Source organism: Dipodomys ordii, unplaced genomic scaffold, assembly GCF_000151885.1.
Source record: "Dipodomys ordii isolate 6190 unplaced genomic scaffold, Dord_2.0 Scaffold1000000019, whole genome shotgun sequence".
In the NCBI taxonomy this organism is placed as follows: Eukaryota; Metazoa; Chordata; class Mammalia; order Rodentia; family Heteromyidae; genus Dipodomys; species Dipodomys ordii.
The window spans coordinates 117,617-261,795 of record NW_012283636.1 but is presented as its reverse complement, the minus strand read 5'-3'; the positions used below and the strand labels follow the sequence as shown (position 1 = coordinate 261,795).

Genomic DNA, 144,179 nt, shown 5'->3' with positions numbered 1-144,179 from the left:
ATATGTTCATTTCTGGGTTTTCAATTCAGTTCCATTGGTCCTGAGGTCTGTTCTTGTGCCAGTACAATGCTGTTTTGATTAATATGGCTTTGTAGTAGAGTTTGAAATTTGGTATTGATATTCCTCCAGTCCTGTTCTTTCTGTTGAGGATTGTTTTTGCTATTCGGGGTCTTTTACTGTACCACATATATTTTTGGATTGCCTCTTCTAATTCCTTGAAGAATGAGATTGGAATATTGATAGGTATTGCATTGAATTTGGAGATAGCCCTCGGAAGTATGGCCATTTTCATGATCTTGTTCTTTCAAATCCAGGAGCATGGAAGTTTTTGCCACTTCCTAAGTTCTGTTTTGATTTCCTTTTTCAGGTTTTCAAAGTTTTCATCATAGATGTCCTTCACTTCTTTGGTTAAGTTAATTTCTAGGTATTTTATTTTTTGTGGGGCTAATACGAATGGAGTTGCTTTCCTAATTTCAGCCATACTTTTCTCATTGTTGGCATACGGAAAAGCCATTTTTGAGGGTTAATTTTATACCCTGCTACTTTGCCAAAGTTTTGAATCAGCTTGAGTAATTTGGGAGTGGGGTCTGTGGGATTCTTTAAATACAAGATCATGTCATCTGCAAAGAGGGAGAGTTTTATTTCTCCTTTCCCTCTTTGGATCCCCTTTATGTTTGCATCTAGTCTTATTTGTAGCTAGGCATTCTAATACTAGATTGAAGAGAAGTGGAGAGAGTGGATGTCCTTGTCTCGTTCCTGAGGTAAGAGGAAATAGTTTTAGTTTTTCACCATCAAATAGAATGCTGGCTGTTGGTTTGTCATATACAGTCTTTATTGTATTGAGGAATGTTCCATGGATTCCTAATATTTCCAGAACCTTCATCATAAAAGGGTGTTGGATCTTGTCAAATGCTTTTTCTGCATCTATTGAGATAACCATGTGGTTCTTATCCCTGCTCCTGTTGATGTGATGAATTATACTAATTGATTTGCGTATATTGAACCAGCTTTGCATCCCTGAACTGAATCCTGTTTGATCTGGGTGTATGATTTTTTGGATGAATTGTTGAAGTTGATTGGCCAAAATTTTGTTGAGAAGTTTTTCATGAATGTTCACCTAAGAAATAGGTCTATGGTTCTCTTTCTTTGATAAGACCCTGCCTGGTTTTGGGATGAGAGTTATGATGACTTCATAGAATGAGTTCGGTAATGAACTTTCTCTTTCAATTTCATTGAAGAGTTGGAGGGGTATTAGTGTGAGCTCTGCTTTGAAGACCTTGTAGAATTCTGCTGTGAAACCATCTGGACCTAGGCTTTTCTTAGATGGGAGATCTCTTATTACTGTTTATATTTCAATGCTTGATATGGGCCTGTTAAGGTGATTTAACTTATCTTGGTTTAGTTTTGGTATGTCAGTATTTGCTAGGAAAAGGTCCATTGCTGCCAAGTTCTCAATCTTATTAGCAAAAAGTTTTGAGAAGTATTTCCTTATAGTGTTCTGAATCTTGGTTGTTTCTCTGGTGATGTTTCCATTCTCATCTCTGAGTTTATTTATTTGGGTGAGTTCTTTTTTTCTGATAAGATTTGTAAGGGTCTGTCAATTTTGTTAATTTTTGCGAAGAACCAATGTTTTGTTGATTCTTTCTATGGCTTTTTTTGGATTCTAATTCATTTATTTCAGATTTAATTTTAATTATTTCTTTCTGTCCATTGGGTAGGGGTTTATCCTGCTGCTCTTTTTCAAGGAGGCTCAGATGTCTCATTAAATTGTTGGTTTAAGATCTCTCCAATTTGTTGATGTAGGAACTCAGAGCTATAAACTTGCCTCTGACTACTGCCTTTGCTGTGTCCCAGAGGAGCTGGTAATTTGTGTGCTCATTTTTGTTGAATATCATGAACATTTGAATTTCATTTCTAATCTCTTCGATGATGCACTCATGATTCAGCAGTGTGTTGTTCAGCCTCCATGTGTTACATGACTTTCTTTAGTTGCTTTTGGTGTTGACTCCTACTTTTAATCCCTTGTGGTCTGAGAGAATGCAAGGTATAACTTCAATGTATCTGAATTTGGACAAGTTTGCTTTGTGGCCTAAAATGTGGTCTATTTTGGAAAATATTCCATATGCTCCTGAGAAAAATGTGTATTCTGATGCTGCTGGGTGAAATCTTCGATAGATGTCTGTTAAATCTAGTTGATCTATGCAGTTGTTTAGATATGCAGGTTCTTTGTTGAGTTTTTGCCAAGTTGATCTATCTAGTTGATCTATCTATCCCCAACAATTAATGTCTTTGGATCTATGTGGGATTTGAGGGAAAGTTGGGTTTCTTGTATAAATTTTGGTGCTCTGTTGTTTGGTGAATAGATATTTAGAATTGTAATATCCTCCTGAAAGAGAGCTCCCTTAATTAGTATGTAGCGACCATCTTTATCCCTTGTAAATAATTTTAGTTTGAGGTCTATTTTTTATATTTTTATATTTTATTTATTTATTTTTTATATTTTATTTTATCTTTGTGAACATACTGTACAGAGGGGTTACAATTTCATGGGCAGGATAATGCGTACATTTCTTATCAAGCATTGCAACCAGTTTGAGGTTCTATTTTATCTGATATTAGGATTCCAACTCTTGCCTGTTTATGGGGACCGTTTGCTTGGTAGATTTTCTTCCAGCCTTTCACATTGAAATTGTGTTTGTTTTTATGGGCAAGATATGACTACTGAAGGCAGCAGATAGAAGGTTCTTGCTTTTTAATCCAATTAGACAGTCTATGTCTCTTAATTGGAGAGTTAGGTCCGTTAATGTTGAGAGATAGAACTGAGAAGTATTTGGGAGTTCCTGCTATTTTATCCACCTTCTTGGGGGCTGTGGCAATGGGATTCCTTCTATGGTTCTTGGATTCTCAGTTTGGATACGGTTTCTTGGCCTTTTTTGAGGTCTTGTTGGTTTTCTATGTGTAAGACATCTTTAAGAATCTTTTGTAGGGCTTGTTTGGTGGAGATATAGTGTTTCAGTTTTTCTTTGCTATGGAAGTTTTTTATTTGACCTTCATTTATGAAGAAGAGTTTAGCTGTGTACAGTTTTTTTGATCGATTGTTGTTTGTCTTTATGACATGGCATACATCATTCCAGGCTCTTCTTGCTTTGATTGTCACTGCTGAGAAATCTGAGGTGATTCTAACTGGTTTCCCTTTATAGATGATTGATCTTTTCTCCTTGACAGCTTTAAGGTTCTTTTCCTTGGTATGAATTGTTTCTGTGAGGATTATAATGTGATGCTGGGTTGTCCTGTTCTGGTCTGGTCTATTTGGAGTTCTAAAAGCTTCTTGTATCTGAATAGGCTTATCCTTTTGCATGTTTGGGAAGTTCTCTGCTAGGATCCTGTTAAATAAATTTCCTAGACCATTAACTTCTGTTTCTAGGTGCTCCTCTACATTATTCTCAGATTAGGCCTTCTGATGGTGTCTTCCAAATGTTGAATAGATCTATCACATTTCTTGGACTTTTCTTGGATGGTTGTATGTTCTTTCTCTATAATATCTAGGCTCTCTAAATGCCTAAGACTTCGTAGGAACATAGTAGATATCATTGAATACTAGATACATGGCTCTGGCACTCTCTACTAATACGCATTTATTGGCATACTACCACCTGCCTATCCATTTATGGCTATTTTGGGCACCTCTGGGGCTTGATCTCAGCGCCTGCCAAGAATTTCATCGTGGAGTAAGAAGCCAAGTGTGACACCTGTTTTCCTTTTCTGGGAGAGTTCTGGGTGTCAAGCATGATGGAGAACAAGTCTACAAATCTAGCTGCTATGTGATAGTATGTTTAGGTGTCCTCACAGTCGGTAAAATAAAGGGTAAATAAATGAACAAAACAACAAATACAATGAATAACCACACCAAACATGATATAGGCTGAACATCTCTATGGAAGTTCAATCCTATTTTTAAAATATATATAAGGTGTGTGACTGGGGCATGAATTCAGGCCTAGGAAACAGGCCTGAATTTCTGGTCTTCAAGCATACTGAGCTTCCTCTTCCCCCACAGTGCAACATAGTTACCCAGTCCCTAAGTTCAAATCCAAGGCCTTGCAGACAAAAAATCGCACATTCCAAGCCAAGGGGATTCATTAGCATTTTTAATATTTTTTTAAAGTTCACTTTGCCTTTATTTGAAACATTTGATTTTATAACATGAGAGTTTTTCAAAAAAGAGGTTTAAACTTTTACATTTCAGCATAGCACATTGGTGTTTTTGACCATCTGCCATAAAGAGTGAGAATGAAAATGAGGATATTATTTCTCCCTAGAAAGTTGGGACAGTTGATGTTATTTATTCTTTTTTCTTTTTTTTTGTCGGTCGTGGGGCTTGAACTCTGGGCTTGGTGCTGTCCCTGTGCTCTTCAGCTCAAGGTAAGCTCTCAAGCACTTGAGCCACAGCACCACTTCCAGTTTTCTAGAGGTTTATTGGAGGTAAGAGTCTCAGACTTTCCTCCCTGGCTGGCCTTGAGTCGCCTTCTTCAAATCTCAGCCTCCTGAGTAGCTAGGATTATAGGCGTGAGCCACCCATGCCCGGCAGTTGATCTTATTTCTATTTAGAGTTATTTTTATAATTATAAAATGTCTGCAATTGTGTCCTGTGAGTTTTCCTCAGTGCCTACCACGAAATAGAAGAGGGGAGTCCTCATACCACCAAAGGTTGAGTTTCTGAATAAACACTCACTTCTGTGAGGACAGTAAGTACTTGTAAGCATTTTGGGAATAAACTGGATTATAAAATGAAAAACAAAAACATTGGTACTAAGATGTAGCTCAGCAGTGGAATAGTTGCCTAAAGAACATAAGACTCTGGAAGAAAAGTTTCCTAAAGCTCAGAATGTTACAATTTTGTATGAACAAACTTCTTTCCTTTTTTTTTTGTAAGTGGTGGGGCTTGAACTCTGGGATTGGGCATTATCCCTGCGCTCTTCAGCTCTTTGCGAGCACTTTACAACGTGAGCCACATTGCCACTTCTGGTTTTCTAGAGGTTTATTGGAAGTAAGAGTCTCCTGGACTTTCCTGCCCAGGCTTGCCTTGAACCGCCATCCTCAGATCTCAGTCTCCTGAGTAACTAGGATTATAGGTGTGAGCCACTGATGCCTGGTGCATGAACAAACATTTTAAGATTGATTCTAAAGAAAGAAACTTCGAACATACTTTTGTACAAATAATTTATAATGCCATGGTTAAGGCACTAATTCAGAAGTATTTTTTCATTGGCTAGTTTCTTAGTTTATTTATATATATACATTATTAATTTATATATACACATTATTAAAACATAGCTTTGAAGTATACCTAAGAACATATGTGCTCATGTAAAATTATACAAATGCACAAGCTTGATATTTTTTTCAGTTTGTTGGTACCATAAATTAGGTGGGATTTGTGTACTGTTGTTTTGTTCTCTGTTTTTGGAGGATTTCTCTCCCCTTTATCCCCATACCCCCATCTCCCCGCACTTGAACTCAGCTTGCTCTTTCTTGGCTTGTTTGTTTGTAGCTGATTTTCTACCACTTCAGGCATACCTGTAGACTGGCTTTTTGCCAGTTAATTAGAGATGATATCTCTCAGGCTTTGCTGCTGGGATTGGCTTTGAAACTTCGTCTTCTAGTTCTCACCTCCTGAGTAGTTGGGATTACAGATGTGAGCCACTGCCGTGCCTAGGGATAAATTCATTTGGTTGATGTATTCTTTCTGTTTTTCTAAGCATGGGATGATCTACTATAGAATTTCAATGAATGTCCTGGGTCTGAAGTAAGATATATAATACATATGCAAATCTCTATAGTTCTCATGAGATGTAATCAATTTAATACATGTTATAAGTGTAATAATAGTCAATAAATAATGAATGAATAATACAAAAAATAAAATAAATACACTCAAAGAAATGTGGATGAATATTACATTAACAGTGCTGGGGATTGAATTCAGGCCTAGGGAACAGGCCTGAATTGTTTGTCTTCCAAGAGGGTGAGTTTCCCCGTCCCCCCCCACCCCCAGTGAATTAGAGTTACCCAGACTCTGAGTTCAATTCCCAGGCCTAGACTCTGAGTTCAATTCCCAGGCCTGGCAGAAAAAAAGGGCACAAATTCCAAGCCAGGGAGCTGTATGTATATATGTATGTATGTATATATGTATGTGTATATATATATATATATATATATATATATATATATATAATCATGGGACTTGAACTCTGGCCTTGAGAGCTGTTCTTGTGGTCTTCATCTCAAGGCGAGCGCTATAATGCTTGAGCCACAGCACCACTTCTGGTTTTCTATTGGTTTATTGGAGAAAAGTGTCTCACAGACTTTCCTGCCCGGGGGCTTTGAACTGTGATGTCCAGATCTCAGTGTCCTGAATTGCTAAGGTTACAGGCATGAACCATAGCTGGTGCCAGGCTATTTGTAATATTTTTAAATTATTTATTTATTTATTTAATTTTTTTTTTGCCCAGCATGAGGCTTGAACTGATATCATGGCAACTCTGCCTCAGCTAACATCACCCTAGGCTGGGATGGTGCAGCCTATGGACACACAGCCCATCCTGGGATACTAGGCCTCGGGGGCTGACAGGAAAACAAAATAAAAACGCCACCAAAAAAATCCAGGAACCACCCACAGATGGCAGTTCCTTGGTTTTCCTTCCTTGCATGGTGACCATCCTGGGTCCAAATAACACTGCTGCAACCTGTAGGTCATCTGGCATTGCTGAAGGCTGACAGGCTGTCAGTGAAGCCATAGGCCAACCTGAACACCTAGGCCCTGAGTTTGAATCCCAGTCATTCTACTTTCAAAGGGCTGGAGAGCCTAAGAAACTATTGCCTGTCAATAGGAACACCAGAGAAATGTGATCAATGTCATGGTTGGATGAGTAGTTCATCAATCAGTCTAGTATAAATTTAGACCCAATAATCACAGAACACAGATTGATTTTAATTCATAGTTTATTTTGCATTAAAAGAATACTATTCATTAAATGGAGTCCTCACTAAAGACCTGAGAATCTGTATGAACATAGTATATGTCATTTAATTCCACATAGACAACACTGGCAGTATCAAAATATCTAAATATATATTTATCTGTAAGCCATCATCTGCATAGAAGGGTACTGCTATTTTGGCCAAACCTGTGGCTCCACCCTAGGTCCTGGGATCCATTTGGCAGCTGAATGTGCTAGAGGCTGCCATGCTGATACTCACCCATTCATGAATTGGGACTTCTAGGCCCTCAGTTCAGGTACCAGCATTGCCAAAAATTTCATCTCGGAGTAAGATTCCAAGTGAGACACCTGTTTTCCATTTCTGTGCAAATGCTGGGTGTCAGGTATGGTGTACATAATATGTGTGCAAAGCTACATGTTACGGAATAGATTGGAATAAATGTAATAAATGATATAGGCATACTCACAGTCCATAAAATAAATGTTAATTCAATCAATCAATAATAATATATCACTCCAACAAACATGATACAGACTGAATATATAGATGTAAATATAAATCACATATTTAAAATGTCTATAAATGTTACATTTTTCTAGCTGGTGCTTGAATTCAGGCCTACGAAAGAGTTGAGAAGTTCATGCATGATTCACATAGGAAATGATAGGCAAGACCTCTGGACTTCACGAAATGTGACAATAATAATTACATTCAGGAAATCGAGGCATTGGGAAAGATCCAAGAATTGGTAGTCACATGGTAGATAGAATTCCAACAAAGCTTGCCACATCTTCTCTATACAAGTAGGTATTTATTAGCTTACTAGCTTCAGCTTTTGAATGGATGAATATGGTGCACAAACCCCACCCCGGAGCTCAATATCAGGTCCTGGGTAGGGCCTAGATACTTAATACCTCAAAGGCTGGTGTGCTCATATGGACCCATTAGAAAGTTAGGCCTGCTAGGCCTGGAGTTCAACTCCCAGCAATGCCAAAAGGTTCATCCCGATGTGAGAAACTAATCCTTACAGCTGTTTTCCTGTCCTGTGAAAGTCCTGGGCCTCATCAAGGATGGAGAATGCTATATAAGCAATTCCATAGCCATGGGAATAGGTTGTCATCCATGGCAGCACAGATATACCTGACACCATACTAAATAAAATACAAAATACATCCATGAATAAAACTCAAAATTAAAAAATAACTACATTGAAAGCAAGATGCATACCACACCTGTATATAAATAAAGATCCTATGTTTAAAAGAGGTAAGCTTGATATTTTGTCCACTGCTGGGGCTTCAAATCAGGCCCTGGACCAGGCCTCACATTCTAGTCTTCAGGGATGATGAGCTTCCCCTTCCCCCACAGGGCAACGGGGTTACCCAGATCTGAGTTCAAATCCCAAGCCTGACAAAAGATTCATCCTGATATCAGAAGCCAGTCTTTACACCTGTTTTCCTCTCCTATGGAAGTCCTGGGTCTCAGCTAGGATGGAGAATGAAAGCATAGGCAACCCTATAACCATGGGAACAGGTCATCATACATATGTCAGCAGAGTTATACCTGTCACCATACACAGTAAAAAACACAATACCTCCATGTATTAGACACAAAATAAGGAGAAGGATTGCACTGAACGTAAGATGCTATCCACACATATATGTCAATACATATCCTATGTTTCAATTATGAATTTATGCCTATTCATGACTTAGCTCCTTAGTTACTAACAGGCCGGTGTCCTCACCTTGACTCTTTTGCCAATTGGGCCTGCTAGGCTCTCAGTTCAAATCCCAAAACTGCCAAAACATGAATCCTGATGTGAGAAGCCCATTGATCCACCCGTTTTCCTGTCCCGAGAATGTCCTGAGTCTCAGCTAGGATGGAGAAGGTGTAGGAAACTCTATAAATATGGGAATAGGTTGCCATCCATGTCAGCACAGTTATATCTGTCATCATATGCAATAAAATACAAACTGCATCCCTGACTAAGACACACAATAAAAAGAACAACTACACTGAAAACATGACACATTCCACACATGTATGTGAATAGAGATCCTATGTGTAACATAGGTGGGCATATGATTTTTGCCTGAGCTGGGGCTTCAATTCAGGCCCTGGGACCAGGCCTGACTTTGTAGTCTTCAACTATAGTGAGCTTCTCCTTCCTCCACAGTGCAACAGAATTCCCCAGACCTGAATTCACATCCCAGCTCTGGCAGTAAAATTCTTAGCTAGGGTGCTTCATTCATAATTTTTCAATTTTTTAATATTTTTTTTGCCAGACTTGGGGCTTGAACTCAAGTTGTGGCAACTCTGCCTCAGGTCTGATCATCCTAGGCTGCAGCCTCTGGACCCACAGCCCATCCTCAGATCCTAGGACCCCAGGGTTTGTAGGAAAAAATAAAAAGCTGGAGGAGAAAAAAGCGGTGGGAAGTTCCACCTGGTGTTTTTAGGTTTATTTTCATTTGAATGTTGACCATGGTGAGACCGAACCTGGTGGACTGCAGATTGAGGGTGACCTGGTGTGGCTGAAGGCCTTCTGGCTATCGGGGGAGCCACAGGACGACCGGGCAACGGAGGCCCCGAGGTAGAATCCTGGTCAGCCATCCTACATTGAGGTAATGGCAGGAGTTCCTGAGATACTCAATTCCTGACCTAGGAAGAGCTGTGAAATGCGATCAATCTCTTCCTTGAATGAGTAGTTCCTGAGGATTCGAGTAGGAAATGATAGTCAAGACTCATGGGGTATCTATTATTTTTAGTGAAGAATTGATGAAGCGTGACCATAATCATCACAGTCATTAAATAGAGGCAATGGGGAAGATCCAAGAATCGGTAGTCACAGGGTAGATTGGATTCCATCATAGGTCACCATCTCTCCTACTCTATACAGATATGTACTTATTTGCTTACTACCTTCAGCTTATGAATGGATGACTATTGTGCTTCCCCTGCCTTACCCCTGGGACTCGATCTCAGGTCCTGGGAATGGCCAAGCTCCTTAGTGGCTCACAGGCTGGTGTGCTTATCCATTTGCCTATTGGGCCTGCTAGGTGCTAAGTTCAGATCCCAGCAGTGCCAAAATATTCATCCTGTCAGAAGCCAGACATTGCACCTGTTTTCCTTTCCTGTGTGAGTCCTGGGTTTCAGCTAGGATGGAGAATGCATAGGCCACCCTGTGGCCATGAGAAAAGGTTGTCATCCATGTCAGCCCAGTTACACCTGTCATATATACTCAAGAACATACGTAATACATCCATGAATGGCATACAAAATAGAGAGGATAACTACGCTCAATTCATGAGACAGTCTACACACAGATGTGAATATACATCCCATATTTCAATGATGCATTGAGGACTCTTGTGGCCTCCCTGGGGCTTGATCTCAGCTCCTGGGAACAGCCCAGCTCCTTAGTGGCTCACAGACTGGTTTGTTCATGTGGACCCATTGGGCAGTTGGGCCTCCTAGGCCCCGAGTTCGAATCACAGCACTTCCAAAAATTCACCCTGATGTGAGAAACCATTCATTGCACTTGTTCTTCTGTGCTGTGCAAGTTCTGGGTCGCAGCTAGGATGGAAAATGCATAGGCAACTCTATACTAATGAGAATAGCTTGTTATCCAGTTCACCACAGTTATATCTGTCATCCTATACTCAAGAAAATACACAATACATCAATGAGTAAGACACCAGATAAAGACAATGACTACACCGAACCCAAGATGCCGCCCAACCATGTATGGAACTAGAGATCCTCTGTTTAAATTCTGAATTTATGACTACTATAGTGCCCACCGGGGCTTGATCTCAGGTCCCAGGAAAGACCTAGATGCTTAGTAGCTCATGTACTCATGTGCTCACCATGACTCATCCACCACTTGAGCCTGCTAGGCCTTGAGTTCAAATCCCAGCACTAACAAAAGATTCATTCTGATATGAGAAGCCAATGGTTGCACCTGTTTTCCTATGCTATGAAAGTCCTGGGTCTCAGCTAGAATGGAGTATGTCATATAGGCAACTCTATACTCATGGGAATTGGTTGCCAGCCATGTCAGGATAGTTATAACTGTTATCACACTTAGTAAAATACATATTGCATCCATGAATAAGACACAAAATCAAGAGAATGAGTACACTGAATGCAAGATGCCGCCCACCTATGTACGGAAATATAGCTCCTGTCTTTAAATTATGAATTCATGAGTATATTGACTCCCGCGGGGCATGAGCTCAGGTCCTGTGAACGGGCTAGCACCTTACGTGCTCACCTTGACCCATTCCCCAATTCTGCCTGCTAAGCTCTGAGTTCAAACCCCAGCAGAGCCAAGAGATTCATCCTGATGTGAGAAACCAATGGATCCACATGATTTTCTGTCCTGTGAAGGTCCTGGGCCTCATCGAGGATGGAGAATGCTATATAGGCAACTCTATAGCCATGGGAATAGGTTGTCATCCATGGCAGCACAGATATACCTGCCACCATACTCAATAAAATACAAAATACACCCATGAATAAGACTCAAAATTAAAAGCAAGATGCATACCACACCTGTATGTAAATAGAGATCCTATGTTTAAAAGAGGTAGGCTTGTTATTTTGTCCAGTGCTGGGGCTTCAAATCAGGTCCTGGACCAGGCCTCACATTCTAGTCTTCAGGGATGATGAGCTTCCCCTTCCCCCACAGGGCAACGGGGTTACCCAGATCTGAGTTCAAATCCCAAGCCTGACAAAAGATTCATCCTGATGTCAGAAGCCAGTTATTGCACCTGATTTCCTCTAATGTGGAAGCCCTGGGTCTCAGCTAGGATGGAGAATGAAAGCATAGGCAATCCTATAACCATGGGAACAGGTTGTCATCCATATCAGTACAGTTATATCTGTCACCATACTCAGTAAAATTCACAATACCATCATGAATTAGACACAAATTAAGGAGAAGAAATGCACCGAATGCAAGATGCTTCCCACACATATATGTCAATACAGATCCTATGTTTCAAGTATGGATTTATGCCTATCCTGGCCCTCCCTGGGGCTCATTGTCAGGTCCTAGGAATGGCCTAGCTCCTCAATTGCTCAAATGCTGGTGTCCTCACCTTGACTCTTTCACCAATTGGGCCTGCTTGGCTCTCAGTTCAAATCCCAACACTGCCAAAAGCAGAATCCTGATGTGAGAAACCATAGGTCCACCTGTTTTCCTGTCCTTTGAAAGTCCTTAGTTTCAGCTAGCATGGAGAAGACATAGGCAAGTCCATGGACATGGGAATAGGTTGTCATCCATGTCAGCACAGTTATATCTGTCATCATACTCAATAAAATACAAAATGCATCCCTGGCTAAGACACACAATTAAAAAAAGTATGATGCATTCCACACATGTATGTAAATAGAGACCCTATGTGTAAAATAGTTGGGCATATGATTTTTGGCAGTGCTAGGGCTTCAATTCAGGCCCTGGGACCAGTTCTGACCTTGTAGTCTCCAAAGATGGTTAGCTTCCCCTTCCCCAACAGTGCAACAGAGTTACCTAGACCTGAGTTCAAATCTCAGCTCTGGCAGTAAAATGGTGCGAATTCTGCGCTAGGATGCTTCATTCGTGTGTATGTGTGTGTGTGTGTGTGTGTGTGTGTGTGTGTGTGTGTATGTGTATATATATATATGTACACATTCATATATATATATATGAATGTGTATATATACATACTCATATATGTATATATATATGCCTTACCTCCAACCATCCTATGCTGTGGCCTCTGGACCTACAGCCCATCCTTGAACCCTAAGACCCCAGGGCTTGCAGGAAAAAAGAAAGCTGTGAGGGCAAAAAAAGTGGTGGGAAGTTCCACCTGGTGCTTTTACGTTCATTTTCCTTTGTACGGTGATCATGGTGCATCTGAACCCGGTGACCTACAGAGTGAAGGTTACCTGGAGTGGCTGAAGGCCTGCAGCTGTTGGGGAAGCCCCAGGCCACCCAGGCAAAGAGGCCCAGAGGTCGAATCTCGGTCATCTCCCCTACATTGAGGGATTGGCGTGAGATCCTGGGATACTTGTTTCTAGATCTAGGAAGAGTTGTGGAATGTGATCAATCTCATCCTTGAATGAGTAGTTCTTGCAGGATGTGAGTAGGAAATGATAAGCAAGATTCCTGAGGTTTCAATTATTTTTAATGAAGAATTGATGAAGCGTGACTATAATCATCACAGTCATGAAATGGAGGCATCGGGAAAGATCCAAGAATCAGTACTCACAAGGTAGAGTGGATTCCATCACAGGTTGCCATCTCTCCTACTCTAAACAAATATGCATACTATCTTCAGCTTATGAATGGATGACTATTGTGCTCTCCACCTGCCCTACCCCCAGGGCTCAATCTTAGGTCCTGGGAACAGCCTAGTTCCTTAGAAGCTCACATCATGGTGTCCTCACCTTGACCCTTTCTCCAATTGAGCCTGCTAGGCTCTGAGTTCAAATCCCAACACTGCCAAAAGAGGAATGCAGGTGTGAGAATCCAATCCGTCCACCTGTTTCCTGTCTGTGAGAGTTCTGGGTCTCAGCTAGGATGGAGAAGGCTTAAGCAACTCTATAGACATGGGAATAGATTGTCATCCATGCTAGCACAATTATATCTGTCATCATGCTCAATAAAAAAATACATCCATGACTAAGACACACAATAAAAAGAATAATTGTACTGAACAAATGTATGTGAATAGAGATCCTTTGTTTAAAATAGATGGGCATATGATTTTTGCCAGTGCTGGGGCTTCAATTTAGTCCCTGGGAGCAGGCCTGACCTTGTAGTCTTCAAGGATGGTTAGCTTCCCCTTCCCCCACAGTGCTATAGTGTTACCTAGACCTGAGTTGGAATCCGAGCTGTGGCAGAAAAATGGTGCGAATTCTGAACTAGGGTGCTTTATTAGTTTTTAGGATTTTTTTTGTTTTTGCTAATCAAAGGATTTGAACTCACTTCATGGCAACCCTGCCTCAGCTTCGATCACTTTAGGCTGGTGGGCTGCCACAGGCCCATAGTTGACCCTGTGATCCTAGGCCCTGAAGCCTTGCAGGAGTAAAAAAAAAAACCCACACAAAAAATAGCCACAGGATGGATTTTTTACATTTTCTTCCTTTGCATGGTGACCAACCTGGGTCCAAATTACATGGTTACAAAGGGTACTTCACTTTGCATTGGCCGCTGCTAGCAGACTATTGGGGAAGCCACAGGCCTGTATGTCATCATAGGCCCTGATTTTGAATCCTGGTCCTGATACCTACCAATGGGGGGACTTCCCGAAAGACTCATTCCTATGCATGGGAATAACGATGGAATGTGAGCAAACTTATGATTAAATGAGAAGTTTCTGCGGGCATCATTCTAGTCTAAAATTATATGCAATGATCCTAGGATGTTGATTGATCTTAATGAATGGTTTATTAAGCATGAAAACAATACTATTCCTTCAATGGAGTCATAATAAATACCTAAGAGTTGGTAGGAACGTAGATGATGTCATTGAATCCTAGGTAGATGACTCTGGAATTCTATACAAATATATATTTATTGATATATACCACCTGCCTATCCATGTATGGCTATTTTGTCCACCCCTGAGGCTCAATCTCAGGGTCTGGGAACTGACTGGCAGCTTCCTTGGCTAGAGGTTGCCGTGTTGACACACCCATTCATGAATTGGGTCTGCTAGGCCCTGAGTTCAGATCCCAGCACTGCAAACAATTGGATCATGGAGTAAGAAGCCGAGTTGACACCTGTTTTCCTTTTCTCTGAGAGTCCTGGGTGTCAGACATGATGGAGAACACGTCTACAAATTTAGATACTATGTGATGGGATGTCATCAATATAATAAATGGAATGTGTGTCATCACAGTCAATAAACAGTAAATAAATGAGTAAAACAAAAATACAATCAATAATCACAATATGGACTGAACATCTATATGTAAGTACAAATCCTATCTTTATAATGTATATAAACAGTATGTTTTCCAGGGCTGGGGCTTGAATTCAGGCCTAGGGACCAGGCCCCACTTTCTTGTCTTCAAACATGGTGAGCTTCCCCTTCATCCACAGTGCTGCAGAGTTTCCCAGATCCTGAGTTCAAATCCAAATTAGAAAAGATGGTGAGAATTGCAAGCCAGGGACTAAATTTGTGGGGGGGGGAGGGGTTTTTTGTTTTGTTTTGTTTTGCAAAGCAAGGTCTTAAACTCAGATCATAGCACTCTGCCTCAGCTTCTATCACCCTAGGCTGTGGTGCAGCCACTGGAGCCACAGCCGATCCTGGGATCCTAGACCTCCAGGCCTTGTGCTGGGAAAAAAATATACACAGAAAAAAAGTGGCAGAGCCGGGCGCCGATAGCTCACTCACACCTGTAATCCTAGCTACTCAGGAGGCTGAGATCTGAGTATCTTGGTTCAAAGCCAGGAAAGCCCATGATACACTTGTCTCCAAGAAACCCCTAGAAAACTGGAAGTGGCGCTGTGACTCAAGCCGTAGAGTGCTTGCCTTTAGCTGAAGACCACAGGCACAGTGCCCAGGGCCAGAGTTCAAGCCCTATGACCGATCCTCCCCCCCCAAAAAAAGTGGCAGGATTGCGTTTTTACATTTTATTCCTTTGCACTGTGACCATTTGGGTCTGAATGACACGACTCCAAAGGGTACTTCACCTTGCATTGCTGAAGGATGGTGGGCTATTGGGGAAGCCATAGTCTCTCACGGCAATGTAGGCCTAGAGTTGAATCCCAGTAATGCCACTTCCAGATGGCGGACATCCTAAGAGACTTGTTCCCATCCATAGTAATAATGATGGAATGTTATAATAATGAGCTGATCGTGACTACTACTCGTATAAAATTAGACAGCATGATTTCAGTAGACTGATTTTATTTAATATGAAGCATTAAAAGAATACTATTTCTTAGAGAGAAACAATAATTTCATGACACTGATTTACTTAATAGTTTATTAAGGATGAAAACAATAACATTAATTACATGGAGGCATAATAAATACACAAGAATTGGTAGGAATGTAGTCTACATAACTGAATAATGTGTAGACATGTCTGGCACTCTATAAAGATATATATTTATTAGCATACTACTATCTGGGTATTACTCTGTTCTTATTTTGTCAAACCCTGGGGCTCATCTAGGAACTGCCTAGGAACTGCCTGTCAGTTCAATTTGCCCCAGAATGGTGTGTTGACACTCACCCATTCATGAATTGGGCCTTGTAGGCTGTGAGTTCAGATGCCAGCATTCCCACAAAATGAATCGTGGAGTAAGAAGCTGATGGTGACAAACGTTTTCCTTTTTTGTGAAAGTCCTGGGAGTCAGGTATGAAGTTGAACACATATGCAGACCTATATCCTATGGAATCAATGTTCTATGTGCCATAATAGTCAATAAAATAAATGGCCAATACATGAATAAAACAAAAAATAAAAATGAATGCACTGAATGCTATATGGAGTCAACCTATGTATATAAATATAAATCATATATTTAAAATGTACATGAATAGGATGTTTTCTAGTGCTGGGGATTGATTTCAGGTCTAAGGAACAGATTTGAATTTCATGACTTCAAGGAGATGAGCTTCCCCTTTCCACACAGTACAAAAGAGTTACCCAGACCATGAATTCCAATTCCAGTCCTGACAGAAAAAATGGCAGCTGTATACTATGTCCAATTCTTAGGTATTTCATTCTGCCTCCATTTAATGAATGTGGTTGTTTAAGTGTTTCATAAAGTATTAATTAAAATTGGTCAGTGTCCTATAATATAATTGTGTATAATTTTATCCTAGAATCATTCAAGAACTGCCCATTCAATCACATATATCACATGCCATTGATATTCATATGGATAGGATTGAGTTTTTTAGGATCACCTGCCATTTAGAGGTGGCAGGACCAGGATGTGGGCTCCAGCTCTTAAACCTGAGGATAAGGAAATCACTGGTCTGTCCAACAACATCAGCAAGACCAATTATTAGGCAGGCACCAATGGCTCTCAGCAGTCCTCCTTGATACTTACAAGGCGGTGATAGGAGGATCATGGTCAAAGTCACCCTAGGCAGGAAAGTCCTTGAGACCCCTGTCCAACTTCAGTGCCAACAAAGCCAGAAGGAGAGCCATGTGGCTTCACTAGTTGAGGGCTAGTCTTGAGCAAAAGCAGCTGAAGGACTGTGCCCAGATCCTGACAAGGTCAGGGACTGGCAACAAACAGACATACACAACAATCTGTGCAGCCATCCAGGTAAAGCAGGTCACCCTCTTGTCCCCAACTGGACTGGACAGAGTTTGATGTGAAAGGGGCTGCTGTCATCTTGACTCTGCCCATTTTGCTTGCATCACAGGATTCCGTCCACACCCCCATTCTTTCATGGTTCTTTCTGACCAATGGGAAACAGGAATTGTGGCCACGCCCACATTCCATGCTGCCTGGTAGCACCTGGATTCCTTCAGTTGGATGACACCACTACTAGCAGTTGAAGAAGGTAGAGATGGCTGAGTGGTGAGCAAGATATTCGAGGCCACATTGGAGTAGAGTAAGAAATTGAGGTCCTTGACAGTGAGTGGGTGAATAGAGTATTTCCCAGACCTTGGGAAAGTGGGCAGCCCATCTTTCCTGTCCCAGCGCTCAGATGTCTGAAACAACAGGACTCCATGAGAGAGTTGTGGGCAAGAAATTGCCACAAGAACACTGGCAGAAGAATCCTCCTAACAGATCTGCAACATTCAAGAAAACTAAGAACATGAAAAAGTGAAGGATCCCCAAGACAAACGCTACTGGAGAGTGTGATTCAAAGGAGAGTCCAGCCAAATGTGATGTTGACCATGGGCTTCCCCTGCCTTTGGATACAGTCAAAGCCACTAGGGTCCAGAGTGTCAATGGTCCAGATAACACCAAGGATCTGCAGAGGTGTACTGACATGTGATGCCCACCCTGGATCCTAGCAAAAGAAGAAAAGAGGTGCTCTGTGCCAAGATCCAACCACTGAAGCAGGAAAAGACAGACCTGCAGGATGAACGGGAGTAAGAGAGGGAGAAGATAGCCCAACTGCATGCAGCAATGAAAAGGGAGCTATAGATCTACAAGGCACCCATACAGAGGTTGGTTTGGGCAGAAAGTGATTTACAATGTTCACCAGCCCACGTGCAGCAGGCAACTGATGACAGAGAAAGGGAGCATGAAGCTCTCACCAGCTGCCTGCAGACTGCAGAGTAGCACATGGCAGAGCTGGAGATGGTGGCTTCTGTGGTCATTGATCACAGAATGAGAACAAAATGTTCTTCGAACAGCTGAATGATGTGATCCTTCAGCTGGAGGAAAAGATCAGAAGCTTCAATGACTTGGAGCAAGTGAACACTGAGTTGCAGGAGAAGCTGGAAGCACTCTGGACACAGTGGAACAACATGAAGAGCAGAATCTGCAAGTTCCAACAAGCACTGGCGGGGCGTGAGGTACTAAAGGGACTACTGGATAACCTGAGCTGGATGGTGACTGAAGGGACTACTGAATAACCTGAGCTGGATGGTGACTGCAGCGAATCTAGAGAGAGACACCTTCACAGAAGACCTGAGCATTGAGAGGTCCATGCAGAAGGAGGAGGCCCGGTGGCTGACCCAGTGGGTGAACCAACTGACAGAGGAGAAGAATAGGGGGCAAGGCAGGTGTTTGACCTAGAGAAGGAGCTGGGGAAACTGACAAGGAAGCTGGCAGAGACATGGCCCCCTTCGGGACCATCTCCGGCCAAGTGGCAGGTGCAAGCCCAAGCCTAGTGCATGCAGATGGAGTTGAAAAACCTGGAGGAACAACCTCACATCCAGGTCCAGGAAAACCAAAGTCTCCGTTTCCAGAATACGGAGCAGCAGAAGCAACTGTGGAGACTGGAGGAGAAAACCAAGGATCAGCAGGAGATCTGCAAGGTCCCACGATGCACATGTGTGCCACAGACAGATGGAAGAACAGCTGGCCCTGCTGCGGGATGCTCTCCACATGGTGACCAGTGAGAAGGAGAAGCTAGCCAGCATTTTGGACTCAGAGCAGCAGGTGAAGAAACATCTGTGGGAACAGCTGGACCACACAGAGGAGAAGATAGAGGAATGGAAAGAGGTGGCTGAGAGAGAAAGCCAAGCAGCTTGGGAGCCGCAAGAGCAGCAGGAGCAGTCCCTGGCCCAGCTGCAGGAGCTCAGAACCACATGTGAGCTGCACATCACCACCAATGAGCAGTTGAGCTCCAAGAAGGAGGCCCTGCAGCAGCACCTAGAGAGGCAGACCCAGCTGCTGGAACAGCTGAAGCAAGTTCAGGCCCCACCAACTGTCGGGACCAGGTGGTGCCCCCCAAATGGCAGGACACCCTCAAGTGCCTGGAAGCGACCAGACCACAGGAGGAGTGGCTGTAGGTCCAGCTGAGCTTCCTGGCTTTCCCTGAGGAAGGGGAAGTTGAGAGCCCTGGAGAAGCAAAGGTGAGGAGGCAACTCCCCCAGATGTGACCATCGCAGAGGATGGAGACATCCCCCAAACCGAGAGGGACATGGATCTAGGGGCGCTCTCCATGGCTGAAATCCATAGGGGGAAACTCCTGCACCAAGAGTGGCAGGCTCACTGCTGATGCCCAGTCCACCTGGCAACTCAGTGTCAGAGAAAGCTGGAGCCACTGGCCCTCCAACCTGCAAGTTAGTACCACAGCATACATGGGGATGGGAATCAGGACACGTGGACATCTGAGGAGAAAATCTGCTTTGTCCATGACCTGCCTGTTGAGGTGGACTTCCTTTTGTCCAGTGGATGAGCTCCACCATCGATGCAGACAGCTGTTGGCATACATTTGCACCATCGACGACTTCCTTGTGGCATGTACAGAGCAGATGTTCATCCTGGATGAGCTGTGTTAGGAGAAAGCTGAGCACATATGCTGGATGTCCCAGAAGAAGATGAAGAGGAGAGAACTGTGGGAGCCGCTGTGGTTCCTCTCAGAGGAAGGCATGGACAGCAGGCACCAGATGCTGTCACAGGCTGAGTCCTCTGCCACCACCACCGCTTCAGACACCTCAGGCTGTGGGGTGGTCAAAATGAGGGAGGAGCAGAAAGGTTTTGAAGAATTGCCACTTCAAAGCAGTGTGGAAACTGCCAAAGGACAGGTCGGGGTACCTACCCCATAGAGGACTCCCCCATGAAGCACATCCTGCCACAGAAGCCACACATGCAGATCACCCACAGGCTCAGACGAGGAGTGTTCCCTCCCTTTCTTCTATAGAGTGATGCAGATGATGACTCTATGTGACATACTGACTCTCAAAAGCCTCAGAAGCCACCACAAGTAGGTGGCCAGGTGGCCTTCTCTCAGGCCTCCATCTGCCAGGTGATGGGAAGGGTAAACTCTGGGTGGGTAGGGCAGAGGCTGCCGGGAGGTGGCCCAAATTCAAGGGACATCTAATGGACCATTGGTGGCCAGGGAAGAGGCCCATGTTATGCTTCTCCCAAAAAATGAATTGTTTTCAAAGGGAAAACAAGCCTCCAACAAAGATTTGTTCTTCCAGGCCAGGGGCTTGAACTCAGGGCCTGGCCACTATCCCTGAGCTCTTTTTCTCATGGCTAGCACTCCACAACTTGAACCACAGTGCCACTTCTTGTTTTCTGATGGTTCATCGAGGGTAAGAGTCTCACATACTTTCCTGCCCAAGATGGCTTTGAACTGTGGTCCTCTAGATCTCAACTTCCAGAGTAGCTAGAATGACAGGCATGTGCCACCAGTGCCTAGCATGTGATGCCTTTTGAAGGCATCTTGGAGATTCTGTAAAAGGAGCCCCAAAGGGCCTGGTTAGACCTTGACCCAGTCAAAGAGCTGGAATGGGGGAAGGCTGACCTTCTAGCCATTCTGTTCCCCAAAATTAAAGATGCCAGCTGGTGTTGGATTCATCAAACACCTAGGTCAACAGCCACCAGGCTTAGTGGGGAAAATGTAGAGAATACCCAAAGATTGCAGTGTAAAAATCTCTGATTTTGCATTCATGTGGTGTGTGGGGGGGGTGTGCATGTGTGTGTGTGTGTGTGTGTGTGTGTGTGTGTGTGAACTCAGGGCTTAGGCTCTATCCCTGAGTTTTCTTGCTCAAGGCTAGTGCTCTTCGACTTGAGCCAGAGCCCCACTTGCTTTTTGATGGTTAATTGTAGGTAAGTCTCTCAAGTACATTCCTGTCCAGTGTGGCTTCGAAGCATGGTGGGGGCCCCAGGGAAGCAAGAGTAAACACAACTCACAGGTACAATCCCTATGGTGGGTGACTCCTGCCCCCTTGTAGCCAGATGCGGGACATGCGGCCCCATACCATAGTGGGGGAATATCATCATCTAGAGTTCAATTGGGGGACGTGACCAGGGCCAAGCTGACTTTTGCCCACCTTGAATGCTGATTCCAGAGCAGATCTGTTCCACCCTAGGCCAAGAGAGCTCCAGGAGGCCCTGCTTCCAGGAGAACAAGGAAGGGGGAGGTCAGCTCCAGACCAAGCTAAGAGCCTTTGGCCATGGATACCACAACTTGGCCTTCCTGATCACTGTAAGGCCTGTCAAAGAACAACCGCCCCCCAAAAAAAATTGGAGCCGTGTCTCAAAGTGGTAGAGCTCTAACATTGAACCAAAGAGCTCAGAGACAGGACCCCCACGCTGTGCATTCAAGACCCCCAGCTGACCCTCACCCATAAAACATAGTTAGCTAAAGGTGAACTAGTAGGATTTGTGAAGTGTTTCTGAAGAATGGTGATACAGAAGAAAGCACCCTAATTCTAATGACAGCTGAACTTGTGACATACAGCTATGTGCTGAATCCTTCACAGGGTGCTGTTTTCTTGGTCCTTCCGACATGGGGGTTTTGTGCTGAGTCCTCAAAAAGCATTTTGTGTGCTGAGTCATCACAAAGGGTGCTATATTGTGAGTCCTTGAGAAGAGTGGGCCATGCAGGGTTTTTCAAAGGGTGCTGTGTGCTGAGTCCATTACACAATGTACTTTATGCTGAGTCCTTCAAAAGTGCAGTGTGCTAATTCATCCCAAAGTGTGCTATGTGCTGAGCCCTTGAGAAGGGAGGGACAGGTGAATTTTTCAATGGATGCTGTGGACCAAGTACTTTACACAACGTACTTTTGCTGAGTCCTTCAAAGGGGGCTATATGCTGAGTCATCCCAATGGGTTCAATGTGCTGCATCCTTGAGAAGAGTGGGATGAGGTGAGTTTTTTGAGTGCTGTGTACCGAGTCCTTTATACAGGGTGCTCTGTACTGTCCTTCAAATGGTGCTGTGTGCTGAGTCCTTCCATAGGGTGGTATGTGCTGAGTCCTTCAAAACTCTGCTATATGCTGAGTTTTTTAAAGGGTGCTGTGCACTGAATGTTTTACACAGGGTGCTACATACTCATTCCTTCAAAGAGTGGTGTGTGTGGAGCCTTAATACAGGGTGCTCTGTGCTGAGTCCTGGGAAAGAGTGCTACGTGCTGAGTTTTTCAAAGCATGCCATGAACTGAGTCCTATACACTGGGTGCTATGGACTTCCTCTTCAAAGGGATCTGTATGCTGAGTCATCCCAAAGGTTACTATAAGCTAAGTCCTTCAAAGGGCTGACTGTGCTGAGTCCTTTACACAGGGTGCTTTGTGCAGTTTTTTGAAGTGTTCTCTGTGCTGAGTCATCCCAAAGGGTGCTATGTTCTGAGGTAGTTATCCCCAAAAATCTCTCTCTCTCTCTCTCTCTCTCTCTCTCTCACACACACACACACACACACACAGCTACATACACACACACAGGGGTCATCGTGTATCTGCTTGATGTATGGATTGGAGTTGAATGGAGGAGAGTCTCCTCTAGTGGTGGGGCTGAGGGGAGATTTGATTCCCTGGGCAAGTGTTAGGGTTGGTGGGGAGTGCTGAGCTGAGGTGAGGCTGCAATTCCAATGCCCTGGAAGCCTTAGGGCCCAGTCAGGGCTGCTCTTGTAGGCAAGGGTGTGGGGCAGGGCTGAGGGGAATAGGGGGTGAGGCTGAGGAGAGATGGGGGTGGGGTTGAGGGGAGGAGGAGGCAGTGCCCAGGGGGCTCACTGTGATGGTAGCAATGCCCAGGGGTACTCAGTGGCACGCATGCATGTGCAGAGGGGTCGAAGTGGCCTGCAAGAGGAGTGGAGGCAGAGAGAGAGAGAGCAGAGAGGAGTAAGTACATGCATGAGAGGAAGTGGCTTCAGTGGCTGGCTGAGGCCTCAATTGAAGTGAAGGTCCTGACTAGGAGCACAGAGCATGTGGAGCTAGCACAGGAGACACATCACTTCAAGCAGCCTCGCAGTGGCATGGTGGCCATGGACTGTCCCAAGTCCAAGGTTCCAATTATCATGGTGGTGGCAGTGGCCACAGAGGAGGAGGCCACTGAGGAGGAGGCAGCTGAAGAGGCTGCCTTGGCGGCAGCAGTGGCAGGGACAATGGCAGTATTGGCAGAAACAGGTCTGGCTGTGTATGAAGAGGGAGCTGAGTTGTCTGCAGCTGAGGGGGAGGAGAGGTCGCACTCGCCCTACCATGTGCCCTCAGACCCCGCGCCTCCCTCCCCAACCCTTCCCAAGGTGCTGCATTTCAAAAATGGTGCTGCCAGCCACAGGGAGCCTCTCTCAGTTGCCCGGCTGAGATAACGCGCCCCTGGCCTGCTTGTCTCAGTGACTCGGTCCAGGTCCCTGGTTCTCAGACTCCGGGCCTGCCACACCTGGAGCCTCTGCGCACAGCTTCTCCCAGCAGCAGACGTGAGCGGCCACCCTACGGACCCACACCCTGGGACACCATTGCCCAGCGAACCATTCGACCCCCCCTCACAGTCTCCCCCATTCTGTGGACCCAGACCCGTGCCTCCCGCCTCCCCTCTCCTGTCCCACCTATGCCTCCCCTGCATCCCACAGTATACCCTTGCTCTGCCGCACATGCACCCCAGGGGTAGGGGGTGGGGGTGCGTGGCAACCCGAGGATCCCTCTCATGTCCCCAGTGGCCAGTGTCCCAGGAAACAGGGGGGATGCAGGGTTGGGTGAGGAGGGGGCACCAGAGAGCTCCTGGCCTGGGGTAATGGAACCACACAGCCACCCATCTGCACCCTTCCTCACCTTGGTGGGAACCTGGTGGCTTCAGTCAGAGGTGGGGAGCAGCATCTCCAAACCTGCCTTCTCGGGTTTTCTCCTTTTTTCTGGGGATAGGGGTGTTGGATGCTGAAGATAGACCCCCTTGCTGTGTGAGCCCTTGTCCTCTATGCTTGGTCACCCTTTCACCTGAGGAGGGTCCCAGAAGAGCCCACTAGGGAGGTGAGGGCACTGGGCGACAGATATAAGATGAATATCTTGGAGGAACACCCCTCGCTCACACACACCCAGCCTATTCTTCCCACCCCAGCTGCCATCAGTTCTCACAGGGTGATCACATTTCCCAGCTCTGCCAGAATCTGCTGGTGCTCCTGATCCATCTGGTCTCCTCATCCTCCCCAGGACTGTGCCAAGTCGCCCAGAAGCATCTAGGCTGTAAGTAGGAAGTCCATCCATGTATGTAACACTTAGGACACCATCCATTTCCCCAACACCGTCTCCACCCCAGGTCAGACACCCCTCTGGGGGCACCATGAACCCCTGCTTGTTATCTGTCCTGGCTCTGAGGAGCCACCTGTCTCAGGACTCCTTTATCCAGCATCCTGGCCTAGGGTTATGGTTTATGTGGAGTTAAGGTTTGTTGTTCCCAAGAGGAAGATTCTGGCCCTGGAGAAAGGGAGAGGCAGGGTGGTTCTTTGTTATTAGAGTGGTGCTCCCCTTTGGTGGGATCCCCTGGTTCTGACAAGGGAACCCCATGCCCCAGCTTGTACATTGTCCCAGATGAGGAACTGACAAACTCAGGAGAGGCACTCTCTGAGTCTGTGTGTGTGTGTGTGTGTGTGTGTGTATGAGAGAGAAACAGAGAGAGAGAGAGAGAGGCAGGGAGGGAGAGAGATCATCTTTCACCTTGTACAGCGTGACTATGATCAGGTGAGCGATCAGTTGGTAAATTGCACGTGCTCCACCAGTCTTCTGTCACAGGTCTGCATTTGTGTGTGTGTGTGTGTGTGTGTGTGTGTGTGTGTGTGTGTGTTGAGAGAGCAGGGAGATGATAACAATGGAAATATATTTAAGTCACCATGTGTGTATGTGTATTGTTCTTTGGTCATCAATGCCAAGTATGATCCCAGCCTCAATTGAAGGTTTCAGTAGATGTTCCTTTCCACCTCTCTCTTCCTCTTTCCTGTAGTTCACAGTAGCTGCTGGGCCTGCGTGGGTCTCCCCTTGGAGGTCTGTGTGAATCGCAGACCAGAGTGGACACCTGTCCTTCTGTTTTCAGGCTGGTGAGGCAAGTGTGACCACAGCCACACTCATACAGCCAGACACCCTGTTCTGGTGTGTAGAGTTGGAGCTAATTCAAGGGTTGGGAATGTGTCCGCCAAACACAATTAGGGAATGAGATGGGGGAGTAGGGCAGAAGATGTGAAGCTAGGAGGGTCTGGTGGGTGGCAAATGGTGTGACATAGCAGATGGTTCACCACAAACATGGATGAGAGGGGAACCTTACCCAGGGCTTTGTCGGTGTCCATGGGCATCTGGGCAGGGGGCTCCAGGCCCCCCCTGGTGGCATGGATTCCCTCCTAGGGCACTGCACCGGTGGGCAGTGCTCCCTGGAGTCCAGTAGACTCCCATCTGTGTCCCGCCTGGGCCGCTTCCAGCTGGGCAGTGGTAGGCAAGTGCGTTCCCCCTGCTGAACCCTGCAAGGTGTCAGGCCATGGCAGTTAACTAGGACAGGCTCAATGTCAGTTTCTGTAACCTGCTGTAGGCTGTCTTGAAGGAAAAGGGGACCACTGACTTTGGAAACATTTAAGTTTGATAGGGACAACTGAAATGCCAGCTTTTCCAGGATTTTTTCTTTAAGCTGGCAATTACTCCTAATGACTGGGATTATGGGTCAAATTAGATGGACCATTTCAGCTGTCAAACAATGATGTTCAAAGCAGCACAGGCAGAGTTCCCAGGCCAGATCGTCTCCTGTCATGAACATCCTCTTTTGACTGCCTTCCTCCAGCAGCTGCTGATTCTCCTCTGGTTCTCTCTAGGGTGACCACCACAATCAAGGACATCATGAGGAGCAAAGATGGTGACCTCTCCATCCCCAGCCTGCCAGCTGTGAGCAGAGAATATTCCCAGCATTGCACTGGAATCTGGGAAATTCAGAGAACCAGGATGCTTCAAGGATCCTTTCTCTGCAAGATGAAACTTGGGGGCCGGATGTGGTGGACCATCCTGTCTGGCCCCAAGAGGAGGAGAGGAGGCCCCTTGAGCCAGGCTTTCACCTCAAGTGCCTCATTCACACCTGAGGGCCGAATTGAGTGCCAAACTGTGGGTTAGCGGCTGGACAAAGATTTTTGAGAAGAGAGGCATCGTAGAGCCCCAGAATCCAGCGAGTACATTTTGGCTCACATCCTCAGAGCCAAAAGAGTTAAGTGCGGTGGCACCAGGAGGGCAGGACAAGGGATGAGGGAGAACTGTGGAAGAGCTACTTCAGGCTTCGACACCTCCCCCACTAACCCCTCCACCCCCAGGATGCTTACCTGAGTTGGATGGGAGTTTTCTGTAATATTGTCGTAGAGAGATGCTCATTTATTTATCCAACAAACCGTTACAGTGAGTGCCAGGTCCAGGCGGTCATAGACGCTGAAAGGTTCCAGTGCTGGTTCCACAACACATGAAGAAATCTTGGTTTGAGCTGGATGCCGGTGCTTCACACCTGTCATCCTAGCTACTTAGGAGGCTGAGATGCGAGGACTGAGGCTTAAGTCCCAGGAAGAAAAGCCTGTAAAACTCTTATCTCCACAAACTACCAAAAAGAAAATGCCAGAAGTGGATGAGTGGCTCAAGCTGTAGACTGTTGGCCTTGAGTAAAAAGGCTCAGGGACAGCACCCAGGCTCTGAGTTCAAGGTCCAGGAGTGACACAAAGAAAGGAAAGAGAAAGAGGAGGGAAGGATGGAGGGAGAAAAGGAGGAAAGGAAGGAAAAATGGAACATGCAAGCCTTGGTTTGGAGTCCCTGGATCAAGGGAGCCAACCATTCACAATCTCTGTGGGGACAGTTTCAGAGCCTAAAGCCAATAAGTAGGACCAAGCCACTGACCCCTCAGCAACTTCATGACATCCAGGAGCTGTGTGGTCGCCGACTGCAGAGGGAAACAGCCTTGGGTAGACCCTAGGGCTCAGGGTGTGTCACCAGGCTCCCCTGGCCCACCGAGTTTATTTTCTAGTCAGATAAGAAGACATTGTCCAAAGGATAGCAAGGTATAGGCTGAGGGAGTGTCAAGAGTGGGGTGGCAAGGGATAAGCAAGAAGATGAAGAGGGAGTACAATCCCAGGTCAGGTGTGTCAGGCCATTGGAGCCATGACCTCACCTAACAACTTAGACCATTATTGATAGAGACTTTGGCCCAGCCACATGGCTGTTAAAAGTCCTGGCACTTTGGGTTCACCACTGACCAGCTGGCTGTCATCCACTGCTAGATGCCTTGGGGACTGGGACTTTTGCTGGCTCAATCTGAAGATGACACCCCCAGTGTTCATTTCTCAACCAGAGACAGAGGTAAGCCTGCCACTGGCACAGGACATCCAGAGAATGAGGGGGGAAATCAGACCCCTGTTGTCCCAAGACTTCCTCTAGGGGACTGTAGGGCCCCATGACTGCCATTCTCAGAGATAGAGGTGGGTCCCTTTGCTGGCTCAACTTTTAGTCTAGATGGCAGACCTGGGATTCAGAGAGGGCCGACTGAAGGTGGGGCAGGGCTGGGTGGAGGCTGGTGGGAAAACCAGAGGCACTGAGCTCTGAGCAAGGTTATTTCATCAGGGATACTGACAACCCAGGAACATTCCTGGGATGGATAGGCCTTTTCTCCTTCCCGAGAGAGGGACCTACAGCCCTCCAGTCTGCTTCCCTTGGCCAAGAAATCCTTCCAATCTCATATCTTGTGGCTGGATAACTAGACCTCAACTGACTGACCAGTGTCAAGGGATCTTAAGTCCTTGATGAGGTCACGGGATCCTCAGTATGAGATTGTACTTGAATGTTCTGTCTTGGTGCATGGTCAGTCCCATCTAAGACTGATATAATCTAGGACATAGAATCTAGAGAATCAGAGCAGGATGGGGTCTATTCTGTGAGTCTTGGGTATTATGTGTGTTTTGAGCTCCCATGTGCCCACCTGCTTCCCTTTCTTGGGTAGGTCTATGTTAGAAAAAGTTTATAACTAGGGCCTGGGTCCCATCCCTTGTGTTATGCTCAAAGCTAGCATTCTGCCATTTGAGCCACAGCTCCACTTCCAACTTTTTTGGGTGTTTAATTAGAGATAAACATTCTCATGGACTTTGCTGAGAAGGGTGCATCCAACTGCAGTCCTCAGATCTCAGTCTCCTGAGGGGATAGGATGACAGGCTTGGAAAAGTATCTTTGGCCAGGTGCCAGTGTCTCATGGCTATCACCCTAAGAACTCAAGAGCAGAAATCTGAGAATCACGGTTCAACTCAAGGCCAGCTTGGGCAGGAAAGACCCTCATTTCGGTTAGGGGGGCAGGGTGCAGAGGAAAGACCCCAGACCTGACACCTCCTGGGGGACATTGGTTCTTGTGACAGAGCCATGTCATTGCTGTGGATAAGAAGGAAGCTGCCATCAGACTGACCTGGAACAATGTTCAAAGATAGGTAGGCTGTTGAAGTATCAAACCCACTCATGTCTGCTTCCCACTCCCAACAAGGAGGTACAGTGTGGTGTGGGTGGCACAGCCCTGAGCCTAAGGAATTATAAATGGATGGTGGTGGTCAGGAGCTTGTAGCTCCCACCCATCATCTTGGCTATTCAGGAGTCTGAGGGCTGATGGCCGTGACTCAAAGCCAGCCCGGGGAGAAAAGTTCATGAGATTCTTATCTCTCATAAACCACCTCTCTCCCCCAAGCCCACACACAAAAAAGCCAGATGTGGTGGTGTAGCTCAAGTGGTAGAGCCTCAGCCTTTAACAAAAGAAGCTCAAGGATAACACCCAGGCCCTGAATTCAAGCCCTAGGGCTCACACAATCATAATAAAATAAATGAACAGTGACACCTTTTATCTGACTACCAAGAAAGATGGATTCAGTCTTCTAGCTGGCTGGTCCTTCTAGCCAAAGGTAAGGTGCTTCCATTGATGTTCTCCTAATCCTCTCCTTTTCTCCATTATCTGTCCAGGCTTCAGTTGCAGGACAGAATTCGGATCATCCCCCTGGTTATGACCTTAAGTACCCTTGCCTATCCACCTTCCTTGAGGTCAGGATTCTTTATGCACTCCCTGCTGGGAGGATGTGGCACCACAGAGATAAGGGTAGGTATCCCTGACACTTACACACACACACACACACACACACACACACACACACTCACACACACACACACACACACCCAAACCCTCCCACACACCACTAGGCCTACTCAGACTAGCCTTTTCCAAAGACATTTTATCTCTTTGGATTAACTGACCTAGGAGAGGATTTTGATCCCCAGTCACTGATTATTTTAACTTGGGCTTGCTAGTTGACTGGAAATAAACAGGAGCAAAAAAAGCATTTGGTGCCTGTCACCTGGTGCTCAGGCTCATCCCTGTCATACTGGAGGCTGAGATCTGAGGATCACTATTTGAACCCAGCCATAAGCTGAAAAGCTCATGAGACTCTACTCTCCATGGAACCACCAAAAAGCCAGAAGTGGAGCTGTGGCTCAAGAGGTAGAACACCAGCCTTGAGCAATAAAACTCAGAGAGTCTGCTCCCAGATCCTCAGTTCAAGCCCACAAAAAGAAATGGCCCTGTCTTATGACCACAGACTGCCTACCTGGGCTTTCAGTGCCCTCTCACGGAGTGTGATAAAACACCTGTCCCTGGGTGGTGTATCAGTGCCTTCAGAAATCCTGTAGTGGAACCCAGGCCTGCCACTTTGTGCACTCTCAACCCACACTGGCCAGAAGGCAGAGTGTGACAAAGCCGGCAGCCTGCATAGCGAAGAGTTGCCAGCTCTGCCAAGGTGATCGGAACAGGCTTCTTAGAGGCAGCACTTGAAAAGGGGGTCCTGCTTAAGAAGAATGATCTGACAGGAAACACAGAGATCAAAGGTGCTGCAGATGATGGAGAGCATAGCAGAGCATGTTCATTTCCAGCCAGGGCTGCAGGTGAGAGATTCGGTACAGTTGTGTGAGTCTTGGTATAGATGTGTGAGACTGTCTCAATACAGTTCTCCAAGGGACCTTAGTGAAATGTGGATGGCTATGCCCTGAAGCTCTTAGTAGATCTATCCATGCTTTGTGTCTCTTTCTTTGACAGAGGGGCGCTGGACACTCTTCTGCCCTAGGCACCCCTGGACCCAGTTATCAGCAACCCTCCCAATGTCTTCCACCGGGACATGGAGCAGCTGGCCCCAGAAATCCGCAGTTACCTATTGGGTGGTATGGGGGGATACAGGGCAGGCCCCAGAACTCCTACTGTGTCTGATCTTCCCTGGATGACCAGTCCATCCAGAGGAGGCAGATGGGAACTTAGAGAGGGCTAGTGATGTGAAGGGGGTCCTTTAAAGCCTATGGCCCTACCCAAATTCTTAGCCTCCCTTTACTGTCCCTGAGGGAGTTAGAGGAATGTCTAGGTGGTAGCGTCTAGAGGAGGACTAATGGAAATTCTGAAGGATGAGACACCATAAGCTGTGTGCCCGTGGCTCATGCCTGTCATCCCATGCCTATCATCCTGGCCACTCGGGAGGCTGAGATCCAGAGGATCTCATTTCCCAGCCCAGGCAGCAAAGTACCACGAGAGCCTCATCTCCAATCAAACTGGAAGTGGAGCTGTGGCTCAAGTGGTAGAGCACTGGCCTTGAGGAATAATAGACATCAGAGACAGTATCGAAGCCCAGAGTTCAAGCCCCTCAATCCAAAAGAAAGAAAGAAAGAAAGCCACCCCTTCTTTGGTTGTAAGAGATGGCGATGTAGTCGGGGTGCTGTGGTTGGGATAACAGGTGCTGGCCTCACCGTACAGACATTTCTAAGAACTCCCCAGGTTTGCCCCAGTGAGAAGCCACAGCACGGAGGGCAGTGCCTTACCAAGAACTCCAGAGGTCGTGGCCTGTGGCAGGCAGGAACTGGATGAATGGTAGCAGGTATAGGATGGTAGAGGCTGAGATTTGAGGATCTCAGTTCAAAGCCAGGTTGGGCAGGAAAATCTGTAAGACTTTATCTTCAGTGAACTACCAGAAAGCCAGAAGTGGCATTGTGGCTCCAGTGGTAGAGCACTCACCTTTAGCTGAGGAGCTGAGGGACTGCGAACAGCCCCAGAGTAAAACCCCATGACCGACAACCAAAAATAAGGTAGCTGAGATTTCTGCATAGTGGTATGTATATTTAGGAAATGCCAAGCTATGTTATAAGCCATTCCAGACGTGTGAGAGGCGCTGAGTTTTGTCTACAGTTGGTCTGGGGATAGTAATGCCTTCTTCTTGAGGGTGGGATGGTCAGGGTGCTCAGGGTCTGCTGAGGCCTTGGGCTACCTGTGTGTGTGTGTGTGTGTGTGTGTGTGTGTGTCTGTGTGTCTGTGTGTCTGTGTGTTTGTGTGTGTGTTTGGAGGTAGAAGAACTGGGCCTTGAACTCAGGGCCTAGGTGCTGTTCCTGAGTTATTGTGCTCAAAGCTAGTGCTCCGACACTTGAACCACAGCTTCACCTCTGGCTATTTGGTGGTTCACTGTAGCCTCACAGACTTTCCTGCATGGGCAGGCTTTGAACCGTGATCCTCAGATGTCAGCCTCCTGAGTAGCTAAGATGACAGACATGAGCCACCCATGCCGGATTTGTGTGTATGTGTGTGTTTGTGTGTGTGTGTGTGTGTGTGTGTGTAGAAGTGGGTTGTAACACGGAGCGCTGGACCCTTTGGTAACTTATAACTGCTGTCTTTGGGGGATGCATGGGCTTTGTTGCCGAAGTTTAGGGCAAGGAAGGGTGGAACACTTGAAGGGGACTCAGCACCATTAAATTATAAGACCAAAGGATCTGTGTGCCCTGGAGATGTCTACTCCCTTAGCCCTGGTTGGTGGCAGAGAGAGCTTAGGAGGACTTGGGGGTGGGGCCCACAGGGGGTGACTCCAAGGGGGACAGACAGCATAGCCAGCTCTTAGTAAGGATGTGAGCCCTGTTAGTATTGAGTGCACTGGTATGGTCAGAGTCTGTGTCTTCTCATAATGTCTCATGGGTGAGGCCAACCCTATTTTAAATCTTGACCTGTGATCTTCAGATTTCAGTGTCCTGAGTAGCTAGAATTACATGCATGAGCCTCTGATTCTTTTTGGTATGTTAGGGTTTGTACTCAAGGCCTTAGGCTTGCCAGTCAGGTCTTCTACCATGTGAGCTAAGCCTTTCTGTCTTGGGCATTTCCGAGATAGATAATATATGCTCAGGCTGGGCTGGATCGCAGCCCTCCTATTTGTGACAGGCATGCGTCAGTAAGCCTGGTCCTTTTTAGTTGGAATGCTAAACATGTAGTGCCATGCTCAGTCATTGGTTTAGATGGATTGTCCCAAACGCTTAGTCCGTGGCAGCCAATTCTTGACCTAAGGTGAAGCTCTGGGTTGGGCCTCGACCATTGGTCCTCAGTCTCCTCCCGAGACAGTTGTGAGGAAACAAGGATTCAATACTGGGGGATCTCTGGGGCAGATCCAGGCCTTGAGGGAGAGGCTGTCAGATATGGTTCTTGGCAATTCTGTGAGCATATGACAGGAAGATACTCAGAAAGCGCTCAGATGGGGCCTGTTATTTATCATGCAACAGGTACAGGATTATGAATCCAAACACAGCTCTCTTTCATCCTTACCCTATCCCCATGAGGAAGGGGATCCTTCACTGTGCTCAGTTTTGCAGTTGGGGAAAACAAGGCATTGAGACACTAGGTGACCTACTATGACCCCCAGCTGACAGCAAGCTTGGCCTGACTTTTCTGCCATGTTCTCTAGGACAGTGGGTGTTATTCAGTCCACTTCTTATGGTGGCCAGTCCACTTCTTGTCAGTTGTGAGGCTTGAACTCTGGACCTGGGCACTGTCCCTGAGCCCCTCAGATCAAGGCTAGCACTTTACCACTTGAGCCACAGCATCACATCCAATTTTCTGGTGGTTCTTTGGAGATAAGAGTCTCACAGATGTTCTTGCCTGGGCTGGCTATGAACCATGATCCTCATATCTCAGCCTCCTGTGTAGTTAACATTAGAGTCCTGTGCCACCGACCCCCAGCTAAAGTGTAATTCGGATTTTCTTTCTTTCTTTCTTTCTTTCTTTCTTTCTTTCTTTCTTTCTTTCTTTCTTTCTTTCTTTCTTTCTTTCTTTTTCTCTCTCTCCCTCTCTCACATTCTCTGTCTCTCTCTGTCTCTGTCTCTCTCCCTACCTATCTCTCTCACACAGGAACTGGTTGAATGGGTGCTGGAGGAGGTGGCCCAGGGTCCCCATGTGGCTGGGACTCAAGGTGGCCCTCCCATTCTGGAGGTGGGCTGTGGGTCAGGAGCTGTCTCACTCAGCCTATTGAACAAGCTCCCTGAAGTAAACCCTTCTGTGTCCAGGTTAGACTGTGTCGGATATTTATCATCCGTCCCTCCCATGAGTCCTTCCCCACTACCCTCTGCTAAGACAGTTAAAGGAAAGTGGATAAGGAGGCATCACATTGTCCTCCCACCCAGCATGATCCCGGGCCTCTGATCCTCACCACCACTTATCTCGCCAGACCCTGGTTATAAGAAAATGAATCCACTCTATGTCTACTTCGCTTTGCTGGAGTGTGTTGTTTCAGGGTGGAGGGGCAGTATGCAGAGGAAAGACCCTAGGCATGACACATCTTGGGGGACATTTGTTCTTGTGACAGAGCCAAGTCATTGCTGTCAATAAGGAGGAAGCTGCCATCAGATTGACCCAGAACAATGCTCACAGGTAGGTAGGCTGTTGAAGTATAAGACCCACCCATGTTGGTTTCCCACTTACCACAAGGGGGGTGCAGTGTGGGTGGCCCAGAACTGGCCCTAGGGGATTATAAAAGGATGGTGGCAGTCACGTGCTGGTGGCTCAGGAGGCTGAGGTCTGATGGTTGTTACTCAGAACCAGCCCATGCAGGAGAGTCTGTGAGATTCTCATCTCCCATAAACAACCTTCCCCCATACACAAAAAAGCTAGATGTGGTGCTGTGGCTCAAGTGGTAGAAATTCAGCCTTGAGAAAAAGAAGCTCAGGGATGACACCCAGGCCCTGAATCCAAGACCTAGGACTCACAAAAAAATAATAAAATAAATGAATAGTGGGCACCTGTTATTTTACTACCAAAAAGGATGGATTCAGTCTTCTCTCTGGTACTTGTAGCCAAAGATGAGGGGCTTCCTTTGATGTTCCTCTAAATGTCTCCTTCTCTCCATTATCTCTCCAGGCTTCAGTTTCAGGATAGAATTCAGATCATTGTACTCGATGTGACCTTACATACCCTCCCTACCCACCTTCCTTGGGGTGGGGATCCAGGATGTACTCACCACTGGGAGGATGAGGCACCACAGAGATGGGGGTTAGTGTCCCTGAAACTCATACTCTCTCTCTCTCTCTCTCTCTCTGTCTCTCTCTCTCTCTCTCTCTCTCTCTCTCACACACACACACACTCACCTATGCCAATTCAATTCAAAGTAGCCTTTTCCAAAGACAGTTCATCTCCATGGATTAACTGATCTAGGAGACAAACTTGAACCCTTGAAACTGAGTATTTTAACTGGGTCTTGATAGTTGACACGAGATAAACAGAAGCTAAAAAGAAAGGCTCTGGTGCCCATTACTTCTGGCTCAGGCTCAAGCCTGACATCCTGGCGACTTGGGAGGCAGAGATCTGAGGATCAAAGATCAAAGCCAGTTATAAGCTGGAAAGCCAGAGAGACTCTTCTCTTCATGGAAGCACCAAGAAGCCAAAAGTGGAGCTGTGACTCAAGTGGTAGAGCAGCAGCCTTGAGCAAGATAACTCAGAAAGAGAGCTCCCAGATCCTGAGTTCAAGCCCACACAAAAAATGGCCTCATCTTGTTGCCCCTATTGCCTGGGCCTCGAGTGCCCTCTCATGGAGTGTGGTACAGCACTGGTCCCAGGATAGTGTATGAGAGCCTTCAAAAAGTGGGTGGTAGAAGCCAGGCCTTCTTCATGTGCTCTCAATCCACACCGGCCAGAAGGCAGAGCGTGACAAGGCCGGCAGCCTGCAGAGTGAAGATCCCTCTCTGCCAGGGCAATTGGAGTGGGATTCTTAGAAGCAGGACTTGAAAGGGGATCTTACTTAACAAGGAGGATCAGACAGGAAGCACAGACAACATAGCTGAGCATGATCATTTCCAGCCATGGCTGCTGCTGAGAAACTTGGTACAGATGTGCAAGACTGTCCCAAGACAGGCCCAAGGGGTCACAGAAAAACAGCTATCCAAGGATGAGATTGTGTCTTAGCAGTATTGGGCTCCATAGCACACAGGAAACCCTTGATTCAATTCCTAGGTCTCACATACACAGAAAAAAGTCAGAAGTGGCACCTTGGCTCAGGTGGAAGAGCACTTGCCTCCAGCAAAAGAAGCTCTAAAACAGCGCTCAGGCCCCGTGGTCAAGCCCCAGGACTGTCAACATAAAACAGCACTCAAAGGGACCTTGGTGATGTGGATGGATATGCTCTGTAGTTCGTAATAGATCCATCCATGCTTTGTGTCTTCTTCTTCGACAGAGGGGAAGTGGACACTCCTTCTGCCCTGAAGACCTGGACCCGGTTATCAGCAAAACTCCCAACATCTTCCACCAGGACATGAAGCAGCTGGCTCCAGAAATACTCAGGTACCTGTTGGGTGGGGCAGGGGCATACAGGCAGGCCCCAGAAGTCCTAGAGGGTCTGATATGCTCCGGATGACCAGACCATCCACAGGAGGCAGATGGGAGCTTAGAGAGGGTTAGAGATCTGGAGGGGACCCTTTAATGCCCATGGCCCTACCCAGATTCCAAGCTCCATTTGCTGTCCCTGAGGGCGGTAGAGGAGTATCTAGGTGGTAGTGTCTAGAGGAGGTCTAGGAGGAAATTCTAAAGAATGAGATACCATAAGCCCTGGCCTGGTGTTTCACACCTGTCATCCTGGCTACTTGGGAGGCTGAGATCCAGAGGATCCCGTTTCCCAGCCCAGGCAAGAAAGTTCCATGAGAGTCTCATCTCCAATCTCCAACTGGAAGTGGTTCCTTGGCTCAAATGATAGAGCACTGGCCTTGAGCAAAAATAATCATTGGAGACAGTATACAAGCCCTGAGTTCAAGCCCCTCAACCAAAAACAACCGGAAAGACACCCCTTGCCTACAAGAGATGGTGAAGGAGTGGGGGTGCTGTGGTTGGGAGACCAGGTGCTGGCCTCAATGTACAGAAATTTCTATGATCTCCCCAGGTTGGCCTGAGTGTGAAATCACAGCAGGTGCGCATTGCCTTACCAAGAACTCCAGAGGTTGTGGCCTGTCTTAGGCAGGGAGTGGGGTGAATGTGAGCAGGGGTGGGAGGGTAGTGTCAATTTTATTCTCACCTTCCATGGAAGTATGGTTTTGGAAGCTGGTGTCAAAGTCTGAAGCGAAGGATTGCATGTAATTTGTAGCCTGACAAGTTGGGTTTCCCCTGGGTATAAGAAGGTAACTGAAGCTGGGTGCTGCCAGTGGCTCACAACTATAATCCTAGCTACTCAGGAGACTGAGATCTGTGAAGGCCCAAAGTTCAATCCCCATGACCAACAACCAAAAATAAGGTAGCTGAATTTTCTGCATAGCAGTGTGTACAGTAGGAAATGCCATGCTGTGTTATGAGCCATTCCAGATGTGTGAGAGGCTCTGAGTTTTGTCTACAGTTGGTCTGAGGACGCTAGTGCTATCTTCTCAGGGGTTGGGATGTTCAGGTGCTCAGGGACTGCTGAGGCCTTGGGCTACCCCTGTGTGTGTGTGTGTGTGTGTGTGTGTGTGTGTGCGTGCGTGTGTGTGTGCGTGTGTGTGTGTGTGTGTGTATTTTCCCCTCATCTTTCTCTGTCCCCTTCTTGGGCGCCTGTCTGCCTCTTCCTGACTTCAGAGGGAGCACCTCCTCCATGGCACCCTGCCTTTATCCCCCTATCTGGGTCTACCATGAGTCCTAAATTGCCAGAGACCTGTACATTATAGCTTTTTGTTGGTGCCCAAGTCTGGCTGTCCATAACTTTGGCCGCCTCCAGAGGATTCTGGGTCAGCAAGGCCAGCTGAAGAGGAGGGGCTCAGTCATGCCATGTCCTGTCCTTTTCCTCAGCTGGGCCTCTGGATGCATGTCCATCCTAGCAGGCTGGCAATGGAGTAGGAGAAGGGTGGTTGCCAATGGCTCTGGACAACTTCAGCCTGATAGCTGACTGAAGGCCACCCAAACAAGGAGGATCTGGGGCTACATGGAAAGTGAGCCAAGTTGTTTTGGAAGTATCCATTGGTGTCTAGGAAATGTAAACATACATTATCACAGGAAAGTCTATTTCCCCCCCGCCCAGCTGGACCTCTCAGGTCCTTCTACACAATTCCGGATAACCATAAAACAGAGGCACAGACTAGATTCCAGAGTCAGGGTAGAGGGGGTGAGAGACTGGTATGGCCAGTACCTCAATGTTCTGGGGCATTAGCCTTGACCTGGTTATGTCCCCCTTGTGTAAGTTCAATTCTTAACCCAGTGCTAGCCACAAACTGGCTACTTGTGGCAGTGTTGTGGAAGTGGCAGGAATGGAAGTGAGATCTAGGATGACCAAAATCTGGATTTATGGCTTGCGGGGTTGGTGATGGCAAAGGGTATTTATTTTAAAAAAAATCTCAGAGGGCTGGGAAGGTGGCTCAGTGGTAGAGTGCTTGCCTTGCATCCCTGAGGTCCTGGGTTTGATTCCTCAGCACCACATAAGCAAAAAGGAAAAAGCCGGAAGTGGCACTGTGTCTCAAGTGGTAGAGTGCTAGCCTTGAGCTGAAGAGCTGAGGGACAGTGCCCAGACCCAGAGTTCAGGCCCCATGACCGGACCCCACAAAAAAAATCTCAGAGCTGGAATTCAGTGCCTAGGCACTGTCCCTGAGCTAACAATCTACCACTTGAATCATAGCTCACCTGTCATCTTTTTTAGTAGTTTAGTGGAGAGAAGAGTCTCATGGACTTTCTTGCCTGGGCTGGCTTCAAGCTGCCATCCTAAGAGCTCAGCCTATTGAGTATTGGATAGCTGGTATGAGACATTGGCACCTTCTAAAGACGTTAATATGTGTGTGTTTGTGTGTGTGTGTGTGTGTGTGTGTTTACCGGGGCCTGAACTCAGAGTCTAGGTGCTATCCTTTAGCTTGTTTGCACAAGGTTGGTGCTGTACCATGTGAACTAGGGTAGCTTGGCTTCCCAGCTTTTTGATGATTCATTGGAGATAAGAGTCTACCCAGGCTAGATTTGAATCTTGATTGATCCTTGAGTAGCTAGGATTATAGGCATGAGCCACTGGCACCCAGCTGCAAGGATGTCTTTTCCTATGCTCTTCTGTTCTAACAGCTGTCTACTTGCCCTGGCCTAGATCTCTGACCTCTACATCAGCTCCTAGCAGCCCCAGACTGTGTGGAGAACATAAAGTTCAAACCTGATCCCATTTCTTTGTCCTCAGGGGAGGGTATGTTTTGTCTGAAGCCTGGGTTGGAGGGGTAGCTGTACATGTGTGCCCGGCTGGGACAGAGAGGAACTTTGTTTTATCCAAGAAGGAAAGTCTGGCCAGTTAGATACTAATAGCTCATTCTCTCATATTCCTATCTCCTCAGAGGCTGAGATCTGAGGATTGCCATTCAGTGGCAGCCCAGCTAGAAAAGTCTGTGAGAATCTCTTCTGCTCAAGTGGTAGTGCTAGCCCTCAATGAAAAAACTCAGGGACAGAGCCTGGGACCTGAGTTCAAACCCCTGTACCAATATGTGCATGCACACATGCATGTACACACACACACACACACACACAGAGACAGGTGTTAATGATGAGCTGAGGTAGAACTGTGGGCAGTCCTGAGGCATAACCATAGTAAACTCTCAATGCAGATCAAGTTGTTTCTCCCTAAGTCCTTCTTGTGCTGAGGGGTCTGGGTCATGGCAGTAAGTTCCATGGAACCTGCCCATCCATTCATGCATGGGGCCACAGGACCAAGGGAAGGACACTATGGATGCTCCTTTGTAGTTGGCCCATGATTGCAGACCTTCATCTGCCCCCGAGCACTGGTGAGGAAAGCAGGGCTCCAAGCCCTGGGACTCCAGGGGTAGTGAGTGCTACAAACAGCAGCCAGCAACCTGTGGATTCCTGAGCCTACAAGCCTTTCATGAGCCCAACTCAACACCCGTCAAAGGTGTGCCTGACAGATTCGCACTTTTGTGATACTTGCGTGAGTGGGCATTACCTGCTGTGCCATCTTGCAGCTCCTGCCCCTCCTGGCCCAGAACTCTGGTATGAGATGTCGATTTACTGCTCAGATCCATACTGCACCCATGGCAGATGCCATTCTGATGACTCGACCAAAGACCTCCATGCCCCAAGGCTTGACCCATTGATACTGTGGCCTACTCTGCAGCCAAAGAGGCTGCTCTGAAGACTGGTGGGACACCTAGACATTGGGAGACCTTCAGGGGCCCACTGGAAAGCACTCTGCCACAGAGTGAGGTCCAAGCAGGCCAGGTGTTGGTCATGGTGCTTGAACTCGGCCTGGGCACTGTCCCCCAGCTCTTCAGCTTACCAATTGAGCCACAGCACCACTTCCAGTTTTCTGGAGGTTCCTTGGAGATCAGAGTCTCCCAGACTTTCTGGCCTGGGCTGGCTTCAAACCGCAATCCTCAGATCTCAGCCTCCTGAGGAGCTAGGAGGACAGGTGTGAGCCACCTGTGCCGGGCTGATCTGGAGTTTCACTACAGTGGACTAGGAGCTCCTGAAAGCTTTTCTTTATTTTTTTAGGTGGCAGTACTGGGGCTTGAATTGAGGGGTCTGGGCTTTGGTCTCTTAACTTTTTCCCTCAACTTTCCTCCCTCTGATCTTAGTCTCCTGAGTAGCTAGGATTTGCAGGGGTTGAGCCACTGGTGGTATTAGGCTAAAAGCTTTTCTTTTTTGGGGGAGGAGGTCAAGTCGTGGGGCCGGAACTCTGGGCCTGGGCACTGTCCCTCAGCTCTTCAGCTCAAGGCTAGTGCTCTACCACTTGAGCCACAGCGACACTCCCGGCTTTTTCTTTTTTGCTTATGTGGTGCTGAGGAATCGAACCCAGAGCTTCAGGCATGCAAAGCAAGCGCTCTACCACCGAGCCTCCTTCTCATCCCCTAGAAGCTTTTCTTAAGCAAGCGTTCTTCCCCTCATTTGCCCTGACTCCTCCATGCAAAGGAGGCCTGAGGGTCAGGAGCTATAAAAAATAGCCTTCCAGCCACAGGAAATGGCTGGGGTCCATGGTGAAAAGACAAGCTAATCTTCCCCCTGGGCCCCATTCTGGGACCCCAACCTCTGCCCTACCTGTGACTCAAGTACAAACCTTGACACAGCCTTGAATGTCCTGCCAAACTTGTCTGAAGCCACCAAACCTTCATTCCACCCACACCACCTGCTCTAAACCACACCTCAAGACCGTTGCCCATTCTGGACCTTCTGCCTGAGGCTCTCTGTCCTCTTTCACATCTTAGAACACCTGTGGAATTTTGGCACTGGTTATATCACCTCATGGAGCAAGTCTTTCCTTCCAATCTCCCCCTTTTCTTTTTTTAGTATTAAGGTTCTAGAGATGGAACTTGTGCAGGCTGACTGGCAAATGCTCTATCTTGATGTAAATGCTCTATCTTGATGTGTGTGTGTGTGTGTGTGTGTGTGTAAGGTTGTATATGTGTGTGTGTGTGTGTGTGTGTGTGTGTGCGTGTGTGTGCCATTCCTGGGGTTTGAATTCATGGCCTGGATGGTATTCTATCCCTGAGCCTTTGTGCTCAAGGCTTGTGCTCTACTACTTGAACCACAGCTCTACTTCTGGCTTTTTGGGTGTTTAATTGGAGAAAAGTGTCTCATGTAGACTTTCCTCCTTACAATTGTCATCCTCAGATCTCAACATCCTAAGTAGCTAAGATTACAAGGATGAGTCACTAACACCTGCCCTCTACCCTACCTCTTCCCTATAACCTCAGCCCTCCTCTAAGTCCCAGAACAATATATCTCACCAGGTTGACTTTTTTTTGCCAGTCTTGGGGCTTGAACTCCGGATCCGTGCATGTTCCTGAGCTTATTTTGCGCAAGGCTAGCACTCTACCACTTAAACCCCAGTGCCACTTTTGGCTTTTTCTGTTTCTGTGGTACTGAAGAATAGAACCCAAGGCTTCATGCATGCATGTTATGTAAGCACTCTACCACTAAGCCACATACACAACCCAAGGCTCACTTCTAATGGAAGTTATGAAGGTGAGGTATATTAGTTTACCTCTTTTGTTGTAGAAATCGCTGACTATTTCATATCTTTGCCAATACTTGGGACCAGCCTGTGACTTGGCAATGAGGAATGATAAATGAGTGATAGCCACCAGGCTCCAGAGGTCTAGGCTGACATCATACAGAGGGATGGAAAATAAGAAGCCAGAACCTTCGACAACTCCTATAGCCTAGAACTGTGGTCTCCCTGGAGGCAGTGTCTGGCTTCTATGTGTCCCAATGGGACACCTCAGCCAGAACATAAGGCTTCAGTTCTTTAAATGGCAGAGAAGGATGCTTCGGTAAAGTTAATGGCTCAGACTTAGTACTCTCTGAGGGCTTGTCCCAGATTGCCCAGTTTGGGTGTCTGGGCATGGGCAACCTGCTGAATGCTCATCATCTATACAAAGAAACAAGGAGTTATTGCATCCTCTTTTTTTGGCAGGTCTGTGGTTGTACTATGAGCCTAGGCTCTGTCTCTGAGCTCCTTTTGCTCAAGTGTGGCACTCTTCCCTTGAGCCACAGACCCATTCATGGCTTTTCTTTTTCATGTGACCTCTTAGAAAGAAGGGTATCATGGACTTTCCCGCCCTGACTGAATTCAAATTGGCATTCTTTACATCTCAGCCTCCTAAGGAGCTAGGATTACAGGCAGGAACCATTGATAACTTGCTTTCTTTTCTTCTTGTTCTTATTTTAATCGTAACCATCTGAAATCTTCACGGTGTCATTCCAATGGTTTACATTCAAATTAAACTACTCAGGCTTGGAGTTTTAATGCTAGGTCTGCCACCCACAAATAGAGGGAGATCCTGAAAAACTCATTCCTGTTTATGTGAATGCTAATGGAATGTTATAAAAGTAATAATTAAATGTGCAGTTGCTTCATGATTCTATTTTAGAATGCCAAAGAATAATTATTGGATTTATATCTTCCAATCTAGCATCATGATATGATTAAGGATATTGACTAATTTTTAATTAATGCTTCATTAAATGGAAGCATAATTTAATAACTAATTATTGGTAATAATATATATAATTTAATATCTATATATATTTATACATATACATATATATATCTCTCAATCTACACACACATCTATCAACATATATATGTATATTTGTGTATATATATGTGTATATATATATATATATATATGGGACTAGTGTGGCTTGATCATATATACATATGGGAGTAGTGTGGCTTGATCATAGGTCCTCAGAACTTCCTGGCAGCTCAGTTTGCCAGAGTCTGGTCTGCTAAGACTGTGACCCCATTTATGGATTGGGCATTGTAGTCCATGAGTTGAAATCCCAGGATGGCCAAAAATTTCTTCTTTGTAGTAAGAAGCCAATTTTGACACATTGTTTTCCTTCTCTGCAAAAGTCCTTGACCTCAGTATGATGTATAAAATATATCCTATGTGATATGATATAATAAAAGGAATGTTATATGTGTAATAATACAAAATAAATAAGGGTAATAAATGTCAACACAGTAAACCTATGTGTGTAAATAGATCTCATATATGAACATTATTTTTTCCAGTGCTGGGGCTTCAATTCAGGCTCTAGGAACTGGTTGAATTTCTTGTCTTCAAGTACAGTGAGCCATTCCCCTTCACCCACAGTGTCACAGAGTTACCCAGACCCTGAGTTCAAATCCCATGCCTGCCAGAAAAATTGTGCAAATTCAAGCCAGGGTCTTATTATTATTATTATTATTGCCAAGTACGGAGCTTGAAGTCAGGTCTTAGCATCTCTGCCACTGCCAGTACTGAGATCCTAGAACCTGAGTTCAAATCTCGGGACAAGCAAAAAATATAAAAAATAAAAAAGAGAAGCATAATTCTGAGAAGTTCAAGAAGGTAGTATTACCTTTTTATTTCCTTAGTATTGTAACCATCCTGGGTCTAAATGTCAAGGCCCAGAAAGTGTACATGACCTTGCATTGCTGATGTTTGGCAGCTATTAAGGTAGCCACAGCCGAAACAGGCAAATTAGGTCTGGAGGTGGAATCCCAGGACTGCCACTAATGAATGGCCTGAGATTCTAAGAAACCCATTCCCATATGCATCCATAGGAATGGAATGTTATAAAAGTAACAAATTAGTAGTTAGTGTATGATTATAATATAAAAGTATACACAATTATACTACATTGACTAATTTTCAATTAATATTTTATTATGTATTCAATCATGATACTTTAAAAAGTAAGGAATTTAATCACCAATAATTGGTAGTAATATTCTATATGCAGTTACATAGACATCTCTCTCTTGTTGTATACATATACATCCATTTATCTGTCAACCAATCTACACATTTATCTGTTCATACTCCTGTCACTCCCAGGGCTCAGTGGTAGGGTGCTTGCTTAGTAAGTACAAAGCACTGGGTTCGATTCCTCACTACCGCATGCACAGAAAAATCTGGAAGTCATGCTGTCGATCAAGCAGTCAAGCATTAGCTTTGAGCATAAAAGCTTAGGGACTGTGTCTAGACCCTTACTCAAGACCCAGGACTGGCACCAAAAAAAGAAAATAGAATGCAATGATATAAAGATAGGACTGCAAATACCTCATCACAGAGCAAACCTGGAGTCTGGTGCTGAGAGCTGACATCTAACCTGATTTAGCCAGGAGTAAACCACTGCAACCCAGACCCTCGAAGCCAGATGCTGCTGGCTCACTCAGCCCTGTCATCCAAGATACTCAGGGGCTGAGATCTGACACTGGTGGGTTTAAAACCCAGCCCTTGCAGGAAGTCTGCAAAACTCTGAGCTGTGGCTCACAGTGGTAGAGCTCTAGCCTTGAGCAAAACATCTTAGAACAGTACCCCCAACCTTCCAGTGCATTCCCTGTGGCTGACTCCAAGCCCTCCCAAAAATCCCATCCCTCCAAATCATTAGATGTGACTTTTGTGTGGTTTGTGACATGTTTCTGAAAGAATGGTGATACCAATGAAAACACCCTAATTCTAATGTCTGCGTGTGGGATACAGCTATGAGATGAGTCCTTCATGAGGTGTGTGCTGAGTCCTTCATGGGGTTCATTCTTTCATCTGGTCCTTGTAAGAGCTCCACAAGTAAGATGATGGTGCAGATAAGAAACTTGAGGCTCACTAAAATTATATATGTAATGAAATCTAGTGAGTTGTCTCCTGCAGACAATTGTTTATTTTTCACAGTCGTGAACCTTGAACTCAGGGCCTAGGCACTGACCCTTCCCTGCTGGCTCAAGGCTAACACCCTACCATGTGGAGCCAAGGATACTCTTACAACAGAGTGTTAAGATCTAGGCCTCTGTTGCTGAGGTCAGTCACCCTGCCTACTCATGAAGCTGAGATCTGAGGATCTGGGTTCCAAACTATCCCAGACACAAAGCGTCCCATGAGAATATTATCTCCTATTCACCACTTAGAAACTTATTAGAAACTTGAAGTGGAAGCTGGGCACCACTAACTCACGCCTGTCCTCCTAGCTACTCAGGATCCTGAGAGCTGAGAATCAGGGTCCAAAGCCATCCTGGACAGGAAATTCTTGAGATGGACGCTACTCTCCAGTGACCCAACAAAAGCCTGAAGAAATGCTGTAGCTCAAGTGGTAGCGTACTTGGCTTTAGCTGAAGAAATCAAGGATAGCGCCCAGGCCTAGACTTCAACTCCTCCAACATACAAGAAGAGACAGAAAGAAACCTGAAGATATGAATCCCTGGGTTTTGATTCCTCAGTACCACATCACAAAAAAAAAAAAAAGACTGAAGTGGCCCTGTGGCTCAAGTGGTAGAGTGCAATCCTTGTACAGGAGAAACTCAGGTACAGTGCTCAGTTCCTGAATTCAAGTTCCAGGACAAGTGTATGCACACACACACACACACACACACACACACACACACACACACACACACACACACACAGATATCAGAAGTGAAACTGTGACACCACATTGTGGTAAAGCACTGAGCTTCGGTTCTGAGCTCATGGTCAGCACCCAGGCCCTGTGTTCAACCCCAAAAGCTAGCCATCCAGGGCTCAACTAGGAGAGGTCAAAGGTTTCAAAACCTGATGAGCTTCACCAGCCCTAGATGACAAGAAGCATTGTGATATTACCCATGTGCTTAGATTCAGTGAGATTCTGGAAACTTAAGGGGGCAACTTTGCTAATTAGGAATCTTTTAATTCGGGTCAGCTCTATAGTTGTCTGCCATAAGGACCCTTGAATTAATTGTAGCAGTTTGTTTCAACACTGAGACATAGTCTAACAAAGACAAGATAAGTACAAGGAACTTGGCCTGCCACAGGAGGTGGCACAAATGAAGGCTTCCTGTCCAAACAGAGCACTGGGGAAAGAGATAGCTTTGGATACAAAGAGGCCTTTTTCTCCTGGCCTTCAGAGCCTGCCCACACTCATCCACACTAATTGGCCCAGATGGAGTTGTTTATTACACAGCTGTACAGGAGTGAGGCCTTTTGTCTGCCTGTTCCAACAATGAGGCAGACTTCCTCCAGCAACCTGAGAAACCCTCAGGCTACACTGAGAACAATGAGAAGCCCCGGAATATGCACTGTCTTGAAAGCACTCTCTGTGCTATGAAACCATTTTATTCAAAGCAAATTTCCTAGCTGAGTGCCTTTCAACATAGAAACTCTGAAACTTCACTGATAGAAATACATGCATACATAAATGGGTAGACATGGAGTTACTGTTTTTTTTTTTTTGGCAAACCTGGGCTTTATACTATGAGCCTAGGCACTGTCCCTGAGCTCCTTTTGCTCAAGGGTATTGCTATGCCCTTGAGCCCCAGCCCCAGCCATGTTTTTTGTTTAATTTCTTTGATCCTTTAGAAATAAGATTGTCCTGGGCTTTCCTGTCCTGACTGAATTCAAATTGTCATTTTCTACCTCTCAGACTCCTGAAGAGCTAGGATTACAGGCAGGATCCACTGATACTTGGCTTTCTTTTCTTCTTTTTCTATTTTTCCTCATGACAATCTGAAATCTTCACAGTGTCATTCTAATGGTTTCCATTTCTGAGTAAACTACTCAGGCCTGGAATTGGAATGCCAGGACTGCCACCTACAAATTGAGGGAGATCTTAAGAAAATCATTCCTATCCATGGGAATGCTTAATGGAATTTATAAAAGTTACAATTAAATTGACAGTTAGTTCATGATTCTCTTATAGAATGCCACACAAAAGTTATTGGATTATGTCTTCCATTCTAACACTCTAAGTATTCAATCATGATACTGCATTAAATGGAGACCTAATTTAATAACTAATAATTCATAATTTATATAATTTAATATCCTCACATTGTCTCTCACATATATATACACCAAACTATCTATCTATCTATCTATCTATATCTTTCTATATCTATATATCTATCTATATCTATCTTTCTATATCTATATCTATGCCTGTATCTAACAATCTATCTAGCTCAGTTTGCCAAAGGCTTTTGTTCTACAACTGACCCATTCATAAATTATGCAATGTGGGCTGGCTGGCAGCTCAGTTTGCCAAAGGTTTTTGTTCTACAACTGACCCATTCATAAATTATGCATTGTGGCCTTCTCTGTAAAAGTCCAGTGTCTCAGTATGATGTATAATCCATATGCAAATATATCCATGTGAAAAGATATAATAACTGAAAAAGTTATATATGTAATAATGTTAAATAAAATAAACAATGAATAAAGAAGGGTAATAAATGTCATATGGAGTAAACCCATGTATGTAAAAAGATCTTATATATGAGTATTATTTTTCCAGTGATGGGGCTTGAATTCAGGCCCTTGAAACTGGTCTGAAATTCTTGTCTTCAAAGATGGTGAACTTCCCCTCCCCCACAGTGCCACAGAGTTTCCCAGATCCTGAGTTCAAATCCCAGGCCTGCCAGAAAAATGGTGCAAATTCCAAGCCAGGGCCTTAATTTTTTTGGCCAGGCCCGGGCCTTGAACTCAGCTTGTGGCAACTCTGCCTCAGCCTTGATCAATCTTGGCTGGGGTGCAGCCTCTGGACCCACAGCCCTTCCTGAGATCCTAGGATCTGAGTTCAAATCGTTGGAGTGGCAAAAAAAAGGTGAAGTGTTGGGAATGTGGCTCAGTAGTAGAGTGCTTGCCTTGCATGCATAATGTCCTGAGTTCAATTCCCCAGCACCACATAAGCAGAAAAAAGCCGGAAGTGTTGCTATGGCTCAAGTGGTAGAACGATAGCCTTGAGCTGAAGAGTTGAGGGACAGTGCACAGACTCAGACTTCTGCCTGACAACCGACAAAAAAAAGAGGGTGAAGGAAGGAGAAGGATAAAACTGGGAAGTTCCAGAAGGTGGTTTTAGATAGTTTTTTTTCTTTGAATTGTGACCATCTTGGGTCTAAATGACAGGGCCCAGAAAGTGTACGTGACCTTGCACTGCTGAAGTTTGATGGGCTATCCGGGAAGCCATAGCCAAAAACAGCAAACTAGGTCCGGAGTTCAAATCCCCACCACCTACGAATGTCAGGAGATCCTAAAAAATGCATTCTGATAGACAGCCATATGAATGGAATGTTGTAAAAATAACAATTACATTAGTACTTAGTGTATGTTTATATTATACAATTATACACAATAATCATAGTACATAGCCTAATTTTCAATGAATACTTATTATGAATTCAAACATGATACCTAAATAAAGGAAGAAATAATTTAATTATTGATAATTTGTAGTAAAATAGTATATATAACTTAATATACATACATCTCTCTCTTGTTATATATATATATATATATGTATATATATAAAACAAACCATATCTATTTCTACACTTGTCACTACTGGGGCTCAGTGGTAGAGTGTTTGCCTAGTATGTATGGGTTCATTTCCACACTATCACATGCAAAGAAAAAGCCAGAAGTGGTGTTGTCATGAAGCACCAAAAACAAGTTAGAAAGTTATGACTGCAACTATAGAATGCCAGGACTTAAATACCTCATGACAGAGCAAGCAGGGAGTCTGAAGCTAATGGCTGCCATCTAACCTTACTTAGCCAGAGGTCAACAGCTGCAAACCAACTCCATGGAACCAGACGCTGCTGGCTCACCCCTAGCTGCTCGGGGATGAGTTCTGAAACTGGTGGTTTGAATACTCAGCACTGGCAGGAAGTCTGTGAGACTCTGACCTGAGGCTCAAAGTCGTAGTGTTCTAGCCTTGAGGAAAAGGTCTTAGGAGAGTACCCTCAACCTATGCGTGAAATCCCCAAGGCTGAGGACCCTCCCCCCCATTAACCACGCCTCTAAACCATTAGATGTGAACTTTTGTGATGTGTGACGTTTTTCTGAAAGAATGGTGATACTGATGAAAGCACCCGAATTCTAATGACAGCTTGTGGGATAGAGCTATGTAATGAGCCCTTCCTGGGGTGCTGGGTGCTCAGTCCTTCACAGGGTGCTATGCACTGAGTCCTTCATGGGGTGTATTCTTTCATATGGTCCTTGTTAGAGCTCCACAAGTAAGATGATTGTGCAGATGAGAAAGTTGAGGCTCAGGTATGTCCCCAAGGCAGGACCAAATTTATGTATGTATTAAAATCTAGTGACTTGTCTCCTGCTGACAATTGGTTTGGTTTAGTTTTCTCCATCATGAACCTTTAACCCAGAGCCTAGGTGCTGACTTTTCTCTTGGGTTCATGGCTAACACTCTACCACACAGAGCCAAAGACCCCCTTGCAGCAAAGTATCACGGCTTAAGTGTTTTTAGCTGAGGTCTATCATCCTACCTGCTCAGGAAGCTGAGGATTTGGGTTCCAAACTATCCCAGAAACAAAAGGTCCCATGAGACTATTATTCACCACTTAGAAACTTAAAGTGGAAGCTGGGCACCAGTGACTCGCACCTCTCATCTTAGCTATTCAGGAGCCTGAGAGGTGAGGATCATGGTCTAAAGCTAGCCTCGGCAGGAGATTCCTTGAGATGGTTATCTCCAAAGAAACACCAGAAAACCTGAAGGGGTGCTGTAGCTCAAGTGGTAGAGTGCTAGACTTGAGCTGAAGAGCTCAAGAGACAGCACTCAGGCCCAGGCTTCAACTCCTCCAAATACAAGAAAAGAAATCAAGAAACCTGAAGTGGAGTGCTGGGAATATGTCTTAGGGGTAGAGTGCTTTTCATGTATGAAACCCTGGGTTTGAATCCTCAGTACCACATCCCTAGAAAAAAACCCTGAATTGGCTGTGTGGCTCAAGTGGTAGAGTGCTGTGCTTTTACAAGAGAAACTAAGGTACAGTGCTCAGGTCCTGAATAAAAGCTCCAGGGCTCATGTATGCACATGCATGCACGCACACACACACACACACACACACGCACACACACACGCACACACAAAGATACAAGAAATGAAGCAGTGACACCAAATGGTAAAGCAAAGAGCTTCTCCTCTGAGCCCAAGGTCAGCACCCTGGCCGTGTGTTTAACCCGAAATCTACCTACCCAGGGCCCAACTCAGAGAGGGCAAAGGTTTCAATACATGATGAGTTTCAATAGCCCTAGATAACAGGAAGCATTGTGATTTGCACAAGTGCTTAGATTTAACAAGCTTCCGGAAACCTAGGGAGGCACCTTTGCCAATGAGGAATCTTATTAGGTTCAGCTCTCTAGTTGCCTGCTAAAAAGACTCTTGAATTAATTGTAGTAGTTTTTTTCAACACTAGAACAGAGTCTAACAAAGAAAGGATGAGTGCAGGAAATTTGGCCTGCCATGGGAGGTGGCACAAATGAAGGCTTCCTGTCAAAACAGAGCACTGGAGAGAGAGAGAGAGCTAAGGGTACAAAGAGGCCTTTTTCTCCTGGCCTTCAGAGTCTGCCCACACTCATCCTCACTAACTTCTCCACATGAATTGCTTGTTGCAAAGATGTACAGGAGTGAGGATTTTTTTTCTGCCTGTTTCAACAATGAGGCAGACTTCCTCCAATAGCCTGGGGTGTGCAGAAGCCCTCAGGCTCCAATGGAAACAGTGAAGGGATCCCAGGAACACGCACTGTCTTGATAGCACTCTCTGTACTATGAAATCATTCTATTCAAAGCAAATTTCCTAGCTGAGTGTCTTTCTTCATAGTGACTGTGGATGTTCACCAATAGAAATACATGCATACATACACACACACAGACTTAATGGCTCTTTTTTTGTGTGGCAGATCCTGAGGCTTGAACTGTGATCCGAGACATTGTCCCTGAGATCCTTTTGCTGAAGGAAGTACTTTATTGTGTCTTAAACCATGATTATCCTAGGCTGGGTTGCAGCATTTACACCCACAGATGATCCAGGGATCCTAGGACCAGAGTTCAACTCCTACCACTTGCAAAAAATCAAAGCAACAAAATGGAGGAGGAAAAAACCAGGAAGTTTTACACAACCATTTTACCTTTGTTTCCTTTGCACTGTGACTATCCTGGGTCTCAATGACTCAGATTGAAAATTGTACATGACCTTGCTTGGCTGAAGGCTGGGGCTGTCAGTGAAGCCTGAGCCCAACCCAGACACCTAGGCCCTGAGTTTGATCCTCGGACTGCCACCTACACATGGCTGAAGATGCTAGGAAACTCATTCTTATCTATTCCTATCTATTGGAAGACTAATAGGATGTTTGGCATGTACTAATTGAATTACTAATTAGCTAGTCAATTTAGTATAAGATTGTACACAATAAATATAGGTCATTGATTAATTGAATTAATACTTTATTAAGTCTTTTACCATGATTAATTAATGGATGCATAATTTTAAACCAAATAATTGGTAGCAATAGAATATATAAAAATAAGATATAGATATCACTTATATAGAGAGTTATGCAGTAGAATCTACACAAATGTCTATCTGTCTCGGTATACATTTATGTATAGATGCATATACATATGTAAATACACACACTGCAATCTACACATCTATCTTTTTATATATTGGCCACTCCTAGGGCTTGATCTCAGGTCCTCAAATTTGCCCGCCAACTTCATTTGCATCAGACTGGTGTGCTAACATTGATCCATTTATTAAGTGGGTCTTGTAGGCCCAGAGTTCAAATGACAGAACTGCCGAAAACTTAATCCTGGTGGAAGAAGCTAATTCTCCCACTTGTTTTCCTTATCAGTGAAAGTCCTGGGCCTCAGGAATGATGGATAATACATAGGCAAATCTATGTTCTATGTAATAGGATGGAAAAAATATTATATGTGTAATCATACTCTTAAAATACATAAGAAATAAGTAAAACATAAAATAAAATCAATAACTACATGAACTGCAATATGCAGCAAATCTGAAAATATAAATCATGTATTTAAAATATATACAAATATTATTTTTTTCAAGTGTTAGGACTTGAATTCAGGCCCTGGGAACAGGCCTGACTTCCCAGCATGTTGAGCTTCCCCTTCCCCCACAATGCTGCAGATATCCCAGACCCTGAGTTCAAATCCCAGGCCTGGCAGAAAAAATGGCATCAATCCAAACCACGGGACCTCATAATTTTTAAAATATTTTTAATGTACTTATTTATTTATTTTTATTTTGTCAAGCACAGGGCTTTAACTCAGATCATGGCAACTCTGCCTCAACTTTGATCACTCCAGGCTGGGTTGAACCCACTGGACTCACAGTCAAACCTGGGTTCCTGGGCCCCAAAGACTGACAGGAATAAAAATAAATAAAACGACACAGATAAGGTTTCCCTTATTTGCAATAACTAATATATATCTGAGTCAAGCAGAAAAGGTCAGATAAGTTGATATTAGGGAAATGAACCCCAAGATAAGTATTCAAAGGTTTTTTATTTCATTCAATTGTTTCTAACATATTTGTAAGATGATTTCTATGTTGCTTTGTATGTCCCTTTCCCACGGTATAACCCGTGCTTTCACTGTATTTGATGGTGGTATAATTTGTGGAGGGGAAGGGAAAAAACAAATCATTTAAATAGGGATATGGGTGGACCTATTGCAACAATAAGATGTACAAGTCATTATATCAAAAAACGAACTTTACAACATTGGTAGGCGGGAGGATCTGGTAGAGGGGGCAGGGAGGGGATGGGAAGGGATGGAAAGGGGAAACATAGGAGGAGGCAACAATGTTTGATAAGAAATGTACTCATTATCTTGCCCATGCAATTGTAACCCCTCTGTACAGTATTTTTACAAAAACAAAACAAAACAAAAAACCCAAAAATCGGCAACTTGCAGATGCCTGCCGGTTTTACATTTATTTTCTTTGCAAGGAGACCATACTGGGTCTGAATGACATGGCTGAAAAGTGTTTCTAACCTGGCATTGCTGAAGGCTGGCAGGCTACCAAGGAAGTCATAGGCCAACACGGCCACATAGGCCCTGTGTTCTAAGCCCAGTCCTAACCCCTACCAATGCAGGGAGATCCCAAGAGTCTGGTTCCTATACATAAGAATACCGATGGAAGATTATGAATGTCAAGGTTGAATTAATTGTTCCTGAATGATACTACTATAAAATTAAACAGAGTGATTTTAGGAGGCCGATGGATTTTAATGGATATATTTTGACACATTAAAAGAATACTATTAATTAGTTTCAGGACAGTAGTTGATTTAATTAATATTTCATTAAGGATGAAAACAATAATATAAATTACATGGATGCATAAGAAATACCCAAGAATTGCTAGGAATGTAGTTTATATAACTGAAGAATGTATAGACATGTCTGGCACTCTTAAAAATCTATATTTATTTGTGTACTACCATCTACATGTCAATCTGTTCTTATTTTGTCAATCCCTGGGGCTCGATCTCAGGTGCTGGGAACTTCTTGCAAGCTCTATATGCAGGAGGCTGGTGTTCTGACACTCACCCATTCATGAATTAGGCCTTGTAGGCTATGAGTTCAGATGCCAGCACTCACAAAAATTGAATGGTGGAGTAAGAAGCTTATTGTGACACATGTTTTCCTTTTCTGTGAAAGTTCTGTGTGTCAGGTGTGAAGTTTCATACATAGGCAAATCTACATCCTATGTAATAAATGTAGTAAATGTTTCATGTGTAATAACAGTCAATAAAATAAATGGTAAATAAATGAATAAAACAAAAAATAAAATGAATAACTACACTAAGTGCAATATGCAGTCAGCATACAGGGCTCAATTTCAGGGCCTAGGAACTGCCTGGCAGCTGAATTGGCTAGAGGCTGCTGTGCTGGCAGTCACCCATTCATGATCTGAGCCTTCTAGGTCCTGAGTTTAGATCCCAGCACTGGCAGAAATGTAATAATGGAGTGAGAAACCGAGTGTGACATGTTTTCCTCTTCTTTGAAAGTGCTCGGTGAGAGGTAGGATGTATAAATTGTATGCAAATCTATATGCTATGCAATAGGATGTCATAAAGGTAAGAAATGACATAGGTGGAAGAAAAACAGATTGAATTAGTAGTGAATCATTCTGGGATAAAATTAGACTCAATAATTATAGGACTTGGATTATGTTTAAGTAATATTTTATTGAGCATTAAGAGAATAAACTTACATGGAGACATAATTAAGTACCTAATAATTGGTAGTAACACACGATGCATAATTTAATTTGTCTCATTTATAAAATATATAATTATATGTATGGATGTATGTACATATATGATAAATAATAACAGGATATTGAGTAATTATTTATTAATGCTTTATTAATTGTTCAACTGGGACACATCATTAAATGGAAACATAATTTAAAACGTAATAATTGGTAATAATATTATCTATAATTCAATAATATACAGAAATCTCTCATTTTGTGTATATAATACTTATATACAGGAAGCTCTATCTATTTATACCTCATTCACTCCTGGGGCTCGGTGGTTGAGTACTCGCCTAGTAAGCAAGAAGCCCTGTGTTGGATTTCTCAGTGCCACATAAACAGAAAATCCATAAGTTCTGCTGTTTTTCAATCAATTGAATGCTAGCCTGGAGCACCAACACTTAGGGACATTTTCTAAGCACTTACTCAAGCCCCAGGACTGCCACCAAAAAAAAGGTAGAATGTTCTACCTGCAATGATATAAGGACAGGACTTCAAATACATCATCACAGAGCAAGCTAGAAGTCTGGCGCTGACAGCTGCCACCTAACCTGACTTAGCCATATGTAAACCACTGCAACCCAGCTGCACGGAACCAGACGCTGATGGCTGGCATAACCCCATCATCCTAGCTGTTTGGGAGCCTTAAAACCCAGCCCTGGCAGGAAGTCTGTGAGACTCTTTAAAATGTGGCTTCTAGGAGCAGAGCTCTAACCCTGAGCAAATGTTATTAGAACAGTATCCACATGCTTTGAGTTCAAACCCCATGGGTAACCCCCCTCAAAAAAAAACACCCCTCTAAACCATTAGATGTGATCTTGTGTGGTTTGTGAAATGTTCCTCAAAGAAGGGTGATACTGATGAAACCACTCTAATTCTATTGAAAATTTATGGAATAGAGCTATGTGCTGATCCCTTCATAGGGTGCTCTGTGCTGAGTCTTGCACAGGGTGCTATGTGCTGAGTACTTTACAAAGTGCAGTGTGCTTAGTCTTGCATTGGGTTCTGTGTGCTGAGTCATGCAAAGAGTGTCACATGCTGTGTCATTCACAGGGTGCATTCATTCATCTGGTCCTTGTAAGAGCTCCACAACTGAGATGATTTTGCAGACAAAAAATGTTATATATATATATATATATATATGGAGAGAGATAGAGAGAGAGAGAGAGAGTATGGAATTCTATGCCTCTTTAAGAAAAAATGACATTGCCACATTTGTTAGGAAATGGAAAGACTTGGAAAAAATTATATAAAGTGAAGTAAGACAGGCCCAAAGAAACACAGGTCCCATGGTTTTCCTTATTTGCAATAACTAGTATATGCCTGAGACAAGCAGAAAATATCAGATATGTTGCTCTTAGCCAAAATGAACCACATCATAAAGATTCTAATGTTTTTATCTTTCATGTTGTTGTTTCTAATATATTTATAAGATGATTTATTTGTTGCTTTGTAGATCTCTCCCCCACAGTATAACCCCTGTTTCACTGTATTTGATGATGCTATAATTTGTGGCGGGGAAGGGAAAAAGCAAATCGTTTAAATAGGGATACAAGTGGACCCATTGCCACAATGAGATGTACAATTCATTACGTCTAAAAATGAACTTTACAACTTTGGTGGGAGGGTGTGAGGGGGAAGGGATAGGAAGGGGAAACAAAGGAGGAGGCAACAATGCTTACTAAGAAATGTGTTCATTACTTTGCCTATGTAATTCTAACTCCTCTGTATGGTATTTTCACAATAAAGAAAAAAAAGTTTGATTAAAAAAAAGAATATTGTGGCTCAGATGTGTCCCCATGGCATGGACAAAATTATGTATTACTGAAGACTAGTGGGTTGTCTCATGCAGACAATTGTTTTGTTCTGTTTTTTCTCAGTCATGAACCTTGAACTTGGGGCCTAGGCACTGACCTTACCTCTGGGCTCATGGATAGCCCTCCACCATGTGGAACCAAGGACCCCCTTGCAGCAGAGTGCCACAGCCTAGGGGTCTATAGCTGAGGTCTGTCAGGCTGCCTTCTCAGGAAGCTGAGATCTGAGGATCTGGGTTCCAAACTCTCTCAGACACAAAAGGTCCCATGAGACTATTATCTCCAATTGACCACTAAGAAACCTGAAGTGGAAGTTTGATGCTTGTGGCTTATACTTGTCATCCTAGCTACTCAGGAGGATGAGATCTGAGGATCATAGTTCAAAGCTAGGCTAGGCAGGAAAGTCCTTGAGACCCTTCACTCCAATGAACCACAAGGAAACGTGAAGTGGTGCTGTGAGTCACGTGGTAGAGCACAAGACTTGAGCTGAAGAACTCAGGGACAACACCCAGGTCCAGACTTTAACTGCTACAACAGACAACAGAAACAACAACAAGAAAAAGACAGAAACAAACTAGTAAACATGAAGTGGAGGGCTGGGAATGGGCCTTAGGGGTAGAGTGCTTTGCATATATGAAACCCTGGGCATGATTTCTCAGGACCACATCACTAGAAAAAAGCCTGAAGTGTCTCTGTGGCTCAAGTGGGAGAGAGATATCCTTGTACAAGAGAAACTAGGTACACTGCTAGGGTCCTAAGTTCAATCTCCAGGACTGGTGTATGCACACATGCACACGGACACATACACTCACACACACACACACACACACACACACAAGAAGTGAAGCTGTGACACCAAATGGTAGGGCACTGGGCTTCTGCACTGAGTTCATGTTCAGCACCTAGGCTCTGTTTTCAACCCAAAACTTCGCCACCCAGGGCCCAACTAGGAGAGGTCAAATGTTTCAAATCCTGATGAGCTTCACCAGCACTAGATGACAGGAAGCTTTGTGATATCCGACCTGTGCTTGGATTTCTCAAGGTTCCAGAAACCTAGGAAAGGCATCATAGGCCCATCATCACCTGCAATTAAACATTTCATTAGATTCAGTTCCCTAGTTGTCTGCCAGAAGGACTCCTGAATTATATTGGGCACTGTATCTGAACACCGGAATATAGTCTCATAAGGGCAGGATAAGTGCAGGAAACTTGGCCTGCCAAGGGTGGTGGCATAAATGAAGGCTTCCTGTCAAAACAGAGCACTTATGAGAGAGATAGCTTGGGGTACAAAGATGCCTTTTTTTCCTGACCTTCAGAGCCTACCCACACTCATCCTCACTAATTGGCCCAGATTGAGTTGTTTGTTACACAGCTGTACAGGAGTGAGGCCTTTTGTCTGCCTGTCCAGACAATGAGAAACTTCTTCCAACAGGCCTGTGATGCAGAGAAACCCTCAAGCTACACTGGGAACAGTGAGGGGAGCCCCGGAACATGCAATGTCTTGAACGCCCTCTCTGTGTTATGAAATCTTTGTATTGAAAACAAATTTCCTAGTTCAGTGCCATTCATCATAACTACTCTGGAGATTCACCTATAGGAATACATCCATCCATATACAAATACATGGAATTACTCAGTCTTTTTTTGGTGGGGGAGAGGTCCTGGGATTGGACATGAACCCTAGCCATTGTCCCTGAACTCCTTTTGCTCAGAGGTAGCACATTAAAATTGAGTCACAGCCCCATTTCTGGTTTTCACTGATCTCATAGATATAATAGTGTCAACTTTCCTACACTGGCTGGATTCAAACTAAGGTTCTCTACATTTTAGCCTTCTGAGGAGCTGGGATTACAGTCAGCAGCACTGGCACCTACCTTTCTTTTCTTCTTCACTTTTTACTCTGGATATCTGACTTCCAATGGTTTGAATTTATAAGTAAACTACCTAATGTCCTTTATAGCTGCTTTCTCTGAGAAGGTTTTTCTCTCCTCATCTTCCCCTCTGGCCACAGGTTTGAAGCCAAAAATAGAAATGAGTGTCCCAGGATTTTGGAGCAGATGTCCACAGGAGATGCCAGTTCGGTCACTTAGCATTTAGCTGCAGTGAATTTATTGTCTCAGGAAGAGAGGACTGAAACCTTGAGCGATTTTCATACTGTCTGCATTGCTCCTTTTGACTATAAAATGACCTAATAATTATGAATGTTTTTTGTCTATACCCTTAAGTATCTAGAACACACTGGAAGCATCTTCCTATTTCTGCTTTGCTCTAGTTCTTCTCGAGATTTAGACTAAAGGTTGTCTGGAGCGGCATCTCAGCGAATCCCTAAGGAAAGCTGCTTAAATCCTCCTCAGGAGATCACCATTCAAAGCCAGCCTGAGCAGGAAAGTCTGTGAGCCTCTTATCTCCAATAAACCACCAGAAAACCAGAAGTGGAGCAGTAGCCCAGAGGGTAGAGCTCCAGCTTTGAGAGAGAAAGCCAAACAGGAGATACTGTCCAGAGCAGGCAGGAAAGCCAGGGAGGCGCTTGTGTCCAATTATCGACCAGATGGCTGGACGTGGATCTGTGGCAGTGGTAGAGCCTCAGCCTTGAGCAAAATAGCTCAGGAATGCATTGGGCTCTGTGTTTAAGCCCTGGGATGTCCACAAATAATTCAAAAAGGAAGACCAAGTTATGTATCAGTGTCCTCCTACCAGCTTATGTGTGTATATTACTTCCCTGAGTGCAAACAGACCATATGCAATGCTTCTGCTTTTACTTACTGATTTATTTTTCAGATATGCTCATTGCACATACTGCAGCATTCTCTTCATTTCAGGCCCATAGCTTTTCTCTTCCAGGACTCCACACCTGCATCCTTATATGATGCACACTTAAGCTCTCAGCAGCTTTTCTTTACATTTTATTATGAGGTCAATGCAGGAACAGTCACAAATCATGCAGGGGAAGACAAGATCAGGGTTCATAGTTAGAACAGGTATTCAGAAAAATTAACTTGGGGATGAAAAATGGTAGCATACTTACGTAAAAACTACCATTAAGAAAAAGATGATGGGGCTGGGAATGGGGATTAGTGAGAGACTGTTTGCCTAGCATGCAAGAAGCCCTGGGTTTGATTCCTCAGTAGGACATACACAGAAAAAGCCAGAATTGGTGCTGTGGCTCAAGTAGCAGAGTGCTAGAGACAGTGCCCAGGCCTTCAGTTCGGCTCAAGAACTGCCAAAGAGATACCAGGTAGGTAGACAGACAGACAGACAGACAGACAGACAGACAGACAGACAGACAGATAGATAGATAGATAGATAGATAGATAGATAGATAGATAGATAGATAGATAGATAGATAGATAGATAGATAGATAGATAGATTGATAGATAGATAGATAAATAGATAGTAGATAGATAGATAGATAGATAGATAGATAGATGATAGGTGAATCTGGTCTTGGATGTCAGTAGGAAAGAAGGGAACGCTTCCCAATCATGAGGCCTTCTGCACTGTGCCAGGACACCAGCATCGCCTTCATATAACCACAGAGCAGAAAGACTGTCTTTCTCCCACTTCTCAGGCAGTGGAGGGCCCCAGAGTCAAGAGTGCAGAGCCAGGTTCTAACTCACGTGCTTGGAGGCAGAAGAGAAAGGACCCTGCCTCTCCTTGGACTGGGGATTTACATTAATGATTTGGAGAATGATGAAAGAAGAATGGACTGGCAGAGGTAGAAGGGCCTTCAAATCTGACTGATGGAGAGTCAAGAACCCACTCCCTAAGACCATAAAGCAGGATTATTCTACTCGGTTCCTCCCCTCTCCCCCACTAAACTGGCTCTCTATTGGTAACCTAAAGATAGCCTGAAGCTCCCTTCACCTGAGAAAGGAAGGATAATTAGTCATTGTTTGAAGAGGCTGAGAAAAGCCTTACCCTGGTGTGACTCTAACAAATATTTCAGGTTTTCCCCCATTGCTGGCGTGCCTGGAATGAATGAAGTGGTTTTGCAGCTCACTTCCCTGTTGAGTGTGTACATTCTGCCTCCTAATCCTGCAGGCATAGGTCTCTGCACCTAGCCTGTTTTTTTGAAACTGTTTTCTGTCCTTCAAATACAGAGTTACATTGGAGTTCTTCCTGCTAACAGGGCTAGGTCTTGGATCCTGAAAACTTCATTTATACTCAGGATGGGTCAGTAATGTTTATTTCCTGCTTCTATAGCTTGAGAACTCTAAGAACATTTAGAGTGCAAGTAACTTCTCATCACCAAGGGAAACCCAGGAATTCTTGAACATGTGACCTTTCGGAAGCCCACTGGAGGACACAAGATCTTCACATGAGTGGCTGGGCAGATGGATCTGCTAAACTTGAACCTTGAACTCGGTCTGTTCTCCTAGTCCATGTCCTTCTTTTTTTTGGGGGGGGTCCGGTCATGGGGCCTGAACTCTGGGCCTGGGCGCTGTCCCTCAGCTCTTCAGCTCAAGGCTAGCACTCTACCACTTGAGCAACAGCGCCACTTCCGGCTTTTTTCTTTTTGCTTATGTGGTGCTGAGGAATCAAACCCAGGGCCTCGAGCATGCAAGGCAAGTGCTCTACCCCTGAGCCACCGTCCCAGCCCCCTTCATGTCCTTCTTTGGTGCTTGTCCTGCTAGCTCCTCAGGAGCTTCCAAGACAGAAATAGATTGATCAAATCCAAAGGGAGTGACTAGCTTTTTCCTTCTTTGTATGTCCTTTGCTTTAAATGTTTTGCAGGTCTTTGGGCTTGAGTTGTGGATCTAGGCTCTGTCTCTGGGCTCCTTTGGCTCAAGACTAGTGCTCTGCCACATGAGTCCCTTTCTGCTTTGTCTATGGAGAAGGGGAAGCCAGAGCCTCATACACCTTCCTGCCCTAGCTTTCTTCACTCTGTGATCCTCAGACCTCAGACTCCTAAGTGAGGGTGACAAGCATGAGCTTCTGTTGCTCTGCTAAGTTCAGAACTGTAATGACATTGAAAATACAAGTCAACTGCTCATCATAAAGGGCTTGGGAAGCATATTAACCCTTTCAACATTGGACCTTTCAGAACCCTGTAGCACACAAGGGTATAATGCTCAAGACAGAGTCCCTGAGCGTATGGATCTGCTATACTTGAACATTGAGCTCTGACTCCAATTCAGATGTACACCAGCATTCATTTTCCAGAAAATGTTCTCATAATTAACAAATAGGAAAAGTATTTTGATTAACCCTCACTTTTTTTCCAGGTATGTGTCTCGAACTCAAGCCTGGGCACTATCCCTAAGCCCTTCAGCTCAAGGTGAACACTCTACCAATTGAGTCACAGCTCCACTTGGGGTCTTTTGGTGGTTCATTGGAGGTAAGAGTCTAACAGGCTTTCCTTGCCTAGGCTGTCTTTGAACTGTGGTCTTGAGGTCTCAGCCTCCTGATTAGGTGGGGTTGTAGGTGTGAGCCACCGACCTTTGGCCTATTGTTTTTGCCAGTTCTCAGGCTTGAATGTAGGTCCAGAGTACTGTCTCTGAGCTTCTTTTTCTCAAGGCTGGCACTCTACCACTTGAGCCATTCCACAGCTTCTGGCTTTTTCTGAGTATGTGGCACTGAGGATTTAAACCCTGGCATACATGCATGCTGAGCAAGCTCTCTACCTATAAGCCACATTCCCAGCTTCACTCTTGCTGTTTTATCCCTCAACTTGCCTATCCTCAAGAAAAAGCCTCTGAGTATAAATCATCTAAAGAAATCCTTGTAGGAAGTTATCCAAAGATGAATAAGACAAAGCTCATACTTGGGACAGACTCTAAACGTGATGACTGTGACAAATGCCTCCATTTAATTATGTATCATGTTTCAACACTTAGTAAAGTATTAATGAAAAATGACTCAATGTCCTAAATTATTGTGTATAATTTTATAATAGATGTACAAAATGTAATAAATATTATGTATGTAATAATACTAAATACATTAAACAATGAAAAAATTTATAAAATAAAAATAAATAAAAAAATGACATAATCATAGTATGTAATAAACATACATATATAAGTATATATCATAAATATTTTTCCATTGCAGGGCCTTACTGCAGGCCTTGGGAACTCTAGCCAGAATTTGTTTTCCTCTAGGACAGTAAACTTTGCCTTTACCCATGCTGCAAATGAGTTACCTGGAATGTGAGATCAAATCCCAGCAATAGCAGAAATACTGGCCCCCTTTCCAAGACAGTCACAATTTTTTGATGAAATCAGTTAAGCTTATTCAGTTCCACACTGAACATTTCAAAATAAAGCAGTGTAGAATTTTGTGCAGCTATTCAGACATCTTTCCCTTACCCCCAAAGTGCTTCTCTGAGCACTACATTGTTTATTTTTTGTATTATGTTTATTGTCAAAATTATGTACAGGGGTTACAGTTATATGAGCAAAGTAATGAGTACATTTCCTATTGAGCATTGTTGCATCTTCCTTTGTTTTCCCCCTACTATCCCTTCCCTCCCATCTCCACAACTACCTCCCCCTGCCAAGATCAGTAACTTAATTTTTTAATTTTGGCTTACCACTGGTTTTAACTAAAGTAGTCACGACTCTATACCTTCCCTCACATTGGTATGGATTTACCAAGACCCTGAGTTCAAATCCCAGGATACGAAATAAAACTAGCAGAAATTCCAAACCAGGGAGCTTTAATTTTTAATTTAGTTAAATAAATAAATAAATAAATTGTTTGTTTGTTTGTTTGTTTGTTTGCTCTTTTTTGCCAACCATGGGCCTTGAACTCAGATCATGGCAACACTGCCTAAGCTTTGATATCCCTAGGCTGGGCTGCAGCCTCTGGACCCATAGCCAATCCTGGGATCCCAAGCCAAGAGGGGATGCAGGAAGAAAAAAAAGTGGAACAACACCAAAAGCAGTGAGCTGCAGGGGGGAGGTTTATAATTTTTTTCTTTGCATGGTGACCCTATTGGTTCTGAATGACACAGCTGCAAAGTGGACCTGACCTGCCATTGCTGAAGGCTGGTGGGCTATCAGGGAAGCCATAGGCCCACCTGTCAACATAGGCCTCAGGTTCAAATCCCTGTCCTGACACCTACCAGTGCAGAGATCCCAAGAGACTCGTTCTTATGCATAGGAATACTGATAGAAAGAGTAGTTCATGCATTGGTTTAGTCTAAAATTGGATGCAAGAATCCTAGGATGCTGATTGATCTTATTAGTTTATTAAGCATGAAAAGAATATTATTCCTTCAATGGAAGTATAATAAATACCTGAGTTGGTAGGAAAGTAGTAGATGACATTCAATAATACATAGTCGGCTCTGGCCCTTTTTACCAATATATATTTATTTGTATATCACCGTCTGCCTATCCATGCATCACTGTTTTGGCCAAACCTGGGGCTCAATCTCAGCACCTGGGAACCACCTGACAGCTTCATTGGCTAGCAGCTCCCAGGCTCACACTAACCCATTCATGAATTGGGCCTGCTAGGCCCTGAGTTCATATCCTAGCACTGTGAAAATTTAATCTTGAATTAAGAAGCCGAGTATGACACATGTTTTCCTTTTCTGGGAGAGCCCTGCGTTTCAGGCATGATGGAGAACATATCTAAAAATCTAGATGCTATGTGATAGGATATAAACAATATAATAAATGGTATAGGTGTCATCAGAGTCAATAAAATAAATGGTAAATAAATGAATAAAACAAGAAATAAAATGAATAATCACACAAAACACGGTATGGACTGAACATCTATATGGAAGTATAAACCTTACCACACCAAACACGATATGGACTGAACATCTGTATGGAAATATATGTGCTATCTTTAAAAGGGATTTAAGGAGTATGTTTTCCAGGCCTGAGGCTTGAATTCAGCCACCATACTAAGACGGTATGGAGGGAGATCCTGAGATATTAGTTTATGGACCTACGAAGAGTCATGGATTGCGATGATGTCATCTTTGAATCAGTAGTTCATGTGTAATGGGAGTAGGAAATGATAGGAAAGAATCATAGGGTGTTGTTTACTTGCAATGAAGATTTGATGAAGCATGACAATAATCATTAGTTGTGAAACGGAGGCATCAAGAAAGATCCAAGAATCGGTAGTCACACAGTAGATTTGATTCCATCACAGGTGGCCGTCTCTCCTACTCTATACAAATATGTACTTATGTGCATACTACCTTCAGCTTATGAATGGATGACTGCTGTGCATCTTCCTCCGACCCCCCACCTAGGGGCTCAATCTCAGGTCCTGAGAACGGCCTAGCTCCTTAATGGCTCACAGGCTGGTGTGCTCACGTGGACCCATTCACCTCTTGGGCCTGCTAGGCCCTGAGTTCAGACCCCAGCATTGCCAACAGAATCATCCTGATGTCAGAAGCCAATCGTTGCATCTGTTTTCCTTTCCTGTGCAAGTTCTGGGTCTCAGCTAGGATGGAGAATGCATGGGTCACCGTGTGCCCATGGGAATTGGTTGTCATCCATGTCAGCACAGTTATACCTGTCATCATATACTCAAGAAAATACACACTACATCCATGAATAGCATACAAAATAGAGAGAATAACTACACTAAATGATCGATGCAGTCCACAAACAGATGTGAAGAATATACATCCCATGTTTTAATGATGCATTGATGTCTATTGTGGCCTCCCTGGGGCTCGATCTCAGTTCCTGGGAATGGCCCAGGTCTTTCATGGCTCACAGGCTGGAGTGTGAACGTGGACCCATTGGCCAGTTGGGCATCCTAGGCCCCAAGTTCAAATCCCAGCACTGCCAAAAATTGATGTGAGAAGCCAGTCTTTACACCTTTTTGTCTGTGCTGTGCGTGTTCTGGGTCTCAGCTAGAATGGAGAATGCATAGGCAACTCTCTACTTATGTGAATAGGTTGTCATCCAGGTCAACACAGTTATATTTGTCATTCTATACTCAAGAAAATACATACCACATCAATGAATAAGGCAAAATAATGAGAATGACTACACAGACCGCAAGGTACTGCCCACCCATGTATGGAAATAGAGGTCCTATGTTTAAATTGGGAATTTATGACTATATTGGCCCCCACCCTGGGGGGCTCCATCTCAGGTCCTGGGAATGGCCAAGCTCCTTAGTGGCTCACAGGTTGGTGTGCTCACCATGTCCCATTCACCAATTGGGCCTGCTAAGCATTGAGTTCAAACCCCAGTACTGCCAAAAATTTCACCCGGATGTGAGATGCCAATTGATCCATCTGTTTTCCTGTCCTATGAAAGTCCTGGGTCTCAGCGCAGATGGAGAATACTATATAGGCAACTCTATACCCATGGGAATAGGTTGACATCCATTCCAGCAGTTATATCTGTCATCATACTCAATAAAACATACAATACATCCATGTATAAGACACAAAATAAAAAGAATAACTACACTGAATGCAAGTTGCATAATACACCTGTAGATACAGAGAGATCCTATGTTTAAAAAAGGTGGGCTTGTTATTTTGTCCAGTGCTGGGACTTCAAATCAGGCCTGGGACCTGGCCTGACATTCTAGTCTTCAAGGATGGTGAGCTTCCCCTTCCACCACAGTTCAGTGGAGCTACCCAGACCTGAATTCACATCCCACCACTGACAAAAGTTTCATCCTGATGTCAGAAGCCAGTCGTTGCAAATGTTTTCCTCTCCTGTGAAAGTCCTGGGTCTCAACTAGGATGGAGAATGAATGCATAGGCAACCCTATAACCATGGGAACAGGTTGTCATCCATGTCAGCACAATTATACCTGTCACCAATAAATACACAATACCTCCATGAATTAGAAACAAAATAAGGAGAGGAAGTGCACTGAATGCAAGATGCTGCCCACACATGTATATAAATGTAGAACCTATGTTTAAATTATAAATTTATTACTATCTGGCCCTCCCTGGCACTTGATGTCAGGTCCTGGGAATGGCCTATCTCCTTCATTGCTCACAGACCTGTGTCCTCGCCTTGACCCTATCCTCAATTGGGCCTGCTAGGCTCTGAGTTCAAATCCCAACACAGCCAAAATATGAATCATGATGTGAGAAGCCAATTGATTCACCTATTTTCCTGTCTTGCGAATGTCCTGGGTCTCAACTAGGATGGAGAACGCATAAGAAACCCTGTAGACATGGCAATAGGTTGTCATTCATGTAAACACTGTTATATCTGTTACCATACTCAGTAAAATACACAATACCTCCATGGATAAGACACAAAATAAGAAGTACACTGAACACAAGATGCTGTCTACACATATATGTAAATATAGATCCTATGTTTAAAAAATAAATTTATAATTATTATGGCCCACCCTGGGGATCAATGTCATATCCTGGGAATGGCCTTCCTCCTTAGTTGCTCACAGGATGGTGTGTTCACATTGACCTATTTGCCATTTAGTCCTGTTAGGCCATGAGTTAAGATTCCTGCACTACCAACAATTGGATCATGGAGTAAGAAGCTGAGTTTGAAACTTGTTTTCCTTTGCTCTGAGAGTCTTGGGAGTCAGGCATGATGGAGAACACGTCTACAAATCTAGATGCCATGTGATAGGATGTCATTAATGTTTTCAAAGGCTGGGGCTTGAATTCAGGCCTAGTGAAGAGGCCTGAAGTTCTTATCTTCAAGTCGGTGAGCTTCCCCTTCATCCACTGCAGATTTACCCAGAGCCTGAGTTCAAATCCAAAACCTGGCAGAATAAATGGTGGGAATTGCAAGCCAGGGAGCTAAATTTATTTTATTTTATTTTTTCCCAGAGCTGGGCTTGAACATGGGTTCTGGCAACTCTGCTTCTGCTTCGATCACCCTAGGCTGAGGTGCAGCTACTGGACCTACAGCTGATCCTGGGATCCTAGATCCCTAGGCCTTGAAGGGAAAAAATCACAGGAAAAATGTGGCAAGATGGCTTTTTTATGTTTTCTTCCTTTGTGAGGTGACCCTCCTTGGTCCGAATGACACTGTTGCAAAAGGTATTTTACCTTGTGTTGCTGAAGGCTGGTGGACTCTCGGGGAAGCCATAGGACCACGTGGTAACATAGGCCCTGATTTCAAATCCCAGTCCTGACACCTACCAATGGCAGGAGATACTAGGAGACTCGTTCCCATCCATAGGAATCTTAAGACGGAAGGGGGCCAAGGAAAAGTGGCGCTCGCCCATTCCCCAGCCTCCCTCAGCCCAGGAGACAATCAGACACAGTGGGGAGCCAAATCCAGCAGGTAGAAAACTCCTTTATTAACAGAGATCAGCCGCTTTTAAAGACAAAAAGTGTGGGTGGCATGGTAAGGGAGGAAGAGGAACCAATCACTGTCAAGGTCACACCCTATCATTCACCTGAGCCTTCATGGGCTGGTTAGGCACTGATCGGCAGATCACTTGGACTCTGCCCACTCTACTCTCTCCCATCGCCATCTTGGCTGCCCATGTGCTCTATAGTAAATTAGGCTCTGCCCATTCAACCCCCTCTCAGTGCCATCTTTGCTGCCCATGTGCTCCACAATCAATGTCACGGTTGAATGAGTTGATCGTGAATGATTCACCTATAAAATTAGACAAGATGATTTCAGGAAGCTGATTGATTTTTTATATTTATGAAGGATTAAAAGAATACTATTACTTCCAGGAAAGCAATAATTTCAGGACACTGATTTCATTAATAGTTTATTAAGGATGAAAACAATAACATTAATTACATGGAGGCATAATAAATACCCCAGAATTTGTAGAAATGTAGTCTATATAACTGAATAATGTATAGACATCTCTGGCACTCTATAAACATATATATATTTAATTTTTTATTAAAGATATTATACAGAGGGTTACAATTACATGAGTGAGGTAATGAGTACACTTCCTCTTGAACATTGTTACCCCCTCCATTGTTTTCCCCCTACCATCCCCTCCCTCCCTCCCTTCCCTGAGGTTCTTTTTTCTTTTGGATTGTGATTAAGTGATTACATAATTTCCGGAAATTCACAGTATTGTGGAATAATGATGCTCATTTAAAGTCACAAGTTCATTCTAACTTTCCTGGAGCAAATTGACAGTCTGTAATATATAACTGTGCTCACATGTTATATACCATATATGTGATCAGCAGCATGGGGATATTTAGTAGTGGTTCAACCAGATGAGTGGGAGTTCTTTGTTTCTTAAGTCCTGTTAGTTTTGTCATATCACCTAACATTGTGGATTTAGCATCCACTTATCTGGGAGACCATGTACCATTTGTCTCTTCGTTCTTGGCTTACCTCGCTCAACATGATTCCTTCTAGCTCCATCCATTTCCCTGCAAATGCCATTATTTTATCATTTCTAATGGCTGCATAATATTCCATTGTGTATAGATACCACAATTTTTGGATCCATTCATCTTTGGTGGGGCATCTGAGTTGTTTCCATACCCTAGCTATTGCAAACAGTGCTGCAATAAACATGGAGGTGCACTTGTCCTTGTATATTGGTTCCTGTTGTTCAGGGTAGATGCCTAGAAGTGGAATGACTGGGTCGTAAGGGAGGTCAATCTTTAGCTTTCTAAGGACCCTCCAGACTGCTTTCCAAAGTGGTTGTATAAGTGTACATTCCCACCAGCAGTGTAATAGGGTTCCTCTTTCTCCACATCCCCTCCAGCATTTGTCATTGGCTGATTTGTGGATGTGGGACATTCTGACTGGGGTAAGGTGGTATCTCAGGGTTGTCTTTATTTGCATTTCCTTCACCACCAGGGATGATGAACATTTCCTCATGTGTTTCTTTGCCATTTTTATTTCTTCATTTGAGAAGTCCCTCTTTAGTTCCCTTGCCCATTTAGTAATTGGTTTGTTAGGTTTGGGAGGGATTAGTTTCTTGAGTTCCCTGTATATACAGGATGTTAACCCCTTGTCTGATATATTGCTGGTAAATATTTTTCCCAATTAGTTGGTTGTCTTTCTAGCTTGGTTGCAATAGCTTTATCTGTGCAGAAGCTTTTTATTTTAAGGTAGTCCCATTTGTCGAGTCTCTCTCCAACTTGTTGTGACCCTGGGACTCTGTTCAGGAAGTTCCTTCTTGTGCCTATTAGTTCAAGTGTCTCTCCTACTCTGTCCTGCAGTAGTTTCAGAGATTCAGGTTTAATGTTAAGGTCTTTAATCCATTTTGAGTTGATGTTGGTGCATGGTGATATGCTGGGGTCCACTTTTAGTTTTCTGCATGTGGCTGCCCAGTTTTCCCAGCACCAGCGGTTGAAGAGGCTGTGTTTCTTCCATTGTATGTCTTTGGCTCCTTTGTCAAATATCAGCTGGCTGTAGGCCTGTGGATTTATTTCTGGATCTTCTATTCTGTTCCATTGATCTTCGGATCGGTTTTTGTGCCAGTACCATGCTGTCTTTGTTATTATAGCTCTGTAGTAGAGTTTGAAGTTCGGCATGGATAGCCCTCCCATATTGTCTTTATCCCCTAGAATTGTTTTGGCTATTCTAGGTCTTTTGTTGTTCCATATGAATTTTTGGACTGTTTTCTGTATTTCAGTGATGTACATCATTGGGATTTTAATAGGAATTGCGTTGAATTTTTATATTAGTTTTGGAAGTATTACCAACTTTACTATATTAAGTCGGCCTATCCAGGAGCATGGGAGGCCTTTCCATTTCCTAGTGTCTTCTGCAATTTCTTTAACTTTTTATAATTCTCATTAAATAGTTCTTTTACATCTTTGGTTAGGTTAATTCCTAAATATTTTATTTTTGGGAGGTTATTGTGAATGGGGTTGCTCCCTTTATTTCCCTCTCTTCCTGTACATTATCAGTGTATAGGAAGGCAACTGATTTTTGTGGGTTTATTTTGTATCCTGCTATTTTGCTGAAGTGATTTATGATTTCTAAGAGTTTGGGGATGGAGTTTTTGGGATTGTGGAGGTATAGTATCATGTCGTCTGCAAAAAGGGATAGTTTAACTTCTTCTTTCGCTATGTGGATCCCTTTAATGTCTTTTTCTTGCCTTATTGCCCTGGCTAAGGGTTCTAGGACTATATTGAAGAGGAGTGGAGACAGTGGGCATCCTTGCCTTGTTCCTGATTTTAGGAGAATTGGTTGTATCTTTTCCCCATTAAGTATAATATTGGATATTGGTCTGTCATAAATGGCTTTTATTGTTTTTAGAAATGTTCCTTCTATTCCTATTTTCTCCAGAGCTTTTAGCATGAATGAATGTTGAATTTTATCAAAGGCCTTTTCTGCATCTGTGGTGATAATCATGTGATTCTTGACCTTGGCTCTGTTGATATGTTGGATTACATTTATTGACTTACGTATGATAAACCATCCCTGTGTCTCTGGGATGAAGCCTACCTGGTCATAGTGTATTATTTTTTTTGTGTTTCTGGATTCTGTTAGCTAGAGTCTTGTTAAGGATCTTTGCATCTGTGTTCATCAAGGAAATTGGCCTGTAATTCTCCTTTTTGGTTGGGTCTTTGCCTGGTTTAGGGATGAGTGTGATATTGGCTTCGTAGAATGAGTTTGGGATAGCTCCCTCCTTCTCTGTTTCTCTGAAGAGCTTGAGGAGTATGGGTATTAGTTCTTGTTTAAAGGTCTTATAGAATTCTGCTGTGTTATTGAGAACTAGCTTGATTCCACTGTGGTCAGATAGGATACAGGGGATTATGTCGTTCCCTTTGTATTAGCTTAAGTTCCTTGCATGAACTATGATATGGTCTATTTTGGAGAAAGTTCCATTAGCTGCTGAGAAGAATGTGTACTGTGTTGTTTTAGGGTGAAATACTCGGTATATGTCAGTTAATTTATCTTGAAGTATGACCTCACTTAATTCGGTAGCTTCTTTGCCAATCCTCTGGTTGGTAGACCTGTCCTTTGGTGAGAGTGGTGTGTTAAAGCCTCCTTGTATTATCATATTGGGATCTATTTTATTCTGTAAGTTTGAGACATTTGTTTAACTTATCTGGGTGCACCAATATTTGGGGCATGTAAGTTGATGATAGTAATATCCTCCTCTTGGATTGTTCCCTGTATCAATATGCAGTGTCTGTCCTTGTCCTTCTGTACTGATTTTAATGAAAAGTTTATTTTGTCAGATATCAGGATAGCTACACCTGTTTCTTACTGGGGGCATTTGATTGGTAGATCCTTTTCCAACCCTTTACTCTGAATTTGTTTATATGTTTGGCTGGGAGGTGGGTCTCCTGAAGGCAACAGATGGATGGGTCTTGTTTTCTGATCCAGTCTGCACTTCTTATTCTTTTGATTGGCGAATTTAGCCCATTAATATTAAGAGAAAGGATAGAGATATGCATTGTTGTCCTTGTCATTCCATTTACCTAAGTTTTTCTTCTTTCCTTTCCTCCTGTGCTTGCTCAGTTAGACTTTGATTAATGCGTTTCTGGGTGCAGGTCCCAGGTCCTGGTTGCTTTCTTCAGGTTGTGTCCCCGCTCTTAGACTTCTTTGTAATGCTGGCTTAATGTTTATGTATTCATTTAGTTTTTCTTTGCTATTAAAAATTTTCAGTTCTCCATCGAATGTGAATGCTAGCTTTGCCGGGTATATCAGTAAGGGTTGGCAGTTTTTGGCTCTTAGGTCTCTTATGGTGCTTTCCCAGGCTTTCTTGCATTCAGTGTTTGTGTGGAGAGATCTGCAGTGATTCTAATTTTTTTCCCATTGTAGTATAGCTCCTTCTTCATTTTTGCTGCATGCAAGAATGTTTCCTTATTATTCAGATCTATCATTTTTACTATAATGTGTTTAGAAGTGTTTCTCCTGGGATCTTGCTTGTTGGGTATTCTATATGCTTCTGTTATGTAGGTAAGATGTTCTTTTTTGAGGTGGGGAAAATTTTCACCGATTATCTTGTTGAATAGGTGTTGCATTCCCTTGTTCTGAATGAAGTTTCTCACTTTTGTCCACTCCAATTATACGAAGGTGAAATTTCTTGGCATTATCTGCTTGCTCTTGAATTTCTCTTTGGCTTAATTTGAGTGATTTTTCCATATCTGTCACTTTTTGATCCAGTTGGTGTACTCTGCCTTCTGTATTTGACACTCTACCTTCCATTTCATTCACTCTGTTGACTGTGGCTTCTATTGTGTTTTGCATGGAGGAAATGGATTCCTTTATGGATTCGATGTTGGTTCTCAAAGTACTGATCTCACCTCTTAATGAGGTATGTATTACCTCTAATTTGACATTTATCTCACTTCTTACTGAGGTTTGTGCAGTTTCTATTTTTACATGCATCTCCTGTTTGATATCCTGTATTACTTTTGATAGTTCATCCTTGTGCTCTTTCAATTTCTGATCTATTTCTCGCTTTATTTCTTGAGTCATTGACTCCAGCAACCCTTGGATGTAGCTTTTGTCTTCCATTCCTGCTTTGCTCCCACTGGGGCTCTCCCCTGCGTGGCTGCTGGCTATTGAGAATAGCTTGCTATCCTGGGTAGTGATAAACCTTGTAATTTTTCTCTGTGATTTTCGCATAGGGTTTCAGGAGACTAATCTGCAATTTTGTTTTGGTGTGTCTGTCTTTGCTTGGTTGCTGATTCTGTATTGGTAGAGAGAGACTGTGCCTGATCTGGGTTCTTCTGGGGGCCTACCTCCAGCTGTTGGTCTGACCTACTTAGGATTCTCGGCTCTCTGCTGTAGATCGCTGGCAATTCCCACCTTTGGAATGGTTGAGCAGTCTAGACTGCTTGTGTTTGCTCCTACGGGTGCTCTTGAAGATAGGATGCTCTGGATGCACTCTCCCAGATGCTGGAGTCTGCTATATACTCCTGATGTTTGTTTGTTTGTTTGTTTTGGGCTGGATGTGGGCTTGAACTCTAGGTTTGGGTGCTGTCCCTCAGCTCTTCATCTCAAGGCTGGCACCCTACCATTTGAGCCACAGCTCCACTTTTGACCCTTTTTGTTTATGTGATGCTGAGGAATCAGATCCAGGGCCTCATGAATCCAAGACTATCACTCTACTGCTGAGCCTCCTTATCAGCCTGAGCTCCTGCCTACTATCAGGTGCTGGTGGCCTGTGTTGCCCAATTCCCAGCCTAGAGTATATGGGTTGTGTTTTGGTGGGGTTTGGGCTTCTCTTGTCCTGAGCCTCCAGGTCTTTTGTTGTCACAGGCTGCTTCCCAAGGGGTGCAGTTCCCTGTTTTTCTCCCCTTTGCTGAGGCGTATGCTCAGCTTTTGACTTCAGTTGGGAGGAATTGGTTGTGTTGCTCAGGCGCCGGATTCCTAGGCCTGGTTCCTCCCCACCCCTCCACCTGGGGTGCGCTGGCTGGGCCTGTGCTTCTGTGTATACCACCTAGGTTATGCAGCCTGGGGTACACAGTTCAAACTTCTTCTACTGTTGGTTGTCTTGACCCAAGGGCATTGTTCCTGGCTTGGGTGTTTAAGCTCCTTTCCAGGGGCGCTCTTGCTCTAGCCTGGCCAGCAGAGTGTGCTCCATGGGCTGGTGGAGCTCTCAAACAGTTCCCAGTTTTAGTGGATCCTGTGGTCGGGGTGTTGGGGTAGGGAGTCTGGGTCAGGGTCTGGGGATTCCCTCCAGCTCTGGTCTCCCTTAATGGATACATTGTCCCCTGTGGGCTACTCACCCTGGAGCTAGTTGTTTCTGTGTGGTGTAGGTCATCAGTTGCTGTTGCAATCCAAGTACAGTTGGGGTGGTTGAGGCGTGGGCTGGGAGGTAGTGGCTCTGTGTGATTCTCTTCTGTCTCTGCCTCTATCGAAGCTGTCGGGTCCACAGTGTCCACACTCAGGCTGCTTCTGCGCAAGTTATCTGCATGCAGCTTCCTGTGTCTCTGGGTCCCCCGGCAGCCCACACCGGTCGTCGCAATCGGTGGGTCTGACACCGGTGCCTCAGGTGGCTTCTGCGTGGGTGAACTGCAGGCAGCCCCCTGTGCCTCTGGGACCCCGGCGGCCCCCACTGGTTCGTCACAATCAGTGGGTCTGACACCAGTACCTCAGGCGGCTTCTGCGTTATCTGAGCCCCTTGTTTCATTTTTCATTCATTCTGTGTATTCACTATTATTCCTCTCTGGTTTCAACTTCCTGATAGTCATTCTGTTAAACTGTCTGTTAATAGTTTGAAAGGTTTATATACATTCCATGGAATTTCAATCCTGCTTATACTTGAACTTATGTCAGCTTATATTTCCATAATTCATTCATCTGCAATAATAATTTGCAAGACTGGAGGCATGAAGCACCTAGACATGATTTAATTCTCATTCATTTGGAAGATTAATCTTTAGTCAACAAGAAAGTTTAAAAATGGTTTCGAATGTATTCCAAACTACCAATTTTTATGAATGGCTTTCTACAATGGTGTGTGATTATTTTATTTTACATAGGATTATATTTTCTACCACATTTAAGTTTTGAAAAAAGAAAATTAAAATTTACTATTATAGAGGAATATGATAGAAATAGAATACAGATTTTATGTTTGTCACATCTCTGACTAGTACCCATATTCAAGAATTACTCTGTTAGACAGATAGGGGAAACATAAAATAACATATGATAAGGCAACTATTTGTGACTTTTTAAAATGTACCTTATTAAATGATGAAATTTACTTTATAAGCTAACGTTTGGGTTTGAAATATGGGAGGCTGATATATTTAACAAATTTTGGAAGGCACCTAATGAACAACACAAATGGTGGGTGGTACTGTTTCTACAGTTTAATGAATGGTTGAACCTGATTGGCATTAGTGCTGGGTAAGTAAATCAACTCTATTGTAACTCTATTGTAACTCTATTGCCACTAAGTATGTTATTTTGGCAAATGTGATTTTTTTTGGTAGGTCGTGGGGCTTGAACTCTGGGCTTGGGCACTGTTCCTGCGCTCTTCGGCTCAAAGTGAGCACTCTACCACTTGAGCCAGAGTGCCACTTCTGATATTGAGTGGTTTGTTGGAGATAAGAGTCTAACGGACTTTCCTGCCCGGGCTGGCTTTGAACCATGATCCTCAGATCTCAGCCTCCTGAGTATTTAGGATTATATGCGTGAGCCACTAAAGCCTGGATTGGGAATTTGATTTTTAAAAGATTATTTGAAAAAAACACACTTTGAGGAGATTAAATATTTTTATAATGACAACATTTTTATACCAGAGAACCAAGTTTTACTGAAGTACCAGTATTTTTTTATTGTGAAAATACTGTACAGAGGGGTAACAATTACATGGGCAAGATAATGAGTACATTTCTTATCAAGCATTGTAGCCTCCTTTGTTTCCCCTGCCCATCCCTTCACATCTTCCCCTTGCCCCCAGACCCCATCCTCCCCCCCACCCCCCACGAAAGTTGAAAAGTTTGTTTTCATCATAACAACTTGTACATCTCACAGTGTTATTAAGTTAATGTAAAGTTAATGTTTTTTTCTGAATTACATTTGACCTCTCAGTCACATTTTCCTAACCTTGATAGACCAATTGTGGATCTATCTTTCCAGGAGATATTTTTCTGGCCCACTTATGCTGGACTGAAATCTTTCATTAATCATTAGGGGAGGGGTATTAAAAACAATCCCGTGACACTTTGTGATCTTGTTCTCTCATATGGGCTGGTCATCTGTAAATTGAAAGTTTGAATTGCAGTACTTTCTCTTAGATTTTGTGATCTCATCCTTCATTTTATATTGACTTGCATTTCACTATTGCTTACTGCTAATTCCTGCTTCTCAAGGAATTGGGGCCCTGAAATATTATAGGAAATGAGAAATTGAATGGCTCTTCAATTACTTTCTGTTGGCATGTTGCCTGGGCCTAGTTGAGAAGTCTTGATCCTGTTAACTGATGATGCGGGTAACTGGGACATGGAATCCTAGGACCCATACATCTTGCAGAAGAATAATATCTTTTATGCATCATATGTATAATCAATAGGAGTGCTTCAGAAATATGGAGAAAAACAGTTTGGAACCAGCGAGTTAAAACAATAAACAGAGCAGCAGAGTAAAATCCCTTATAGATTAGAGGAAAACAGTTTTTTCACCATGTGAATTCAGAAGAACAAGAACACTTAGAAGGTATCACACTTTTATAGTGAACAAATTACATTGATACTTTTTATATTCTAGTATGTATTCTAAACCTAATTATTTATATTCCAATTCTCTTTATTGGAATAAATAATTATCAATTTATTTGTCAAATTATCAATTAATTCTAATAAGTTTCATTTTGTGAAATATGAAATCAGCACATATAAATATAAAATATATAACTATATAATATAATAAAAAGGGCACATGTTTTGCATTGTTCTGTTGTGGTTAGGGTATCAAAGACAACTCTGTTTTAAAGTATTATTGCATTATCTGTACCTCAGTGTTAGGTAGAGTTATACCTAATGCTTTACCATTTGTAGATTTACAGCCTGGAGGCAAGAGGAAACACTGTGATTAAAACATAACCAATTTAAGGCCTAATAATGAGGAGAAACATGGATTCTCCTGGAGCTATGGAAATATTTGGTGATAGAAAGGCATTAGTGTAAGTTCCTGCCTGGTTGGAAGGTAGACAGGACAGACATTAGGAAATTATGCATACGAAGAATTTTTTCACCTTGGTGTTAGCTTCTTTTGAAACGGTAGGTATAATAAACACTTAAATTTTGATAAAATGCGTTCTAGTTGTAACAGTTCTACTCGAACTGTTCATCTGTCTATGATCCCTTCTAACTAAGATTAGTTTTGTTACAGTAAAATAAACTATGCTGTCAGGGTAGGATATTCTGGTTGGTCTGTTCCTACATGGAATAAAGATAAAGGGTCAGGTAGACATTTGTGCCAGTATGACTTCATTTGGGAAAATATCAGCTGTAGAAGTTTAGAAGTAGCTCTTAAGCAAGGCTTACTTTGAATCTATTAGCTCCACAAAGCTAACTCAGTTACATAAATAAGTACTTGAAAAAGCCATCACCTTAGGACTTAGCTATAAGTGCTTCAAAGTATGATCAAATCTAGAATGAAAAGGACTTAAAATTGTCATTGACAAAAAATGCAAATGTGAGCAATCGACCAAACAATATAATTTTTTCCACTATACACATTATTTTAGGAAAATAAGATCAATAGTATTGTTAGGAACAATAAGGTTTCCTTGATACAAATAGGCCTGTATAAAGATTGCATCATTAACTACTTAAATTTAGAGGATACTACATGCTTCAGCTGCACGTATACCCAAATTACAATACAGAGATTAACATGACACTTGCACAAGGATAATATGAAAATTTGTTAAGTATTCTATATTTTTCATTCTTCAGTTGCAGAAATGAAAAACAGTTATTAAAAAGTTGATTACAAAATTACAAGTGTAACAATATATGCAAGTGTTAGAATTAAACGGTAGTTTGACATCAGTGTATTAAATCTTCACCTTAGAAAGGCCTTTACATAGAATAAACTTTACAAAACTTTTGAAATTAGTTAACATTGTCATTTTATCCCAAAGAAATATACTACTATAAGAACCTAGAAAAAGGGCTGGGAAGGTGGCTCAGTGGTAGAGTGCTTGCCTTGCATACTTGAGGCCCTAGGTTGGATGGCTCAGCACCACATAAGCCAAAAGAAAAAAGCCGGAAGTGGCGCTGTTGCTCAAGTGGTAGAGCGCTAGCCTTGAGCTGAAGAGCTGAGGGACAGCGTACAGACCCAGAGTTCAGGCCCACGACTGGACAAAAAAAAATTTAAACAAGAACCTAGAAAAAAATTAATCTTAAATTTTCTATATGGAATGCAATCTGAAAAGACACATTTATTAATAATATATATATTATAAAACAATGTTCAACTCAAAGTATATCTATGAAAGAATAAAATAGATTATGGATATTATACAAACACCAAATATAGAATATTTTAAAATATACATTTTTCATACAAGAACCCGAAATATCTTTAGTTTCTCTACTACTAATTTCAACAGATAAGATCAAATTATTTCCGATTAAAAAATCACAAACTCTGCATTAATCCTTATAGACGTACACAAACAACTCAAATACATTTGACATTAAAGTCAGGCAATTCATTTGGAAAAATTCCACGGAATTTTTACAGTAAGATACTGCTGTTACTTGGATTGTGAAAATATTTTGTATTGACATAAAGAATGGACTGGCATTTTGATATTTAAGAAACGTAACTGATATCTTAGCTATGCTAAATAATGCTGCAATAAAGATAGTTGTTCTGGTAGCTTTATTATGGTCTTGTTTGATGCCCCTAAGTAGATGAATGGATTAAGAAAATAGAATTCTATGGAATGGAATTTTATGCCTCCCTCAGAAAGAATGACATTGCCTCATTTGTTAGGCAATGGAAAGACTTGGAAAAAATTATATTAAGTGAAGTAAGCCAGGCCCAAAGAAACATAGATCCCATGGTTCCCCTTATTTGCAATAACTAGTATATGTCTGAGACAAGCAGAAATGGTCAGATAAGTTGATGTTATGCAAAATAAACCCCAAGATAAGGATTCAAATGTTTTTTTTTTCTTTCTTGCGGTTGTTTCTAACGTATTTATAAGATGATTTCTTTGTTGCTTTGTATGTCCCTCCCCCACCGTTTAACCCTGCTTTCATTGTATTTGATGTTGGTATGATTTGTGGAGGGGAAAGGAAAAAACAAATTGTTTAAACAGGGATACAGGTTGACCCATTGCAACAATGAGATGTATATGATGTCATGTAGAAAAACGGGGGGGGGAAGGGTAGTAAGGGGGAGCAGTGGTAGTAAGGGGGAGCAGTGGGGGGGAGATGAGAAGGTATGGGAAGGGGAAATAAAGGAGGAGGCAACAATGCTTGATAGAAATGTAATTTTAGCCCCTCTGTATGGTGTTTTCACAATAAAATAATAAAACTTAACAACAACAAAAAGAAAAATAAGAAAAAGAAAAAAGAAAAGAAACTTAACCAAACCATTACAACTATTTGTATAGCCTTCCACAACTTCAAAGAGGTAGTGATACAGTGATACATACTTATCCTTTTGGTAATATCAAAGGCAGTTTCTTCCAAGTTTTTCTTCAGACCTGGTTTGATATAATGGTCCAACAGAAGGAGATCCAGTGTATCTTTGCTATATATATTCCCAGCAGCAAGATGCAAGGGAGCCAAGAGGCGTTTAGTTTGGGCATTGGTATCTGCATCATGATGAAGTAAGAAAGACACCACACTGGTATTATTCCACAAGTAAGCACTGCGCAGGGATGTCCAGACATTAACAATTATTGTATGAATATCTGCTGCTTGAGCCACCAACTCATGGACACTGTAGGCTTCCCTAGTATTCACATGAGTGGCCTTTATGGAAAGTAGTCACCACACTCTAGTAAGCCGATTATTTTTAGCAGCCCAAAGAAGAAATTTGCTTGGATCCTACTCCATTTTTTTTCTTGCAATTGATGTGATTCCTCACTTTTTCATTTTGTTCCTCATCTTCATCAGAATTGCCTAACTAGAGACTTTCAGTGCCAGTGGGAATAAAGTGTCCATGTATTTCCCCAATAGTTCATATTGGTTGAACTTGTGAGAAAAATACAGTGAATTTTCTGCATCTGTATTTTATCATGATTTATTTTCTCTTTTTCCATTTTTGTTATTCTAAGTCATTCTAACTGGAAAGTAGGGAATTGACGGAGAGCAGAGGAAAGATGTTCTTCTGTATTCAAAGGTACAGACTGAAAATGAGGATCAGTGTTGTCTTCATGTGCAGCTTCTTCTAGGAATGAGAAAATAGAAGGTGGCTCAGTGGTAGAGTGCTTGCCTTGCATGTATGAGCAACGGCAGGTCATATCCACTTTGTAGCCTTGTCATTCAGACCCACGGTGCAAAGAAAAAGATGGAATACCCCAGCCCTCTGAAGCTCGCCACTTTTTGTGGTATCTTACTTTTTTTTCTTCCTGCAAACCCTCAGGGCCTAGGATCCCAGGATCAGCTATGGGTCCAGAGACTGCACCACAACGTAGGGTGATGGAAGCTGAGTCAGAGTTGTCATGACCTGAGTTCAAGCCCCGTGGTTGGCAAAATAAAGAATAAATAAAAATAATTAATTATTTAACTAAATTAAAAAGAAATAAAGCTCTCTGTTTTGGAATTTCTGCCAGTTTCCTTCCTTAGCCTGGGATTTGAACTCAGGGTCTTGGTAAATCTGTAGCAATGTGAGGGAAGGTGCAGAGTTGCCACTACTTGAGTTCAAACCCTGTGCCAAGCCAAAAATAAAAAAAAAGTCACTGAACTCGGCAGGGGGGAGTAGTTGTGGAGATGGGAAGGAAGGGATGGTAGGGGGAAAACCAAAGAGGAGGCAATGCTCAATAGGAAATGAACTCATTACCTTGCTCATGTAACTGTGATCCCTCTGTACAACATTTTTGCAATAAAAATGTACAAAAAAGAAACACTGTAGTGCTCAGAGAAGCACTTTGGGGGTAAGGTAAGGATGTCTGAAAAGCTGTACAAAATTCTACACTGCTTTTTTTTAAATGTTCTGTATGGAACTGAATGAACATAACTGCTTTTCATTTAAAAAATTAAGCCACTGTCTTGGAACTGGGGGCAGTATTTCTGTAATGGCTGTGATTTGATCTCACCCTCCAGGTAACTCTTTTGCACCATGGGTGAAGGCGAAATTTACTGTCTTTGTGGAAAACAAATTCAGGCTAGAGATCTGAGTGCCCAAATGAACACCCTGCAATGGAAAAAATATTTCTATACAAGTGAAATATATGATATATACTTACATATATATGTTTATTACATACTATTATTTTTATTATTGATTCATTTATTTATTGTTTCTTGTATTTAGTATTTTTATACACATAATATTTAGTACATGCTTTACATCTATTATAAAATGATTCACAATAATTAAGACATTGAATCACTTTCATTTATTCTTTATTAAGTGTTAAAACATGATACATAATTAAATGGAAGCATTTGTCACAGTCTTCAAATAGAGTCTCTCCCACAGATGAGCTTTGTCTTCTTTATCTTTGGACACCTTCCTATAGGGATTTTTTAGATGGTTTATAATCAGAAGCTTTTTCTTGAGGATAGGCAAGTTGAGGGATAAAATTGTAAGGATGGGGCTAGAAATGTGACTTAGTGGTAAGGAGCTCGCTCAGCATGCATGAATGCCATGGTTTGAATCCTCAGTGCCACATACTCAGAAAAACCCAGAAGCTGTGGAGTGGCTCAAGTGGTAGAGCACTAGTCTTGTGAAAAAGAAGCTCAGAGAGAGTGCGCAGGCCCTAAGATCAAGCCCCAGGACTTTCAAAAATAATAGGCCAGATGCTGGTGGCTCACACCTGGAAAACTAGCTTCTCAGGAGCTGTGAGCTGAAGACCACAGTTCAAAGAAAGGCTAATCAAGAAAAGCCTGTTAGACTCTTATCTCCAATGAACCAACAAAAGACACTGTGGCTCAAGTGGTACTGTTTGCCTTGAGCTGAAGGGCTCAGGGACAGTGCCCAGGCTTGAGTTCAAGACACACAACTGGACAAAAGTGAGGATTAATCAAAGTACTTTTCCTATTTGCTAATTAAGAGAACAGTCTCTGGAAAATGAATGCTGATGTATACCAGAATTGGAGTCAGAGCTCAAGGTTCAAGTTTAGTAGATCCATATGCCCAGCCTCTGAGACTCTAGCATTATAACCTTGTGTGCTACGTTGTTCTGAAAGGTCCAATGTTGAAAGGGTTAATATGCTCCCCAAGCCCTTTGTGATAAGCAGTTGACTTGTACTGACAATGTCATTACAGTTCTGAACATAGCAGAGAAACAGTAGCTCATGCCCATCATCCTAGCTTAGGAGGCTGAGGTCTCAGGATTACGGGGTAAAGCCAGCCAGAGTAGGAAAGTCTATGACTTTCTGACTTCCACTTCTGAAAGGTCAGATGTTCAAGAGCTTCCTGGGTTTCCCTTGGTGATGAGAAGTTACTTGCACTCTAAATGTTCTTAGAGTTCTCAAGCTATAGAAGCAGGAAAGAAACATTATTGACCCATCCTGGGTTCAAATGAAGTTATCAGGATCCAAGCCCTAGCCCTGTTAGCAGGAATAACTCCATTGTAACACTGTATTTGAAGGACAGAAAATAATTGCAAAAGCCAGGCTAGGTGAAGAGACCAAGTCCTGCAGGATTAGGAGGCAGAATGTACATACTCAACATGGAAGTGAGCTGCAAAACCACTTCATTCATTCCAGACACAACCAGCAATGGGGGCGGGGGAATTCAAACATTTGTTAGAGTTACACCAGGGTCAGGCTTTTCTCAGCCTCTTCAAACAAGGAGTGATTAACCTTCCTCCCTCAGGTGAAGGGAGCCTCAAGCTATCTTTAGGTTACCAATAGAGAGCCAGTTTCATGTGTGTGTGTGTGTGTGGTGGGGGGGAGGAACAGAGTTGAAAACCCTGATCTCTGATTTAAGGAGTGGGTTTTTCACTCTTCATCTGTCAGTTTGAAGGCCCTTCTTCTACCTCGGTGAGTCCATTCTCCTTTCTTTATTCTGTACATCATTAATGCCAATCCCCAGTCCAAGGAGAAGCAGGGCGCTTTCTCTTCTCTTTCCAAGCACCTTAGTTAGAACCTGGCGCTTCCCTCTTGGTTCTGGTGCCCTCAGCTGCCTTAGAAGTGGGAGGGAGAGAGACAGTCTTCCTGCTCTTTGGTTATGTGAATGCGATGCTGGTATCCTGGCACACTGCAGAAGGCCTCATGACTATTAATTGTTCCCTTCTTCCCTCCTGACGTCCAAGTCCAGATTCATCTATCATCTTTGTATCTACCTACCTAATTATCTATCTCTTTGCCAGTTCTCGGTTGAACTAAAGGCCTGGACGCTGTCTCTAGCACTCTACTACTAGAGCCACAGCACCAATTCTGGCTTTTTCTGTGCATGTGCTACTGAGGAATCTTACCCAGGGCTTCTTGCATGCTAGGCAAACACTCTCTCACTAATCCACATTCCAAGCCCCCTCATCTTTTTCTTAATGGTAATTTTTACATAAGTAGGCTGCCATTTTTCATCCCCACGTTAATTTTTCTGAATACCGGTTACTTCTAAGAAACCTGATCTTGTCTTCCCCTGCCTGATTTGTGATTGCTCCTGTGTTGGCCTCATAATAAAATGTAAATAAACCCTGCTGAAAGCCTAAGTGTGCATCATATAAGGACACAGGCCTGGAACCCTGGAAGAGAAAAGCAATGCGCCTGAAATGAAGATTATGATGCAGTATGTGCAACAGGCATCTCTGAAAAATAAATCAGTAAATAAAAGCAGAAGCATTGCATATGGTATGTTTGCACACAGGGAGGTAATAAACACATAAGTAGGTAAGGCACTGATACATAACTTGGCCTTCTCTCTTTGAATTTTTTTGTGGTCAACCCAGGGCTTAAACTCAGGACCCTATGCATTCCTGAGTTGTGTTACTCAAGGCTGAGGCTCTAGCACCGCCACAGCTCCACTTCCAGCCATCTGGTCGATAAAAATTGGACATAAGTCCCTCCCAGGCTTTTCTGCCTGCTCTGGCCAGTATCTCCTGCTTGGCTTTCTCTCTCAAAGCTGGAGTTCTACCCTCTGGGCCACTGCTCCACTTCTGGTTTTCTGGTGATTTATTGGAGAAAAGCGGCTCACAGGATTCCTGCTCAGGCTGGCTTTGAATGGTTATCTCCTGAGGAGGATTCAAGCAACGTTCCTCAGGGATTCCCGAGGAACTGCTCCACACAAACTTTTAGTCTAAATCTCGAGGGGTACTAGAGAAAAACAGAAACAGCAAGATGCTTCTAGTGTGTTCTAGATACTTAAGGTTGGAAACACACATAATTATTAGGTCATTTTATAGGCAAAAAGAGCGCTGCAGACTGCATGAGGATCATTCCAGCCTTCGATCCACTCATCCTGAGACAGTAAATTTACTGCAGCTCAATGCTAAGTGACCGAACTGGCATGTCCTGTGGACTTTTGCTCCCAAATCCTGGAACACTCATTTCTCACTTTTGGCTGCAAACCTGTGACCAGAGAAGATTAGGAGAGAAAATCATTCTCAGAGAAAGCAGCTATAAAGAACATTGGGTAGTTCACTTATAAATTCAAACCAATGGAATGACCCTGTTAAGAAGTCAGCTTGTCCAGAGTAAAAAGTGAAGAAGGAAAGAAAGGGGAAGTGCCAGTGAGTGGTTGCTGACTGTAATCTCAGCTCTGAAGAGGCTGAGATGTAGAGAACCTTAGTTTGAATCCAGCCAGTATTGGAAAGTCCATGACACTGTTAGTTCTAAGAGATCACAAAAAAGCCCAGATGCGGGGGGCTGCGACTGAAGGTTAATGCAATACCATTGAGCAAAAGCAGCTTAGGGACAATGCCTAGGCTCATAATCCAACCCCTGGACCTGCCCCCGCAAAAAGGGCCTGTACCTCCATGTCTTTGCATATGTATAGATGTATTCCTTTAGGTGTAGCTCCAGAGTAGTTATAATGAACAGCACCAAACTAGTTAATTTGTTTTTAATACAATGATTTCATAGGATAGAGAGTGCTTTCAGAGTGTTCAGGGACTCCCCTTACTGTTCCCAGTGTACCTCACTGTTCCCAGTGTAGCCTGAGGGTTTCTCCCCACTCCATGCTGTGGGAAGAAGCCTCACTTAATGTCTGAACAGGCAAACAAAAGGCCTACAGCTGTGAAACAACTCCATCTGGGCCAATTAGTGAGGATGAGTATGGGTAGGCTCTGAAGGCCAGGAGAAAAAGGCCTCGTTGTACCCCAAGCTATCTCTCTCCTCAGTTTTGACAGGATGCCTTCATTTGTGTAACCTCCCTTGGCAGGCCAAGTTCCCTGCACTTATCCTGCCTTTGTGAGACTATATTTCGGTGTTCAGATACAGTGCTCAATATAATTCAGGAGTCATTCTGGCAGAAGACTAGGACATTGAACCTAATGAAATGTTTCATTTCCGGCAATGATGGGCCTATGTTGCCTCTCCTAGGTTTCTGGAAGCATGGGAAATCCAAGCACATATGGGATATCACAAAGCTTCCTGTCATCTAGTTCTGGTGAAGCTCATCATGTATTGAAATATTTGACCTCTCCTAGTTGGGCCCTGGGTAGCTAGGTTTTGGGTTGAAAACAGAGCCTAGGTGCTGAACATGAGCTCAGTGCAGAATCCCAGTGCTTTACCATTCTGTGTCTTAGCTTCACTTCTGGTGTGTGTGTGTGTGTGTGTGTGTGTCCCTGTTTGTGTGTGCATACAACAGTCCTGGAGCTTTAACTCAGCACTGTACCTTGTTTTTCTTGTACAAGGATATCTCTCTCCCACTTGAACCACAGAGCTTCTTCAGGCTTTTTTCTACTGAGGTGGTCCTGAGAAATCAAGCCCAGGGTTTCATATATGCAAATCACTCTACCCCTAATGCACATTCCCAGCCCTCTACTTCAGCTTTGTTAGTTTGTTTCTGCTTTTTTGTTGTTGTTGGTTGTAGGAAATGATGAATGGGCCTGCACGCTCTCCTTGAGCTCTTCAGCTCAAGTCTGGTGCTCTACCACTTGAGCCACAGAGCCACTTCAGGTTTTCTGGTGGTCCTTTGGAGCTAAGTGTCTCAAGGACTTTCCTGCCCAGGCTAGCTTCGAACCATGATCCTCAGATCTCATCCTCCTGAGTAGCTAGGATGACAGGCATGAACCAAAAGTACCAAGCTTCCACTTCAGGTTTCTTAGTGGTCAATTGGACATAATAGTCTCATAGGACCTTTTGTGTCTGGGATAGTTTGGAATCCAGATCCTCAGATCTCAGCTTCCTGAGAAGGCAGCTATCGACCCGTAGGTCATGGTACTCTGCTACAAAGGGGTCCGTGGTTCCACATGTTGGAGTGGTAGCCATGCGCCCAAGAGGTAAGGGTCAGAGCCTAGGCTCTGAGTTCAAGGTTCATGACTGAGCCAAAACAGAACAAAACAATTGTCTTCAGGAGACAACTCAGTAGTCTTCAGTAATACATAATTTTGTCCCTGCCATGGAGACATATCTGAGCTCAAAATTTTTGTCAGCATAATCATCTCAGTGTGTAGCTCTTACAATGACCCAATGAAAGAATGCATCCTGAGAAGGACACAGCACATGGCACTCTTCACATGACTCAGCACACAGCATCCTGTGAAAGACTCAGAACACAGCACCCAATGCAGGACTCAGCACCCTGCACCCTGTGAAAGACTCTGCACATAGCTCCCTGTGCAAGACTCAGCACAGAGAACCCTATGAAGGACTCAGCACATAGCTCTATTCCACAAGGTGTCATTAGAATTAAGGAAATTTTAGAAATATACATCATGAATATTGTGATATCACATTGCTAGATGTAATGACTGTTTTGTCACATTGTCACATCACAAATCTGTTCTGACTTCATCACATTTGTGCCAACAAATGCATTTGGAATCCTCACAATCCCATTCCAAACTTATATACTCATTGTGAGTTAATGACAATTGAGGTGTGGAATGCCATTGTCACATCAGCAATCTACTGCGACATCACAAAGGTATTTTGAGCTCATCACTATTATGGCATCACCAACTGTCACATAACTCACTTATGACAAAATTTGACATCATATTTGCAACTGTGATATTACTGTACCATCATGCTTTCACAAACCTATTATGCCCTCATCACATCTTAGAAAATGCATGGCCTTTAGGATATCAAGCTATTTCTATGAACGTGTATCATTGTGAACTTGTAGCAATTGAAATTGAAATGTGATATTACAAACTAGTTTTGACATCACTAACTCATTTTTATACCATTAACATTTTGAAAACCGAAACCTGTTAGGAATTTTAGCACTTTTGACAAAAAACATGGCCTTTGTGTCATCACAGTTCGTGTATGTCATTATGATTTCATTCTCATATCCTCACTATAAACTAATGGCAATTAAGATCTGATATGCCATTTTGACATAAGAAACCCTTTGTGACATCATCACCAATGTGACATCAGACTGTCGTTATGTCACCAGCAGCTCATGGTGACATCATCAAGCTACAGTGACATCATAGCATTATGACATTGCATTGCCATTTTGCTGTCATAGACACACTGTGAATGTATATCTTGTGAATTCATAATATTTCAAATGTGGCATATTAGTTGATATCAGAAACACATTGTGACCTCATAACCATTGAAGCATTATAAACCCTGTGTGACATCATAACCAGTGTGACCTCACATTGTTATTATGACATCTTTAGCTTATGGTGACATCACAAAATGACAGTGACATTATAGCCTTTGCCTTTATGTCATTGTGACATCATAGTCACATTATAAATGCCTAATCTGTGATTTCATTGTATTTGAAATGTGGCATATGGGTTGATATCAGAAACTCATTGTGATGGCACAACCATTGTCACAGCAAAATCCCTTTGTGACATCAATTTGGCAATGTGACATCACAATGGCAATGTGATGCTACTAAGACACCGTGATATCACAATGGTCATGAACTCACAATGGGTTTCTGATATCAACCAACATGCCAATAAGAAATAGAATCAAATAATAGGCAAACATAGCATGTGTATGACATCAGAATTACAATGTGATGTTACAATGTTATGATGTCATTGTAGTTTTACATGTCAAAATGAGCTGATGGTGTCATAATGGCAACATGATGTCACAATTATGATGATGTCAGAAAAGATTTGTTATGTTTCAATGGTATGTCTGATGTCAGTTGTCATTTGTTCCCCATGAGGATATGGATACAAAAAAAGTTCTGTGATGTCACAGAGGTCATGTGTGTTTTCAAAGATAGTAAGAGGTCATAATAGGTTTGTGATGGCACAATGTGATCCATAATGTCACAATGGAAATGAGTTTTTGATGTCACAGTGGTGATGAGGCCACAATGGTTTTGTGATGTCAGTTTATTTGTAATATCCGAATGATATATTCAATTTCAATTACTCATAATTCAATGTGAAGATACCAAGTGATAGAAGAAGCTTCATAGTATGAGGTCATAGCATGTGAAAACCCAACAGGACAGTGATTTCACAATGACAATGTGCTGAATCAACATCATGTTATAATAATGTTTTGAGGTTACAATTGGTGACGCCATACTGATGAGGAGGTCGCAATAGATTTGAGATGTTCCAAGGGGTTGGTGATGTCACAATGGCATGTAGGATGTCAATTGTCATTAACTCAACATGCATATATGAGTTTGGGAAGGGATTCTGATGTCACCAAAGTATATGTAGTCAGAAACGTGAAGAAATAACAGGTCTGAGATGTCCAAAGTGACACAATGGTTATGATGTCCAGTGGTGTGATATCATGATGTTACACTGGATTTTAGATATCTCATGTCATATCTGAAATATGAGGTCGAACACAGATTTTCAACTCATGAAGGTCCTAAGATATCACAGTGGCATGTCACAAAAAATATGAGGACAGGAGAGGTATTTGATGTCACAGTGGGTTAGTGATATAACAAAGGCAATATGCTGTGACAAAGAGATTTGATGTCACAAAGGTTAGGAGTTCACACTGGTTTCCTGATATCAACTCACATGTCACATTTGAAATTGATTGAAATCAAAGAATAGGCATTCATAATGGTCTATGACATCAAAATGAAAATATGATGTCAAGGCAGCAGTTTGATAAGATATGTACTCATTACCTTGCTCATGTAACTGCAATCCCTCTGTATACTACACTTACAATAAATAACACACAGAAGAAAAAATGGTATGGTGTCATTGGGGTTTGGTGATGTCACAATGAGATGATGATGTCGTGATGACAATGTGATTTCACAGTCATAATTATTGTTCAAAGTATTTGTGATGATACAATGCTATGTGTGATCACAATTTTCATTAGTTCACTATGAGGAAGTGGGTACACAAAGGGTCTGTGATGCCACATGGGTCATGTGTTTTTTTAAAGGTGCTAAGAGTTCACAATGGCTCTGTGATGTCACAATGTGATTGTGAAGGCACAACAGCAATGTGATGTCACAATGGGTTTGTGTTGTCACAGTGGTGATGAGGCCAAATGAGTTTGTGATGTCAATTATGAGTTTGTAATATCACAATGACATGTGTAATTTAAATTTCTACTAGTTCACAATGAGGATACAATTTCGAAGAAAGAAATTTAACCTCCAAAGACCTTGAGTTTTTAATCATAACTTGTGTGATATGCTGCCAGTAAGATATTTTAGGCCTTTAGTAAGCTTATAATGTTTTCAAACTCATAAAAATTCAGGTATGACATATGATATTCGAAATTGACTATGACAGCATGAACATTGTGACATCACATTGATAGATATGAAGACCATGGTATCACATTGTGAACTCACAAATCTGTTAAGACTTCATCATATTTGTGCCAATACATGGCTTTGGAGACAACACAGTCCCCTTGTGAACTCATATCTTCATTGTAAATGAATGACATTTGAGACCCGGCATGCAATTGTGACATTTCCAACCAATTGTGACAACACAAACCTATTATAGTAGAAACACATTGTGTTCTAATAGCCATTGTGGTAGCACAATCACTTTGTGATCCCACATTTCCATTGTGATATCACAAACCCACTGTGAAATTGCAATCCTCTCATACCCAATCTAGGAATGAAATGTGATACCTGAATTCAGTGTGACATCTAGATCATGCTGACATCACACTGATAGATGTTATGAATATTTTCTCACATTCTGACAACACACACATGTTAGGACTGCATCACTTTTGAGACAACAGATGCCTTTGGAGACATCACAGTCCCTTTGTGAGCTCATATACTCATTGAGAGTTAATGACAATTGAGATCACATGTGTCATTTTGATATCACCAACCTATTGTGACCTCACACACCTCTTGTAAATTCATCACCAGTGTAGCCTGACCAATTGTGATATCAAAACATTATTAAGTCATCATATTGCAACATTCATTACCATTGTGAATCACTGTTCCATTGTTTTTTCAAAAATCTAGTATGTCTTCATAGCATTTTAGAAAATTCATGGCCTTTTATATTTCAGTCTTCTTCTGTGAACTCATATCCTCATTGTGAAATAGTAGCAACTGAAATTGGACATGTGATTATGAGATATGACTTCACAAAACTATTTGATTCCATCACCAATGTGACATCACAATCCCATTGTGAGCTTTCATTGCCATTTGACATCACTATCACATTGTGACATCCCAAACCTATTAAGACCTCTTAGCACCTTTTAAAAATCACATGGCCTTTGTGACATCACAATCCCCTTGTGTAACTATACCCTCATTATGAACTGACAATTGATATCAGACATGCCATTGTAAAACATAACGAACCCTTTGTGACATCACCAATGTGACATAACATTCTCATTATGACAGCATCAACTACTTTTGACATCACAAAACTACAGTGACAAGATAGCATTATGAGAACACATTTTCATTGTGATGTTATAGACAGATTGTGAATGTCTGTTTTTAATCATTTTGTGGGGGGGGTGTGGGGCTTGAAATCTGAGCTTGGGTGCTCTCCCTGCTCTTCAGCTCCAGGCGAGCACTCTATCGCTTGAGCCACAGTGCCACTTCTGGTTTCCTAGTGGTTTTATATTGGATATAAGAGTCTCATGGACTTCCCTGCCTGAGCTTGCTTTGAACTGTTATCCTCAGATCACAGCCTCCTGAGTAGCTAGGATTACAGGTGTGAGCAACCAGCGCCCAACTTTTTCATTGTATTTCAAATTTGACATGTGTGTTGATATCAGAAACATAATGTGATCTAATAACCATTGTAACATCATAAATCAGCAGTGACATAAAATTATTATTATGACACCTTCAGCTCATTGTGACATCACTAAACGATAATGGCATCATAGCATTATAAATCACAGTGACATTGTTACATCATAGATGTAACAGTGTGAAGGCCTATTCTAGGAATTCATTCTATTTCTGAAACCCATTTTGACCATATAACCATTCTGATATCACAATCCTTTGTGACATCACATTGCCATTGTGATATCATTAACCTGCTGTGCCATCACAAACCAGTCCTGTCCTTATAAGTTTTGAGACATGTTGCCATTGTCATATATTAGGCCCTTTGTGAGCTCATAATCTGTTTCAATCTCATATTTCTGGTATGACATGTGATATCAGAAATTCTGTGACATCATACTGCCAGAGGTCATGACCATTGTGTCACATTGTGATATCACAAAACTGTTAGAATGGCATCACATTTGTGACAACACATGCTTTTGGGGACATTACAGTCCCTTTTTGAACTCATATATTCATTGCCATTTAATGACAATTGAGATCTGCCATGCCACTCTGACATCATGAACCCATTGTGACATCACAAACTTATTGTAACCTCATCATGAGAATGGCATCAACAACTAATTGTGGCCTTAAAGCATTATTTTGACATGACATTGTGGTATTGCCATTGTGATATCACTGTCCCATTGTGTTTTTACAAACCTATTATGGCCACATCACATCTTAGAAAAGTCATGGCCTTTGAGACTTCAAGCTCTTTCTGTGAACTCCTGTTCTTATGACCTCTAAGGCAAGGAGAAAAACCATCGAATCACGTTTAATATAATGAACCAATTTACACTAGAAAGGGGAATGTGATTACCTTATCCTGGACTTGATACCCAGGTCCAAGAGCAGCCTTGACCACCAAACCTGAGACCTCCAATGGGCACCCTTTCTTAATTGGTCTGCAAACCAACATCCAAAAAATTATCATCTCCAAAGCTCCAAACTTCAATGGGCAAGGCTTTTTACTTTTCCATTCCTCCCTCCTTTGCCACTGACCTGTCCTTCTTTCCTGGTCTTTCCCTTTTTCCCATCACCACTTCCTTCTTCTCTTCAGGCCACTGTACTCTCCACAGGCCTGCCCTACTCTGCCTCAGTGGTCACTTGCCAACCTTCTGTTCTCCTTCAACTTCCTCTCTTCTCAGGTCTTTTTCTTCCTGCTGTCCTACCACTTTCTTCCATCCGGGAAGCTCCCATTTTTCTCTCTCCTTCCAGTGCTCTGAAAATGCAACCTATATATAGGTTGTAACCCTCCTCACTCCAACTGGTCTCCTGCCTAACAGTTTTCAACCATCACTTCCCAAACTGCACAATGCTCAATCACTTCTTGACAGTTCACCATGTGAGATTTGACACCTCCACCTTTGGCAGCATTCCCCACACTCTCCAGTGGGTCAGGCCATGAATTTAAAATGATTATCAGCTCCCACAGATAATTCTGGCCCCACTGGTTATTACAGTATCCTCATAGTGAATTAGAAGAAATTGAAATTGTATATGTCACTGTTATATTACAAACTTGATGAGACATCACTATCACATTGGGACCTCTTCACGGCAGTGACATCACAAAATCTTTGTGATATCACATTGCATTGTGCCACTATGATCACATTGTGACATCCCAAACCTATTATGATCTCAAAAGCTTTAAAAAAAAGCATCGCCTTTGTGACATCACAGGCCTCTGTGTACCCATATCATTTTGATCTAATGACAATTGAGATCAGACATGCCATTTTAACATCTCAAAACATTTGTGACATCATCACCAGTGTAACATCACATTGTCATGATGACAACATCAGCCCATTGTGACATCATAAAAACAATATCATCATAGAATTATGACATCACAAATCATTGTGATGTCACAGATACCTTGGAATGCCTATTCTGTGATTTCATTCCATATCAAATGTGGCAGGTGAGTTGATATCAGAAATACATTGTGACCACATAACCATTATGACATCACAATACCTTGATGACACCATATTGGCATTATGATATCACGAACCAACTGTGACATCATAAAACTGTCCTATCATAAATTTTTTGATATGCTGCCAGTGTGATATCTTTGGCCTCTCTGAGTTCATAAATTGTTTAACTCATAATACTTCAGGTATGATATCAGAAAGCCACTGTGACATCATGACCACTGTGACATCATACAGCCAGATGTCATGACCACTGAGTCACATTGTGACATCACAAACCTGTTACCACTCATTAAACTTGTGCCAATATATTCCTTTGGAGACATCATTAACCCTTGTGAACTTGTATGTTCATTGTCAATTAGAGATCTGGCATGAGATGGTGACATCACCATCCCATTGTGAAATCACAAACCTATGTGACCTCCTAACCTGTATGGCATCACCAACTATTTGTGACTTCAAAAAATACGATCTCATGTAATGGTAACATCACATTGTCAATGGGATTTTCACCATTGCATTTTACCAATCTATTATTTCCTCGTATTTTACAAAATTCATGGCCTTTCTGACTTTTAGCTCCTTATGTGAACTCGTATCTTCATCGTGATCTAGTAGAATGAAATTGGACATGTAATGGTGATATTACAAATTAATTGTGACATCACTATCCATGTGTGACCTTATCACCACAGTGATATCACAAACCCATTGTGACATCACATTACCACAGTGATACCATGATCACCTTGTGACATCCCAAACCTGTTGTGACCTCTTAGCACCTTTGAAAAAGCACATGGTGTTTGTGACATCACAGTCCCTTTAACCATGGCTTCATTGTGAACAAAAGACAACTGACATCAGGCATGCCATTGTACCATTACAAATGCTTTGTGACATCATCTCTAGTGATATCATGTTGTTATGATACGAACAGCCCATTGTGACATCCCAAAATGACAATGACATCATAGCATCATGACATCACATTTTCATTGTGAGGTCATAGAGACAATGTGATTGCCTATTCTATGATTTCATTCTATCTCAAATATGGCATATAGGTTGATTTCAGAAACCTATTGTGACCACATCACCAATGTGACATTACAATCCCTTTGTTTACTCATATTGACATTGTGATATTATTAATGCAATGTAACATCACAAACCTGTCTTGTCTTTATAAATTTTGTAATAAGCGACAACCTTGACCTGGGCTGGATGCCCAGAGCTAAATGCAGCCTCAACCATGAATCCTCAGACCTCCCCAGACCAACCCAGCCATTTGTTAACTGGTCTGCAAACAACCAGCCCCCAACATAATGAACTCCAAAGCTCTACATTTCAAAGGACAAGGCTTTTTCCTTTCTCTTCATCCTCCTTCTCTCTAGACCTGTCCTACCTTTCAGGTCTTTTCATTTTTTTCCTTCAACCATTCCTTTCCTCTCTTCAGGCTGCTCTATTCTTGACAGACCTTCCCTGCCCTGTCCAGGTGGCCAGTTGCTGTCCTTCACCACCTGCTTTCCCTCAATTTCCTCTCCTCCCAGGTCTTTACCCTCCTGCAGTCTCATCACTTCTTTCCTTCCAGGACTTTCCCCTTTTTCTTTCCCCTTCTGTTGCTCTGAACATGCAGCCTATATATAGGCTGTACCATTCCCCACTGGAATATATTTCCTGCATAAGATTTTTCAATCATAACTTTCCAAATGTCCATGCCCAATCACTTCTTTGAAGCTCACCATGTGGGGCTTGACATCCTATCTCTTTCAGCAGCATGTCCTTTCCCCTCCAGTGGCATGCACTCTCCTCTCCAGTGGTCCAGACCAGGAGGCCATGATGACTATCTGTTCCCGTCAATTGTAGGGGCACTGCTGGTTATTGCAGTGTCCTCATGGTGAACTAGGATCAATTGAAATTGGATATAATTGAAATTGAAATTGGATATAATTGTGATGTTACAAACTCATGACATAACTAACCCATTGTGACCTCATCACCATTGTGACATCACAAACCCATTGTCAAATCACACTGCTGTTTTAACTCCAGGATCACATTGTGACATCCCAAATCTATTATGACCTCTTATAACCTTTGAAAAAATACATAGCTTTGTGACATCACAGTCCCTTTGTGTACCCAAATCCACACTGTGAAATATTAACAATTGAGAATCATACATGACATTTTAACATCAAAAAGTTTGTGAGATCATCACAATTGTGACATCACATTGAAATTGTGACACCATCTGCTCATTGTGAAATCACAAATCTAAAATGATATGATAGAATTAGAACTTCACATTTTCATTGTGCCATCATAGACACAGTATGAATGCCTTTTCTGATTTCATACTATTTCAAATGTGGTCTGTAGGTTGACATCATAAACAAATCGTGAACTCATAACCATTGTGACATCACAATCCCTTTGTACATCACGTTGCCATTGTGATATCACTAAACCACCGTGACATCAGAAGCCTATCCTGTCATCATAACTTTTGTGACATGCTGCAATTCTGATACCTTAGGCCTTTTTGTTCTCATAATCTGCTGTCGACCTTGTTAGATTTCACATATGACATTTGATATCACAACTTCCCAGTGACATCATGAACATGGTGACAGCACACTGCCAGATGTCATAACCATTGTGCCAAATTCTGACATCACAAACCTTTTAGGATTTCAATATAGTTGTGACAACACATACTTTTGGAGAAGCTGCAGTACCTTTGTGAACTCATATACTCATTGTAAATTAAAGACAATTGAGAACCATCTTGTCATTGTGACATGCCCAACACATTATGACATCACCAATATTTTGTGACTTCATCACCAATGTGGCATCATCAATGAATTGTGACACCAAAAGAATATTTTGACATGATGTAGTGAGTTGATATTGCCATGGTGATATCATTGTCCCATTGTGTATTCACAAACCTAATATGACCTCATAACATTTTAAAAAATTCATGTCCATTAGGACTTCAAGCTCCTTCTGGGAACATTATGCACATTGTGAAATACTAAGAATTGAAATTGGACATGTGTTTGAGATATTACAAAATCATCATGACACCAAAAACCCATGGTGACATCATTACAACTGTGTATCAGAAAGCTATCATGACCCCTAAGTACTTTTGAAAACAGACATGGCATTTGTGACATCACAGTCCATATGTGTACCCATATCCTCACTGTGAACACATGACAATTGAATTCATATATGCCATTGTAACATCACAAACCCTTTGTGACCCCATCACCACATATTCATTATGACATCATTACATCCTTGCAACATCACCAATTTACAATGTCCTCATAGCATTATGACATTATATTGTCATTGTGATGTCATAGAAACATTATAAATGTCTATTCTCTTATTTCATTCTATTTCAAATGTGGCATGTGGGTTGATATCAGAAAACCATTGTGATCTCATAAATATATGACATCATAATCACTTTGTGACATCACAGTGCCATGGTCATATCACTACCACACAGTGGCATCACAAACCTGCCCTGTCCTCATAAGTCTTGAGATGTGCTGCAATTGTGATATCTTAGGCCCTTCATAAGCTTGTAATCTGCTTTCAACCTTATAATATTTCAGTTATGATATGTGACATCAGAAATCCACTATGACATCATGATCATTATGACATCATACTGACAGACACCATGAACATTGTGTCACACTGTGACATCATAAGCCTCTTAGGACTTCACCACATTTGTGACAACACCTGCCTTTGGAGATACCACAGTCTGTTTGTGAACTCTTATTCTCTGTGATTTCATAACAAATGGGATCTTTTATACCATTTGGATATCACCAACCAATTATGACATCATAGACCTATGGTTACCCCTTATCTGCATGGCATCAGCAACTAACTGTGACATCAAAACTTTTTGTGAAGTCATAATATGACACGATGATCATGACATCAGTGTGATATCACAATGGTCATTATGTCACAGTGGATTTCTGGTATCTCATGTCATACATGAAATATGAGGTTGAAAACAAACTATGAGGGCAAAAAGGTCTAAGATATCACAATGTCAGCATGTCACAAAAGTTATGAGGAGAGGAGAGGTTCGTGGCACTGTGATGTCACAAAGTGATTATGATGTCAAAATGGTTATGTAGGCACAAAAGTGCGTTTCTCATATCAACTCTCATACCACATTTGAAATACAATGAAATCACAGAATAGGCATTCACAATGTGTCTATGATGTTACAATGAGAATTTTTGTCATAATGCAATATATCATTGAGTTTGGTGGTGTTACAATGAGATTATGTTTCCATAATGAAAAAGTGATGTCACACTGTTAAGGATGTCACAAACATTTTTTGATGTTATAGTGGCATGTCTGATCTCAATTGTCATTACTTAACAACAAGGATATGGATACACAAAGGACTGTGATGTTGAAAAGGGCAAATGATTTTTCAAAGGAGCTAAGAGGTCATAATAGATTTGAGATGTCACAATGGAATCATGATGTAACAATGACAATGTTGTCTCCATGGCTTTGTGATGTCGTGGTGTTGATGATGTCAAAATGGGTTTGTGATGTCACAACGAGTTTGTAATATCAAATTGGAATTTCCAATTTCAATTGCTACCAGTTCACAAGGAAGATACTGTAATAATCAGCAGGGTCCCAATAATATATAGGGTCTGATAATCAGCGTGGCCCCATCTCCTGGCAAGCTGGAGAGGACAAAGTATGCCACCAAAGAAGTTGGGGCATTCTGTGGGTGGGGCTGGTGCATTAATCTCCGCATGTTGAGCTGTTAAGAAGTGATTGGGCTGTGGGCAGTTTGGGATGTGACAGTTGAAAACTGTTAGGCAGTTGGATTGGAGAAGGGGTACAGACTTTATATAGGCTGCTTGTTCAGAGCAATAGAAGGGGAGAGAAAAAGGGAAAAGTCCTGGAAGGAAAAAAGTGGTATGATAACAGAAAGGGAAACCCTGGGAGGAGAGGATGTTGAAGGAGAGCAGGAGGTGAAGGATGGCAACTGACGGCCCAGGCAAAGCAGTTCAGGCCTGTGGAGAGTGGAGAGGCCTTAAGAGAAGAAAGAACTGGTAGAAGAGAAAAAGGGAAAGACCTCAAAGGAAGAATAGGACTGTGAAGGAGAGACAAAGGGAAGGGGAAAAAAGGCTTGCCCTTTGATATTTGGAGCTTTCAATATCATAATTTTGGGGGTTGATGGTTTGGAGAACATTTATTATATTAACTGTGTCTCGATGGATTCTCTTTTTTTTTAATTTAATTTAATTTTATTTGTGAACAAACTGTACAGAGGGGTTACAATTGCATGGGCAGGATAATGCGTACATTTCTTACCAAGCATTGCAGCCTCCTCCTTTGTTTACCCTTCCCATCCCTTCCCAGCCTCCCTCGATGGATTCTCTTGAACTATAGAGGTCCTAATTTTTGGAGACCCCCATTGACATAATCCATTTGGATGGCATCAGGCCTTGGCCCCAGAGAAAAATCCCCATAGGCAAGTGTGTCAGCACTCAGGGTTGAGAGTCTACCTTGAGTGTTTGTCTCCAGAGGACCAACATGGACAAAAGTCATTTAGGTACCTCTAAGGATACATCTGAGCAAGCTTGCCAGCCTGTTTTAAGGACCCCCTCTAGAGGTCAAGTGTGGCTTCCATGGGAAGCCATCTGGGAACACTTTGAGAGGCCGTGTAGGGCTTCCTTGGAAGCCATCTGGAACATCCTTGAGAGATAATGTAGAGCTTCCAAGGGAAACCATCTGGAACCTCATCAAGAGTACATCTGTGACTTCCTTAAGAAGCCATCTGAAACCTACTCTGGAGGTCATCTGGGGCCTTCTCTAGGGGCCATCTTGGACTTTCTCCAGAGGTCATCTGGGGCTTCTTCAGGAGGCCACCGAGACCTCTACAAAAGTAGTCATTGGGGTTTCCTTAAGAGGCAATCTAGGACCACCTCCTGAGGTCATCTGGAGCTTCTTTGGGTGGTCATCTCGGGTTAGCTTGATGAGAAATTTATGACCATCTTTGGACATCATCTGGGACTTCTTGAGAAGCCATATAGGACCTTCTCTGGACATAATCTATGGCTTTCTCAAGAGGGTTATCTGGAACCTCCTCTGGAGTTCATATATGGCCTCTGTGAGTGGCCATCTGGGAGCTACTCGAGAGGTAATCGCAGCCACATTGAGAGGACATTGGGGACCTCCTTTGGAGGTCATTTAACACTTCCTTGGGAAGCCATTTGAAACCTCCATGAGAGGTCTTTTAGGGCTTCCTAGGAACGACATATGTGACATCCTCCAAAGATGATCTGTGGCCTCCTCAAGAGATAATCTGGGACATTCTATCTGTCATCAAGGACTTCCTGTAGAGGTCAGCATTGAGAGGTGTGGGGAATGTCGGTTGTCTGTGGCTACTGGTCTGTGTGTGTGCTGATAGTTCTGTGTCCTGTATGCACCTCTGTTTACTCATTTTCTCAAGATGAGAGAGCAAGGCCTAAAGGTGTCATATCCAAAAAAATATTCTTCTCCAGATTTACAGAATCCCTCAGAGGAAGATGCACTGATGTACTCTCACTCCTATTCTTTGCCATCAGCACCTCTAATGTTAAGTCCTCCCATACCAAAAGTGGTTACTTGTACCAGTCTGAGGTGGTACAATGTGGTATGTTACCCTTATTACCTTTGAGACAGGAACATGGAGGATATGGTGGGCTAGCCCCATTTCTAATATATGTACCCTTTACAACTAGTGACCTGTATTACTGGAAACAGCAAAATCCATCCTTTTCAGAAAAAAGGGGCTCATTACTTCATTAGAGACTAATTTTCACACACAAGCACATCTAGGATGAATGTCAGCAAATTTGGCAGGTACTTTACACCGGGTAGATAAAGGAATGAATCTTGCTTGGTGCCTTGAAGGTGGTCCTTGGACCAGAGAGTAGCCCTACTATTGAACAAGCAAGTCTTTCCACAGACTTACCCAAGCTGAGACTAAGAGCAATCCAGGTATGGAGGTGCTTACCTATTGCCAGGTTCTGTTAGCAGGGATACTGCAGTGGCTAAAAAGCCAAATCCCATCAATCTAAGGTGAGTGAGATGGTACAGTTCCCCAGTGAGTACCCTAATGCTTTTCTGAAACTTCTCTCAAAAGCCTATAGGACCTATAGGCCTATAGATCTTGAAGCCATGGAGAATGAAAGAGCCCTAAATATGCCTTTGTTACCCAGACAGCCCCAGATATTAGAAGAAAGCTTCAAAAGTCAGAAGGTTTTGAGGGAAAAGTTTATTCTAATTTGGAAGTAGTTGCCCAGAGGGTGTTTGTTAACAGAGATACCCTGGAAAAAGAGTCTAAGAAGATGGTTTGAGTTTTGGTAGGAGCACCAGAATAGGGATCAAGAAACCCTTGGCAAAGACAGTACAATTCGTTTGCAAATGGCAATAGGGAACCACTAGGACTACATCAGTGTGCTTATTGCAAACAAAATGGACATTGGGAAAAGGAATGTCCAAGGAGGAGAAAGATAGAAAATGACAGGTTAATTAATCACATTAACCAAATGGAAAATGTGTTCATATCTCTGGATAAACATGCAAAAGAGCTTGGGGCTCTGAATTCCAACTATGTTCAATTTAAAAAGCAGCCTTCTGAACTTAAGAAATGTGGCAAAGAAAATATTCACACCCTTCTATGTCAAAACATAATCTTATAAAAGACTGAGTCTCTACTATGTGCCAGTCAAAACCCACCAAGAGATTAAAAGCACATAGAAGAGCACTGGAGGAGATGGGGAAAAACCAGTTGTTTAAGGATACAGGTGGACCTGTTGCAACAATGAGAAGTACAAGTTGTCATGTCCAAAACGAGCTTTACAACGTCGGTGCAGGAGGGGGGGGAAGAAGGGGGAAGGAGAAGGATTGGGAGTGGGGGGGATGGGGGAGGCTGGGAAGGGATGTGAAGGGTAAACAAAGGAGGAGGCTGCAATGCTTGGTAAGAAATGTATGCATTATCCTGCCCATGTAATTGTAACTCCTCTGTACAGCATGTTCACAAATAAAATAAAAGTTAAAAAAAAAGAAGAGCACATTGTAGAAAACAGAGAATTATTTGACGTGAAGAAAAGATTGGAATATATAAATTAGGAACTTGTGAGGGTCAAAAATGAGAAGAAAATCCTCAAAAGGAACCTAGAAAACACTCAAAATCAAATGAAATTCAAGTACATTAACCTGGGTGAGCATGAGGCAAATTACAGGACCACAGGTCAGAGGCAAACAGAAGCACAGGACAGCAATGCTGCCATCCTTGCTAACTACAAGTGAGGCCAAGAAGAGATCCTGATGCTGCATTAAGAAATCATCATGGGGGGGAGGATTGGGTGGGAGGCAGGGGGATGCTGGGAAGGGCAAACAAAGGAGGAGGCTGCAATGCTTGATAAGAAATGTACTCATTATCTCACCCATGAAATTGTAACCCCTCTGTACAGTATGTTCACAAAAATAAAATTAAATAAATAAATAAAAGGAAATCATCGCCATGGAAAAGGAGCTGGACCTGATATAAGAATGTATTAGGCTGAAGTACATGTCGATTATAAGCTTTGAAGAGTGTCACCAGAAATTCAAAACAACAGAGAAAGAAGGAAAGGGGAGTTAGCAGAGAAGACAGGGAAGTGCTGTGTAATAGATGAGGCCAAGAAAAGTGAACAGGAAAATATCAAGCTCAAGAGATTGCTACTATTCAGAAAGAGTTAAAGGACCACATGGTCTGACAGAGAATGCCAGGGAAAGGGAAAGACCATAAGGAACAAAAACAGAAGAGCTAAACAAAAAGTTGGAAGATCTGTCACAAAAATACACTAAAGTGGAAAACTAGAAAGAGAAACTATTAGAATAAAAAGCCAAAAAGACTGCTGAGATCTTCACCTTAAATGTAATGCAGAAGCTTCATGTCCCAATGGAACAGGTGAAGGTGGGAAAAAATACGTCTCAATAGCACCTTTGTGAACTTAAAGGAGGAGCTGAAGAGCAAGCAAAGGTGTTGTGAGAAGGAGCAGCAGTTGGCCAGTCAAAGGAACTCTCCTGTGACCCTGCCAAAACACTTGAAGGTTAAGGAGCACATTGAGAAAGAGAGTGGGATCCTGAAAGCAAGTTTGAGAGAAAAGGTGAATAGAATGGGAGAAGTCTCCAAGGTTCAGAGTACTATACAGGAAGTAAAGAAACTAGAGACCCTAAGATACAGGGAAACATCTGAGCTGATTAGGTAGTTTGGGAGACCACTCTAAAACCAGTTGGTTCTCTAGAGCTACTAGTCATTAAGATTAAAGGAAGAAGCAAAAACAGTGGTAATAAGTGTGCAAATGTTGATACTGAACTTGTGAAAATAGCATACAGGCTCAAGCTTTCTTTCAGTTTATATATAGATATTTGCACCCAGGTAAATTGAGCGAGGCCACTGCCTAAAACTTCTGAAAAACAGTGGGGCCTCAGCCTGACAATTCTTTGTAATGCGTGTAGGTAATTTCCAACAGGTAAATGCTGAAAAGCTGGAATCTATGGAAATAATTAATATATGAAGAACCTCAGATCGTGAATTTGGGAAAGTGGACTCCACAGAGGTAAAGCCTGGAAAGTATGAGAATTGGTATCTGTTAGTAATTGTTGACACTTTTTCAAGCTGAGCTGAGGTGTGTAATAATTCCTTGATTTGACTTACCCTTAGCTTTGGGGTCCAAAGATGGTCCTGCATTCATGGTCCAAGTTCTCAATTATTAACTAACACCCTAGGAATAAATTGGAAGTTGCAATCCATTTATAAACCTTAGAGTTCAAGGCACTAGAAAGAATGAAAATGACCTTAAAGGAAAATTAATTAAATACAGATACTGGCCATGGCTAGGTATGCCTCCTCCACTTTGCTTTCCTTCAAGAAAGATGTAGCCTCTATGTTAAAGGATTTAATCCCTTTGAAATACTTTAGTGTAGACCACCCCCTTTGGTTTCTAAACTTGTGAAGGTTATATTAACAGAAATGTCTAACAACAGTCTGCAGGCATTACAACATATTCTTTTATGTACCTATCCTTTGGTAATCAAGGTCCACTGGCCACCAAAGAAAAACTCCACCTGAAGGGGAGGGGCCAAGATGGTGATGGAACAGCAGGGAAATACCTCAGCTCTCTCCAACCAAATACAGAGTTTGTATTTCAATGCTCTGTTTCTCCAAGTGACCCACAAAAAAGGCAATTACTCAGAGAGATACAGGAAGTGAAAAAAGAAAAGGGAAAACCTACACAGACAGTAAAGTAGGAAGACCCTTCCCCCACCCCTTGTTGATGGGGTTTCATGCCAGGCTGCTTAAGTGGCCAGGCTCTGGACCGTCTGTGGACCACACACTCACAAGCATCCCAAGGCTCTCAGAAGACTCCCAAGAGGTGGTGCCAACCGAGAGAATGCAAGCAGAAATCTCAGAAGGCAGAGCCAGCACAAAAACTTGTCTCACCCTCCCTAGCATGGCACCTCTTCCTGGCTGGTACAAGCAGCCCAATCCAGTCAGGAGCAGCCGCAGCTGTCAGCAGTGGCAAACGACCCTAGACTGGCAGCGTGGCACCTCTGTCCTGCTGTTTTAAAGAGCCTAACCTAACCTGGAGAAGCAGCGACAGCTGGCAGTGGTGGCAAACCACCCAGACTCCAGGCACAATGCCTCTTGGCACTAGCCCACAGGAGCAACCCAGACCAGCGGCAGCAGTGAATGGGGCGGGGACAGCTGCAGTGAACAACTCCAGATGGGTGACGGTTTGTGCCTCTCCATTCTGGCCTACATAAGGAGCCCAGCCTAGTCTGAGGCAGCAGCAGTGGTTAACACCTGACTCATGGTGGGGTGCCTGGCTTGCATAAGTGGGCCAGATGATCCTAGGGCAGTGGCAACAGCTGGGGCAGTGGCAACAGCTGTGGCAGCAGCAGCAGCATCGACAGCAGCAGTGAACAACTCCAGACCCGTAGTGGGTGCAGCGCTTCTCCATACTGGTTTACATAAGCAGCCTAGCCCAGCCCATGGTGGCAAAGGGGGTGAACAACCCCAGACTTGAGGCAGGGTGTGGTGCTGAACAACCCCAGAAAATCCTCATGAACTTTCCTGCCTGAACTGGCTTTGAACCTGAATACACAGATCTGAGCCTCCTGAGTAGTTAGAATTATAGGCATTCACACCAGCAAGGTCTTATTCTTGCCAACCACCTAATTTTTTCTAAAATAGATCATTTCTTAGTTCATACAAGGAATTTAAGCAAATACAAGAGAATTGACATAATACCCTGTATTCTATCTGACCACAGTGGAATCAAACTAGTTCTCAATAATAAGTCATAAAGTAGAAAAAAACTTAAACACATGGAAATTAAACAGAACTCAGTTGAACAATACATGGGTCACAGAAGAAATTAAAGAAGAAATTAAAAACATCCTACAATTCAATGAGAATGAGGAAGCATCACAACGAAATCTATGGGACAAAGCAAAGCAGTCCTGAGGAGCAAATTTATTGCTCTCAGTGCACACATCAAGAAAACAAAGACCGGACTGGGAAAGTGGCTCAGTGGTAGAACACTTGCCTTGTAAAGTAGCGCTGTGGTTCAAGTGGTAGAGTGGTAGCCTTGAGCTGAAGAGCTGAGGGACAGCACCCAGGCCCAGAGTTCAGGCCCCATGACCGGACCCCCGCTCCAAAAAAAAAAAAAAAGAAAAAAGAAAACCAAGACCAAGTAAACAATCTTATGATGCAACTAAAACTGCTAGAGATACAAGAAAAATTTGAACCTAAAGTTGCTAGATAGAAAAGCTAACCGAAATAAGTGCTGAAATTAATGAGGTAGAGACTAAGAAAATTATAAATAAGATAATAAAATAAAAAGTTGTTTTTTTAAAAAAAGTCAATAAAACTGAGGGACCACTGGCAAGAGTAACTAACAAAATAAGAGTGGAGACCCAAATCAATAATATCAGAGATATCACAGGAAAATTACAACAGACATCCAAGACATCCAAACAATCATAAAGAAGTAATTCCAGACTCTACTCACAAAGGAAGGAAAACCTAGCAGAGAGGGATGAATTTCTACAGAAATACAAATTTCTATTCCCCCCTTTGCTTCTCAGCCATGCTTCTCTATCATCTATAGTAGGGGCAGCAGTTCGGTAAACAAACACCTTTTCCTGCCTGAATAGCATGTGGTGTTCTCTTCATTAGGTAGCTAATATTAAATATTACCTATTTAATATACCTTACGTATGGTGCCATGATTCAGATGGGGTTTTTAAGTTGGAAATGTTAGAATTTCCCAACCACCACTTTTCTGTGAACCAAACTGTCTTGAGACTTTTAACCAATACCATTGCTGGCCTTCACATCCACATCCACATCACTTCTCCAGTCTGGTGAGTGACACTACTCTCTATGGCTCTCTGTTGCTCAATCTCTGTGCAGATATGGCGCCATGACAGAGAGCTCCTCTGGCCTTTAGCCGAAAGGCTGGTCACCTACAAAGCTGAGGATGCTAGGTTTGGGGGCTTGGCCATTTCTCTTTAGAGGGCTCTGGGAGAAGTCGGGATGCTGCTTCTGCCTGGTCAGCTCTCCTTCATTCACCACACTGACTCTCCTACACATTTACTGGGGTGCTGTGAGTCATTACCGAGCCATGAAACCCCTCTGAAATGCCTCCTGCGCTCTCTGGATAGCCAGAGCACCTAATGTTTTAATGCTATTCTCAGATTTAGACAATTTGTTCCTCTGCAATGACACATGGTCAGAAGTTTGTTTACTTTCAGGCTCTCTATGCTCTCTGCTATTCATGTGCAATTTCTATATCTCTCTCTTAATTTCCTACAACTTTTTGGATTGTGTCCTGAAGAATGCGATATGGGCTGGGTCCCGGGGATGCCCTCTAGGTTCCCTCTGAAAGGCTTGCCAAACTAGGCTTGATTTTTTTGTTTAGACTTTCTTTGCATTTTTTTCAGAAATTTGCCATCTTGAGTTCGCCATGTTGGCCACATGGTGGGTTAAGGGTTTGGCCCCATCCAATCCTTACCATTCCACCAAGCTTACTATTCCTCCATCCATCTATTCTAATGTGCCTTGCTAACAAGTTGCTCTTTTCACAGACCCTGGTAACTGAGGCCCCACCATCTGATGTGCTTTGTTAGCAAAGATGTCTAAACAATGTTGTCAAAAATTTAGGTTTTGTGTTTTGCCTTTTTTTGTGTGTTGTGTTCTAGTAGTGACAAAATGATTCTAAAATATTGGGCATATCTGTCCTAAGATTCTCTCATCTAATGAGTTTTTTCATTGCAGAATATTTGGTCAATTCTTGATAAGGACCAGGTATGCTCTACTTATTCTATTTGATCTCCTTGTTGCTTTAGTTGGAAATAACAAAAGTTTTTTGTGGCAAAGATTGCAGTTCAAAGCCAGCCCAGGCTGAAAAATCCCTCAGACTCTATTTCCCAACTAACCTGCAAACAACCAGGCAGGAAGCATTTGCTCAAGCCTCTTATCTCTAACCAGCAAACACTACACGTGGTACTATAACTCAAAGTGGTAGAGTGATAACCTTGAGCAGAAGTGCTCAGGGACAGTGCCCAGGCCTTGAGTTCAAACCTCCTTGAATACCAACTGGGACAAAACATCCCAGCAACAAGCACCTAGACTCTGCCAGTCTGGGGAACAAGGAAAAATGGAAAGGAGTAAGAGGAGATGATATCACATCATCCACTTTGTGCCTGCCCTTTTAAAATTAACCAGAGTTGGGAGATCAATAGAAGTAAGAAGACTGCCCATCTAATGTCAATACCTATCTAACTTTCAACTGGAAAGGAATATATAATCTTGCCTTTGTTACTTGACTTATTCTCTACCTAGTCATCAGATGTCAGAAATAGCTAACGACATTTGTACCACCATTTTCAACCCCAAGTCCTTCCTCTTGCTATTTATTTGCTCTATAGAATTTTTTTCAGTCCCTCAATGCCTGAGTCTTCTCCAGACTTCATCCAAGAGACTTGCCTCCTCTAGACTTCATCTAAGCACTCAATGCCCAAGTGACAGCTATTTCCTGCTAGAGGGACCATATCTCAGCCTTTTACCCCTACTGTTTACACCCATGAAAACAGGAAGTAGCCCGAGAGAATTTTCACACCTCCCTCCCTCTTGGCTAAGTTTCAGCCCAGTATCTGTTACATAGGTAACTGGCAGACCTGGAAGCAGTCACCTTACCCTCCTGCTAGGTCACATCCTGGGCCACCTCTGGTCACATGCCTCCCATCTGATCTTAGGAGGGTCCCAGACCCTGAGGTCACATCTGGATCCAGTGTGGCCACACCTTTCTCCCACCTTGCCACACCTCCTCCTGTCCCTGGCCTAGATAAGTCCTGGTCCAGAGGTGGGTCACCCCTTCCTTTTCAGCCATGCTTCTCCACCATGCATGGTGGGGGCAGCAGTTCAGTAATAAATTCTTTTCCTGCCTGAAAAAAAATTGCACAAACAGAACCAAGAATAAATAAATCAATTAAACATGTCAATAACCTACAATGGGATAATAGAAGTAATCAGAAGACTTCCAACAGGAAAAGCCAAGGACCTGATGGATTCACTATAGAATTCTATATGGCCTTTAAAAGGAACTAATACCCATACTACTCAAGCTCTTCAGAGAAATAGAAACAGAGGGAGTAATCCCAAACTCATTCTATGAAGCCAATATTACCTTCATACCCAAACCAAGCAAAGACCCAACAAAAAAGAACTATACACCAATCTCTTTGATTAAGACAGATACAAAGCTCCTCTATAAAATTGCAGCCAACAGAATCCAGAAACATAACAAAAAATCATACATTATAACAAAGTAGGCTTCATCCCAGAGATGCAGGGATGGTTTAACCTATGTAAGTCAATAAATGTGATCCATCACATCAACAGTTCCAAGGTAAAGAACCACATGATTATCAACATTGATGCATAAAAGGTTTATGATGAAATTCAGCACTCATTCATGTTAAAAGATCTGGAAAAAATAAGAATATATGGAACATTTGATAAGACAATAAAAGCCTTACATGGCATATCAAAGGCCGATATTATACTTAATGGGGAAAAACTACAACCAATTCCCCTAAAAACAGGAACAAGGCAAGGATGCCCACTCTCTCCACTCCTCTTCAATATAGTTCTGGAATTCTTAGCCAGAGCAATAAGGCAAGAAGAAGACATTAAAGGGATCCACACAGGAGAGGAAGAAGATAAACTATCTATTTTTTCAGATGGCATTATTTTATAAATTAATGATCCCTAAAGCTCCGCCCCAAACTCTTAGAGCTTATAAACCAATTTGGCAAAGTAGCAGGATACAAAATTAACCCACAAAAGTCAGTCACCTTTCTGTACACCAACAATGTACGAGCAGAAATGGAAATCAAGGAAACAACACCATTCACAATAAAAAAAAAGTATCTAGGAATTAAGCTAACCAAATATGTAAAGGGCCTATTTCATGGAAAGTATAAAAGCCTACAAAAATGAATCATAGAGTGTGAAGACTCAGGGTCGATGTTGAGGGGGCAGAGTGATACAGGCTCCACCTCAGGATTATCTGAGCACTGTGTTTGGGATTAGGAAAGCTTTTGGCACGCCGGGGTAGAGAGAGAAAATGTTCTCTCTCTCTATCTCAAAACACATGTCACAGACTACTGGGAGCTGAGGAAGTAGCTCTTTCTGCTTGCTTAAGCATAGATGAACAGATGCTCAAGCATTTTCCTGAGATTGGAGAAGTGGTTTGAGCTTGCTCTAAAATAGTTTAGATAATAATATACCAAGACATTGTCTCATAGGTCAAGTAAAAATGTATCTGTTGAAATATTTGTGTGAATGTCTTCTGACCAAATCTTGGCAAAGATCATGCTTGTATACCACTAACAATAAAGCTCAGAATGCAGTGGCAATTGCTGTTTGCACTCTGCATCCCATGTGTCCTGGTGATTTCGTGACCCTTACCCAGGGACCCAAACACACTAGACGTTGACAATAGAGGATACCAGGAAATCAAAAGATTTCCCATATTCCTGGATAGGCAGTATTAATATGGTGAAAATGGCCATACTGCCAAAATTAATAAACACATTCAATGCTATTTCCATTAAAATTCCATTGACCTACTTTTCTGAAATAGAGAAAATAGTCCAAAAATTCATATGGAACAACAAAAGACCTGCATAGCCAAAACAATTTTAGGCAAAATAAAGAATGCAGGAGGGATCATGATACAGGACTTCAAGCTATAATATAGAGCCATAATAACAAAGACAACTTGGTACTGGCACAAAAAGAGACCCAAAAATAAATGAGACAGGTTAGAAGGTCCAGAAATATAGCCGCATATGGACAGTCATTTGATATTTGACAAAGGAGCCAAAGACATACAGTGGAAGAAGCACACGTCTTCAACTACTGGTATTAGGAAAACTGGTCACATGCGGAAAAATAAAAGTGGATCCTAGCCTATCACAATGCACTAACATCAACTCAAAATGGATTAAAGACCTTAACATCAAGCCTGAAACTCTGAAACTACTACAAGACTGAGTGTAAGAGACACTTGAAATTATAGGCATAGGCAGGAACTTCCAGAACAGATGCCCAGGGTCACAACAAATTTGAGAATGACTCAATGGGAATACCTTAAAATAAAAAGTTTCTGCACAGATAAAATATAGCAACCAAACTAGAAAGAAAGCCAAATAATTGGGAAAAATATTTACCAGCAATATATTAGACAAGGGTCTACTAGCCATTATATATGGTGAACTCAAGAAACTATCTCTTCACAAATCTATCAAACCAATCTTGAAATGGTCAAGAGACTTCGCAGTAGAAGAGATCAAAAACAGCAAAGAAACACGTGAGGAAATATAATCCCTGGCTGTAAAGGAAATGCAAATAAAAACAATTCTGAGATACCACCTTACTCCATTCAGAATGGCCCACATCCTAAATTCAGCCAATGACAAATGCTGGAAGGTATGCAAAGAAAGAGAAACTTTACTGCATTGCTGGCGGTAATGTATATTAATACAACCACTTTGGAAAGCAGTCTGGAGGTACCTCAGAAAGCGAAATATCGACCTCTCCTATGAACTGGCCATACCACTCCTGGGTATCTACTCTGAACAACAGGAACCAGTATACAAAGACACACACCTCAATGATTATTGCAGCACTGTTCACAATAGCCAAGATTTGGAAACAACCCAGATGAGCCACTACTGATAAGTGGATCCAAAAATTGTGGTACCTATATACAATGGAATACTATGCAGCCTTTAGAAAGGACAAAATGATGGCATTTGCAGGGAAATTAATGGAACTAGACCAAATTATTTGAGTGAGGTAAGCCAAGATCAACAAGACAAACGGCACAGGGTCTACTTGATATGTGGATGCTAAAGCCAAAATGCAAGAAGGTATGACAAACTAAACAAGACTCGAGAAACAAAGGACAGCCACTCATTTTGTTGTATCACCATTAATGACTCCATGTTCTTGACCATGTAGATGGAAATATGCACGCAATGGAGGCAAGCCAGGAGGAGGAACACAATAGGTGGAAAATGGAACAACATACAACAAAGTGGCTCATCAGCTGCACTGGACATAGAAGAAAAATAACTAAGCAACCCAAACACATCTGAGGTGGGAAAAATAATTTGGATTGTCAAAGCTCATAGAATTAAACAATAATTTGCCTTGTCAAGGTTAAAAAGTGTTTGTGACTTTAACTAAGTATCACAATTCCACAATACTGTGAAATATGTGAAATATATGTAATCACCTATCTTAATTTTTTCAAAACGTGTGAGAATGGAAGGGTTATGAGGGATGAGTGACAATGTTGTCAGACACCTTGTATTCATGTACTGTTTTGTAGGATGGGAACTTGTTTGTACAACTACTTAAAGATAATAATAATATAAAGTGTTTAAAAATAAATAAACATTAGGATGATGATAAAAATTTCAGGTACAGAATGTGTGTTCTAATAGCCTAAATGATGGTGCTTGTTGAGTCTTGGTTCTAAAAGTACCAAAAGAGGAAGCCAAAGTTCTCAAACTGCTGCACACTTTGACAAGGTATCTATTTTTGTCTTCCAATCTACATGTATGACCTAAGTCAGGTAAATTACGCCTGGTTAACTTTAACATGTTAGGTACTGTGGTTCCAGATGTGCAATAATTTGTACAATTGTTTATTCCCAAGTCTGCCTTAAGCAGAACAAACGTGTTTTTTTATATAGTTCCTTGCCTTAATAAATATGTAACATAAATTTAAGCAAACTTCTATTTTGTATATTTGTAACATACAAAGTAAAAAAAATTGAACATTTTGTGGAGTTTTCATTTTGCATACTCAAGGTGAGAATTAAGTTTTAAATAAACCTATAATATTTTATCTGAAAATATTTCAAATATAAAATAAGAAATTAAATCCAGTTGGAAGGAAAATTTCTTTGGGGAGAATAATGTAGTTTATTCTATAGCAAGTCTCAAAAGCTAGACCTCAAGTAAATGAAATAAACTAAGAAATTGAGTTGAAAAAAGAAAAAAAAGAAACTCCACCCACCCTTCCTTGCCTGGACAGCTGGTGTGGGTAATAATGCATCATGCTCCTGAATTGGAACTGAAGTGGCAAGGACCTTACTTGGTTGTGCTAACTACAATGTCGCCTATTATATTAGCACGAAAACAGCATTAGATCCATCAGTCTCTAGTGAAATAGGCAGTGGACTCATATACAGAGAAGGCTACAATATGGACTGTGCAGACACTAAGAGGATCCCTTAAGGATAAGACTTACCAAGTGTTAATTAGTAATAACTAGTGTGTTTCTATAATTTACTTGTTTATAATTAAATTTACATTTTAAGCCTCTTCATTGGGTAGAGAGATGGGAATTTTTAGGATTTGGTAAGAAGGAATCAAGGATTTGATTGGACATGAAAACCAGTGGGGGATGTATAAAGAAGCAAAGCCCTAATAATCAGCATGACCCACTAATCAATGTGGCCCCATGTCCTGGCCCACAGGAGTGCATTGGTCATGCTACCAAAGGGGACAGGGCATGCTGCTCGAGGGGGTAGGATGTCATCCTCAAATGAGCTGTGAAGAAGTTATTGAGGAATGCGCAGTTCATGAAGTGATGGTTGAAAACTGTTAGGCAGGAGACCCACTGGAGTGATCGAGGGGTTCAACCTATATATTGGCTGCATGGTCAGAGCAATGGAATTGGAGAAAATCAAGTGAAGACCTGGAAGGAAGGAAGTGGTGAGATAGCAGGAGGGGAAAGACTTGGGAAAAGAGGAATTTGAGGGAGTGCAGAGGGGAAGGATGCCAATTGGCCACCAGGCCAGAGAAGTGTCGGCCTGTGGATAGTGGAGAGGCCTGAAGAGAAGAAGGAAGTGATGGAAGGGAAAAAGGGAAATGAAGGAAATGTCTATAAAGAAGGAAGGAGTAGAGAAAAGAAAAAAAGCCTTACCTATTGAAGTATGGAGTTTCGGAGATGATAATTTGGGGGGTTGGTGGTTTGCACACTAATTAACTATGTGCAGGGCAGCCCATTGGAGGTCTGAGATTTCGTGGTTGGGTTGGCTTGTCACTGAGTGTACAGCCTAGGACAAGGTAAATGCAGGGCCATTTCTAGCGTAAATAAAGTTATCCTCAATGTGCCTCATTAGATTGTCTTGTGTTTTATGCAACACAAGTATACGAGTTTATAAGTTAATAGTGTCAAAGGCCACGAATTTTGTAAAATGTTATGAGGTCATAATAGGTTTGCAAAACTCAATGGGACAGTGATATCATAATGGCAATATGATGTCACAATATCAAGTCATAGTAATATTTTGATGTCATAATTAGTTGGTGATGCCATAATGGTGATGAGGTCACAATAGGTTTATGATGTCACAATGGACTGATGATGTCACAATGGCATGCTAAACTTCAATTTTCCTTAACTCCAAATGAGAATATAAATTCAGAATGGGATCGTGAGATCTACAAAGTCATGCATTGGCCTAAATGTTATGAACTCCCAACAAGTATGTAATGTCACAATGTGATATAGTGTTCATGATATCTGACAGAGTGATGACATAATTTTTATGATATCAGAGTGCATTTCTAATATAACGTCATACCTGAAATAAGTAAAAAACAGATTATGAGTTCAAAAAGGGCCTATGTATCACAAGGGCATCATGTCAAAATTAGGAGAGGACCGGTTAATGATGTCACACTGGTAATTCTGCCTTGAAGGCTTTGTAATATTACAATGGTATAACTGTTCCCAATTGTTAGACCACAATGATTATATGGGTAAACAACTGAACTTTTTTGTCAAAAAGGCCATATGCTGTTTCAAAGGTGCTAAGAGGTCATAACCGATTAAAACCTCACAATGTGATGGTGATGTCATAATGGCAATGTGGTGATGCAATAGGTTTGTGATATCACGGTGGTCATGAGGTCACCCATGGAATAGTGATGTCATTATGAGTTTGTAATATTACAATCACATGTCTGATTTCAATTGCTACTAGTTTACAATGAGGATAAGAATTCAAGGAAGGAGTAGAAGTCCTAAAACCCATGAATTTTCTAACATGTGATGTCATAATAGGTTTGAGAAAACAAAATGGCACAGTAATATCACAAGGTCAATATGATGTCACAATATCATGTCATAATAAAGTGTTAAGGGAGTTCTGAAGAAGATGGTGGAGGAGAAGCTGGAGGCTAAACAAGCTCTCTCATAGAAAGCAGATTTAGTGTTCCAGTGAACAGTCCTAGGGTAGAGAATCACACCAAATATGCCATTAGAGTACAGAGAGTGTGGCCAGAGAGGGAAAATAAAGGCAAGGAGACAGATTGAGCACTTGCTAGTAGCTGTGGCTGCAGTGGCTGCAGCGGCAGCAGCAGCAGCCATAGCCATCATCCCTACAACAGAGAGTTCCCAGGACAAAGGTGCCAGATACAGTAGACGAGTGCATTCTACTCAACACCAGCAAGAACTGAGAAGGAGCAGATAACTTCATCATTCAGCTTGCAGACCAGTGAATTCCCAAGAGCCAAGATTCTGACATTAATAGAACCCTGAAATCCTCATTCCTTCTCAGGGAGCAGAAGTGGGAATGCCAGCCCTCTCCCCTACCACCACTGGAGATCTCCATCTTTGATACAGACAAAGGCCCAGCTGAGCAGCTAGCTCCAACACAGGCCTTGGAAGAAAACAAAAGAGTCATTTTGCAAGTCACAGGAACTAGAAGTGACCTGCCAGGTTCAGTTCCACCCAGGGGAAAGTCACCCCGCCCAGGCAGAGAAAGCTCTGCCCTCAGAAAATTGACTTTCTTCACCATGTAAACAGAGCCAGACTCTGCCCCTCCCTACAGAAGCCTAGACAAACAATTGAAATTCAGTAAACATAAATCCTAAGAATGGCTCAAAGCTGGACTCAGTGTCTCAGGAGCTAGCCCCTCAGGAAAAAGCTACAGTTTGCTGAAAGGCCTCAACCCTACCCAGAACCTAGCCTCATCACAGCATCTCCAAACTAGAAGAAATTGCCATTTCCCTCTTTTGGGATACTCAAAGCAGATCTCCCTCCCATTGAACTAGCCTGGGGGGAGGATCACAAAATCTTGCCTAACACAGAGCATTTTCTGCCTGCCCAAACAAACTGACTTAAGAAACCAACCAAGCCATAGGAAAACCAAACACCACAAACAGACCAGAGACTTGACCAAGAGACGGTTATGGACACAGGGGAGATAGAGGTTCTTCCCATTCCCCGCCTCCCCAAAAAACTAAAAAAAAACGAAGAACACTTATGAATTTTTTTAATTTTAATTTTTTAAAGTGTTTTCTGTTAATATTTTTTCTCATAATTTTTATTTTTGGTGTATGTGCATGTGTGTGTTTAATATCTTTTTGACCTTTTGGTCCTTTTTATTTTTTTCATATTTTCTTTTTCTTTTTTGCATGACTTAATTGCTATTCTGCTCATTCCCAGATATATACCTGTTGTCAATTATTACACCTTATCCCTCATTTTGTACATAATTAATCCAGAAATTTATTACTCAATTCACAACCTCATAGGCTTAAATTCTTTATGAACAGTCTTATTTCTTTATACCTACATAATTTTGTAGTAACCAATTTAAAAATTTTTATTTTTTAGTTTTTCATGTCTCCTTTCTCTCTACCCCTATTCTCATCCTATTCTTTTCTTCTCACAGTATCATTTCTTTAAACTTACATAAATTGCGTTTCACTTCTTAAATTTAAATTTTTGTTTTTCCATTTTTTTTTAAAATATCTCTCCTATCATTCTGCCCAATCCGTTTTCCTCTCAGAGATTAGGACTTGGTTAAATTTACTCTCTTTTAATCTATCCACACCCCTCTAGTCCTATTTTCCCCACATTTCTACCTAAAGCTAATAATTTCTGGTTTGCCAAATCCTTCTTTGCTGTTTGTAACCCATTAATCCATGGTTGTTTGATGTTGAATAAATTGTATCTGTTGAACTATATTATATTTGAAACCATTTTGATTGTGTGACTACAGGACTCTGATTGATGCTTGCCTTAAAATAGTATTCTAGCACAAAATTGGTGTTACTTTCATACCAAATTGGCAGGATAAGCTGGAAGAACACAAGAAAAATGTCAAATCCAGGTGTCTGAACTCCCACTCATGATAATCAGGTGACAGAATAGATAATGAATAATACAGAGGAGAGTTATCAAAACCTCTATAAAAACTGCTGGTAAACATGGTGAATGAAATGATTGAAAACTTGCAAAGGACTCAGTGTGAGTATGATCAGTGTGAATGTGATAGAGAGCGAGAGGAGGCAAACAAAAATTAATACAGGAATTTTGTGAGCATTAGGAAGCTACTTAAAGATTAAAACAGGAATTGCATAAGCAGGTTGAGAACAGTCAAAGAGAAATACAGGGATAACATGAGAAGGCTGAAAACAGTCATAGAGACTTACAGGAATTGTGTGAATATGAGGAAACTTATCAAAGTGTAATACAGGAATTGAGAGAGTGAGATGAGAATAGACGAAGATCAATACAGGCATTCATGGAATCCATAAACATACAGCTGAAACAATTAAGAGAGACCACAAAAGGAATGACAAATGGAGCCCAACAGAAGGAATGGGAGTCCAAGGAAACCATAACCAATCAACTAAGTGATTTGAGAATAAACACTGAACACCAAATTAAGGAAGTAAAATTGAAACAATATCTAAAGCAAATCTCCAACAAAGAATTTGAAGGCATCAAAGCTGATGAATTAGAAGGAAAAGAAATAAAAAACAAAGTAGAAAGACTTGACAGTAAGTTAGACCATGAAGAAGATCGAATCTCGGGGATTGAAGACAGCCTGGATATTATAGAGAAAGAACATACAATTATCCAAGACAAATCCTAGAAATATGATCTATTCAATATTTGGAAGACACCATCAGAAGGCGAATGTGAGGATACTGGGTGTAGAGGAGCACCTAGAGACAAAAGTTAATGGTCTAGGAAATTTATTTAACAGAATCCTAGCAGAGAACTTCCCAAACATGCAAAAAAATAGGCCTATTCAGATACAAGAAGCTATTAGAACTCCATGAGTCTCTGCCTGGCTTTGGGATGAGAATTATGATGGCTTCATAGAAAGAATTCTGTAGTGAACTTTCTCTGTCAATTTCATTGAAGAGTTTTTTGGAGTATTGGTGTGAGATATGCTTTGAAGGCCTTGTAGAATTCCTTTGTAAATCCATCCAGACCAGAACAGAACATCCCACAGTCACATTGTAATCTGCACAGGATCAATTCAGACCAAGGAAAGGATCCTTAAAGCTGTCAAGGAGAACAGATCACTTGCCTCTAAAAGGAAAACAATTAGAATAACCTCAGATTTCTCAGCAGAGATGAATAAAGCAAGAGCCTGGCATGATGTATGCCATGCCCTAAAGATAACTAAGTATCAGCCAAGAATACTGTTCCCAGCTAAACCATCCTTCATAACCGAAGATCAAATAAAAACAGTCCAATGCAAAGAAAAATTGAAACATTATATCTCCACAAAACCAGCTGTACAAAAGATACTTAAAGATGTCCTACACATAAAAAAACAAGACCACAGTAAAGGGTGAGAAACTGCATTCAAGGGAATAAAATTAGAACTCAAAACCAAAAGCCACAAATGAAGTCCTGTAACACATGGAGTTTGAACAACACACTGTTGAATCACAAATGGGTCATGGAAGAGATTAGAAAGGAAATACAAATGTTCATGATAGTCAACAAAAATGAACACACAAATTACCAGCTCCTCTGGGACACAGGAAAGGCAGTACAGAGAGGCAAGTTTTTAGTTGTGAGTTCCTATATCAATAAATTAGAGAGATCTGAAACCAACAATTTAATAAGACATCTGAACCTCCTTAAAAAAGAGCAGCCAGATAAACTCCAATCCAAGAAATGGAAAGAAATAATTAAAATTAAATCAGAATTAAATGAATTAGAATCCAAAAACATTATATAAAGAACAAACAAAACAAAGAATTGGTTCTTCAAAAAATTTAACAAAATTGATAGACCCTTAGCAATTCTTACCAGACAAAGAAGACAAGACACCCAAATAAGCTCAAAGATGAGAATGGAAACATCACCACAGAAACAACCAAGATTCAGAACATTGTAAGGGAATACTTCTCAAACCATTATGTTAATAAGTTTGAGAACCTGGCAGAAATGGATATTTTCCTAGCTAATATCGACTTGCAGAAACAACCTAGATGAGATAAATCAAGTAACATGTTCGTATCAATCATAGAAATAGAAAGATCAATAAGAAACCTCCCATCTAAGAAAAGCCCAGGACCAGATGGATTTACAAAGTAATTCTACAAGGCCTTCAAAGTAGAGCTCACACAAATACTCCAAAACTCTTCAATGAAATTGACAGAGAAAGTTCACTACAGAATTCTTTCTATGAAGACATCATAATCCTCATCCCAAAGCCAGGCAGGGATTCTGCAAAGAAAGAGAATTATAAACCCATTTCTTTGATGAACATTGAGGAAAACACCTCAACAAAATTTTGGCCAATCAACTTCAACATTTCATTCAAAAAATCATAAACAATGATCAATCAGTATTTATTTCCGTGATGCAAAGCTGGTTCAATATATGTAAATCAATTAATGTAACTCATCACATCAACAAGAGAAAGGATAAGAACCACATGGTTATCTCAACAGATGCAGAAATAGCATTTGACAAGATCCAACAGCCCTTTATAATGAAGGCTCTGGAAAAACTATCAAACCAGGGAACATTCCTCAATACAATAAAGGCTGTACATGACAAACCTACAGCCAGTATTATACTTAATGGTGAAAAACTAAAGCCATTTTCTCTTAACTCAGGAAGGAGAAAAGGATGTTCACTCTGTCCGCTTATCTTCAATCTAGTATTAGAATGACTATCTACAGCAATAAGAAAAGATGCAAATAAAAAAGTGATCCAAATAGGGAAAGATGAAGTAAAATTCTCCCTCTTTGAGATGACATGATCTTGTATTTAAAGAATCCCACGGACCCACTCAGAAATTACTCATACTGATTCAAAACTTTGGCAAAGTAGCAGGGTATAAAATTAACTCTCAGAAATCAATGACTTTTCTGTATGCCAACAATGAGAAAAGCGTAGCTGAAATTAGGAAAGCAACTCCATTCATAGTATCCCACAAAAAATAAAATACCTAAGAATTAACTTAATCAAGGAAGTGAAGGACCTTTATGATGAAAACTTTAAAAACCTGAAAAAGGAAATCAAATCAGACCTTAGAAAGTGGCAAAAACTCCCATGCTCCTGGATTAGAAAGATCAACATCATGAAAATGGTAATACTTCCCAAGGCTATCTACAAATTCAATGTGATACCTATCAATATTCCAAACTCATTCTTCAAGGAAATAGAAGAGGCAATCCAAAAATTCATATGGAACAATAAAAGATCCCGAATAGCAAAAACAATCCTCAACAGAAACAACAGTGTTGAAGGAATATCAATACCAAATTTCAAACTGTACTACAAAACCATAGTAATCAAAACAGCTCGGCACTTGCACAAAAATAGACCTCAGGATCAATGGAATAGAATTGAAAACCCAGAAAATGAACACACAGACCTAATCTTCGAGAAGGGAGCTAAGAAATAGAATGGAGGAAAGACAGCCTCTTCAGTAAATGGTGTTGCCAAAGTTGGTTAATCACTTGTAGAAAACTAAAGCTAAATCCTTATATATCAATATGCACCAGAATCAATTCCAAATGGATCAAAGACTTGGAGTCAAAGCAGAAACACCCTAAAAACATTACAGGACAAATTAGGAGATTCTCTATGTATCCTTGGAACAGGACTAAATTTTCTTAATAGAGACGCATAAACACAACAAGTCAAAGAAAGGTTGGACAAATGGGATTGCATGAAATTGCAGAGCTTCTGCATGGCAAAGGACAAAGCTCACAAGATCAATAGAAAGCCCATGGATTAGGAGAAGATCTTCACTAGCCATAAAAGGGACAAGGGTCTCATATCTAAAATATACCTGGAACTCGGAAAATTAAATCCCCCTACAACAAATCCTCAAGAAACCACTGCCCAATAAATAAGTGGGCTAAAGACTTACAGAGAATCTTCTCCGAACAGGAAAGTAGGATCACCAATAGACACATGAAGAAATGCTCAACCTCCCTAGCCATAAAAGAAATGCAAATCTAAACAACACTGAAAGACAACATCACTCCAGTTAGAATGGCTATAATCAAGAACTCTAATAACAACAGATGCTGGACGGGATGTTGGTGAGATTGTAAACTTGTTCAACCACTTTGGAAAGTAGTATGGAGGTTCCTCAAAAGACTCTACATAGATCTCCTTGATGACCCAGCAATCCCACTTTTGGGCATTTATCCAAGTGTTCACAAACAATAACATACTAAAGCACAACTATGTTCATTGCAGCATTATGTACCATAGCTAAGATATGGAACCAACCCAGATGCCCCTCAGTAGATGAATGGATCAAAAACTCTGGTATATATACACAATGAAATCTATGCCTCCATCAGAAAGAATGACATTGCCCCATTTGTTAGGAAATGCAAAGACTTGGAAAAAATTAAATTAAGTGAAGTAAACCAGGCCCAAAGAAATATAGGTCCCATGGTTTCAATTATTTGCAATAACTAATTTATGTCTGAGACAAGCAGAAACGGTCACATATGTTGATGTTAGGCGAAATGAACCCCATGGTAAGGACTGAAATTGTTTTTCTTTCTTGCTATTGTTTCTAGCATATTTGTAAGATGATTTCTCTGTTGCTTTGCATGTTCCTACTCCACGGTATAACCCCTGTTTTCAGTATATTTGATGTTGGTATAATTTGGGGAGGGGAAGGGAAAAACAAATTGGGATACAGGGTGACCCATTGCATCAATGACATGTACAAGACGTTATGTCGAAAACCAAACTTTGGCATGGGGTGGGGGGGTGCAGAGGGGAAGATGGGAAGGGATGGGAAGGGGAAACAAAGGAGGAGGCAACAATGATTGATAAGAAATGTACTCATTAGCTTATTCATGTAATTGTAAACCCTCTGTATTTATTTTTACAATAAAAATCATGAAATAATAAAGTAAAAATCCATGTCAATTTTTTTTGTCAGTCATGGGGCTTGAACTCCAAGACTTGGCACTGTCCCTCAGCTCTTCCGCTCAAGGATATCACTATACCACTTGAGCCACAGTGCCATTTCTAGTTTTCAAGAGTTATATTGGAGATAAGAGTCTCACAGACTTTTCTGCCCAGGCTGGCTTTGAACCACTATCCTCAGATCTCAGACTTTTGGGTAGCTAGGATTTCAGGCATGAGTCAACAAAATCCAGATCCAAGACAATTTTAAAAAAGCAAGCTTATTGAAACTTCTGGCTTTTTCCAAGAAACAATCTTACTTTTTTAGCATTAGTTTATAGCTATGAGTTACTTTTAGATGTAGCTGTGAGTTTTTCAATAGAATCAAATATAAGTTTTATTATTACTAAGTATCTAACAAAAATCCACTGTAATTGACTTTCCCCAAAGTCAATTATTGCATACTATATTACTCACTATTATTGTTAGAGTCTATATTACATATAGTGTGAAGTGAACCATTTCAAATAAATTAGTAGATGCTATTTTAGCATTATAAATTCACACCTGTGATTTTAAACAAAGGAAAGAAGATTTTCAAGTTAAAATGAAATATGAATGTGTAGTGTGTCCCAACTGAACCAAAAATTCTGAGTTCATACAGACAAAATTATTTTCTTTCCAATAAAGACTTTGAAGTAACACTATTAGAAATAGTGAGGCAAGAGGAGGAAGAATTAAAATCATGTCAAACAATGTCTCTGTTATTCTGCTAAACCCTCCTCTTTGATGACCTGCCAATTCTCAGTTGTCACAAAGCTTCAAGTGTCTCTCTTAGAATTCTATTTGGAAAAGTTCTCAATCACTGATTCTTTTTGTACTTTCTGTTATATGTAACAAAATATAGACACAAAACAATTGAAATAAAATGCACACATATGTTGAAGTCACGACAACTGGAAAAATAACCAACAAAGTAGATCTCCCCCAGGAACAAAAACATGTTGTGTCCAGTTTTTTTTGAAAGCACAAATAACTCAAATACATGTTAACTTGGAGTAGAGCCATAAAGATAACTGTGTCTCAAAAATACGGTTGTGTTAATTTGTAATTAAATTCATCTAGATGAACCTAATATAGCACATCCTTTGAGTGGATCAAATTGTTTAAAACAAATGTGACTGCATGTGGAGTGAGAGCTGCACATATTTAAAAGAATCAAATAACAAAATCATGACATACTTTAAAAATTCAGAAATGCAATGAATAAGTCCAATAATATCCTTATTGAAAACTAATTCCTACTGATTTAACAAGAAAAAATATGCAACTAATACAATCTGAGCAGTGTACATGAGTCTACATAATTTTAAACTACTCCAAATTATACTTTGTAGAAGACTGAATGTGGGTTATCTAAAGGAAAACTTCAACACATTATATAAGTGAATTAAAAATCTCATGAAAAGAGAGAAGTAGTTACTGGAAAATACTAGTTTAATAAATGGTGGCCAAAATCTTTCTAGTACTGAAAAAAATTGCACACCTATTTAGTTAGATCCAGAAAAAGACCCAAGTTACTCAAGCTGATTTGAAACTTTGGCAAAGTAGCACGATACATCTGAAACATTTCTATGGATGTTGACTCTGGCAAGGAATTAATTTCCTCTTTGATCTAACAAATAAATATATGAAAGAACATAACTTCTCCAACAAATATCAAGACCTAACTAAACATATAACCAGAAAAGTCATCATGTAAGCCTTTTGCAACTGGGGTAAAATTGAGATACCACTTCACCCCAATTAGAATGGCTATAATCAAGAACTCTAGTAACAACAGATGTAGGACGGGATGTGGACACAAAGGAAACTTACTGCACTGTTGGTGAAAGTGTAAACTTGTTCAACCACTTTGGAAAGCAGTATGGAGGGTCCTCAAAAGACTCCACATAGAGTTCCCTATAACACAGCAATCACACTTTTGGGCATTTACCCAAATGTTCACAAACAAGACCACACTAAAGCTACCAGCACGACTATGTTCATTGCAGCCTTCTTTACCATAGCTATGATATGGAACCAACCCAGATACCCCTCAGTAGATGAATGGATCAAGAAAATGTGGTATATATACACAGTGGAATTCTATGCCTCCATCAGAAAGAATGACATTGCCCCATTTGTTAGGAAATGGAAAAACTTGGAAAAAATTATATTAAGTGAAGTAAGCCAGGCCCAAAGAAAGACAGGTCCCATGGTTTCCCTTATTTGCAGTATCTAGTATATGTCTGAGTCAAGCAGAAAAGGTCAGATAAGTTAATGTTAGGGAAATGAACCCTAAGATATATATTCAAATTTTTTTCATTCATGCGATTGTTTCTAACACATTTATAAGATGATTTCTCTGTTGCTTTGTATGTCCCTCCCCCACTGTATAACCCCTGTTTTCACAGTATTTGATGTCAGTATAATTTGTGGAGAGGAAAAAAACAAATCGTTTAAATAGGGATACAGGTGGACCCATTGCAACAATGAGATGTACAAGTCGTTATGTTGAAAATGAACTTTACAACTTTGGTGTGGGGGGGAGTATGAGGGTGCGAGAGGAGGATGGGAAGGGATGGGAAGGGGAAACAAAGGAGGAGGTTACATTGTTTGATAAGAAATATACTCATTATTTGCCCATGTAATTGTAACACTGTCACACTGATTCAGTATTTATTGTAAATGTTGATTTTTTATTAATTATTTCCTTTAGCTTGCTTTTTTTAAAAACATTGTGTTAAATGATGTATATCTTGGTAACTAATTTTGGATGCCTCCTTAAATTTTGTTCTGAGTGTAATGTCTCATTTTAGTTCCTAACCCATGAAATGATGTTGATTACAAAAAAATTCTAATAGCTACTGTTTATAATACACAAAATCTCATAAGCATGACACCAATAAGCATTGGTTAACATTTGAATATCAGGGTCTCATGACTGATGAGGCCTATCTGCATGAGTATCATTGTACCTAGATTTCTCAGCCTAAATTTAGCCACTGTTAAAAAATGTTCATATCTTTGTCACCCACCAGAGATTAAATCTGAATATAAAGCCTAAGGAAAATGATAAAGTAAGAATTTAGCTTTTCTGGATATAAAGTAACAATTTGCATCATAGAGTAACTCACTGGTTTAAAGTGAACCTATTTCTCCAAAATATTCTAAGTATTTCCTTTAAATGTGTATTATTCTCATGAAGGGAATGGGGAATGTGAGAAGAGGACTAACCAAGCATTGCCTTCTAATATACGTAATTTGGATTTACCTATAAATTTGCTATAAGAATTTCTAATAAAAATGTTTGAATAATTGATTTTTCTGGTCAGGTATAATATATCCTAGTTTCATATGCTAAACTACATTCAGAAAATGGTATATACCGATTAACTAAAGAAAGTCCTGGAAGAAAAAATGGCATCTCTATACTATGTGATGCCCAATTCTTAGGTATTTCATTCTGTCTCCATTTAATGAATGCGATTGTTTAAATCCTTCATAAGTTATTAATTAAAATTGATCAGTGTCCTATAATATAATTGTGTATGATTTTATCCTAGAATGATTCGACTTCCCATTCAATCATGACAAACATCACATTCCATTGGTATTCATATGGATAGGAATGAGTTTCTTAGGATCTCTTGCCATTTGAAGGTGGCAAGATCAGGATTCGAACTGTGGGCTCCAGCTCCCACCACTTAAACCTGAGGATAAGGAACTCACCTGTCTGCCCAAGAACATCAGCAAGATCAGTGATTAGGCAGGCACAAGTGGCTCTCAGCATTCCTCCTTGATGCTTACAAGGCTGTGATAGGAGGATCATAGTCAAAGTCACCCTAGGCAGAAAAGTCCTTGAGCCCCCTTTCCTACTTCAGTGCCAACAAGCCAGAAGTAGGGCCATATGGCTCCAGTTGTAGAGGGCTAGCCTTAAGCAAAAGCAGCTCATCGACTGTGCCCAGATCCTGAGTTCAAGGTCTGGAACTGGCAATAAACAAACATACAGAACAATCTGTGCAGCCATGCAGCTAAAGCAGGTCACCCTCAGCAGCTTTATTTACATTTTATAATGGGGCCAATGCAGGAACAAGCACAAACCAGGCAGGGAACGAGAAGATGAGGTTTCTTAGAAGTAACCGATATTCAGAAAATTAAACTTGGTAACATAAAATGGTAGCATACTTATGTAAAAACTACCAGTAAAAAAAAGATGAGGGGTCTGGGAATGTGGATTACTGAGAGAGTTCTTGTCTAGCATGCAAGAAGCCCTGGTTCGATTCCTCAGTAGCACATACACAGAAAAAGCCAGAATTGGTTCTGTGGCTCAAGTAGTAGAGAGCTACAGAGAGTGCCCAGACCTTGTGTTCAACCCAAGAACTGGCAAAGAGATAGCTAGATAGGTAGGTACATAGGTAGGTAGGTAGATACATAGATACATAGAAACATAGATACATAGAAAGATGATAGATGAATCTGGTTTTGGATGTCAGGAGGAGAGAAGGGCTTTTGTAACTGTTTTCTGCCTTCAAATACAATGTTACCCTGGAGTTCATCCTTCTAACAAGGCTAGCACTCAGATCCTGAGAACTTCATTTGAACCCAAGATGGGTCAATAATGTTTCTTTCCTGCTTCTATAACTGGAGAACTCGAAGAACATTTAGAGTGCATGTAACTTATCACCAAGGCAAACACAGGAAACTCTTGAACTTCTGACATTTCAGCAGTGGAAGTCAGAGTGTCATAGATTTTCCTGCCCTGGCTGGCTTCACCGTGATCCTGAGACCTCAGCCTCCTGAGCTAGGATGACAGGTGTGAGGTACTGGTGTTCTGCTAGGTTCAGAACTGTAAAGACATTGACAATACAAGTCAACTGCTTATCAAAAAGGGCTTGAGGAGCATATTAAGCCTTTCAACAATGGACCTTTCAGAACCCTGTAGAACACAATTTTGTAATGCTAGAGTCTGAGAGGCTCTGCGTATGGATGTGCTACACTTGAACCTGGAGCTCTGACTCCAATTCTGGTGTACATCAGCGTTCATTTCCAGAGAATATTCTCTTAATCAGCAAATAGGAAAAGTAATTTGATTGACCCTCACTTTTTTCCCGTTGTGTGTCCTGAACTCAAACCCGGGCACTGTCCCTGAGTCCTTCAGCTCAAGGTGAATACTCTACCACTTGAGTCATAGCGCCACATGTGGTCTTTTTGTGGTTCATTGGAGATAAGAGTCTAACAGGCTTTCCTCGCCTAGTCTGTCTTTGAACTGTGGTCTTCAGATCTCAGCCTCCTGGGAAGCTAGGTTTCCAGTTGTGAGCCACTGGCATCTGGCCTATTGTTTCTCACTGTCGTGGGGCTTGATCTTAGGGTCTGGGTACTGTCTCTGAGCTTATTTTTCTCAAGTCTAGCTCTATACCACTAAGCCACATTCCCAGCCCCACCCTTACAATTTTATCCTGCAACTTGCCTATCCTCAAGAAATGGCTTCTGAGTATAAATCATCTAAAGAAATCCCTTAGGAAGTTGTCAAAAGATAAATAAGACAAAGCTCACACTTGAGAGAGACTGTAAACATGTGATGACTCTGACAAATGCCTCCATTTAATTATGTATCATGTTTCAACACTTAATAAAGTATTAATGAAAAATGAGTGAATGACCTAATTTACTTTGTATAATTTTATAATATATGTACAAAACTTAATAAATATTATGTGTATAATAATACTAAATACAATAAACTATAAAATGTATAAAATCAGTACAAAATCAATAAAAATCATAATATGTAATAAACATACATATGTAAATATATCATATATTAAACATATATAGAAATATTTTTTCCATTTCAGGTCCTTCATTTCAGAACTCTAGCCTGAATTTCTTTTCCTCCAGGACAGTGAGCTTTGCATTCACCCATGGTGCAAAAGAGTTACCTGGAATGTGAGATCAAATCCCAGCAATGACGGAAATACTGGCCGCAGTTCCAAGACAGTGACTTAATTTTTTTTAATGGAAGCAGTTATGCTTATTCAGTTCCATACTGAACATTTAAAAAAAGCAGTGTAGAACTTTTTACATCTATTCAGACATTTTTCCCTTACCCCCAAAATGCTTCTCTGAGCATGACTTTTTTCATTTTTTATTGTAAAAATATTCTACAGATGTGTTACAGTTAACTGGGCAAGGTAATGAGTATATTTCCTATTGAACATTGTTGCCTTCTACTTTGTTTTCCCCATGCCATCCCTTCCCTCCCATCTCCACATCTACTCCCCCTACCAATCTCAGTGACTTAATTTTTTATTTTTGCCTTTGCACAGGGTTTGATCTCAAGTAGTGACAATTCTGCACTTTCCCTCACATTGCAACACATTTACTAAGACGCTGAGTTCAAATTCCAGGCTAGGAAAGAAAACTGGCAGAAATTCCAAACCAGGGAGCTTTATTTATTATTTTAGTTAAATGATTATTTAATTTTTAATTTATTCATTTTGCCAACATGGGGTTTGAACTCAGGTTGTACAATTCTGCCTCAGCTTCGATTGCCCTAGGCTGGGGTATAATCTCTGGACCCATATCGAATCTTGGGATCCTAGGCACAGAGAGCTTGCACGAAGCAAAAAAAAGTAGGATACCACAAAAAGTGGCGAGCTGCAGAGGGCTGGGGGTTTACGTTTTTTTTTCTTTACACAGTGACCACCCTGGGTCTGAATGACACAGCTGCAATTGGACCTGACCAGCCATTACTGAAGGCTGGTGGGCTATCAGGGAAGCCATAGGCCTACCTGTCAACATAGGCCCTGGGTTCAAATCCCAGTCCTGACACCTACCAATGGCAGGATATCACAAGAGACTCATTCCTGTGCGTAGGAACACCTATTGAAAGAGTACTTCATGCTTCAGTCTAGTCTAAAATTGGATGCAATAATCCTATCATGCAGATTGATCTTAATAATTTATTGAACATGAAAAGAATAATATTACTTCAATGGTGGTATAATAAATGCTCAAGAGTTGGTAGGAACATAGTAGGTTTCATTCAATCATAGCCAGACAGATCTGGTGCTCCTTTCCAATATGTATTTATTTGTATACCACCATCTGCCTATCCATGTATTCATGTTTTGGCCAAAACTGGGGCTGGATCTCAGCACTTTGGAACCACCTGACAGCTTCATTGGCTGGAGGCTGCTGTGTTCACACTCATTCATTCATGAATTGGGCCTGCTAGTTCCTGACTTCAGATCCCAGCACTGCCAAAAATTTAATCTTGGAGTAAGAAGCGGAGTATGACACATGTTTTCCTTTTCTGGGAGAGTCCTGAGTGTCAGGCATGATGGATATCATATCTACAAATGGTAGTGGTGTCATCATAATCAATAAAATAAATGGTAAATAAAAGAATAAAACCAGAAATAAAATGAATAACTACACCAAATACAATATGAACTGAATATCTGTATGGAAGTATAAATCTTATATTTAAAATGAATATAAAGAGTATGTTTTCCCAGCCTGAAGCTTGAATTTAGGCCTAGGGAACAGGCCTGACTTTCTTGTCTTCAAGCATGGTCAGATTCCCTTCTCTCACAGTGCTGCATATTTACCCAGACCTTGAGTTCAAATACCAGGCCTGGAAGAAAAAATGGCACGAATTGCAAACCAGGGAGCTAATTTTTTTTAATGGCAGGTTATTGGGGAAGCCATTGTCCTGCACGACAACATAGGTTGTGAGCCCTGGAGAAGCAAAAGTTGAGGATGTGATGCCTCCACAAATTGAGCATCCCAGAAGATGGAGACATGCCCCAGACCTAGAGGGATGTGGCTCTGCAAGCACTCTCAGAGGCTGAGATCCACAGGGGGAAACTCCCGCTGCAGGAGTGGTGACCCCTTTGCAGGTGCCTGGCCCAGACAGCAGCTCAGTGGCAGACAGAGGTGGAGCCACAGGCCGCCCGCCCCATGAGCTGCCACCAGAACAGGCATGAGGGTGGGAAGTGGGACATGGGAGCATCGGAGAACAAAATCTGCTTCATCCATGACCTGCATGATGACGTGGAGTTCCATAGCCCAGCGGATGCAGACAACTGTTGGCACACATCTCCATCGATGCAGCCAACTGTTGGCACACATCTGCACTGTCTTGGAGTCCCTCATGGTGTGTAAAGAGCAGATGTTCATCTTGGAGGAACTGTGTCGGGAGAAAGCCAAGTGCGTGTGCTGGCTCTCCCAGGAGAAGATGGAAAAAAGAGAGCTGGGGGAGCTGCTGTCCCTCCTTGCAGGGGAAAGAGCGGATAGAGGGCTCCAGATGCCAGCACAGGATTAGCCCCCACCACCACAGCTGCTTCAGATGCCTCAGGGTCTGGGTTGGGCAAAATGAGGGAGGAGCAGAAAGGTTTTGAAGAGTTGCAACTTCAAGACAGCTTGGAAACTGCCAGAGGAGAGGTCTGGGTTCCCGACCCTGTAGATGACTCCCCTATGGAGCACATCCTGCAGCAGATGCCCCACATCCAGAGCTGCCTACAGCTGGTGGGCTTGGTCAAGGAGCGCTCCCTTTCTTTCTTCTGTAGACTGAGGTGGATGATGACTCTCTATGTGACATACTAATTCTCAAAAGCCACGGCAGCCACCAGAAATAGGTGACCAGGCGGCCTTCTCTCAGGCCTCCATCTGCTGGGTGATGGGAAGGGTAAACTGCAGGTCAGGTAGGGCAGAGGCTGCCGGGAAGTGGCACAAATTCAAGGGATATCTAATAGCCCATTGGTGGCCAGGGAAGAGATCCATGTTTTGCTTGTCTCAAACAATAAATTGTTTGTAAAGGGGAGAAAAGCCTCCAACGAAGATTTGTTCTTCCAGTCCTGGGGCCTGAACTCAGGGCCTGGCCACTGTCCCTGAGCTCTTTTTGGTTAAGGCTGGCACTCTAGCAGTTGAGTGTTTTCTGATGGTTCATCGAAGATAAGAGTCTCACACACTTTCCTGCCCAAGCTGGCTTGGCACCTTTGATCCTCCAGATCTCAACTTCCTGAGTATCTAGGATGACAGGTATGAGCTCCCAGTGCCCAGCTTGTGATGCCTTTTGAAGGCATCTTGTCGAGTCTGTAAAAGGAGTCCCAAAGGGCCTGCATAGACCATGACCCAATCAAGGAGCTGGGATAGGGGAAGGCTGACCTTCTAGCCATTATGTTCTCCAAAATTAAAGATGCCAGGTGGTGTTGTATGCATCAAAGGCCAGCAGCCTAGGTGGGGAATAGGTAGCAGTGTAGAAATCTCTGATTTTGCATTCATGTGGTGTGTGAGAGAGAGAGAGAGAGAGAGAGAGAGAGTGAGAGAGAGAGAGAGAGAGATAAAGAGAGAGAGAGAGAGAGAGAGAGAGAGAAAACTCAGGGCCTAAGCTCTCTCCCTGAGTTTTCTTGGTCAATCGTAGTGCTCTACCATTTGAGCCACAGTCCCACTTGCTTTTTGATGGTTAATTGTAGGTAAGAGTCTCAAGGACTTTCCTGTCCAGGGTAGCTTGGAAACACAACTCCTGCCCCCTGCTGGCCAGATGCGGAACATGAGAGGCCGTGTCATCGTCCTCTAGAGAGAGGCCGTGTCATCGTCCTCTAGAGTTCAATTGGGGGAAGTGACCAGAGCCAAGCTGACTTTTGCTCACCCTGGGTAGGCCAAGAGAGCTCCAAGAGGCCTGGCTCCCAGGGGCACAAGGAAGGGAGAGGTCAGCTCCAGGCCGAGCTAAGAGCCTTTGCGTACAGACACCCCAACTTGGCCTTCCTGATCACCATAAGACCTGTCAAAGAACAACCCCCCCAAAAAAATTGGAGCTGTGGATCAAAGTGCTAGAGCTCTAGCATTGAACCAAAGAGCTCAGGAACAGGGCCCCAAGCTTTGAGTTCAAGACCCCCAGCTGACCCTCCCCCATAAAACACAGGTTGGCTAAAGGAAACTTGTAGGATTTGTAAAGTGTTTCTGAAGAATGGTGATACTAAAGAAAACACCCTAATTCTAATGACAGCTGAACTTGTGACATACAGCTATGTGCTGAGTCTTTCACAGGGTGCTGTTTTCTGGGGCCTTCCCACATGGAGTTTTGTGCTGAGTCCTCAAAAAGGTGCTGTTTTCTGAGTCATCCCAAAGGGTGCTATGTGCTGAGTCCCTGAGAAGAGTAGGCCATGCTGGGTTTTTCAAAGGGTGCTGTGTGCTGAGTCCATTACACAACGTATTATATGCTGAGTCCTTCAAAAGTTGTGGTGTGCTAATTCACCTGAAAGGGTGCTGCTATGTGCTGAGCCCTTGAGAAGTGAGGGAGGAAGTGAATTTTTCAAGTGCTTTGTGCCAAGACCTTAAAATAGGGTGCTCTATACTGTCCTGCAAATTGTGCTCTGGGCTGAGTCTTTCGACAGTGTGGTATGTACTGAGTCCTTCCACACTCTGGTATGTGCTGAGTCTTTCAAAATTGTGCTATCTGCTAAGTTTTTTGAAGGGTGCTGTGCACTGTGTGTTTTACACAGGGTACAATGTACTCAGTCCTTCAAAGGGAACTGTGTGTGTCTTAACACAAGGTGTTATGTACTGAGTCCCTGGGAAAGAGTGCTGTGTGCTTGAGTTTTTCAAAGTATGCCATGTGCTGAGTTCTTTACCCTGTGGGCTATGAACTCCCTCATTCAAAGGGTGCTGGCTGCTGAGTACTCTACACAGGGTGCTTTGTGCTGTTTTTTGAAGTGTGCTGTGTGCTGAGTCATCTCACAAAGGGTGCTATGTTCTGAGTCCTTGAGAGGCAGTTATCCCCAACAATCACACACACACAAATACACACACACACACACACACACACACACACACACACACACAAGGGTCACTGTACATCTGCTTGGTGTGTAGAGTGGAGGAAGAAGGAGGAGAGTCTCCTCCAGTGGTGGGGCTGAGGGGAGATTTGATCCCCCGGGCAGGTATTGGGGTTAGGGGGGAGTGATGAGCTGAGGTGAGGCTACAATTGTGTGGCCTGGAAACCTTAGGGCCCAGTCAGGGCTGGGCTTGCAGCAGGGGTGGGGGGCGGGGGCTAAGGAGATGGGGCGTGGCCAAGGGGAGGAGGGGTAGGACCCAGGGCACACTGTGTTCCCAGCAGGGGCGGGTGCACCCTGTGGGGGCAAGGCAGCCCAGAAGAGGAGTAGGGGCAGAAAGAGAGCAGATCGAAGAGTGTGCACACACACAAGGGCAAGCAGCTTTATCGGCTGGTGACCTCCCAAATCTTAGCGCAGGTTCTGGCGGGGAACACAGAGCATGTGGAGCCTGTGCAGCAGGCACATTGCCATAGGCAGCCACTCGGAGGTGTGGTGGCCATGGCAGGCCTGAATCTGAGGTCCCTGCACAGGGAGCACGGTGGTGGAGGTGGCTGAGGTGAGGGCAATGTTGGCTAATGAGGAGGAGCAGAGGCCATGTGCAGCCCCAACATGCCCCCTCAGACGCGAGCCTGCCCACTCCCTGTAGCATCGCGTTTCAAACATGGTGTTTTTGGCTCGGACCCATGGTGCCTCTCGAAGTCATCCAGCAGAGACGGCACGCCCCTGGCCTGCTTACAGCCCCTACCAGGTCTTGGATCCCGGTCCTCAGACTCCGGGCCTGCATGCACCCTGAACCGCTGCCTACAGCTTCTCCCAGTAGCACACATAAGTGACTGCTCCATGGGCCTGCACCCTGCGAACCCTCCTGCCAAAAGCCCCTCTCCTGCTGACATGGACCCGCCCCTCCTGCCTCCCTTCTCCTGTCCTGCTATTGCCTGACCCACGCCCCACAGTCTGTCATGTTCCTGCCACAAATGTGCCCTAGGGTTGGAGGGTGGGATCCCACCCCCATCCCTAGTAACCAATGTACCAGGAAATGGGGTGATGCAGAAATGGTGAGGAGGGGTTGCAACAAGCTCCTGGCCTGGAGCAGTGGGAGCCACACAGCAGCACATCTGCACCCTTCCTCTCCTTGTTGGGAACCTGGTGGCTTTACTCAGAGGTGGGGAGCAGCACCTCCACACCTGCCTTTTCAGGTCTTTTCCTTTTTGCTGGGGGTGGTGGGTGTTGGATGCAAAAGATAGGCCCTCCTTGCTGTGTGAGCCCTTGTCTTCTGTGCTTGGTCACCCTTTCACCTGAGGAGGGTCTCAGAAAAGCCCACTAGTTATATGAGGACACTTGGAGTTAGATAGAAGGTGAATATCTGGGAAGAACACACCCCCTCTGACACATATATACGTGACCTGTCCCCCCCACATCAGCTGTCAACAGTTCTCACAGGGTGATCACATTTCCCAGCTCTCCCAGAATCTGGTGGCTCACAGTCCATCTGCTCTCCTAGTCCTTCACAAGAATCCGCCAAGTCACCCAGAAGCATCTAGGCTAGAAGAAGGGACTCTGTCCATGTATGTAGCCTTTAGGACCACATGCATTTCCCAACACTGCCCCCACCCCAGGTCAGACACCCCTCTGGGACACTGTGACCCCACTGCTTGTTTTCAGTCCTGGCTCTGAGGAGCCACCTATCTCAGGACACCTTCACACAGCGTCCTGGCCTGGGATTTTGGTGAATAGGGAGTAAATGCTGGTTGTTCCCAAGGGAAACTTGAGAAAGTGAGAGGCAGGGTGGGTGGTTCTGCATTATTAGAGCGGTGGGTGCTTCTTTGGGTGGGAGCCACTAGTTTGACAAGGGAATCCCTGTGCTCCAGCTTGTACCTTGTTCTAGAGGAGGAACCAACAAACTCAGGAGAGACACTGCTGAGTCTAATTGTGTGTGTGTTTGTGTGTGTGTGTGTGTGTGTGTGTGTAAGCATGAGAGAGAGAGACAGGGAGGGAGAGAGACAGGGAGAGAGAGAGAGGAAGAGAGACAGAGAGGGAGAGAGGGAAGGAGAGAGAGAGATCATCTTTCTCCTTATACCTGCCTGTCTGTGCTCAGGTGAGTGATCAGATGGCAAATTGCAGGTGCTGCATGGAGGAGTCTTCTGTCACAGGTCTGGATTTGTGTGTGTGTATGTGTGTGTGTGTGTTCAGAGAGCAGGGAGAACAATGAAAACATATTTAAGTCATTGTGTCTAAAAAGAGCAAAAGCATTTTATGTGTATGTGTGTGTGTGTGTATTTGTTCTTTTTTCATCAATGCCAAGTATGAATCCAGCCATAATTTTTTGTTTTCTCCTTCACCGTTTCATGGCTCCTTTGGGGAAATTTTCAGTAGACGTTCCTTTCCACCTACCGTTCCCCGTTTCCTGTAGCCCACAGTAACTGCTGGGCCTGTGTGTGTCTCCCCTAGGAGGCCTGTGTGAATTGCAGACCAGAGCGGACACCTGTCCTTCTGTTTTCAGCCAGAAGGCTCATGAAGAGAGTATGAATGCAGCTGTACTCTTCTAGCCAGACAGTCTGCTCTCGTGTGTATAGTTGGAGCTAATTCAAGGGTTGGGAACGTGTCTGCCAAACATAATTAAGGAACTAGAGGTGGGAGTGGGGAGTAGGGCAGGGGCTGTGAGGCTAGGAGGGTCTGGGGAGTGGCAAACGGTGTGACATGGCACATGGTTCACCATGACCGAGGATGAGAAAGCAACCTTCCCCAGGGCATTGACTGTGTCAGTGGGCATCTGGGCAGGGTGCTCCGGGCCCCCACTGCTGACATGGATTCCCTGCCGGGGCATTGTACCAGTGGTCAATCATCCCTGGGGTCCTGCAGACTCCAATCTGTGTCCCGCCTGGGCAGTTTCCAGCTGGGCAGTGGTGGACAAGTGTGTTCCCCCACTTGGTATCAGGTTGTGGCAGTTAGCTAGGACTCTGAATGCCAGTTTCTGTAACCTGCTGTAGGCTGTCTGGAAGGAAAAGGGGATTGCTGACTTTGGAACCCTTTGATTGGGACAAATTAAATACCACGTTTTCCAGGGCTTTATCTTGAAGCTAGCAATTTCTACTAACGCCTGGGATTCTGTGTCAAATTAGATGGACCATTTCAGCCACCAAACAATGACATTCAATGCAGCACAGGCAGAGTTCCCTAGCCAGATGGTCTCCTGCTATGAACATCATGCCTTGACTGCCTTTCTCTGGCAGCTGTTGATTCTATTCCTGCTCTCTCTAGGGTGACCACCACAGTCGAGGACATCGTGGGGAGAAGAGATTGTGACCTCACCATCCCCAGCCTGCAAGCTGTGAGCAGAGATGATTCCCAGCACCTGCACTGGACTCTTCGAGATTCGGAAGACTGGGATGCTTTGAGGATCCTTTCTCTGCAACATGAATCTTGGGGGCCAGATATGGTAGACCATTCTGGCTGGCACAAGGGGGAGAAGAGGAAGCCCCTTCAGCCAGGCCTTCAGCTCAAGGCAACCACGTTCACATGAATTGAGTGCCACAGACATGGTCAGCCGCTGGACAGAGATCTTTGAGAAGATAGGCATCCCAGAGGCCCCAGAATCCAGCGAGTATATCGTGGCTCACTTCCTCGGAGCCAAACCAGTTAAGTGCAGTGGCACCAGGAGGGCAGGAAGAGGGAGGATGGAGAATTGTGGGAGAGCTACATAAGGCTTCCCCCCACCAGGATGCTTACCTGTATCAGATGGGATTTTTCTGTAGTATTGTCATGGGAAGATGCTCATTTATTTATCCAAAAAACAGTTACAGTGTGAGCCAGGCTCCGGGGGGTCCATAGACAATGAAAGGTTCCAGTGCTGGTTCCACAGCACATGAAGAAACCTTGGTTTGAGCTGGATGCTGATGCTTCATACCTGTCATCCTATCTATTAAGAGGCTGAGATGGGAGGATAGACGCTTAAGGCCAGGGCAGGAAAGCCTGTAAGACTCTTATCTCCAACTAACTAACAAAAAGAAAACAGCAGAAGTGGATGTGTGGCTGAAGCTGTAGTCTATTGGCCTTGAGTAAAATGGCTCAGAGACATCACCCAGGTTCTAAATTCAAGGCCCAGGAGTGAAAAAGAAAGGAAAGAGAGAGAAGAGGGAATTATAGAGAGAGAGAAGGAAGAAAGAAAGGAAGAAGGAAGAACATGTCAGCCTTGGTTTGGAGTCCCTGGATCAAGGGAGCCAACCATTCACATCTCTGTGGGGACAGTTTCAGAGCATAAAGGCAGTATGTAGGACCAAGCCACTGACCCCTCAGCAACTTCATGACATCCAGGAGCCTTGTGGTCACTGACTGCAGAGGGAAGCAGCCTCGGGTAGACCCTTGGGCTCAGGGTGGGTCACCAGGTTTCAATCATCTCCGGCCCCCAGGAGTTTATTTTCTGGTCAGATAAGAAGGAAATGTCTAAGGGCTAGGGAGGTGTTGGGGTGATGGAGTGTCAAGAGGGTGGAGCAAGGGATAAAAAGCAAGAAGAAAAGGGAGGATGATCCCAGGTCAGGTGTGTCAGAACCTTGCCTGTCAACCTAGACCATCACTGATAGAGCTTTTGACCCAGCCACATTGCTATTAAATGTCCTGGTGCCTGTTGACCACCTGGCTATCATCCACCACAGGATGCCTATGCAGTACGACTTTTGGGACTGGGATTTCCAGGCTCAATCTGAAGATCACATCCCTGGTGTTAATTTCTTGACCAGAGACAGAGGTAAGAATGCCACTGGCACAGGACAGACAGGGAATGAGGGCGGGAGTCGGGATCGGTGGTGCCCCAAGACTTCCTCGAGGGGCGTTAGGATCCTGTGATTGTCATTCTCAGAGGCAGAGGTGGGTGTCTTTGCTGGCTCAGCCTTTAGTCTAGATGGCAGATCTAGGACTCAGAGAGAGCCAACTGAAGGTGGGGAAGGGTTGGGTAGAGGCTGGTGGGAACACTCACTAGGCTCTGAGCAGGGTTGTTTCTTTGAGGATACTCATAGGAACATTCCTGGGATGGATAAGCCCTTTTCTCCTTCCTGAGAGAGAGGGACCCTTGGCCCAGAAATCCTTTCGTTCCCACATCTTGTGGTTGGATAACTAGAACTCACCTCACTGTCCAGTATTGAGGCAGTACAGCGAGAGATCCTGCGTCTTTGATTAGTTCAGGGGATCCTCAGTATGAGATTGTAGTTGAATGTCCTAACTAGGTGCCTGGTCAGTTCTATCTAAGACTGTCATAATGTAGGATATAGAATCTAAAGAATCAGAGCATGATGGGGCCTGTTCTTGGAGTATTGAGTATTATGGGTTAACTTTGATCTCCCATGTGCCCACCTGCTTCTCTTTCTTGGGTGGGTCTTTGCTAGAAAAAGCATGAAACTAGGGACTGGGTCCTATCCCTTGGCTTTGATGCTGAAAGCTAGCACACTATAATTTGAGCCACAGCTCCACTTCCAACTTTTTTTTGGTGTTTAATTGGAGATAAAGAGTTCTCATGGACTTTGCTGCCAAGGGTGGCATGCAAGTACAGTCCTCAGATCTCAGTCTCCTGAGGGGATAGGATGACAAGCATGGAAAAGTATGTTTTGCTGGATGCCAGTAGCTCATGGCTGTCATCCTAGGTAATCAGGAGCTGAGATCTGAGGACCATGGCCCAAAGCCAGCCTGGTCTGGAAGGACCCTGAGACTCTTGTCATCAAGGAACTGACAGAAAACTAGAAGTGGTGCTGTGGCTCGAGTAGTTTAGTGCTCGCTTTGAGCTAAAGAGATCAGGGACAGCACCCAGGCCCAGAGTTCAAGACCCACAACAGAAAAAAAGGAAGAAAGTAAGACTTCTTTGCCTGCAAAGGATGGGGGAGGTGGGAAGGGGGAGTGGCAGGCGGATGCTGTGATTGGGAGACCAGGTGCTGGCCTCACTGTAAGACATTTCTAAGAATTCCCCAAGTTTGCCCCAGTTTGAAGCCACAGCATCAGGAGGACATGGCCTGTGGCAGGCAGGGATTGGGCGAATGGGTGCAGGGGTGGGATTGTTGTGTCTGTATTCTCTCCATTGAAGGATGGATTTGGATGCTGGGTGTCAGAGTCTGAAGTGAAGGTTTGCAAGAAGTTTGTGGCCTGACAAATTGAGTTTCCTCTGGGTATATGAAGGTGGCTGAAGCCGGGCACCACCGGTGTTCACAATTGTCATCCTAGCTACTCATAAAGCTGTAAAGACCACGGTTCAAAGCCAGCTTGGGCAGGAAAGTCTGTGAGACTCGATGTCCAATGGACAACCAGAGAACAGAAAGTAGTGCTGTGGTTCAATTGGGGAGTGCTCATCTTCAGCTGAAGAGCTGAGGAATAGTACCCTGGCCTAGAGTTCAAACCCCATGACCAACAACAAAATAAGAGGTGACTAAGTTTTCTGTATAGCAGTATGTATGGTAAGAAATTCCATGCTGGGTTATGAGACATTTCAGATAGGTGAAAGGCTCATTGTTTTGTCTACAGTGGGTCTGACCTTCTTGGGAATGGGATGTGACCCTAATGGAGTGAGTTCATGGTTCTGTTCTCAGGGACTGCTGAAGCCTTGGGCTATACATGTGTGTGTGTGTGTGTGTGTGTGTGTCTGTCTGTCTGTCTGTGTATGTGTCTGTGTATGTTTGGAGGTAGAAAAACTGGGCTTTGAACTCAGGGCCTAGGTGCTGTTCCTGAGCTTTTGTGCTCAAAGCTAGTGCTCTGACACTTGAGCCACAACTCCACCTCTGGCTATTTGGTGGGTCACTGTAGATAAGAGCCTCACAGACTTTCCTGCATGAGTTGGCTTTGAACAGTGCTCCTCAGATGTCAGCCTCCTGAGTAACTAGAATGACAGTCAGGAGCCACCCGAGCTGGCTGTGTGTGTGTGTGTGTGTGTGTGTGTGTGTGTATGCATGTGTGTGTGTGTGTGTGTGTGTGTAGAAGTGGGTTGTAACAAGGAGCACCTGAACCTTTGGTAACTTCTAACGGCTGTCATTGGGGGATGAATGGGCTTTATGACTAAGGTCTGGGGACCTGGAAGGGTGAGATGCTTGAAGGGGAATCAGGACTGCTAAATTGTAAGATGAAGGGATTTGTGTGGCCTGGAACTGTTCACTCACTTGGGCCTGGTTGGTGACAGAGGGACATTGGGAGGAACGGGGGGTGGGGCCCACAGAGGGTGGCTCCCCAGGGGGACAGGGAACGTGGCCATCACTTAGTATGGATGTGAGCCGTTAGTATGGAGCATATTGGCATGGGTCAGACTATGGGTCTTCTCATCATGAGGTCCGATGGGAGAGGCCAACCCTATTTTAAATATTGACCTGTGATCTTCAGATCTCAGCCTCCTGAGTATCTAGGATTATAGGCATGAGTCTCTGGCACCGGGCCTCTGATTTTTTTCAGTATATTAGGGTTTGAACTCAAGGCCTTGGGCTTTCCAGTCAGGTCTTCTACCACGGGAGCCGAGCCTTTCTGTCTTGGTCATTTCTGAGTTAGAGACTCAATATATGCTCAGGCTGGGCTGGATGCAGTCCTCCTGTGACAGGAATTGGCCACCATGCCTGATCCTCTGTAGTTGGGATGCTAGACATGTAGCGCCATGCTCAGTCATCGGTTTAGATGGATTGTCCCAAACTCTTAATCCATGACAGCTGTTTCTTGACCACAGTTGAAGCTCTGCATTGGGCCTCAACCATCTGACCTCAGTAGCCTCACAAGACAGTTGTGAGGAAAGAAGGGATCAATACAGGGGGATCTGTGGGGTAGAGTCAGGCATAGAGGGAATGGTCATCAGATATTGTTCTTGGCAATTATGTGAGCATATGACAGGAAGATACCTGGAAAGGGCTCAGATGGGGCCTATTATTTATCATGCTGCAGGTATGGGATTATGAAACAAAACATGGCTCTCTTTCATCCTTACCCTATCCAATGAGGAAGGGGATCCTTCACTGTTCAGTTTTGTAGCTGGAGAAAATGAGGCACAGAGAAAGGGGTGACCTACTCATGACCCCCAGCTGACAGGAAGCTCAGCCTGACTTCTCTGCCATGGTCCCTAGGACAATGATTGCTATTCAGTCCACTTCTTGTGGTGGGAAGTCCACTTATTGTCAGTTGTGGGGCTTGAACTCTGGGCCTGGGCGCTGTCTCCAAGCTCCTCAGATAAAGGCTAGCACTCTACTACTTGAGCCACAGCACCACTTCCGGGTTTCTGGTGGTTCTTTGGAGATAAGAGTCCCATAAACATTCCTGCCTGGGCTGGCTATGAACCATGATCCTCATATCTCAGCCTCATGTGTAGTTACCATTATAGTCCTGTTCTACTGGCACTCTGCTTAAGTGTAATCCTGACTTTCTCTCTCTCACTCTCTCATAGGAACTGGTTGAATGGGTATTGGAGGAGGTGGCCCAGGGTCCCCATGTGGCTGGGACTCAAGGTGTCCCTCTCATTCTGGAGGTGGGCTGTGGTTCAGGAGCTGTCTCGCTCAACCTGTTAAACTAGCTCCTTGAGGTAAGCCCCTCTGTGTCCGGGATAGACTGTGATGGTTATTCCTTGTCAGTCCATCTGGTGAGCCCGTCCCCACTACCCTCTGCTAAGACAGTTAAAGGAAAGTGGATGAGGAAGTGTCATGTTGTCCAACCACACAGCACAATCCCGGGCCTCTGATCCTCACCGCCACCTATCTGGCCAGACCCTGATTATAAGAAAATGAATTCACTGTATGTCTACTTCGCTTTGCTGGGGTGTGTTGTTTCAGTGAGTGGGGTCGGTGTGCAGAGGAAAGACCTGAGAACTAACACCTCCTGGGGAACATTTGTTCTTGTGAAAGAGCCAAGTCATTGCTGTGGATAGGGAAGAAGCCGCCATCAGACTGACCCTGAACAATGCTCAAAGGTAGGTAGGCTGTTGAAGTATCAAACCCACCCGTGTCTGCTTCCCTCTCACCACAAGGGGGGTGCAGTGAGGGTGGCCCAGCACTGCCCCTAGGGGATTATACATGGATGGTGGTGGTCAGCTGCCAGTGGCTCTCACCCGTCATCCTGGCTATTTGGAAGGCTGAGCTCTGATGGTCATGACTAAGAGCCACCCCAGGCAGGAGAGTCTGAGAGATTCTAATCTCCCATAAACCACCTCTCCCCACAAAAAAAGCCAGATGTGGCACTGTAGCTCAAGTGTTAGAGCCTCAGCCTTGAGTAAAAGAAGCTCAGGGCCTGAATCCAAGACCCAGGACTCACAAAAACATAAAATAAATGAATAGTGGGCACCTGTTATCTTACTACCAAAAAGGATGGATTCAGTCTTCTCTCTGGTAGTTGTAGCCAAAGGTAAGGGGCTTCCTTTGATGTTCCTCTAAACCTCTCCTTCTCTCTATTATCTCTCCCCGCTTCAGTTGCGGGATAGAATTCAGATCATCAAACTTGGTGTGACCTGATATACCCTCTTCTACCCACCTTCCTTGGGGTGGAGATACTGGATGTACTCACCACTGGGAGAATGAAGCACCAGAGAGATGGGGGTAGGTATCCCCGAAACTCATAGTCAAACACACACACACTCACCTAGCCAACTCAGACTAGACTTTTCCAAAGACACTTTATCTCCTTGGATTAACTGACCTAGGAGAGGAACTTGATCCCCTGTAAATGATTATATTAACTAGGGCTTGCTAGTTGACATGAGATAAACAAAAGCTCAAAAGAAAAGCCCTGGTGCCTGTCACCTCTGGCTCAGGATCACACCCGACAAACTGGCTACTCGAGAGGCAGAGATCTGAGGATCAAAAATTGAAGCCAGCCATAAGCTGAAAAGTCAGTGAGATTCTACTTTCCATGGAACCACCAAAAAGCCAGAAGTGGAGCTGTGGATCAAGTGGTAGAGTACCACCCTTGAGCACAAAAACTCAGAGAGACAGCTCCCAGACCCTCAATTAAAGCCCACACAAAGAAATGGCCCCATTTGTTGCCCCCAGACTGCCTGACCCTTAAGTGCCTTGTCACGGAGTTAAATACAGCAGGTCCTTGGGTAGTGTATCAGAGCCTTCAGAAATTGGGTGGTGGAAGCCAGGCCTTCCCCTTTGTGCACTCTCAACCCACATCAACTGGAAGGCAGAGCATGACAAGACCGGCAGCTTGCAGAGTGGAAAGATCCTCCTCTGCCAGGGTTTTTGGAGTGGGCTTCTTAGAGACAGCACTTGAAAGGGGGTATTGCTTAACAAGGAGGATCTGAAAAGAAGTACAGAGAGCAAAGATGAGGTAGATAAAGGACAACATAGCAGAGTGTGTTCATTTCTAGCCAGGGCTGCTGGTGAGAAACTCGGTAAATATGTGCAAGACTGTGCCAAGACTGTGCCAAGCGGTCACAGAAGAACAGCTATCCAAGGTTGGGATTGTGTCTTAGCAATAGTGGGCTCGCGTGGCACACAGGAAACCCTGGTTTTGATTCCTAGGTTCTGCATACACAGAAAAAGCCAGAAGTCGCACCTTGGCTCAGGTGGAAGAGCGCTCGCCTCGAGCAAAAGTAACTCAGGGACAGTGCCTGGGCCACGAGGTCAAGCCCCAAGACTGTCAATATAAAACAGCACTCCATGGGACCTGGGTGACAGGTGGATGGCTATGACCTGTAGCTCTTAGTAGATCAATCCATGCATTGTGTCTCCTTCTTTGACAGTGAGGATCTGGACACTCCTTCTGTCCTGAGCACTCCTGGACCCACTTACCAGCAACCCTCCCAACATTTTCCACCGGGACATGGAGCAGCTGGCCCCAGAAATTCTCAGGTACTGGTTGGGTGGGGCGGGAGGATACAGGACAGGCTGCAGAAGTCCTAGTGGGTATGATCTACCCTGTAAGACCAGGCCATCCAGAGGAGGATGATGGGAGCTTAGAGAGAGATAGTGATGTGCAGGGGGCCCTTTAATACCCATGGCCCTACCCAGTTTCTGAGCCTCCATTTGCCATGCCTGAGGGAGGTAGAGGAGTATCTAGGTGGTAGTGTTTAGAGGAGAACGAGTTGGAAATTCTAAGGAATGAGAAACCATAACTCCTGCGCTGTTGGCTCACTCCTGTCAGGCTGAGATCCAGAGGATCTTGTTTCCCAGCTCAGGCAGGAAAGTCCCATGAGAGTCTTATCTCCAATCTTATCTCCAATCTCCAACCAGAACTGGTGCCATGGTTCAAGTGGTAGAACACTGGCCTTGAGCAAAAACAGATATCAAGCCCTGATTTCCAGCCCCTCAACCAAAAAAAAAAAAACAAACAAACAAAAAAGAACGCATTCCTTGCTTGCAAGAGATGGTGAAGGAGTGTGGTTGCTTTGGTTGGGAGAACAGGTGCTGGCCTCAGTGTACAGACATTTCTAAGAACTCCCCAGGTTTGCCCCAGTGTGAAGTCACAGCAGGGTGTGCATTGCCTTACCAAGAACTCCAGAGGGTGTGTCCTATCTTAGGCAAGGAGTGGGCAAGGAGAGCAGGGGTGGGAGGGTAGTGTCAATTTTATTCTCTCCATCCAAGGGAGAATGGTTTTGGATGCTGGTGTAAAAGTCTGAAGTGAAGGGTTGCATGTGCTTTGTGGCCTGACAAGTTGGATTTCCCCTGGTCTAAGAAGGTGGCTGAAGCCAGGCACTGCCTGTGGCTCACAAATGACATCCTAGCTACTCAGGAGGCTGAGATCTGAGGATCACAGTTCAAAGCCAGCTTGGGCAGGAAAGTCTGGGAGACTTTATCTCCAGTGAACCACCAGAAAACCAGAAGTGACACTATGGCTCCAGTGGTAGAGCTCACACCTTCAGCTGAAGAGCTGAGGGACTACACACAGGCCCAAAGTTCAAACCCCATGACCGACAAGCAAAAATAAGGTGGCTGACTTTTCTTCATAGCAGTGTGTACAGTAGGAAGTGCCATGCTGAGTAATGAGCCATTTCAGATGTGTGAGAGACTCTGAGTTTTGTCTACATTTGGTATGAGGACTGTAGAGCCATCTTTCTGGGTGTTAGGATGTTCAGGTGATCAGGAACTGCTGAGGCCGAGGCCTTGCGTTACCCATGTGTGTGTGTGTGTGTGTGTGTGTGTGTGTGTGTGTGTGTGTGTGTGTGTGTGTGTTTGTGTATTTTCCTCATCTTTCTCTGTCCACTTCCAGGGTACCTGTCTGCCTCTTCCTGAACTCGGATGGTGCCCCTCCTCCATGGCAACCTTGCATTTAGCCCCCTATCAGGGTCTACAATGAGTCCTAAATTGCCCGAGATCTGCATATACCAGCTTTTCTTTGGGGCCTAAGTCCGGCTGTCCATATCTTTGGCCACCTCCAAGGGATTCTGAATCAGCAGGGTAAGCTGGCATATGTTCTTCCCTGCCTCTGGGGTGGCAGGGTCAGTCATGCGTTGTCCTGTCCTTTTCCACTGGCTGCATGTCCCACTCCTAGCAGGCTGGCAGTGGAGTGGGTGAAGGGTGGTTTCCAGTGGCTTTGGCCAGATCGAGCTTGATAGCTGACTGAAGCCTCCCCAAGCAAGGATGATCTGGGGCTACATGGGAGGTGAAACCAAGGTGGCTTGCAAGTGTTGGTCAGTATCAAGGAAAAGTCAAGGTACCTTATCACAGGCAAGTCTATCTTCTGGGCCCAGCTGGGCCTCTCTGGTCCTTCTAGACA

The 144,179-nt window shown here is 43.1% G+C and overlaps 1 protein-coding gene and 1 pseudogene across 1 annotated transcript; both read left to right on the top strand.

Moving 5' to 3' along the window:
- The first annotated feature begins 23,224 nt into the window (after window positions 1–23,224).
- Window positions 23,225–103,875, top strand: LOC106002679. The gene is made up of 10 exons (XM_013037522.1): window positions 23,225–23,617; window positions 23,737–23,978; window positions 26,159–26,347; window positions 27,593–27,671; window positions 33,532–33,666; window positions 33,986–34,050; window positions 34,537–34,576; window positions 35,846–35,952; window positions 101,836–102,004; window positions 103,756–103,875. The coding sequence occupies exons 1-10, from the start codon at window positions 23,225–23,227 to the stop codon at window positions 103,873–103,875; spliced, it is 1,539 nt and encodes a 512-aa protein (XP_012892976.1).
- Window positions 103,876–132,211: 28,336 nt separating this feature from the next.
- Window positions 132,212–140,971, top strand: LOC106002678 (annotated as a pseudogene).
- Window positions 140,972–144,179: the final 3,208 nt, after the last annotated feature.

What these genes read in the sequence shown, in the direction of transcription:
- LOC106002679 (XM_013037522.1), top strand. Translation starts at nt 23,225, where the DNA reads ATGCATGAGAGGAAGTGGCTTCAGTGGCTGGCTGAGGCCTCAATTGAA. An exon ending in CCTCCCCAACCCTTCCCAAG is followed by an intron (nt 23,618 to 23,736) that starts GTGCTGCATTTC and finishes CCTGGTTCTCAG; the next exon opens with ACTCCGGGCCTGCCACACCT. An exon ending in TATTGAACAAGCTCCCTGAA is followed by an intron (nt 33,667 to 33,985) that starts GTAAACCCTTCT and finishes TTCTTGTGACAG; the next exon opens with AGCCAAGTCATTGCTGTCAA.